General features: G+C 57.5%; 5 protein-coding genes across 7 annotated transcripts; 1 reads left to right on the top strand and 4 right to left on the bottom strand.

The window, feature by feature from the left end:
- Positions 1-4,433: 4,433 nt before the first annotated feature.
- Positions 4,434-9,448, top strand: BTBD17 (BTB domain containing 17). The gene is made up of 3 exons (XM_045986444.1): positions 4,434-4,553; positions 5,922-6,198; positions 7,749-9,448. The coding sequence occupies exons 1-3, from the start codon at positions 4,469-4,471 to the stop codon at positions 8,821-8,823; spliced, it is 1,437 nt and encodes a 478-aa protein (XP_045842400.1). The 5' UTR covers positions 4,434-4,468; the 3' UTR covers positions 8,824-9,448.
- A 151-nt stretch (positions 9,449-9,599) lies between these two features.
- Positions 9,600-35,032, bottom strand: KIF19 (kinesin family member 19). Its single transcript, XM_045986441.1, has 20 exons — positions 34,872-35,032; positions 33,279-33,359; positions 22,712-22,822; positions 21,993-22,080; positions 21,539-21,675; positions 20,420-20,545; positions 19,891-20,085; positions 18,314-18,460; positions 16,783-16,905; positions 15,348-15,513; positions 14,531-14,705; positions 14,203-14,401; positions 13,318-13,588; positions 13,107-13,228; positions 12,475-12,608; positions 12,111-12,216; positions 11,813-11,909; positions 10,878-11,275; positions 10,526-10,685; positions 9,600-10,293 (listed from the first exon to the last, which is right to left on the bottom strand). The coding sequence occupies exons 1-20, from the start codon at positions 34,908-34,910 to the stop codon at positions 10,163-10,165; spliced, it is 3,006 nt and encodes a 1,001-aa protein (XP_045842397.1). The 5' UTR covers positions 34,911-35,032; the 3' UTR covers positions 9,600-10,162.
- A 3,575-nt stretch (positions 35,033-38,607) lies between these two features.
- Positions 38,608-61,086, bottom strand: DNAI2 (dynein axonemal intermediate chain 2). Its single transcript, XM_045986442.1, has 12 exons — positions 60,904-61,086; positions 59,306-59,467; positions 58,178-58,299; positions 55,003-55,145; positions 53,908-54,021; positions 49,790-49,929; positions 48,613-48,735; positions 46,107-46,330; positions 42,627-42,762; positions 41,997-42,143; positions 40,993-41,220; positions 38,608-39,929 (listed from the first exon to the last, which is right to left on the bottom strand). Exons 1-12 carry the CDS (start codon positions 61,084-61,086, stop codon positions 39,843-39,845), a joined length of 1,809 nt encoding a protein of 602 aa, XP_045842398.1. The 3' UTR covers positions 38,608-39,842.
- Positions 61,087-72,961: 11,875 nt separating this feature from the next.
- Positions 72,962-110,799, bottom strand: TTYH2 (tweety family member 2). Its single transcript, XM_045984556.1, has 14 exons — positions 110,556-110,799; positions 102,852-103,024; positions 98,022-98,133; positions 91,880-92,100; positions 87,834-87,929; positions 87,210-87,282; positions 82,875-82,944; positions 82,558-82,613; positions 82,244-82,336; positions 81,939-82,031; positions 80,255-80,397; positions 79,426-79,611; positions 78,886-78,964; positions 72,962-74,613 (listed from the first exon to the last, which is right to left on the bottom strand). Exons 1-14 carry the CDS (start codon positions 110,682-110,684, stop codon positions 74,533-74,535), a joined length of 1,605 nt encoding a protein of 534 aa, XP_045840512.1. The 5' UTR covers positions 110,685-110,799; the 3' UTR covers positions 72,962-74,532.
- A 4,838-nt stretch (positions 110,800-115,637) lies between these two features.
- RPL38 (ribosomal protein L38) lies at positions 115,638-122,188 on the bottom strand. Of its 3 annotated transcripts, none has more exons than XM_045986497.1 (5): positions 122,124-122,188; positions 121,870-121,908; positions 121,649-121,709; positions 116,788-116,910; positions 115,638-115,712 (listed from the first exon to the last, which is right to left on the bottom strand). In XM_045986497.1, exons 2-5 carry the CDS (start codon positions 121,870-121,872, stop codon positions 115,687-115,689), a joined length of 213 nt encoding a protein of 70 aa, XP_045842453.1. In that variant the 5' UTR covers positions 121,873-121,908; positions 122,124-122,188; the 3' UTR covers positions 115,638-115,686. The 3 variants fall into 3 exon arrangements, with proteins under 3 accessions (XP_045842453.1, XP_045842455.1, XP_045842454.1); XM_045986499.1 differs by having other exon boundaries at positions 122,088-122,183; XM_045986498.1 differs by lacking the exon at positions 122,124-122,188 and adding an exon at positions 122,063-122,119.
- Between the last annotated feature and the right edge of the window lie 15,028 nt (positions 122,189-137,216).

The following is a 137,216-nucleotide window of genomic DNA, read 5'->3' as shown; positions in this document are numbered from 1 at the left end:
AGGACTTTCGGACCAGGCAGAAGGATCCCATCTGTAGCATCAAAGAGAGGAGGGCATGGGGCCAGGAGGAGGGGGAAGGGGGGGAACGAGTGCAGAGCAAGGGTGAGGCTGCCATGGGCAGGGCCCGGATCTGGAGAGAGGCCCCATAGGCCAAGTCTGAAGGAGTCAGTTCTGTAGCCACAGTAGGCAGTGGGACGAGGAGGAGGCTCCCTGGGGGGCCTTGGGCCTGGAAGGGCGGCTTGAAGGGCGGCAGTGACCTCTGGGAGAAGCCTGGCCGGGCTGCCAGCAGCTCTGGGAGTCTAAGACCCAGTGGCCCCCACGAGCGGTTGTTTTCTTAGCCTTGCTGGAATGGACCATCCCCCCAGGAATATTAGTCACCGGCAAGTAAACAGCAGCAGGTGCAGGGAGCGCTCTGGAGAGGCTGGAATCCGTGCCCACTGGCTCCCCCCACTCCCTCGGGGAAGTGACCTGTGCAGCCCACAGTGGGCACAAGGGACAAACGTGTGGCCTGACTCCGGAGGACATCTGAGGTCCAGTCTCGAATCACTTCCCGTGCCCATCTCTGGGAATGTAGCAGGCTGGCCTCTGGGCTCGCTCAGATAGAGCCCACCTCTGGGGCTGGAGCTACCTGGACTCTCACCTGCGCCCCCCTCTTCACACCCACCCTGGGCTATCACAGAGGACTTGCTTCCCCCTGGTGGCCGTGTTCTGACCCTGCAGGCCCCCCGAAAGTCCACCGACTTTGGCTAGGTCCTCAGTCAGGGCCACTGGGCAAGCCCAGAACAGCTAGGACCCACTCCGATCCCCAGGCCATGTCCGGGACCCCAGGCCCAGAGAATGCAAGAGGCACAAATAATTCCCCGGGCCACCACCTTGAGGCCATGGGTCGACGAGGAGCCTCTTAAAGTCAAGTTGAAAAGACCAAGGGCGTGCGCGGGGCTCTGGCAACAGTTCCTGAGCACTTACTCTAGCTCCTACACTTGTCACCCCCCAAGGCAGCCCCCCAAGCTAACTCTGGTGACCTCTATTTCACACAAGAGGGGACGAAGGCTCAGAGAATTTCGGCAACTAGGCTTAGGGGCCCCCGGCCGAGCCACCATGTGGCTGGAACGTGAACTCAGGTGTGTTCCCTGCCCCCGCCTGGAGCGGTTCACTTGTCCCCGCCTCCTGCAACCTTCCCTGCAAGAACAGGTGCGCAGGCAGGAAGAGGCCACTCGGGCTTTAGAGAAGAAGGGGATGTGGGTCAGACAGAGCACTCAGGGAGGAGCATTTCTGTCGGTGGGGGGGGGGGGCCGGGGGATGGGGAATATCACGGTGGAGGGTTTTGGGGAGATCTGCCACTATGATGACACAGTCTGGCTTCCCGGAAGCTTCCGGTAGCCTGTGACTTACTTCAGGGAAAGACTCCTTCTGGTTTATTATTAGCGTGCCCCGCTGAGTACACAGGCCAGGAACCTAAACTCAGGATCCCTTGTTCCCCAATCCAAGTGTCTGAGGGCACTTCCCTAGCTCAGGAAGGGAGATGTTGCAGGTCTAAGGCAGTCCACACTCTAGGTAGGGCGGGTCTGGGGGCCCACCACTCGGGGGTGCGTACTACCCCCCATCCAGCGTCTCACCATCCATTCTTGTAGATACAGAAAACTTTCATCTTGCCCCAAGTTTGCCAGAATTTTCAGTGGCTTTTACAGTACTAGAGATTCCTTGCCCACGGGGGATCATATCTGTCTGAAATAGCTTCCCATGTAGGGACCCAGTGTAGAGTCATGGGAAGAAAAGTCAAGCAGAAAAGCGGCACTTGAATCCCGGCTGCCATGAGATCTCAGACAAGTCGCTTAGGTTATAAACACTCTTTGTCTCAGGCAGGAAGCAGCACTCCTTTCTGGGAACTGTTGTAGCTTGGGAGCTCATCAGACTTGCTCCCAAGGAATGATGGAGCTTCCAGGTCCACAGGGCAAAATCAAACGGAGTTCTCAGATCCTCTATCTCGACGGCTGTGCGGGACAAATTCCCTCCTTTCTCTCTCCTGCTCCAAGATTCTCACACACGACACGCATGCACAAACGTGCACACACACACAAGCACGCAGGCACACACTCCAACAGCTCTCAGACTAAAGACACCAAGAATGTGGGCTGCCTGGGTGGCTCAGTCAGTTAAGCTGCTGCTGCCTTCGGCTCAGGTCATGATCCCAGGGTCCTGGGATCGAGTCCCACATCGGGCTCCTTGCTCAGTGGGGAGCCTGCTTCTCCTTCTGCCTCTGCCTGCCACTCTGCCTGCTTGTGCTCTCTCTGACAAATAAATAAAATCTTAAAAAAAAAAAAAAGGAAACCAAGAACAGAGAATGCCTATTTCTGGAAAGTCAGTTTCTAAATCGTTAGAGGAGGTTCAGGGACAACGAGGGTCACAATCGTAGGAGGTGGGGCCCCTCAGAGATGGGGGGTCAGAGGTGACCCTTCTGAGTCTTCTTGGCACTCTGGGGGCTCCTGATCCCTGCACCTGGGAGTGGCATCCATCTAACGTGGGAGGTAAATCTTAGCTTATGCGTACATGACAATCACCCAGTGTGCTTAGAAAATACAGGCGTCCCCACCTCTAAGTAGAGAAGAGTTCATGGGAGAGTCCAACACAGGTGGGCTAACCCTTCTGGAAAGGCAGATGCAGCCCCAAGGAGGCTGGAGTCAAGCAAAGACTTTACCGAAAGCTGGCTTTCTGGGTAGTGGTTTCTTTTACCAACGTCCCTTTATCACCAGATAACGCTCCTCCCGAGAGGCATTGCACGTGGGAACAGGGGAGCTCTTGGGGAGCCCGAAGCCCCATCACACTGAGGCTCCGTCTCGCTGGGCCGGGCTGGGGAGGTGGTACAGTCCATGGGAAGGGCAGGCAGGCAGCCAAGGGATGGTGGATCTGGACGAGGGGAGCCAGGCGTGAAGGTCAGGGCAGCCCGGAGGGGTTTCCGCTGGGCTGGAGAATTCCATCTCTGCCAACCCGGATGAGGCAGGTGCCAGACCCAGTTCTTGCTCTCTCTGCAGCCCTGGAGAGGGGGTGGAGCTGTGTCTCTGTGTCAGCCGGGAGCAGAAATCAATGCGTGGTGCTGGCGGCTGGGACACAGAGAGCGTGGGAGGGCAGGCTCCATCCCGTCAAGGACCCCGCCTCCTCCGGGGAAACTGAGCTGGATCTCTCGGTCCATTGGTCCATCCATCCAGCTTAAAGGAGTCCGTCCCAGGAAGAGCTGGGCCAGGCCCCACTTGCTCCCCCAAAAGGTGAGGCCTCGACAGAGCACCCGGACCCACCCACTCCCCTAGACCCCGCCCTCCTCTCGCCGTTCCTTTGGATGTAGAAGAGCACTCCTCTGCACGGACCAACCAAGACCGTGACCTGGCTGTCTGCCTCGATTTCTCCTCCAGCTGGGGTGGGATGCCAGCTCTGCTGTGGGTCTCCCTGAGGCTCTGGGAAGGGAAACATTACACCTGGAAGTTACAAGCTGGTAAAAGAAGCCTTCCGAGAGGTACGCCTAGAGACCGAGGCCTCAGAAAGGCGAGTTGAAGGAAGTGACAGGGAAGCCAGGTGCCCACCTCAGCATCTTTAGTCCCCGAGCCCAGATTTGTGCCAGCTGGGCAGAGGGGTGGGCTGTCTGCTGAGGGCCGGCCTCTTGCAAGGGGGCCAGCCCTGCTCTGGGCAGAGGGCCTCACATGCAAAGGGGCGCGGCGCTGCGGATCCCTGCTCTGGCCTCAGCCCTGCCATCTTGGTTCACCTTGATCCTGGGGGATGATGGTCACAGTCCCCAGGGGACCTCTCTAAAGGCCCATCACCCTCCCCAGAGCAGGCCAGGAACAGGCTTTGACAAGGAACACAAAGGTGATGTGGTGATCCCATGAGCCCCTATTCAAGACCCTGGCCCTGCTCTCTGCAGAGCTAACCCAGCCCAAAAATGCAAGAAGGGGAGGGGTGGAGGCCTGAGCCGCTGCTTCCCTCTCCTCTTCCAGGCCCTTCCTCTGCAGCCTGCTCACCATGGCGCTTTAGCCAAGATGCTGCCAAGAGAACTTTGTGCCAGGACGGAGACCGGGCCTGGGGGTTGGGGAGGGGACTGGGGACCCTCTGGGCTAGCAGCTGCCAGAGGTCCTGGAGCCCCCGGCCTGCCCTGTGGAGAGCCTAAAGCCTCCCTGGAGAGAAATGACTCGCTCTGCTGGGTGGTGGAAGACGTGGGGGAGGGTGCCGGATCTGTCCCCCTCGGGGGCCTGTGGCAGCACAATAGCCCCGGGCTGCCGCTCTCTGGCTTAAGTGGTTGCCTGGGCAACAGCTGGGGCCAGTTTCCACCAATCCTCAGCAGAGGCTGGGTGGGGGGAGGGACGTTGGTCGGGAAGGGGGGTGCCATCCCCCTGTGCTGAACCCTATATAAGGAGGAGGGATGTGAGCACCAGTGGTCTGGGCTTCACTGTCTTTCCAGGGAGCTCAGGGGCGGGGCACAAAGATGCTTTGCCTGGGCTCTGCCAAGCCTGGGTCCTGGGTCAGCTTCTGGGCCATCCTGACCTTGGTGGGTCTGGCCACTCGAGCAGGTGAGTGGGCAGTGGGGGGGGGGGAGCCTGGAAGAGAGGCAGGCCCCTTGGGCCCTAGCTGCACCAGGCCGGGAGGGGGCGGTGTCCAGCTCCACGTCTGCCTCGGAGGGAAGAAGAGCTGGGGGCAGGCCTGGCTCTCGCAGACAAGACTTTTCTACCGTCCATTGTCCCGGACAGGGGGACCCAGGGGCCAGGAGGAATGCAGTCAAGTGACAGCTGGGGGAGGCGGAGCTGGGAAATTAGCGGCCCACCCACCTCCCACCTTCCCCATCTCCCTCCATCTCCCTGTCCCTTACACACGGATGCTCTGCTCTCCCACATGGGCGTGTGTGCGTGCACGCGCGTGTGTGTTGGGACAGGTGCTCACGGGCTGCGGTCAGACGCCCACCTTATCTGCCTCTGAGGTTCCTCACACTGTTCTCTGCTTGGGGAAGCTGCTGGCAGCCGTTTCTGTCCCCGAGTTTTCTGAAACGGAGCGCATGTCCCCATCTGACCCTCACGGCGTCCCTGGAAACACGGCAGAAGGGCCCAGTCTCGACACACAGGTGCCCGTCCCCCGCCGTGGCGGAGCGCGCGCTGTGGGCCATCCGCTACCCCATGATCCCTTCCAGCACCAGCTCACCCTGGGTGTTTTCTCTGGTCCCCTGCCCGCCCCCTGCTGCCAGTGGACTTCAGTCTCAGAGGTCAGGACCCAGGAGGGCCTGGAAGCAGCTTCCCCTCCTGCCTGCAGCCTCCTCTCCCACTCTGCCTCGCCCCCGCACTCAGTGCTCTCCCCCTCCCCAGCCCTCTCAATGCCTCAGCACCTCCAACCCACCCTTTTCAAGGGCCTCTGCAGGGCTGGCGCTTGTCCTCTGACTGGCTCCTTCCTGTCACTTCCTCAGGGAGCCATCCCTGATTTCTGTCCCTCAAGTAGCCCTGTCCTATCACATCCCTTGCTCATCATGATCCCAAACTAGGGTGCTTATCTGTGCACTTGATGCCCGTCGAAGGAGCTGGTGGGTGCTGGTCTCGGGAGGTGAGAGGGAAGGGTGCCACAGCCCTCGCCTGGTGCTCCAGCGTCATGGACACCAGTTCTGGGCATTCTGTCCCACACTGCTTCACGATCTCTTCTCGCCAGGGAGTCACTTCCCTTGCAAGAGCATCCTCTCGGGGGGCTGTTCAGGGTCAGGCTGACAAGCTTCTCCACCTGGGAAGAGCTTGTGCACACAGGCACGCCTCCGCGTGCCCCACGGGCACAGACAGGCAGGCACGCGGCCTCCCCGGGCCCGCGCCCGAGCACGCGCATCTCCTGCTGGTCCCTCCGCACCCCTGGCTGGCACCCCCAACCCAGGGCCCTCCTCAGCCGGGCCGTGTCCCTTCCCGCCGCAGCTCCGAGAGCCGACGTGGCCGGCGAGTCCACGGGCACCTCCATCAACCACTCCCAGACGCTCCTCCAGCGCCTGCAAGAGCTGCTGCGGCAGGGCAACGCCAGTGACGTGGTCCTGCGGGTGCAGGCGGCGGGCACCGACGAGGTCCGGGTCTTCCACACGCACCGCCTGCTGCTGGGCCTGCACAGCGAGCTGTTCCGGGAGCTGCTGAGCAACCAGAGCGAGCTGGTGCTCCAGGAGCCCCGGGACTGTGCCGCCGTCTTCGACAAGTTCATCAGGTGGGCAGGGGTGCGGGGGAGGCTTCCTCCCTTTCTGAGGCTTCTCCGCTCACATCATGTCCATCCGCCCGGCCTCATCAGGATGACTGACCCACGACCTTATAACCACCCCTCCTCCCGCTGCCTTCTCCTGAGGCGCAGCGGGACTCCCTGCCCTCGCCTGCGAGCCCTGCGGCCTTTGATGCTCTCGGAGCTGTTTCCAAACCTGGACTTAAGCGCTTTTCAAAAATGCAGATTCCCGGACCCCGTTCTGCATCGTTGGCATCAGGTCTGGGGTTGGGCCCGTCAGTGATTTGGTTTTTTAATTAGTTAATGATTAATTTTTTATCTTAATGCCTCCATGTGCTTTCCTGTCTGGCCAGATTTCTGAACCTCAGGGCCAGGTGGGGGTAAGGCAGCTCTCTCTCCCATCCTGGGATCCCAGCTGGTGGGCTGCGCAGTGGGCACCATTCACACTATCGTCAGAGAAAGGAGCCCTGTTTTGATGGTTTATTCATTTATTAAATATTTTAATGTATTTATTTGAGAGAGAGGGAGCAGAGCAGGAGAGAGGGGCAGAGAGAGAAGCAGGATCCCCGTTGAGCAGGGAGCCAGACGTGGGCTCCATCCCCAGACCCTGGGATTATGACCTGAGCCCAAGGCAGACGCTCAGCCCAAGGCTGAGCCACCCAGGCGCCCCTGTTTTAATGGTATAGACGAGATGGCTTTGGAACACCAGGCAGTAGGAAGAGGGTTAACACAGAAGGGCACAGGGTCTTCTCCCCACTCGTCAGATCTATGGAAGCAGTCTAACCCCAACCGCACAGGGTGCCTCTGCTGACATCAGATTGGTTAGAATTTAGTCACATGGCCAAGCCCACTCTAAGAGAGGCTCAGAACCATCTCCTATACCCAGAGGCAAATAGTGGGGCTAAAATGCTGGGAAAAGGGGAGACTTGGGTGTTGGTGCCGTTATGGGCAGCTCTTGGCACACCCCCATGGAGCGTGTGCCCGTGAGGGCCTGGCAGGAAGCGTGAGTGCAGGGATGGGAGCAGATGGGGACGGGCAGTGAGTGAGCAAAATCCACAATGGACAAGATCCAGTGAGAAAGATGAGCTGGTGAGAAGAGGAGGACGTGGAGGGAATTACCCTGGGTCGAGGGCCTGCTTCGTGGCGAGTCCAGTTCGTTCTCCCCCCACCTGCCACAGTGACCCTGTCACCCCGTTCCCAGATGGTGAGCATAAGCTTCAGTGAAGTTGAACAACTTGCCCACTTGCAAGCAGGGTGTGGATCTGAGCCTGGGTTGTAAAGCCCACGAGGGCAGGAGCCTCCTTCATCTGGCAACCCAGAGCTCGGGTCCTAGCAGGTACTCAGTAACATGCTGTTTGCAGTCCCTACGAGAAACGGTCCCTGAGACGAAGACAGGAAGCCTCAGGGCCCACTGCTCCGCATGCATCCCTGACCACAGTGCTCTCCACCCAAGGCGGGGTCCCCTCTGGGTTGTGTGTGTGTGTTGGGGGGGGGGGATAACAGAGCTGACCCCGCCCCATCTCTGCACGCCCCTCCCGCAGGTACCTCTACTGCGGGGAGCTAACGGTGCTGCTGGCCCAGGCCATCCCCCTGCACAGGCTGGCCACCAAGTACGGCGTGGCCTCCCTGCAGCGCGGCGTGGCCGACTACATGCGCGCGCACCTGGCGGGCGGCGCGGGCCCAGCGGTGGGCTGGTACCACTACGCGGTGAGCACCGGGGACGAGGCCCTGCGCCAGAGCTGCCTGCAGTTCCTGGCCTGGAACCTGTCGGCGGTGGCGGCGAGCGCAGAGTGGGGCGCCGTGAGCCCCGAGCTCCTGGCGCAGCTCCTGCCGCGCTCAGACCTGGTGCTGCAGGACGAGCTGGAGCTGTTCCAGGCGCTCGAGGCGTGGCTGGGCCGCACCCGGCCGTCCCCCGCCGTGGCGGAGCGCGCGCTGCGGGCCATCCGCTACCCCATGATCCCGCCCGCGCAGCTGTTCCAGCTGCAGGCGCGCTCGGCCGCCCTGGCGCGCCACGGCGAGGCGGTGGCCGACCTGCTGCTGCAGGCCTACCAGTTCCACGCCGCCTCGCCGCTGCACTTCGCCAAGTTCTTCGACGTCAACGGCAGCGCCTTCCTGCCCCGCAACTACCTCGCGCCCGCCTGGGGCGCCCCGTGGGTCATCAACAACCCGGCCCGCGACGACCGCAGCACCAGCTTCCAGACGCAGCTGGGCCCCAGCGGCCACGACGCGGGCCGCCGGGTCACGTGGAACGTGCTCTTCTCCCCGCGCTGGCTGCCCGTCAGCCTGCGGCCCGTCTACGCGGACACGGCGGGCACCGCGCTGCCCGCCGCGCGCCCCGAGGACGGCCGGCCACGCCTGGTGGTCACGCCGGCCAGCAGCGGCGGCGACGCGGCGGGCGTGAGCTTCCAGAAGACGGTGCTGGTAGGGGCGCGCCAGCACGGCCGCCTGCTGGTCCGCCACGCCTACAGCTTCCACCAGAGCAGCGAGGAGGCGGGCGACTTCCTGGCGCAGGCCGACCTGCAGCGGCGCAACTCGGAGTACCTGGTGGAGAACGCCCTGCACCTGCACCTCATCGTCAAGCCCGTCTACCACACCCTCATCCGGACCCCCAAGTAGCCAAGCGGGGGGGGGGGGGGGGGGCGGGGGCCCCGCGGAGTGGGAAAGAGACCTGGCATTGGTGCCCACCCCACCCCCCGCCTCGGGGTCTGGGTGGTGTGTGTGTGTGACGAACGGAGGTGCGACCCTGGCCCCCTGTGTGGCCAGGTGCTGGTGGCCTCGGAGCTGGGGTGGAGGCCAGGGGAGGGGTGGTCGAGCAGGTGCCTGGTTTCAGGAGCTGGTTTCTCAGCTGTCTTGAAGGCAGCGCTCTTGGAATAAAGCGATGCTCAGAGAGCAGAGGGGATGATTGAACCACCCAGCTCCCAGGTTAAAACAGCCCCAGGAGGGTCCCACAGGTGTGGGGGTCCCTTATCTTTCATTAGCTTTTCCCGAGGGTCCCCCACCCCTACATGGAACAGGGCAGATAAGAGCAACCTAAGGGGCCAACCTGGGAAAACTGGGGGACCCCCGGACCCCTTGCTGGAGTTTTCCTACCTTGAAGCCAAGAGGCTTACTTAGCTGGGCAATTTCTGAGCTCTGACTTCCAGAGGGGACCACCGACCCACCCCCATTCGGGTAATTAGGCTTTCTATGGTTTGAGCCTCCCGAGGTCTCTGAGCTCTCATGGGAGGGAGCCAAGGCAGGTGTGAAGGCTGGTGGGACCGGGCATGAACGGACCGTGTCGGGCCCACCTTTCCTGGGCACAGTGTAGAGAAGAGCCCCTTTCCCCCAGGTGTTCAGGTATCTGTGTAACCAGCCAGAGGGAGATGGGGTGTCGGGGAGGGAGGAGGATGGCGTTGGGTTGCCTCTTAATCAGTCATGGCCGCTCCACATTCCATACAAGGTCTCATTTCCAACAGAACCATCAAGACCCACATGGGATTTTATTGTTACACTGCCAAGTAACAAAACCAGATTCCCTCCTCTGCCCCAACCACAGTAGGCGCAAAGTGACTGTCCGCTCCTTCCCCAACCAGCCAGGATGCCTTCCTTGCTCCAGCTGTGGGTCCAGGGGACCCATCCCACAAACAGCTCCCTTACCCCTCCCATCTCCAAGGCTGAGTCCGGCCACAGGTCTCTACGGGGTTTTGGCAACAGGGTTCTATCCAGAGCTGGGAGGCCAGGAAGTCCCATCATTCTGGCCATGCCTCCTGAGTTCGCCTCCCGTCCCCAGTGGCACTGAAAGCATGGAGGTGCTGGGCAGACACCCTCATAATTCCTGGGTCTCAGGATCCTCAGCCTTCTGAGTTCCTGAGCTCCTGCTCGCAGGGGACCCCCATCTGCCCAGCCGCCATCTCCCATTTTTGGCTCCACCCCATCCAGTCTTGGGGGCAGGAGGGCTGTTCCAGGCAGGGGCCCCTCAGGTATGCCGGAAGCATCCGTCTTTGCCATGGGTGTTTGTGCCGTGAGCCAGGCGGGGCCCCCGGGCAGCCCGTCGGGAAATACCAGCTGCGTTGGAGGGAACAGTGAGGAGTGAGGAGTCCCCAGGACCTGCGACGGGAAGGGCAGGGGCTGGGGTTTAGAAATCCCTCATTCCCTCTCTGATCACCCAGTGGCCTTGAACTCCCTAGGGGTACGACCCCAAGATGCCAGTCCCACAAATATTCTGTGAGAACCTGGTTTCCAGCAATGGGTGGCCCTCGGTGCAGGGAGCTCAACATGCATCCTCCCTGGGCTGGCCAAGGCTGCCGCCTTTCCCATTGCCTCCCTTGCTGGTACTGACCTGTGCTCTGGCTTGGAGGGAGTTTGACCTTGGCCAAAGGCAGCATGACCTTCCCCAGATGCCGGATACCAGGTGCTGGGTGTCCGCACATTGGCACCCTATGGTCCGAGATGCTCTCCGTGGGACGGGGCCCCAGGAGGTGTGTCTTGGGGCGGGAGAGCTGTGTTGGTTGGAGAAGAGTACTGTGAGTCAGAGCTGTATGGTGTTGCTACAGGGGTCTGCCCGATATGCCGCCCCCTTTACCCTCTATGCCAGCCTGGGAGACAGAGGCCTGGAGGGTGGTGCAGGAGCCCCCAGGCCCCCATCCACAACGAAGGGATGCAGACACCCCATCCCTTGTCTTTTGTCTCACCCCTTGCCCCGTGACCTCAAAGGACCGGGACCGCTGCTTCCTCCTCTTGGCCTCTAGTGACTCCTCCCGTTTCTTGCCCGGGCTTTTCTTCTGGCCATGCATCCAGGGCCCGGCGCTGTCGCCGCTGTGCCCGGCTGCCTGGGATGGGGCCTCGCCTGTGCTGCTAGACAGGTTGTCCTCACTGGCAGCGTGCTGCAGCGTGGGGCTGGGCGGCCGCTTGCAGGCCAGAGGGCCGGGCGGCTGCAAATCCTCAGCCTCGCTGGGCGCGTGTGGGGACAGGCTGCTGCGCTCCCCAGAAGGTGCCAGCAGGTGGTGCCCCTCGGTGCCCAAAGACCGAGAGCGCCGCCGAGCAGCCTTCACGGAGATGTACTTGGTACCGGTCAGGATCTCCTTCCTCTCTGGAACAGGACAGAAGGAGCACCCAACCTGAGCTCCAGACCACATAGTTCTCCCGCCTCCCACACCCCTTCTCCTGCCGAGGCAGGACATGAGCAGATCCAGAAGGCCTGGGTCCTAATTCCAGCACTCCCACTTGCTCGCTATTCAAGAAACTTGGGGCACGTTTCGGAGCCTCACCTTCATCTGTGAATGTGGGGGTGTCGGAACGAACCCCACAGGGCTGCTGTGAGGATTAATCGAGAAAATGGGCTTCGAGGGTAGGGATCCTGTCTGTATTTGCTCTTAGGATTATTGCTGGGTGGGAAGAGGGGGACAGGATCCTAAGCGTCACGCACGCCCCATTCTGACTTCTGATTGTGCCCTCAGTGCTCCGTGTGTCCTGGAGCGGGAGGTTAATCCCCTCTGGGCACGGGAGCCTCTTTCCAGAATGGGGCGCACCGAAGGCGTGGGTGCAGTCAGCCGTGCAGGAGGGCTGGGGGACCCAAACGGTTTAGATGGTACCGGGCTCACGCTGGCAGGGCTGGCAGGGGGCACACCTTTGCGGGACAAGGGGATCTCCGACGGATTCTCACTGCTGTCGGGAGAAGAGTTGATCCGGCTGCTCGGGCTAACCAGGCTGTCCTGAGTGGGGGCCTACGGGGCAAGCGGTTGAGAAGAGAAAGGCCTTAGACCTCGCGGGAACCCCTTGTCTTCTTCAGCAGAGACAGCGGGGCCCCGGGGGTGAGGGTCATTTTGAGATCCTCCATCCCAACCCTTGGGTGTGTACCCTGTGTCCCCACCACAACCCGCCCCCCTCAGCTGTGGAACCTGGGGCCAGGGGTGCTCAGCACTCACCTCCTGGGTCACCAGACCACCGATCTGGATGGGGGGCGGGGTGGACACAGAGGAGCTCTTCACCTGCCAGGCCCGGGGACTGGCTTTGAACACGCGGTTGGCTTCACTGAGGTTGGCAGAGGAGGGTGGGTGGCTATTGACCTGGCTGGTCCCACTGAGGTCCCGGTTCCACCCCAGGGGAGAGCTATTTGTGTGAAGGGAGAACCCAGGCGTCCTGGCTCCAGACTTGGGCCACCACCTCCCTTTCTCGTTCCTGCCCCATCTTCCCCAGGGAACCCGAGTCTAGGTTGGCATCCCTGGGATACGGCCCAGCAGGTGGCGGCTCAGGCTGGCAGGACTGGCCGGAGGTGGTCACTGGCCTCACCTGTCCGTGCCGAGCGGGGGGAGGACGCTGGTCTGCAGACGCTGAACCTCAGAGCTCAGAGTCTTCACACTCTCTGGGTCAGAATCTGGTGTCAGCGCGGTTGCTGCTGGGGTAATTTTGGGCAAGGAGCTGTCCTGGGGAGGGAAGGGGGCAGGGGGTGGGGGAAGGCAGTCAGAAGACTCGGTCCTGGACCGGACCAGGGCACAGCACAGGGTGACAGGCACACCAGGTGACCAGGGCTGTAACCTGGCCTGGGAGTTTGGAGAGAGCAGTGGGCTTGCGCTCCGGCCCACAAGGGATAAACTTGTCGCTAGGCATCCCCAGTGGCACTGGTGGACGGCCTGGTCTCCCGGGAGGGCCTCTGGGACCATTTAGGATAGCTCAGATAGCCAACCCTGACCTTCAGACTCTGGGTAAGGACCAGTGCCAGAGAAGAATGCCCTCGGACGGGCACCTTACTCAGGCAAGGCAAAGCTTCGGGTGGGATAAGAAGGAAGGGGAGCTAACTCCTTGGGGTGCCCGCCAGCCTGGTCCCATCCCCACCCCAGCTACCCGCAGGTTTGGCCTGGGGCATCAGTCCCTCCATCAGTACAGCTGCTCCTGCCCAGGCCCAGGCTTGCCCGCACTCCCACCTGCAGGGCCCTAGAGGCCACCCGGTCCATGATGGTGGCCCGCTCCAGGCTGCCCTCCTCCAGCTCCCGCAGGTACACCTCGTACAGCTCCTCCAGGTGCTGCGGGACGGCCAGGTTGTAGTCTGCCGGGGCAGGGGCAGGGCTCAGGGCATGCCCTGGGAGGCTCCGTGGGTGGAGGGTGTCCCTGGGGTCTCGGACGCACGGGGCCTACCCTCGATGATCTGCCGCTGGCCTTGGATGATCTCGTCGCAGAGGCTGCGGTGCTGCTCCAGGCGGCGCACGGCCTCACGGCGGTGGCGGAGCGCGCCGTCCCGCAGCAGCGCGTGCGACTGCATCTCCGTGTTCTCCACCTCGAGCTCGTGCACGCGGCACAGAAGGCTGAGCACCTCGCGCTGCTCCTCCGAGCCGATGCGCCGCGGCAGCGTCTCCTCCAGGCGCCGGCCCCGGGCGCGCAGCTCTCGGCAGCGCTGCTCCAGCGCCAGCTGAGGGCGGCTGGGGGTCAGCGCCAGGCGAGCGGCGGGTCCTACACCCCCAGACCCATCCTCCTAGCCGTCCGCACCCTTCCAGCCCCCGAGCTCCCTCTGGGCGGAAGCCCCGTTCTGAGGCTAACCCTCCAAGCTCTGTCTTGGGCCTTGAAAGCAGGGGCTGCTCCTAAGTGACCTCTCTGTGCCCACCTTCTTTGCCACCCTGGCCACAGCCTGCCCCTGCAATCAGCTCTGTGGGTATCTGCCCCACTCCAGCCCATCTGATGCCCTCAGGGCTCATCACCCGAGCCCTGAAGCTCCTAGTCTGGGTGTACACTCCAGAGCAGGACAAGACCCCTGATCTGGAAAGCCCTAATTAAAATATTGACTACCATTATCTGAATCCTTGGTATGCAAAAGACATCGATTTAATGTCCTCAACAACCCCACGAAGGACCACACCATGACTACTCCCATTTCAGAGACGAGTAAGCGAACCACAAAGAGAGAATTGAGTGAGGTCACAGAAGATCTGAGGCCTGAGCTCCCAGGGTTGAGCCCTCCTGCACCGCACCCCCAGCCCCTTCTGAAACCGGCCCCTGCCCCCAGCCCCTGCCCCCAGCCCCAGGCACCTTCTGCTTCCGCAGCTTCTTCTGCTCCCCGACCAGGGCAGCAATGCTCTCCCGGGCTGAGGCCACCTCTGGGGGCTCCAGGGTGTCCGGCTGGTCATCGCCCGTGTCGGAGTCCTTCTCGCTGTCGTCCTTGGTGTAGGATTCCTTCCGCTGCTCCTCCCGCCATTTGAGCGCCCTGCGGGACTTCTCGTGCTCCCAGCTGCCGTGAGCCCACCCCAGGGAGACAGGGGAGTCAGACCACAGGGGCACAATGTGCGGCTACAGCTCCCAAACCCTCTGTCCAGGTCCGTGGTGGGACCTGGACGGCCCCGGGGCAGGGGCTGCATACCCCGCAATGGTGAGCAGGTGGCGGGAGGTGTCGATCTGGACCTCCATGGCGTGATTCTCCAGCTCCAGCAGGCGTCTCCGCACATCCATCTGCTCCTGGAAAGCGCTGATAAGCTGCTCCCGCAGCTGTCCCATCTCGGCCTGCTCACCCTGCCCACTGTGCAGTTGGACCTCGGCTGCCCAGAGGATGGGGGGCAGAGGCAATCAGCGGAGGAGGGAGGGTCAGGCCAGGCAAATCTGGGTCTACATGGGGCCCTCCTTCATCCCTGTCTTCCCAAACCACCCAAAAGATCTCCTAGATGACTACTTCCTCTCACACCTTACTTCCACACTGTCTTCTGGGTGTGGTCCACGGGTGATTCCCAGCTCCTCTGTATGACCTGGGCTTCCACTAGCCCTTACAGAACCTTTTTGCCAACTATAAAAGGTGGCCCTTAAACCTTTACTGCCGTCTGTGGGAAAACCATCCATAGCAAATACACAAATCTACAAGAGAACGGTACCCGTTCCAGTGATGCTGGGCACAGCCTCACGGCCCCGAGAGTGCCGCCCCACAGCTAAGTGCTTACATGTCTCTCACTCGTGTGATCTCACAGACTCTTAGTTAATCTTAAGTCTCTGAAACAGAGACCACCGTTGTATACGACGCTTGAAAAATAGGAGGTTCAGAGCAGTTGAATGATTAGCCCAAGGCTACCTGCCCAGAAAAAGCCTGAGTCTGGATTTGAACCTGGCACCACCTGACCCCCAAGCAATTTGAGACAGGCTGGGAGGGCTGCCCGAGATGGGCCCCCAGGAGCACAGACCCATGCACACACCTTGGATGTGGCGGATGTCACCCCGCTCCGGCCGGCCCTGGGCCTGGCCCCGCCCACCCTGCTCATCGATCTTGCACTTGAGCCTCTGGATCTCGCCCCGCAGGTCCGCGATGATGCTGGTGTACTGGGCGATGTGGTAGGAGACATTGAGCAGGTTCTGCTTCACCTGTGGGGAGCACAGCGCGGGGGCAGAGCAGGTAGAGTCACCCCAGACGCTGGGGCCGGCCTGCAGGAAGAAGACCTTTCTTTCTGCCCCTGGTCTTCCTAGATGACAGTCACGGTCCCCCTGGCTTCCAACCCCTAAACCTATCACACTCCATGCCTCTGCCGGACCCATACTTCTAACTTGCTGCTGCTTCTGCCCTTCAACCTTCAGTGGCTCCCTACTGCTCGGGAGAAATGCTCTAATTCCTTCACCTGGGCCCACCACTATCTCAAATTTCATTTTTTTAAAAAAGATTTGATGTATTTTAGAGATAGAGAGAGAGTGCATGAGCGAGGGGAGGAGCCCGGGGAGAGGGAGAGAGAATCTCAAGTAGACTCCACGCTGAGCAGGGAGCCCAGTGCAGGGCTCGATCCCACAACCCATGAGATTAGGACCTGAGCTGAAATCAGGAGTCGGATGCGTAACTGACTGAGCCACCCAGGCGCCCCTCTCAATTTTCATTTCATCACTGCTCCACCAGGAGCATTCTGCTCTGGTTGAGGAACTGTCATGTTGTCCCCACCTCCTTCCTGCTCTTGAAACCTCTAAGCATATTGCTACCCCCTCCCTCTAGAGTGTCCTGCCCATCCTTTGGAGTCCCACTGTCCCATAGTCACAGTGACAGTCCCCAAAACGCTCCACCAGGTCCCACCAACCCACCCCTACTTCCCCATTTCTTCACTGCCTCAGCACCTACTGTTGGCATCACTTGCCAGAATATTAACAATATTCTGAACTGTCAATAGTCAAGGACATGTCTTCTGCTCCCATGAAGTTCTTGGGAGGGCTGGAATAACACACAAAGCTCTGGGGACAGTGGCTGGCATAGTGCAGTGTTGCGGGAGGGTTCGTAAGTTCTATCTGGTGAGCGTCTGTTCCCACCCTTCCATGCATGCGGGTCAAGAGAAGCCTCCTCCATCAGGTGCCGGGGACTCTAATGCCTTTGCCCGAAAGGGGACAACAGGGGCTCGAAAGCCAGCCAGGGCCACTTCTGGTCTCAGTGCCCATCTGGGAAGTCGCTTCACTTCCTTCAGCCTTACTTCCCTAAACCGCGAGATGGGAGCGTGGGGAGTCTGGCCTCGCTCCAAGAGCGAAGGAGGGGAAGGGCACGGGGTGACATGGGTCTGGGGAGGGAGACCAGGGCCACAGTGGCCGGCTCCAGAGAGAGTGGAGTGTGGGATGGCAGGGATCCCTCCAGGGACTTCAGTCTCAGCCGGGAAAGGACCTCACCCTGGTCTTGATGTTCTTGGCCCGGCCAGCATAGGTCAGGGTATTCCGGGACTCCTCAAAGGCGCTGCTGGCGGGACTGATGTGGGCGATCATCACGGTGCGGCTGTTCCCGCCCAGGGAGTCCTGATGGCGGGGAGGGCGGGCTGCAGTCAGCCAGCGACCACCTCCCTGGGACCCTGCCGCTCCTACCAGGCTGTGCTCTCTCCCTCGCTCTGTCTCACGCACACTCACAGACACATTCACTCTGGTGCTGGTGTCGAGCATCCCACGGACTCCCCTGGGCCCAGATATCCCCCCTCCTTCTGTTCCTTTTTCCCACTTGTGGTTTCTTTTCCAAATTTCCATTCGAATATTTCACACATCTGATCCCGGTCCGGGCCTCCCGGCTTTCCCTTTCCCTCCTCTCATACCAGAGAACGAGGAAAAGCGGCCGCCGTGGTGGCTGGGAACCAGGGTGGGAAGGTGCCCTATGGGCTCCCCCCTGTCCCATCCCCTCTGGCATCTCAAGTAACCGCCCGACTCCCCACTTCCGACAGCTGATGGCACTGCTGTTAGGGCTGCAGGGAGGGATGGGGGAACGGGGGCCACTGTATGATGGACGAGTGTGGCCTGTGGCCACCCCTTCCCTTGTTCCATGTGAACAGCCCTGGGTGCAGGGGAGGGGAGTGGGGAGAAAGCCTCAGCTCCCACGATTAGCAGCAGAGTGACCTGAATTCCTTGCTCTTAAAAATGGCAGCATTTGCGCCACCGTGCCCCCTCCCAGCTTACGGGCACACTGATGGCGGCCAGCTGAGGCTGCGCCCGGGTGACTGCACTTATCCTGGACCGTAGACTCCGTCTTCCAGCACTTACTACCGTGGGCCCTTGGGAAGTTTGCTCATAAATGGAAACCCCCCCATGGCAGGGGTTGCTTCAGGAAGAAAGGAGCTAGTGGGCTGAGGCCCAGCCAGGGGTGGGTCCCCAAATGGCAGACACTGGGAGCCCTGAGGCTGATGTCCACCAGAACCCCAAATCCAGGTGGCTCTTAGTTCCCTCAGCCCTGCAGCCCTGGGTGGGGGAGGGGTGGGGTGTCGGGTGCAGCGCCTTTCCCTCCCTGTTGCCCACCCTGGCAGGTAAAATACAGGACACTCAGTTAAATCTGAATGTCAGATAAACAATGAATAATTTTTTTTTTTGTATAAATATGTCCCAAATGTTGTATGGGATATACTTAACACTAAAACAAATTTTGTTGTTTATCTGAAATTCTCGTGTAGCCGGGTGGCGTGTATGTGTTTTTAAAGATTTTATTTATTTATTTGAGAGAGAGGGAAGGAAGGAGAGAGCACGAGCTGCGGTGGGGGGGAGGGGCCGAGGGAGAAGGACAGGCAGGCCCCCCCACTGAGCAGGGAGCCCCATGCAGGGCTCGATCCCAGGACCCCGAGGTCATGGCCTGAGCTGAAGGCAGATGCTGAACCGACTGAGCCACCCGGCCGCCCCTGGTGGCCTGTCTTTTGATCTGGGGGCGCGGGGCCCGGCGGCGCGGGGCTACCTTCAGCAGCCGGGTGAGCTTGCTGTCGCGGTAGTTGATGTACTTGTTGCTGCTCTTGTCGCTTAGCGCGTTGATGCAGTTGCCCAGGGCCAGCAGGGAGCGGTTGATGTGGGCGCCCTCCTTCATGCGCTGCCCGCGGTTCTGCGTCTGGGGGGGCGGGGAGCGGTGGCAGAAGCGGCCTTGTGGGGCAGGGGACAGGCTTCACCATGCCCTTCCCCCTCCCTCCGGGCTCTGAAACGTGGGGGTGACCCAGGGCCGAGGCTGGGCCCTCCTCCTGGGGTCATCCAGGGCGTTCGAGAAGGTGAGAGAACCGCAAGGCCTCTGAAGACAGTGGCGGACTGCTTCTGAGGAGGGCTGGGAGCCCGGCCCTGGGCTCCCTCAGGGGCTGGCCCCGCAGCGCCAAGAATGACATGGAAGGAGGTTGAGGCCTCCCTGGCAGCTGAGAGCTGGCGTGAGCACCGGCATGTGGCGCCAGAGTGTGCCCTGGGCTTCAGGGGAAGGAGGGGTGTGTGTGTGGGGGGGGGGGGGCAGAATATGCGGGAAGTGTGGCGGGGGTGGGGGGAAGAGAGAAAGAATGTGAGGGAAAGAATGTGAGAAAAGTGTGTGTGTGTGAGAGAGAATGTGAAGAAACTGTGTGTGTGCGTGTGTGAGAGAGAGAGAATGTGAGGCAATGAGTGTGGGGCGCGTGCGGAAGAAAGAATGTGCGCGTGTGAGTGTGTGGGGAGAAGGGTGTGGGAGCGCACAAGCGTGCACGTGTGAGGGTGCTGGGCTCCTCTCCTTCCCTTGGGCCTGCAGGGACACTGGCAAGGGTGAGGAGGCTCTGCTCAGAGTTGCCTGGGCCTGGGCCTCCAAAGCTGGGGCCCTGGGGGACACCCCTCTCCCTGGCTGCTCCGCTGTGTCCCTCCAAGAAGCCCTCAGGCGCTCCCGGGGGAGAGGGGGTGCTTCTTGAACCCCCCCACCCCGCCCCATTGAATCCCAGTCCCACAGGCTCGAACCTGAAACCCTGCTAATTCTCTCTGGCCACTGGCCTGTCCCCTGGATTTGTTAGCAGTGACATCACCCAGCCTCATCACTTGGGGGACCGTGAAACCTCCCAATTTGCCTGAAGGAGAGGGACCTGGGCCTACACATTGGGGCCGAGGCCGCAGAGCCAGGGAAGCAGGGCTCAGTGTCGGGGACAAATGCTCTGAGAGACAGCGATGGGCCTTCCTCTCTCCTCGATGGGGTAGGCAGGGCCCCCCAAGTCAGGGGGCATCTATGTCCTCAGACCAGCTCCTTACCTGGGCCCATTCACTCTCACCCCCCAGGCCCTCCTCCAGGGCAGCCCGTCTCCTTCCTGGAAAAACACTCCTCACCCCACGCCCTTTCCCACAGAGAGCTGGGATACCCCACCCCCTCTTCCCGTCATGCTCCTCTGGGACACTCCTCAGTCCCTGACCCAGGGGGACCCCCTCATCCCCACCCTGCCGAGGTTGGCCTCCTCCGCGATCTCCTGCGGACGCTGGGAGGTCAGCATCCCTGAGCTCTCCCCACCCCCCTGAAACCGTTCTCCCCAGTGCCGGGGGGGCTGACCTCACCTGGGAGGCGCGCTCAGAGCCCGCCAGGTCGATCATGAACAGGCGGCCCTGCCGCACCTCCTGCAGGATGTTCTTGACCCGGCTGCGCTGGCGCACGGCCACCTGGAGCACGGCGTGGGAGCGGGAGGACGTCCGGTTGGCAGCCGTGGGCTCCTGGGTCCTCTGCCGGTTGCCCTTCATCAGCAGCTGCATGATCTGGGCGGGGGGGGGGGGGTGGGAAGGACACCTCTCTTGGGGATCCGTGGGGTTCCCCCCACATCCCGCATCTTGGAGGTTGGGAAGGGGCCCGGGTGGGCTGAGGGGCAGTCTGGAGGCCGGTTGCCTCATTCGTTCCCCCAAGGTGAGCGCAGCCAGGGGCACGGACGGAGGCAGGTGAGAGCCCCCTGCTTGGATACAGGCTTTCTGTGTCTGTCCCAGCTCCAGCCCCAGCGGAGCGGGCAGCGGCTCCCTGCCTGCCGTCCTCTGTCCCCTTCTGCCCCACAGGGGTGAACGGCCCTCTCCACCGCCCCGCTGGCTGTGCAAGACTTGCCTCTTTGGCGTTGATGGTGGAGACCTCGGTGATTCCCGCCACCTGGATCACCCCTTTGGAGTCCTCCCTCAGCTCTAGGTACCCCAGGGCGGGGTTCAGCAGGTCCCGGATCATCTCATTGTAGATCTGACGGTGCCAGTGGGGGAGGGGCAGGGGACAGGTGTGACGGGGAGACTAAGGACAGGAGGTCCAGACAGGGACCGGATTCCCCATCCCTCCCAAGCAAGACGGGGACAGGAGCTCCCACATTCTGAGCCCCAGCCTGGGAGCTCCAGACTGCTCTCAGGGAAACTCTGGATACGGAGAAAATCCCTCTCCTTTCTATCGGGTGGGGGTAATGGGGCTTCAGCATCCACAGGGAAACACTGGGCTGCCAGAACTTGGGATACAGAAAGCATCAGAACCAAGTGGGATCCCTTTGCAGGAGGGCCGGGCACTGGGCAGAAGATAGGGACCTGACGGATGGCCAGCCCTGCTTGTTGCTAGGCAACCCTTACGCTACACCGCCCCCCACAAGGGCATCTTGCTGGCTGAGTCAGTGTGGCTAGCAGCAACGCCTCGCTGCCCTTCCTGAGCTGTCACCCAGGAGAGTATCAGCTCCCGGACGGAGCGGGGGCGGCCAGGAGCCAGGTGGCGTGCAGCCCACTGGCTCTTCTGCCTCTTCCGGCCTCTGCACACTCCCACCGCCGATGCCTCCTCGCTGCCTGGCGGGAGCACTCCCACGGGGTGGGCGCTGGGAGCCGAGGCTGGCAGGTTCAGGCCTGTGCACGCCCGCAGGTCTCACCTGTACCCACGCCCACAGAGTGCCTGGAGGTGGCGGGGCAGGGCAGACGCGGCTTTCAGGAAGGGGCCCTTGAGGACAGCTAGGTGCTGAGCCGTTTGGGAGGGTGGCTGAGGTCTTTGCTCAGGGTCAAGGGTACTTTGAAGTGTGGCAAAATAGGCAGGGCTTGGCTTCCAAGGTCTGGGGTCCAGAGTTGGAACCCCTGCCCCCTCACTGACTATGGGATGTCGACCTAATATAACCTCTCTGAGCCTCAGGTTTTTGCAGAGTGGGGCCAACAACGTGTGTGCGGCTGTCCCAGGGGCTTCTTGCCTAAGCTGCCGTCAGGGGAGGCTCACCTCCAGGTAGGACATGGACACCTCACACTCCACGTCGTTGCTGGTCTCCTCAATGGCACGGAAGAGGTCATTGAGGGTCCGAACGTAGATGCCAGGCTCATGGTCTGTGCCCAGCATGGTGTAGGTTTTCCCACAGCCTGGGGCAGAACAAGGCGGGGGGTGAGCAGGGTGGGGGCCAGAACCGCGGCTCTGCTGGACAGGAGCTCCTGGCACACCTGGGTCTGGCCTCAAGGCTGGGTACCCCCCAAATGGCCAAGGAGGGAGGATGGCGTGCTTGGCTGGGGATGGGGCCTCTGGGGCCAGAGGGCCCTGCAGGCGTTGAGATCAGATACACCCTTGATTCTGGCCTCAGCTGGGGCCAGAGCAGTTCTCTGATGGAGGGTCAGGGGCTTGTGGCTCCGGGGGGATGAAGGGGGCATACCGTCCCGTCCCACGGTCTTGGCCCCTCCCTCACCTGTGGGGCCATAAGCGAAGACAGTGGCATTGTAGCCGGAGATGACGCCATCGATGAGGCCCTTGGTGGTAGCCTGATAGACCGTCTCCTGCCGGGAAGAGCAGACCCGTCAGGGGCCTCAGGTACACGTGGGGCGGAGCACACTTGCCCACGGGCCGTCCTGGCCCCCAGCATGAGCAGCTTCTGTTTCTGGGGCCCTCAGCCCGAGGAGTAGGGGCAAGGAATGGGGGCTGGGGGGTCTCTGCTTTCGCCCCACGGGGGACACCAGCCTGAAAAGAGCTCAGGACATCTGAGACACCTGCCCCCACAACTGGCTCCCTGGCCCCCGCTCCGAGGACGCATCGCATCTGCTCGTGGGAGCATCCCCCAGATGGGCAAGACAGGGGTCCCTGGGAGGGTGTCAGCTTCCCCGAGACTCCTCCCCACACCAGATGGGCTTCGCGCGCCCTCCTCCAGCTCCCATGGGGGCCAGCCTGGGGGTGTGCCACGTGGGGAGTGTCTGCCCACTGACTCGGGTGTGCCCGTGCAAGAGGCTGGGCGCAAGCCATATGGGCACATTTGCATGCATGAGGAGGTGGTAGAGGGGAAAGCCAGTGAGCCAGTGGTGGAGGGAGGGCTGAGGGTCAGTGGCAGGGTCCCCTGAGGGCTCCCTCCTCGGGGTGGGGGTCAAAGGTTGGAGAGGGGCTCCTGCATGTCCCTAGGGCCAGGCCCTCCCTCACCTGGGTGGCCGTGAAGTCAAAGGCCACGTCAAACAGGTAGGACTTCTCCCTGGAACGGTGTGCCCGCAGGACGTCGTCGGGGTCCTCCATCGGGTCCATGAGAACCACCATCTGCAAAAGTCCCCAAGGGGGGGCGTCTGGCAGTCACCAGGGAGCCAGAGGCGCACACCGATGTCAACGCTGGCCTCAGCTCTCCTCACCCAGGACATGGGCAAGCTAAGCAGCCGCAGGCCCCTGAGCCCCAGGCCCAGCCCTGCCCCATCAGCTCCAGGGTGTCTGATCTGGGGGCTTGGCTCTGGACACCCCACAGGGAAGCCTCCCTACCGACTGACAATGCCCCAAAGGAACCGAGAGTGCCATGGCACCCCGGGCCACAGGGGCCCCAGACCTGGGTAGGGGGGCCTCCCTCTGAGGGCGACACCATGCCCCGTGCACCTCTACCAGAGGGGCAGGAACAATACCAATGGCTTTTGCATTTATGACGCATTTACTGTGTCAGGACGTGCTGTAAGCACTTTTGACACATGGCCTCACTTAACCCCCCCACTCCAAGGCCAGGTGGTAAGGCCCATAATTGTTCCCATTCGACAGGTGAGGAAATCGAGGCCCAAAGAAGTCACTTGTTCGAGCTCACATACTAACAAGCAGGGGAACCTGGACTGAAAACCTGGGATCTGGGTTCAAAGTCTGTAGCCCCTGTCCTGCCTCACCCCCGCACCCCAGCCTCCGCCAGTGGGTAGACCCAGGGGTGGAGCAGAGAGCCACTGACTGCGGGCCGGCAGGGATGAGGAAAGTAGGCTGGGCTTGGGGACTGTCCATCGGTGTCGGAGAGGGGGCTTGGGGCGACTTATCAAGGCCCCTGCAGCCTTGAGCCTGAGCTGTGGATGGAAGGAGGGGTCCAGGGTCGGAAGGTAGGATGACGGTACAGGTTGGCCATCCTGGGCTCCCCTCTCTGCAGGGTGGGGGCCTCTGGGCTCCGTGTGCTTGTGTGTTGGGCTGGAAGGACACGCATGGCACTTCCCCAGACTCCAAGGATGATCAAGGGACCCATTTTCCAGAACAAACTTGAAGCCTGCTCCATGTCCAGCTCCATTCTGCCCCTCCCTTGGCCCGGGGGTCCTGGATGTGCTGAGCCTGGTTCCGGACTGAGGGAAGGTGCAGAGGAAGGAGGCTGAGCCTTGGCCCGAGGTTCTTGGCCTGGGGAAGTTGTGGGGAGAGACAGTGCCCAGATGGGTGAAAATGCCAGAAGGTGTTCAAAGATACGTGGGAGGGCTAGAGTCGGGGGGGTTTAGGACAAGGTGGGAGAGCTAAGTCAGGGCAAGGTACGCCTGACCCATTGTACTCTTGTGAGCAGAGCGGCCTTGTGTGACCCCTTTAACCTGCCTGGTCCTGGGTCTCCTCCGCCAGATGGGACAGGAATATTATCTGCCCGCAGGGCTATGAAGAGCCCGTGAGATGTCATGTGCGGTGTGTGTGGGCACGACACCGGGCATATACCAAATGCCCAAGGGTCTTCATTCACAGGGAAGTGAGGAGGGACAGCGGCGGTGATGCGGGTGACAGGCCACCCCACTCCCACTGAGGAGGGGGTCACCAGGATGCCACAGGCTCTGTGCCTGCCCAAGTCCCCTCGGGAGCTGAGCCTCCAGGTCGGGTCCCTGTCCTCCGCCCCAGCCGTCCCATCGGGATGCCCCCCGAGTGGCGTGTTCGGGAGCACCCGGGCTCATGCTGGACAGCGAGGGCAAATCAAGCCTCAGCTGTGCTCCAGGGCCGGACGGTGGTCGCAGCCAGCACGATGGTCTCATGGTGCCCTCCACTCCCAGTGGGAGTGCAGGGGGTAAGGACAGAGGCAGTGGGCGTCTTCACACCCAGCCCTCCTCTGGGTCCGTGACAATGATAGCTCATCTTCACGGAGCCCTTTCACAGGAACTCATTATCCCCAGATGGGGACACCGAGGCCCAAAGTCACATAGCTAAGAAAATGTGGGGCCGGGCCGGGAGCCCAGGTGGTCTGGCTCCTGGGCTCCCTGTCCACCACTGTGAACCTGCTCTCACGCATACCCTCTGCTCCCTTGGAGGCCGTGTGGGGTGGGAGTGGCAGTAGGAGGGTGTCCCCCCACCAAGTGTGGCCTCAGCACCCACTGTGTGCATTGTCCCTACCTAATCCGACTCTGGAGATGAGATGCTGACCAAAGAGGTAAACTGAGTCCTAGCAGAGGGCCAGGCATTGAGGGGGAGGTGCTGTCCCAGCGCCACCCCCAGTGGCACGGACAGTGACTGAGCTCCCTTCCTGGGCCAGCAGGGGAGCTGGGGCCAGGGACAGCCCTGAAAAGGGCTTGAGAACAGACAAGGTATGAGGGGCAGTCACCCCGAGGGACAGAGGGGACTGACGGACGGCGAGGCAGCAGGAGGCCAGCCTGGAGCCCAGCCCGGCTCTGTGGGGGGTGGGAGGTCCACAGTGGATCCCTCTGGATGCGCCCCCTTTGAGCAAGAGGCACACCCCTGGGCAGGGTCCCAGCTCGGGACTCCCACCGACTCCTCTCGGCACTTGGGTGTGTGCCGATGTCTAGCCCCTCCTTCATGACCTGGATGCGTTACAGTAGCTTGCTGCACGTAGAGTGGTCTAAGACCCTCAGGGTCCCAGCAGGGCCCACTCCGGGGAAAAGGGAAGAGAGAAGGGGTAAGGCCTCGCCCCAGGAGGCCTGGCCCCAGGAGTTTCAGCCGGAAGTCTCAACCAACCTGGTAATATCGGGTAAACCGGTTAGGGGCACGGCTCCAGGCTGGGTAGGGCCTTGGTGCAGGGAGAGAATAAGGCCGCCGACTGGGCTCCCTCACTGCTTGCCAGAGGCAGGGTGGCCGCGGTGAGCTGCGTGCAGGGCATCTAGGCCTGCAGCTGTCGGCTGGGGTGTCCTCCTGTCCCCGCCACCGCCTCAGGGCTGCAGCCCCAGCGCCCTATCAGCCTCCTCCAGGATCCAGTTCCTGTCTCTGGCCCGAAAGCCAGCAGCACAAGCCCTGATTAAGTTTCAGACCCCAACGAAGACAACGCTGCCTCCGAGTCCCCTGGCACGGGTCCCGGTGGGATGCAACAGGAGCCCGACCAGCCAGTCCGGCTCTCACCCCTCGGGCGCCAGCGCTCCTGCTGACGCGGGCAGGGCTGGCAGCTGGGGGGGCCCCCTTTGGGGACCTTGGGTGCAGGGGAGGGTGAGGAGCACACACCAATGCTCATCACCCACGGATCACCTTCAAACAACCTCCGCGCACTGCCAAGTTCACGGCACCCTGGACATTGGGTTCCTTTGATATCTGGGCTCCTGAATCAGTACACTGTCCACACAGCTGCCGTGACCCCTCTTAAAGAGGTCTTTGTCTGGGTCTCCATCTGCCTGGGTCCCCAGCCCACACCCCACCTCCCGAGCATCACCCCCGTCCCTGTCCACTCTGCCATACAATGAGGGCCTTGTGCCCCTCGGCCAGGTGAACCGGAGCTGAGCCAGGGAGGGCTGGGCGGGGGGGCTCTGGGCTGCCACCCAGAGAGCAGCAGAGGGCATGCAGGGCAGGGGAAGCTTCTAGGTACCAGCCAGTAAAGCGAGGCCCAGGGAGAGAGAAAGTGAGATGGGGTTTGCCCACACCTGACTCTGCAGGAAGCAGTCAGAAGCCACGGCACGGCTACAGGAAGGCTTTCTGGAGGAGGTGATGTCAGCACCAAGCCTTAAAGGATCAGCAGGGGTTGGCAGAGAGATGTGAGGCGAGGGGAGCCTGCTCGAGAAAAGTGTGAGCAAGGCCGGGGGGTGAGAGGCAGGCTGTGGGCAGCAGTTCTCAGCTCAGAATCTCCGGGGAGGGGGCGGTTCTTGTGAGAAATGCAGGGTTGGGAGGAGAGCTCAGGGCCTTTCCCTGCTGTTCTCACTCCCGGAATCTCCAGAGCACGGGCCCAAGATGGCCATAGGGGCGAGCCGCCTGGGCCCCCTCTGTGAGCACATGCTGTCCCCGGCCCCTGTGTAGCCTCCAACGCACCCCCTAAATGTCATCCTGGCCGGTGCCCTCCGTGCGCCCGGGGAATGTTTCTGAATAAAGCTGCCTTTGGGGGAGCTCTGTGTGTACCAGGCGCCGTGCTAAGTGTTTTGCACACATTTTCCCCAGACACTCCGAGATCCCTCCACTGTAATGAGAATCACACCATTAATGTTCCAAAGCTGCACAGCCAAGCAGAGAGCTGGCCAGACTGAGAGCTTTCTGGTCCCAGAACCCAGGCTCCTGCCCACCCCTGCCTCCCGAGTGGATGAGCGCACCAAAAGCAGCCTGGCTGGGCCAGTGTGCACCTGGTATGGGGTGAGCCGTGTCCTCCCCAAATTCCAATGTTGGAGTCCTAACCCCCAGAACCTCAGAGCGTGACTTTATGTGGAAGCAGGGTCATTGCTGAGATACCGAGGTAAGACAAGGTCATGCTGGAGTGGCGTCGGCCCTAAATCCGGGATGACCCCGGTGTCCTTCTGGAAAGGTGAAGTGTGGATACAGACACGCATCAAAGGAAGAGGACCTGAAGAGCCATAGCCACCTGCAAGCCAAGGAGAGACGCCTGGACGGACCCTTCCCTCGGGACCCTCAGAAGAAGCTGACCCTCCGGACTTCTGGCCTCCAGGGTGGTGGAAGAATCGATGTCTGTGGTTAAAGTCACCTAGTCTGTGGTATTTGGTTATGTCAGCCTCGAAAACCCTACAATACCCAAGGCAGGCGCACCTGCTGCGGGGGGGGCATGGAAGGCACCGGAGGGGACGGGGCCTTGGGCGGCCCCTCCCCCAGCCCCCAGGTGTTGGACTCAGCACGGGGGTGGGGAGGCTCTCTTTCACAGTCCCAGCATCCTAAATGTTCACGCCCCTGCATGCTGGCCACCTGCCCCTGGGAGGCTTCAGCGGGGACTGGGGGAGGGGATCCAGTGGGGACTGGATCGCACCCTATACACAGGGGCCTCCCCAGGCTGGGGGCAGGGGGCAGGGCCTGGACCAGGGAAGGTGGGCTCTGCCCCCCGCAGGGACAGGCCTCCTGACTCAGCAGAGCCCCCCCACCCCCGGCCTCCCTCTCAGATGGGCTCTTCATTCAGCGCAGATTTTGACGTTTCCATAGTTCCAGACTTTAAGCCCGGAAACCCGAGATCTGAGATCCGGAGGGAAGTAGGGGGCCTCAGGCGGGGGGAGGGCATCTGTAAACTCTATGGCCCTGAAGAACCGGCTCCTCCCCAGCATCTCCTAGGTGAGAAATACCCCGAACAAAGCCTAACCATTCTTCCTGCTACACGCTGCCGCCGTGGAAGCTGCTGGAGCTCTGATCGGCTTTGCACTCTCCACTGGCTTCTTCCTGGCTTGCAAAGGGCGAGACCTTTGAGGCCAGGGTGGCTCAGTCTTGGCACTATTGGCACCCCGGGCTGGATCACTGTGAGGGGACCTGTCCCGTGCACTGCAGGTGGCTTAGCAGCGTCACCAGCCATCGGAGGCCAGTGACACGCCTCCCTCCCAGGCGTGGCATTGCCAGATGCCCTCTGGAGGACAAAATCGCCCCCAGTTGACACCCTCCGACCCAGATCATTCCTCCTGGAGCCTCCAGGGCTGGCAGGGAAGATCTCCAAGGAAAGGGTTGCCCCAAGTTGGGTTTAGGTTCAATAATGCTGTGTGACCTTGAGGAAACTGCATCCCCTCTCTGGGCCCCACGTTCTTCCCAGTTGGAAGTTGGGGAGGGCCAGCAGGGCTGTTGCCTTGAAGAAAGAAATCGTACCAACCCTGCCAGCCTACTCAGGAAGCCCCAGCGGAGAATGGGAACCTGGGAAGGCCCGGGTCTCAGAAATTCCATCTCCAGTCCAGGGAGTCTGCAGGAGCCCCTTTATCCTCAGGTTGGAAACGAGGCAGAGCCCGACGAAAGCCTGACTCCAAGTGGGTATCACCATGTGAGGCTGCTTCCGGATTTTTGTTCGCTTTTTCTTTAAGAAGGAGAATTTGTTGCCGGTCATATCTCTAGCTGTAAATGTGCCCGCCCACGAGTGCTCAAGAATTGGAGACTCTGATCTTAAGAAAGGTGTCCCCTTCAGACTAGCCAGAAAGGACCAGATGGGAGCCTGCTGAGCTCATAAAGCCACCAAGGCCCAGTGGGCTGCTTAGCACAGAGCTGCATCTGGCCAGGCCCCCACAGGCCTCCAGGACTCCGAGGGCCCTGAGGCCCAGCAGGAGGGGAGGCATGACCTTGAGGATGCAGACAGGGCTGTGTCTCTCCCTTCATCGGAGACCCCCAAGGAGCGTGGAAGAGGCCGACTCCTGGGCACCACGCAGATTCACCGAAGGAGCATTTCTGGGAAAAGTGGGGCCACACAGATCCACCTTTTGAACTAGAACCTGCCTCGCACCCACCCAATCACGAGGTTTGGGGATCCATACGTTCTGACAGCTTTGCTCACAGTAGCCAAGAAGTAGAGAACCGCCCCCCTCCAAAAAAACATGCTGCTCAGTGACCGAAGCCAGACATGAAGGACCACGGAGTGCGAAATTCCATTTACAGGAAGTATCCAGAATGGGAGGATCCATAGAGAAAGTAGATGAGTGGTCGGCCAGGGCAGGGAGGGGTGGGCGGGTGCTAGGGAGAGGGCTGGGTGGGGGAGCGGCCCACGGTGGGGAGCCCTCGGATCCCTTCCCGGTCACTCCCCGCCAGGCTCAGCTCTTCGGGGGCCATGGGCTGGCCGAGAAGCCTCCAGAGGGTGGGCGTGTGGGGAAGCGGGCTGAAGGTGGGCTGCCCCCCACCGTCGCCCCGGGGTACTCATGTCTGACGCTCGGCACCTGTCACCCTAAGCTTTCTTTCTCTTTCGTGGGAGCTGTGTGTGTGGCTGGGTTTCTCCCTCGCACTAGTTCCAGTAAGCTTCCCAATGGCCCTTGGGCGGGGTTCTTAATACCCTGCCTTCTGATGGGGATAAAGAGGTTGGAGGCCCGCCAGGGCCTGGGGACCCAGGCACAGCTCCTCAGACAGGACGCCAGGAGCCCAAGGGTGACAGTGGGGCTTGGAGCAGATGAAGGCTAACTATGGGATTATGCATATTGTCAGGTGACTTAAATCCTGTAGGTAAACAGCCTGGAAAGCCGGGGAGGAGGGTCAGCAGGCTGTGGGCTGGGCTGGGGGCGGGGAGAGGGAGACAGGAGCGGAGCTGCTTCTACCCGGGAACTTCTAGACCCCCGCAGCCTCTCGGCCTGCACCTGCCCTCCCTTCGTGGTCATGGACCGCGTCCCCAAGGGGTCTGGGGTCAGGTGCCGTCCCATCTCGGGTGCTGGCAACAGGCTTCCCGGAAGACACAGGTGGGGAGGTGACCATTTCACCTCTCGACTCAGGAGACAGGAAGCAGGAGGTGGGCCGAGTGTCACTCACCTCTAGGCTCGAAGCCATTCTGTATCTCAGTCCTTAAATTAGCTAACATCTATTAAGCCCCTACTGTATGCCAGGCACTTGGAAGCACTGGGCCTACATTAGCCGCCAAAAACTGCCAAAGAAAGTCTTCTGATTTTGGTCCTGGATTGAAAGGGGGGCTTCAGACCACAAGTCCGCCAAGGCACCCAGATCACCCCCTTTACCAACCTGCACCCTCTCTCCAGACCACCCAGCATCCAGGCACTCCAGCCTCTGTTCCCGGGGGACACTTTGCCTCTCTCACCCCCAGGCCCGCTATGGCGCCAGCAGAGGAAAAGCAACCCACCCAACAGAGACAAGAGGCAGAACTCAGAGCCCCGGGCCAGCAGAAGCTGGGTTGGGAGGCTTTCTGTGGCACTGAGCCGCCCGGGTCACTATGGTCACGAGGAAGGGAACAAAGGAAAGAAGTGGGGACAGCGATCGCTGTGAGGTCACTTGGACCCTCCTGCGTCTGTCCCAGGAAGAGACTCCAAGGCCGTGGTGTCCTGGGACACTCCCCAAGTCACTGCACTGGCCCTCCGGGTTCCAGACCTCAGGAGGAAGGGGCAGCGCTAAGCCACCAGCTGGCCCGTCAGTGAGGCTAACGGAGCCTGTATCCCCCACCTCCATCAGGGCCGGGGCTGCACGCCGGGAGGGCCAGGCTTACAGACAAACCAGGGGGTCGCTGGCGAAGGACAGAGGTCTAGGGGTGGCAGACAAGTCAGAATGGGAGATGAAGAAAGTGGGCTGTCCGTTCTGCTTCCTGGGCTCCTGTGTCTCACCGCGTACTGGCGAGGAGGGCCTTCTCTGTCAGCTGACGGATGGGGGTATTAGGAGGTTCCCAGCCTGCCAACTGCTGCGGCTGCTCCAAAAACGTGGGCCAGGACAGCCATCTTTGAACCCACTGGGGACAGAAGGCACTCGAGGCCACAAGCCCAGCACTGTCCCACAGGCTATGCTGCTAGCCCTGAGCCCACGCCGCTCAGACGACCCGCCCTGCCACTCTCAGCGGACAAAGGAGCAGCCCTGTTCGGACTGCCCAGTCCAGAACCTTCTCAGAGACACAGCTGGGCCAGATCAGCCCAGACCCTCCCTCTCCACTTGTGGGGACAGAAAGGAGCCACTGTTTGGCATGTGTGGGCACACAGTGGGCTGTACCCCAGACCAGAGCGTTTCTATCAACATCAGTTAATACCTCTCAGCCCCCGCGCCGGCCGGGAGCCAGCAGCAGCCGAGAAAGAGAGCTGTCATTGTCCCCGCCCTGAGGACCTGATATTCTTGGGGACAAACTGGACAGACGGGGAGTGGCCCTTGCCTGGAAGGTTTCTGCCTCATCAGGCTGGCCCCTCTTGGCCAACCCAGCGGCTCCGGGGAGCTTTCAGTCACTAGTTGATGATGTCCAGTAACAACTATTAAACTCCTGCTGTGTGCCAGGCACTGGGAAAGCGCTGAGCACACATGAACCCGCAAAGACCCTCTGGAGAGGGCTTTACGGTTGCCATTCCCACTTACGGGCAAGGCGGCTGAGGCTCCGAGAAGCAACCCATCCAAGGCCACCCAGTTGGAGACGGCACAACCCACCCTGTGCAATGTCAGGTGTGTTCGCCCCTACTCCTGCCCAGCCTACCCGGACAGCCAGGGTCCTCCCAGTCACCCCTGGCTTTCTCCAAGGTCTCTGAGGAAGGCTCCTCCTTCCTGCGAGTGAATAGAGGAGGGGTGCCTGGACAGCTCAGTCGGTTACGAGTCTGACTCTTGGTTCAGCTCAGATCATGATCTCGGGGTCCTGGGATTGAGCCTCACGTGGGCTCCCTGCTCAGCGCAGGGTCTGCTTGTCCCTCTCCCTCTCTTTCTCTCTCAAATAAAAGAATCTTAAAAAAGAGAGAGAGAGAGAGAGAAAGTGGGAGGCTGACATCAGTAGGCTCTGTGGTGCCCCCGAGAGCTGAGGGAAGAGGCTGGACTTCTCACGGCCCTTGGGCTTCCTGAGTCCGGCCCTCCAGCCCCGGACCTGGGCCCAGCAGGTGCTCCCGCGTGCCCTTCACTGCATGGGGCAATGGCCCTGGACTTTTCGGGCTCGCCAGCATACCTCGCCATCTTGATGAGTCCCGACACTCAGGAGAAGAAGCCAGCAGCAGCAGCCACCGAGCCGTCCCCACCGCTGTGCCCACCCCCACCCCAGCACCTGTGTCCTCACTGCCGACCCAGACGGTCATCCTGGCCATGGTCCAAGGGTGTGCAGTCTGGCCCCTGCCACGTTCGCCGCCTCACCTCACACCTGTCGGCCCTCTCGCTCCTGCTGGATCCACCCGGGCCTCTTCTGTCCCCCTTTGCCTTTGCACCTGCCAGGGCCTCTCTGGTTGACGGGTCTCCCTCCGTGAGACGCCGAAGTACCCGTCTCCTCTCTTGCTTTACCTCAAGCGCCACCTCCTAAGGGAGCCCTCTCTGACCTGTGCTGACTCAACCCCCCTCGGCACCACACGTTTCTCTGCAGCCCTTCCTGGGGTTAATGCTTTGATTAGCCCTTTGTCTCCCTGTGCAGCCCGGAAGGTACCGGAAGTGAGGGCGGGGTCTCTTCTGCTCACTGTGGTCTCCAGCTCCGTGCGCTGCCCCCCTGTGCTGAGGCCACTTGGTACGTATTTGCCCCCTGCACAGACGGGGGTGGGACTCGCCCTGCCCACCACATCACAGTGACCCTAGGACCAACAGACCAAACAGAGCAAACCCTAAGACTTTACAAAACACGAGCAGTCTTTGCAAAATCTGAACCGGAGGTAGGCTCTAGCCCTAGACCTCAGAGATATGCGCTCCGTGGGCAGCAGACATGCTCCATGCGTGGCTGAGCTGCTAAGCGGGGGATGTCCCATCACAGGCACATGGAAGGTATGTGGCATTTTAAGGGCTGGACTGGAGAGCTCAGGGCCCACCCATGCAAGGGAAGCTTCTCTCCTTGGATCAGTCTGGGAAGGCTTCTGGGAAGAAGAACCCTGGCTTCCTTGACAATGTCATCAGTGACACAACCAAGAGCTCGGTGGATGGAGGAAGGGTGATGCTGCAAGCCACAGGAACGCTTCCTGCCCCCACCCGGTGAGCAGGTGCCCACCCTGCCATGTACGAGCACACCTCTGTGCCCACTGCGGCTCCCGGCCACAGCCCCGTGTACCTGCTCGTCCACTTTATGGGCTATGAGGGTGGCTCCTTCCTCCAGCTCTGCCACGCTGATGGGCCGGACCCGGAGTGCCACCTAGGAGGGAAGGCCAGACCCCTGAGATTAGAAGATGAGGGCCAGGATGGTCAGACAGAAGCATGAGAGGACCCCAGGATTCCCCTGGGCAAGCTTCCTGGGTTCTCCCCTGTGTAACCATCGCAGGCGTCCTTGGTCTTAAGGAAAACTCAGTGGTTCAAGGCTACCGCCCGGGTGGAGAGGAGCAGGTCCACGGCATACGGGCTCCCTCTGAGTGTATGAATTTCCCCCAAGGAACCGGGCCTCAGGGAGAGTCCCGGGGGGGAGAGTGGTCTGCTTCTCCAGCCTGCATCAGTCACACGCCCAAATTAAGCACCTGCAGCTCCCCAGGGCTTTGAACTTGGAGACTCGGCACTGGAACAGCCTGTGTGTGCACCTGTGAATGATGCACGGGGCTCCTGAGGCTGCAGGCCTGGCTGCAGGCAGGACGGGGCTGCACCTGGGCCCGCGGAGCTGCACCTTGACTGCCTAACAAGCCTCGACTGCATTCCTACCCGGCACAGGTAGAGGAGAGGTGCTCCCGCCTCTCTCCATTCTCCAGCTGGTAAGAGCTGGTGGGTCTTCAGCCTGGGCATAGGTCTCCCCAAAGAACAAGGGGGTGCATTTCTTTTGCAGACCAAGGGGAAGTGCCTGCTGGAAGTCAGGGCATCGCTGACGGACCCTCACGCCGGGCAAGAACATCGCTCTCTGAGGGACCTCTGTGGACTGTCAGATCATCTTCACCGGCCTCCTCCGCCCAACCCCACAGGTGGGAGAGGGAGGACCTGCCATCCCTGTCCTGTGCCGGGACAAGCATGGAGCCCAATGTGGGGCTTGAACTCACAACCGGGAGATCAAGACAAAGGGCTGAGATCAAGAGTCAGATCCTTCACCGACTGAGCCACCCAGGTGTCCCCAGGGGTCTGTCTTCAGTCTCTGTTTGCCCCAAAGACTCCCACTCACACCCCTTCATCTGTCCCAGCCCCCAGAGCTCAGGGAGGGGCTGCATCTTGGTTGCTTCCAACACTTCTCTGGAATAACGGACGGAAATCAGTTGAAACCCAGTAACCAGCTGTTCTCAACCCCCTGCCAGCAACTCTGGCTCCCTGGGCTCCTGTCTGCCCATCTGTCACTCCCAATCCCTTTAAACTCCCTACCCTACAGCCCCAGGGTACCTCTGGCTCAGGGAGCTCTGGCTCACCCTGCCCCCTGGCTTTTTTAGATCAGAGACCGGTCGCCCCAGAGACCCATCTACACAAGCTTTAGGGATGGGAGGGGGTCCCCCGGTGGGGAAGGTGTAATGGGGGAGTGACGTTGAAGCTAGGCTGACTTTTCAGGGCTCAGCAGGATGGCCAGGATACCTTTCTTCTTGACATCCAGGACTTGGGGAAAGTTGCTCTGGACAGTCCCATCCCTGACCTTAGTCGAGGTGAGGGGACAGGACAGCTGTGACCGTGGCCAACTCAGAGGCTGGGTTTCTGGGGTGGGGGGTTGCTATGAATGGGGGCGAGGAGGAGGTTGTCGGGGTCTCACCATGAGCTGCTGGTCCTTGGAGTCCCCGCTGTCCTTCATGCTTGCGGCGGGTGGAGGGGCTCAGGCCGCGACAGCGGGCATGGCCGAGCCGCACCCCCACGGCCGCCGTGGGGTCCCTCGCAGCCTTCCTGCGCCGCCGCCGCCGCCACCGCGCTGCCTGACAACCCGAAACCAACAACGCGCCCGGGCCAAGGGCGCTGACCTGGAGGCGGGGCAAGGGGAGGGCCCCGACGGCGCCTCCCGCCTCTGCGCCCCCGCCCCTCCCGCGCTGTACGCGAGAGTCGGCGGCCTCTGCCGGGGAGGCGCCCGAGCTTTCCCGGGCGGCTGCCCGCTTGTGCGTCCCTTCGGCCCTTGGCGCGACCCTGCGTCCGTCCGGCGCCGCCGCGTCCGTTTGGGAGCTTCTGGGCGCCTCCCCGCGCCCCCACTCCCACCCCCGGCTCGCGCCCAGCGCCCCTCTCTCACTGACCTCCAGGGGGCGCCCGGCCGGCTGCGCGGGCCGTGCTCCGGGTCCTGGCCGCTTGCACCTGCCGCCCGCCTGCCCGCCTGCCTGTCTGTCTGGGCGTCTCCCGGCGCCGACTGGATGCCTGGTGTTTCCAAGGGCACAACGTGCATCGTGGCTGTGGCTGGGGTGTCTGGCGCGGTGTCTTCAGCCACTGTCCAAGGGCAGAGGGGTATCGAGCAGTCTCTGCCCAGTCTGCCCACTGGAGAGTTGCAGGGGAGCACCTCGTATGACATGGGGTGTTTCACAAAGAGCCCGCCTCGGTGGACACCACTAGCAAACAAGGCCTTACAGGTAAACCAGAATCTAGGTCAGGACCGTTGGATCTGTACGCCCTGCGGGCTCCCTTGCCCGCTGGAAGAGCCACGGTCCCAGGCCAGAAAGTATAAGTTGAACGCGGCCGTGAACGTAACACCAGTTACACACGGGAGGAGCACAGTGCACGGATTCCTGGCCTCAAGAGGCCCTGGGAAAACAGGGCTCGAGTTTACATCCAACTTGCTGAACCCCGGAGAGCTGGTGTTTCCAGTCCCTGCTCCAGGGCTTGGTTTCCCCGTGGTGGTGGAGGAGCTCCTCCTGGTCCTGATGGTCCGTCTTCATCTTCTCCTGCACACCCCCCCCACCCAGGGAAGCTGAGCGAGGCAACCCCCCTGCAAAGACTGCGTGAGGGAAGCACACAGGGATCTTCTTCCCGTGGAAGGAGCTGGGTAAGGAAGAGCCGTTCGTTCATTCCCCCAGGGCTGTCTCAGACAGCCTGGCACACATCCAGGGGCAGAGCACGGTGCCAGGCTGCGCCCTGGGACCGGCTTCCCCGGCCGCCCCTGAGGAGCTGGTGTTAGGTGTACTTACTAACAAACAGTGGCAGGAAGCTACCCGTGGCCTTTGATTGGATACATAGATAAACCAAGCGAGGCTTGGTGGAAACCAGATACTCCTGTGTTGGGCTGGTGGGTGGGGGCTTCCCTTAAGGTTTTGTCCTGTTCTCTGGCCCAGGTTGCCCCCGAGGCTGCGCACCCAGGCTGGCTGGTTTGCACATGGGGATGCTGCTGGGAGAATCAGGTCAAGTTTGAAGATACGTGATGTGGCCGGAAACCATCCTCCAGGCTTGCGTACCAGACCCTGAATCTCATCTGTGAGGATCAGCCACAGGAGACCCCTGGTCATTTGGCCTATAGTTCTTTTTTCTTTCTTTTCTGTTCCCCCACGTGCATGAATCCCACCCAGGATGGCTCACAGAGGTGAACGCCAGAGAAACTTCTGAGCTTCTGGCCACAGCCCATCTTTACTTAGAGACTCGTAACAACGTTGTCTCTGTTCTCAAACTGAGTCCTCCGCTTGCCCTCTGGGTTTCTGTCGACGACACCGCTGAGCCACCATTCGTGACCCCTCTCCCCTCCTCCCCTCTACCCAGATCCTGGGGGCTCTGCCTCTGCAGGTGTTTCTCTTCTCCATGCACATGCCTGGCGCCTGCTTCTACCTCTTCTCCCCTGGGCAGCACGCGGCCGCTTGCTCTGCTCTCACCCGCTGTCTTCCCCACTCTAACGTATAAGCAAACCCAACTGCCTCACTCTCCACGCCTCCTCGCGCCTCCTCCCGGCCTCATCTCCCTGATCTGCTCCACACACGCAGGCTCCCACCATCATCGTTCAAAAAGACAGTTTGGCATCATCATCTCCCTTGAGATCCCACCGTGGCTCCCCGAGGACTTTCACATGGACCGTGCCCCTTAGCCTGGAGTCCTGGCCTTCCCCGGCTCATCTTTGGCCCGAGCCCTCATCCCACCCCTGTTCTGGCTGTGCTCTATCATGGGCAGCCTTCTGGATGGGCTGCTCCCTTCCATCATGCCTGGCTTTGTTCTTGTCTGTCCGTCCTGGAGGTCTGTCCTTCACTTACTTGTCTGGCGGGCAGCACAGACAAATGGTTTCTTCAAAACTCCTCTTACATGTCCTTTCCCCCTTTCCTGGCTTTTCTGAGTTTGAGATCTTAAGTCACGTACCTGAAGCTTCTAGTGGGCAAAAGCTCCCCTCTGAGGATGCCACGTCTCCTCTCTCAAATGTTGTCATCCATGACCACTATTTGCACAAAGCAATGGTATTTTCAATCCGAGATCTGTGACGTTCTCCTCCTCCTCCCTCCATACCCGCCTGCAGCCAGGATCAATGCTTTCGATGAGCCCTGGGTGCTTTTCAAGCCCTGTGACCCTCTGGGGCCCCAGGGATCGATGTCTGCCCCTGCTTTTGAGGGGCTGTGGCTACTTCTAGCTCGGGAGGGGAAATGAAAGGGCCCCTGGGACACAACACATCCACCGAGGACTTTCTCTTCCTGCTCTCATCCCTCTCAGCACCCTGGACTTCCCAGAAGATGTCCCTCTGTGCAACTGTGTTTCTCTATTTCCCTGTGGATTTGTCTGCTCTTCTCTCTCCCGTGGGCATCCAGGCTCCCGGAGAGAAGAGTCGGTGTCTGCTTGCTCGTCACTCTGGGGTCAGTATCCGGCTCGGTGCTGGGTGCAGACCTCAGAGCCCGGCCCTTTCTGCCTGTCGGTGAGCTCCCTAGAGACCTGCCCCTGTCCACCATGATGTTTCCATCCCATTGGCCCTTAGCACATGGAGGTGCTGGCTCCGGGGTCTCTGGTTCTGGAAGTCACAGAAGAGCCATAGAAGGTGCTGGTCTGACCCTGGGGGGGTGACCAGTAGTCAACTTTGTCTCGCCCGATGGTCCTGCTGAGAGCACCTCCTACCACTTAGGTCAGTCCAAAATGTGCCCAGACATTGCCAAACATCCTGTTGGGGGCAAAATCGCCCCCAGTTGAAACTACAGCTCTCCGGGCAGCTCTGAGGCCCGTGTCCTCACACAGTGACGCGCCTGTCACAGGAGACAATACAGAGCGAGACACCTGGGGTGTGGGCGCCCTCTGCTCAGATGGCAATGCCACGCAGGGGGCAGAAACCCAGTTGGTCCACTCCTCTTCCTGGGACTCAGGCATCGCTCCCTCTCTCTGTGCCTCCTGTGGCGCATAGGTGACTTGGGGACTGAAGATGGGGTTGGCGCTCCTTCTGGGGCTGTTGTGAAGGTCAGGCACTCGATAAATAGGTCCCATGATGAGTACTTTTTTTAAAATAAAGATTTTATTTATTTGACACAGAGAGAGAGCTAGTGAGAGAGAGAACACAAGCAGGGGGAGTGGGAGAGGGAGAAAGAAACAGGCTTGCTGAGCAGGGAGCCAATGCGGGGCTCGATCCCAGGATGCTGGGACCATGACCTGAGCCGGAGGCAGACGCTTAACCAACGGAGCCACCCAGGCACCCCCCACGATGATTATTTTATCAAAGTCTGGTCACAGTGGCAACTTCATATTGTTTTTCCTTTGGTCACAAAGGGTGGCTGGCCCTGGGTCCCTCCCCAGTAAGATTCTAAACATAGGCAAGTTTTTAAAGGGCAACTTTGGGTCCCCGTTAGGACTATCCGACACCCACAGAATGCATGGCGTTTGGGGGACTTTGGGTGCACAGCTGGCTCTAAGGAGACCTCTTGACTTTGGACGTTTCTGGAAATGGTCACTGAGTGCTCTGCTGTACCACGGTCCCGGCTGTCCCCATGGGCCCTGCATGTGCCTGCCAGGCAGGGCGGAGACTGCGTGTCTGGGCTCCTGTCCCTACTCTGCCCTGTGCTAGCTCTGTGACCCAGGCCAGTCTCCCCCCTTCTCCTGGAATCTGATTGCTCCTCTGGAGAGTAGGGGCAATCAAAGAACAAACCTTCCAGGGATTCTGTACAAAGAACAGATGAGAGAACACGGAAAGCTCTCAGCACAGGATGTACAACGAGCACTCGCTGTTAGCACTGTTATTAATTTAATTTTGTAAGAATTAAGAGTGGAAAGCTTGCAGGCAAACCACTATAATCGAGCTCGTTCGTGCATCTCCTCTCAGAGGTAAACGTGCCAGGGCAGGGGGTTGGGGGTGGTGCCCAGAAACACTTTAGAAGCGGACGGACCATGTTTCTGAGTTGTAGGAGAAGGGAGGGTCAGAAAGGGAGGAGGAGAAGCCCCTCTCCCCGCTCATGGGTCTTTCTGAGGCCTGGCCATGGCTAAGGCAAGCCCGCTTGGAAAGGGTCTGCAGGCTTTGCGGAAAATGATTGCTCGAAAAGCCCTGGGGGGAGCTGAACCCGAGGGAAGAGGCAGGGCCTGGCTGCAAAGCAGGGTGTGCTCGGCCGGCTGAGAGGAGGGGTCCCCAGCTCAGCCATGAGCCCTGCCCCTACCCTCCCTCCAAAAGGTCCTGTGGACTGGGCTCAGAGGGTCAATGGGGGCCCACCCTTTGTGGGGCATTGTGTCGGGTCAGGGCCCCTCTGCTCCCCCAGCCCTCCCGCTTTAAGGGAGGTGCTCAGTGCCCACTTGTGAAGCCAGCGCTGTGCCAGGAAACGGAGGGAAACGGAGGTGCAGAGCAAGTGGGGCCGCGGGCAAGGCTGGCCTGACCCTTCTAGGCCGGAGTCTCAGCCCGGTTGTCTTCTTCCTCCCCTTGGTCCTCTCCTTCCGTCTCCTCATCTGCCTCCAGATCCCGATGTGTCTGCAGAAACAGCACAGAATCACGGTGGGGGCGGGGGCTGGCCTCCCCTGCACCCTGGGAAGTTAATCCCCTGAGGCTAAAACAGCCCGCAGGTGGAGGCCTGGGCTGCTGGGTGCTCAGGAGACCGCTACCAGCTCCGTGGCCTCGAAGGCCCAGCGGGTGCTCCGAGCCGGCGGGTGCAGAGGGCGGGCAAGGTCTAGGGCATCTGACAGACTCGGGTACGAGTCCTACAACTGTCACGGCGCGTCCTGGGTGACCTCGGGGAGTCTCTTTGGTCCCCTCGCCTGTAAAATGGACATGATTCCTCGCAGGGCTGTGACCCGGAATAGAAACAACAGGGGTAAGGACCCGCACCGCTTTCTCAGCCCTGACCCCAGCGTTTCTGGCCAACCTCAGAAAACTTAAGAGCAAGGCAGGCCGAAGGGAGGTTGTTCTCCCTGCGGAGGCCCAGCTTCTCCAAGAGGGGGTGTTCGAGCAGCGGGACGAGCCCCATTCAGGACCTCCAGCACCAAGCCCGCTGTCTGCCGGGTACATTGCACCGTGGAAGGTGACCACGGTCAGTGCTGCCTGCTGGAGGGCGGGAGGGGCCGGAAGCTGGGACTCCAGTCCCCTCTGCCGTAAGCGGAGGGAGGGCTGTGCCCCGCCTTGCCACGCAGACAGTGTGAGGATAAGGCCTCTCGTAGCCAAATGCTTCCAGATGCCAAAGGAGCAGCCGACATCAGAGCCGGGCCCAGCCCCAGCGCAGGGAGACAGAGCGGGAAGAGCTCGTGACATGGGACCGGCTTGTCCTCTCCAAGCATTTGCCTGTCTTCCGCCACCTGCCCGCTCTGTCGACACCCGGAGCCCACCACCCATCTCTCAAAAGCCGGGCAGTCCACCTGGACACTTAAGACTTCTCAGGAGGGAGGGAGTCATTCTTCCCATTTCCCGGATGGACAAGTTAAGGTCCACTTGCTGAGGCCACTTGCCCGAGGTCACCCAGGAGGTCAGCGAGTAGGAGGAACCCAGGCCTAGGCCTCCCCTCAAGACCCCTCCCACCCAGTGCCCCCGCTTGGGGCCCTACAGGCTTTGGCTTCTTCTTGATGGCTTCCACCTCCTTCTTCTTCAGCTCCGTGAAGATGATGTCGAAGAACTCCTCCTCAGCCTTGGCGACCAGTTCCTCCAGGTTGAGCGTGGTCTCCTCCTCTCTCTGGTCGTCGTCCTTGCCCTCGGCCTTGCCCTTCTCCTTCAGCCGCATCTCCCGGTGCTTGGCCTCCAGAATCTTCTCCCGCCGGGTCTCCCGCTCAAATATCTGGGGCACAGAGGGACAGGGAGGCGCGTGGGAGGGCAGCAGCCGGCGGCCGGCTCTCAGCGTGGGGTCAAGCGGAGTTCTCTTTGTTCAGTGCAGCCCCAAAGGGGTCTATTCTCAGCGCTAAGGGCAAGAAAGGAGGGCTGGACATTGAGGTTGGGAGGCAGGAGCGGAGCTGCCAAGTCGCCCAGTTCCGAGGGGTTTCCAGAACAAAGATGGCAGCACGAAGAACGCCCTTACAGCTGTGCACTGTGGGCCCTGGGCCCAAGAAAGCACCTGCTCAGGGGCAGGTCCACAGTCCCAGCAGAGCCCGGGGACTGGCCCCGGGCCTCAGCACCAGGCCTCCAGTTCCCCAGTGTGCCCATGGTGCTGGGGAGATGCCGCCGGGGTTCCTCAAGGGGTGCGGAGGGTGTAGTGACGGATCTCAGCCTCCCAACCCCCTTCCCCAGGATCCCTGCCTTCCCTCTGTCTTCTCTAAGGGCATCTCTGATCCTTTGACAGGGTCTGTTGCAAAAAGATGTCATCTGTGAAGCCAGACAAACTGACCTATCAAACCACTTTGACAGTGACAAGCCCAGAGGGGTGCTTGTGCGGGCTGCTGCGCGGGCAGGTCACGGCGAGTTCAGACAGTCCTGACCCCACATACCTGCTCATGTGGGGACACCACTCCGCCTCCCCAAAGGTCCGTGCATTTCCCGGGAAGTGAGGGGGGAGCCTGACGTTTTCCTCTGGCTAGCCTGCTCTGCCGCGTGCTGGGTCTGCACCGGGCGGGCACTTACGGAAGGAGCTATGTTCTTCTCGTTCCTCTGGAGCGTGCACAGCCCACTGGAGACCTCCAGCAGCGTGGTGGTCCCCAGCTGAGAACCGCAGGCGATGAAGCACCCGTTGTCCTGCACCCGGAGGCAGAACAGGGCCTCGTCACACACCTGTTGGAAGGGTCCGGGGAGGATGGACTTATTGACAACCTGGCCCCCCGGGATGGGGGCGCTTCACCAAGCTCTGTGTTCAAACACCTTCGGTGGCTCCCCTGACTCGCAAAATGAAGGTCATGCTCTGAGATGGTTTGTCAGAACCCTTCGCCTCCTTCGCTCACCTCCCACGCCCCGACCCCATCCCCCACCCTCCACCCTCTCCGTCCAGCCTCACGGCCATCCTGCCGTGTCCCAAATCCCATGCCCTTCCATGGCCTAAGCCAGCAGGGTTCGGCTCCAGCTATCAAATATGACATCAGCTTAGGATGGAAGGGTCCACTGCCAGGAGCCCATGCCCGGGCTGCCTGAAGCATAGGTCTGACGGGAGGAGAGACCAGGCCTTCTGCTTCTCTCTTCTTTCTAAATTTCCCCCAGGTGATACTGCTGACCCACCAGACCCCAAAGGCCTCGATGCATGGGGAGTGGGATATACATGACCTTCAGGCTGAGGGCAGGGTCACAATGCTTGAACACAAAGTCCCAGATGTCCAGGGTCCCATCCATTTTGGTGGTGAAGAAGACCGCCGGCCTCACTGGGCTCCAGGCACCGTCGGTGAGGTAAGCCATGTGGTACCTAGGGGGACCCGGGGGTGTCACTAGTCAAGGACTACTGTGGTTGGGGGGGCACGGAGAAGCTGCTGAGCAATGGCTCTGCTCCTCCAGGCTCCCTGGACTCCAGGGACTCATTGCTGGGCAGGAAGTTCTTTCTTGTGTCTGGCTTCTAGCCATACCAACCCGCTTACCAGCAGTTCACAGTCTGGATTTTAAAGGCTATGGTCCTGGGGGCCCTGGGGCGCTCAGCTGGTTAAGCATCTGACTCTTGATTCAGCTCAGGTCATGATCTCATGCTCCTGGGGTCAAGCCCCACATTGGACTCTGTGTTTAGTGGGGAGTCTGCTTGTCTCCCTCTCCCTCTGCCCCTCCCATGCTTGTATGCTCTTTCTCTTTAAAATCAAACAATTAATCAATCAATCTTAAAAAGAAAAAAAAAAGGCTCCTGTCCTGCCAAGGGGCTGGCCACTGGTATTTCCCCACAGCTCTAGGGACCAGGTACATGCCGCTGGATCCAGGCCGAGTCTTCCAGCCGTGGGACTCATGGAAAGGAGTCAGAGGAAGAGTGTGCCCAGAGAAGTTCCTGATATTGACACGGGGAGAGTGCTATACTTCCCACTTGGTGGGATTTAGATTTTCAAAGATTTCTGCCATGAGGAAGAAATACAAAATATCAACTCAAAAGGAGTTAAAGACTTAAACACAAGACCTGAAACCATAGAATTCCTGCAAGCAAACATGGGGAAAACTCCTTGATATTGGCTTTGGCAGCCATTTCTTGGAAATAAAGCCAGAAGCACAAGCAACAAGAGCAAAAATAGACAAGTGGGTACATCAGAGTAAAAAGCTTCTATACACAAAGTTGAAAAATGAAGAAATAACTTAGGAATGGGAGAAAACATTTGCAAATCACATATGTGATAAAGGGTTAATATCCAAAATATATAAGGAACTCATACCAAAAAATTCCATATGGAGTAACTCAATTAAAAAATGGGCAATGGGGGGCGCCTGGGTGGCTCAGTGGGTTAAAGCCTCTGCCTTCGGCTCAGGTCATGATCCCGGGGTCCTGGGATTGAGCCCCGCATCGGGCTCTCTGCTCCGCAGGGAGCCTGCTTCCTCCTCTCTCTCTTCCTGCCTCTCTGCCTACTTGTGATTTCTCTCTGTCAAATAAATAAAATATTTTTTTAAAAAAATGGGCAATGGGCTTGAACAGGTACTTCTCCAAAGAAGACATCCAGATGACCAATAGGTTCCTGAAAAGGTGCTCACCATCACTCATGATCAGGGAAGCACAAATCAAAGGCACAAAGAGATTTAAAAAAAGAAAAACCAAACCACACACACGAGGAGATAGCTCCCCACAACTGTTCGAATGGCCATCATCAAAAAGACAAGAAAGAGTGTTGGCGAGCACGCAGAGGAAAGTGTATTTTCATACACGGTTGGTGGGAATGCAAACTGGTGCAGCCACTGTGGAAAACAGTACAGAGGGGCCTCAAAAAATTAAAAATAGTACTAGCCAATAACCCAGCACACTCACTTCTGGGTATTTATCCAAAGAAATTAAAATCAGAATCTCAAAGAGATACCCACACCCTCATGTTCATTGCACCATTATTCACAACAGCCAAGAGATGGAGACAACCTAAGCGTCCATCGGACGGTGGATGTATAAAGGAAATGTGGTCTATAGATTCAATGGGATGTTATCCAGCCCTAAAAAAAGACCCTGCCATTTGCAGCAATGTGGAAGGACCCAGAGAACCTTATCCTAAGAGAGATGAGCCAGACCCAGAAAGACAAATACTTCATGATCTCACTTCAGTGTGGAATCAAGAAAGTCAAACTCACAGCAGCAAGAGAGTAGAGCCCTGGTTGCCAGGGGCTGGGGGCGTGGGGGAGGAGGAAAACAGGAAAGTGATGGTTGAAGGGTACAACCTTTCATTTATGTGGGAAACATAAGTCCTGGAGATCTAGTGTGATCTAGTAGGGCTTCTAGCTAACCCCACTGTAGCAACTAGTAAAGTTTGCTAAGAGGGTAGAACCCATGTGAAGTGTTCTTACCATCCCCCCCATAGGAATAGTTATAATAAAGGGGGCAGGAGAGAGGTGATGGGTTATGGCTCTGATGGTGGTCATGGTTGCACCCGTGGAACTTCTCCCCAGACTCATGGAGCCTGTGTGCATTCAGTACAGCCTTTTCCACGTCAATGACACCTCCATAAAACGGTTGAATATATATGTATATATATTCAATAATTATATATATTTTATATACATACTTATTATATGTATATAAAAATATATATATGATGAAAAAGTCAGAACCCTGGTAGGTGGTGTGGAGCCTTCTAACTCCCCATGGGACCTGGAATAAAGTGTTCCCTTCTGCACCCTCTGGAGAATAGGGAGATTGGCCCAGACTTTTGCTCCAAAAGCAAAGGCAGCCGGAATCATAAAGCCCCTGAGGAAAATCTTATCATGCCCGTTCCTCTGTCAAATGCAAGATCCCATACAGCAGCCTTGGAGTCCAGAGTCAATAATAATAATAATAATAACAACAACAACTCCTCCTCCCGGGAGATCCCGATGCCCCCAGATTTGGGAACCCCTGGAAGAGAAGATGCCCATCCGGGTCCACAGAGGCACCAACATTGCAGGACCTGTGACCACGTGAGCTGGAAGGGAACCCCAGATCCACACACGTGAAGGCGGAGAGAGCACATGTTCCCCCACCTCAGGCCTCTGCTCTGTCTCTTGGCTCTGCCCGCACTGTAACATCTCCATGGATGTGGCTCTCCCCGGCTCCCCCAGGGGCAGCGGGACGACGCTGGGGGGCTCAGTCTCCGGCGTCCCCTTGGCCTCACGTCTGGGCAGACTGGGAGAGTCCACACGCGTCTCTGATCCAACGCCAGAGCTCACAGCCCTGTCCCTCTCTGCTCCTACGTGCCCACCCTCCCAGGAGAGGAAACCCACGGAGCTGTCCTGCTGAGGGGTCCGGATTCTTAATCCAAGCTCCCTGGGTTCAAACCCTACCTCCGCTCCTCGCCAGCTGAGGGACCAGAAGCAAGTGGATCTGCTTCCTCGTGGCCCTGTCCCCTGACACAGACCATGAGGGACAAGAGGAGCTGTGCTACCTACTTGTGGGGTTGTCTTGAGGTCATGAAAATGAATCCAAGGCTGTTATTCGTACCAGCCCAGGCTGTTGGAACCACATTCCTCCATGAAGTGGCGGGATTAGGCTGCTCCCAGCACAAGCTGGTGTGTGTGGAGGGGCGTTCTCCCCATGTTATGGGTGGGCATACGGCGGCTCGGGGCACTCCCAGGCTGGCCCCCTCTGTCCCCTCCCACCCTGCCTCTTACTTGGTCCACATGATGGATGACTCCCGGCTGTCCTCTGACCAGATGCGGGCGGTCCAGTCACCGACGGTCAGGAAGTTCTTCGGGTAGAATGGATTTCTCTGGAGGGCATAGATGGGACCGTGGTGGCCTGAGAAGGTGCACACAATCTTCTCGGCTGACGTCTTGGCCTTGCGGTTGCAGGAGATGACAATTCCCTGCTCGGTGCCCACCATGAACTTGGTTGGCTGTGGGGGGATGGGTGATACAGGAGCGGAGGCGTCATGAAACGTCAGCTCGGGGCCTTGTTGTCATGGCGAGCAGCCTCCTGGGATCTGGGCGGAGGGGGCTGAAGGTGCTGAGATGGCTTTTGGTTTAAGCCTCTGCTCAGGCTGTTCCGCAGCCCCTGCTAAGGAGCTGTCCCCCACCCTCCCAGCTTCATCAGACACCCACCACCACGAGAACTCGCCCCAGGGCGCCCCATCTTAAGGAAGCCCTCTCGACTCTTCTGGTCCCGGGGAGACTCATCAGCAGCCACGTGATGAACACCTCTTCACGGAGCACCATTGTGTCCACGAGGCACTTTGCTATACAGACCCTTAATTGTCTGTTTCTAGGTAAAGTGAATGACTCGAGGATAAAGAGCACAAAGCCCGAGTCTAGAAAGCCCCCTCACCCAGCCTCCAGCCACTCCCTGCAGAACTGGGCAGAACTGTTCCTGGCACCTTTATTCACAGAGGCGAAGAGGTCAAAGCAACTCAAGTGTCCCAACCCCAGTGACACTGGCTGGACGCACGGGGTGGGCTCTGTACACAGTGGAAGATCATTTGGCTTTAAAAAGGAAGGAAGTTCATGGCTTTACACAGGAAGAACAGGGGGCACCTGGGTGGCTCAGTGGGTTAAGTGTCCAACTCTTGATTTTGGCTCAGGTCATGATCTCAGAGTCATGAGGTCGATCGATTTCTGCATGGGGCTCCACGCTCAGCAGGAAATCCGCTTGAGATTCTCTCTCTCCCTCTCCCTTGGCTCCTTCCTCCACTCGTGTGTACACACGCTTTCTCTCTCCCTCTCAGAAGTATAAATGAATATCTTAATAATGCATTATATGTTAATAAAAAAATTAAAAATTACAATAAAAATATCTTAAAAAAGAAAAGAAAAGAAACAACTGGACTCCAGGTTGGGGGATCAAAGGAAAGTGAAGAGACACAGCTTGAAAGGCCCAGAAGCATGAGTAATGAAGGAAACCACAAGACTCCTGCAAGCCAGTCACAGGGAGAAGTGCCCGGATCCGGAAACCGCAAGGGAGTCACGGGGACAAGTGCCCGGATCCGGGGGGGCCGCCATGCCACCAGCCTCAGACTTCTTGGTGGGGTTGGCCTGGCGAGCCTGGGCCTGGAGTCGGATCCCTGGGTTTGTGCCTGGGTGGCTCCGTGTTCTAGAGTGCGTGACTTCCCCACTACAACTCATCTGCTTACCTGGAAATTAGGGATAATAACGTTACTCACAAGACCGTTGTGTGTGAGGACGCAAGCTCATCACGCAAGACAGTTACTAGCGTCCGGCACACGGCCTGCGCTCAGCTGCAAGCCTGGGAGCACTGGGGACTAGTGGTGGCACGGTCACCACACCCAGCACTTACTCTGGACACCCCTGGTTTCAGGACAGAAGGCTTTTCTGCGTCCTCTCTGCCCTGACTACCACGTCCAGCGGTGGGGATCTGTTAACTCGTCTTCCACCTCATCTCACCAGCTGGTTCCCCAGCCTTGGGTGAGGACTCCCAGGGCAGGGGTGAGGCCAGAGCACCTCCACGCCCCAAGGGCCTGGGAATGATGTCCCATGACCTGAGAGCAAACAAGGGATAATCGCCAGCGGGAGCCAGGCCTGGGCTTCAGCAAGATGTAAACTAGGAACCAGCCCAAGGCAGAGAGTCATCTGGGAAAGTTGTTTTCTTGCTTTGGAGGTGGGGGGAGGGGGCGTCTTCGTTTGCTGCTTCCAGAAGTTTCTGTCCTCTGACACATTCACATTAATGCTCAGCTTCGATATTTCTTTACCATCCCTTCCCGTCACTACTACTGTAATCGTGCCTGTGCTCTGGTTTTCCCAGGAGCCTCCTCTGACCTCATTTGCTTCCCCAATATCTCTTCCTTCCCTTCAGAAAGTGAAGCGACCCACACGAGGCAGGGCCAGAGCGTGGCCTCTCCTTGTTGGTCCTGGGCAGGGCTCTTCCCACAGAGTGAGGCCTTTCTGGAATCCTGTCCTCTGCCAAAGCTTGCCTTCTGCTCAGCGGGGGCCACTAGCCAGTGACTTTGTGTGAAAGAGAGGGCTTGGCTTCTTTCCGCAAGAAGCTCTGCTGCCCCCTGCTGGAGAGTCCTTGGAAAGACCACGTATGTCCAGGATGACCCCTGGAGGGAGGTCCGCCCTCCATGAGCTGCCACGTGCCCACGGTAGGCAGTCCTGGCCTGCCCTGCCCTTGGCTCTGGCTGCCCCAGCGATGGAAAGCCGGGGAAGGAAGAGCTGGGACACTCACCAAAGTGGACTCGAACTCCAGGGAGATGGCCCCCAAGGCGTTCTCCAACCGCTCCTTTCTGGTAATGTCCAGGATCACCACCTCAGTGGGTTCGCTCATCTTTCGGATATCCCACCACATGACCTGATGGGAGGACAGTTCAACTGTGAGACCAGAGGCGCCTCCATTCTCCTGGTTTTTGCCTTCCCTACCCTCCACCCCCCCCCCTTCCCAGGGTCCATCACTGGGACCAAAGGGGTGGGTGTTAGAGGTGCCCGGTGTGACCTGCAGGACAAACATGCTTTGGAGAACCACCACTCCAGCCCACAGTCTTAAACTTGGCTTACGATCAGGGTCACGAGCAAGCTTCGTAAAATTCAGAAGCTGGGGCCTCACTCCAGACCCTACTGCATCAAAATCGCTAAATATGGGCTCCGGGATCTGAACTCTTAAAGCCTCCCCACAATATGGCAATACATAGCAATGTTGTAAATGCCTATATGCTTTGATCCAGAAATCCCACCGTATGCTATAGGTGTGCCTTCACACGTGTGCCAAAACCTATATACAAGTACACTCTTTGCTACATTATTCTTAGAATGACAACATATTGAAATCCATTTAAATAAATTATGGCATAGCCAATGCAGTTCTTTTTGTTGTTGTTGTTTTTAAGTAGGCTCCATGCCCAGTGTGGAGCCCCACGCAGGGCTCAAACTCATGACCCTGAGATCAAGACCTGAGTTGAGATCAAGAGTCAGACACTTAACCCCTAATGGAGTTCTTAATGTGCACAGGGAAGTGTTTTATGAAGTACAAAACCATCTTTAAGATACATTAAATGAAAAATATCAAGTGCAGATATTTACCTACATGTAAGGTGTGCAGGAAGAGAGTGAAGAAGATGATGTATTTGCTCCCATATACAGAGACTATCCCTGAAGGCAGCCATAAGAAGCTGAGGCAGGTGGGTGCCTATGGGAAGAGGGCTGGGAGGCTTGTGGGAAGATGTGGGAGGAAGGTGTTTCCCTCTCTGCCCTTTTGTACCTTTTGGATTTTGTCCCATGTGCATGCATTACCTACTCTTCCATTTTAAAATAAAATGCAAAAGGAAACATTCCTCCTGGGATTTTGAAGGGGAACCAGGGAAGTGTCATTGCTCCCCACAACCCTGCCCCCTACAGTGGTCGGCCAGTACCTGCCCATCTGTGGATGCCGAGAAGAATTCAGTTCCTGTCTTTGATTGCAGCCAGATGGAGCCATACACAGGATCTCGATGGCTGAACTCAATTGTGGACAGCTCCGCCACCAGGCTGCCCTTACGGGTGTCCCAACAGGCTAGCGAGGGAGGGGGGTGCAGAATGAGGGAAAGGTGAACAGAAGCCCAAACTCCCTTTCCTGCTACAGGGAGAGGCGGTGGAGGAATGCTGCTTCTCTGGGTTTGGCAAGAGTGTGGTTTTTCAGAATCAGGGCTTGATCCCAACCTGCCTGAGTTTCCTACTGACCCTTGAAGTTCACACACAATCTCTATGGGAAGACTCCCAGAGTGAAAGCTTCACTCATTTCTGCTGAGCCCCTACTATGTGTCTCAGGAAGCCTCTGGGATAAGACGGTCCCTGTCCCTGAAGGGCAGGAAGGGGGATGGTGCAAGCACAGCTCATGCTGGGATCAGTCTGGTGAGGGACGCGTGGGGGTGGTCAGGGCAAGCTTCCTGGAAAGAGTGAGAAGGAGTACGGACTGAGGATGAGCCTAGGATGAGACAATATATACAGCCAGAGAGAAGAGTGTCTCCACCCCCAGAGAAAGGCTCCTGAAATTAAGAACATTGAAGCAAATCTCTCCTGCTGCATACACTCCTTCCCTTTTATCTTCCACACCTTGGCTCCCCTTCTGGGAGATGCGAATGCAGCTCAGAGACCCTTTACTCACACCCATTACTGGGGCTTCACCTCTGCTGCTTTACTTTTGAAACGTATCTAGTTTCTGTCTTGACAGATTGCGTTCTCATTTTACCATGAGTGTGCAGCAAGGACCCCCTCTATTACCCAGAGCTATTTCTAGGAAATCAACAAAAACGCGATCCATGTTTTGATTTATGGAATTGAACTCCAAGGCATTTGCCCCTGGAGCGGCCTGGCTCGGATATGGGCTTTTTTAGATAAGCTTGCTTGGTCTGGGCAGAGCAGTGCTCGAGGGTAGGTCCCCCTGCAGCCCCTCCCACAGGCAGCAGAGCCCCCAAACCCCAGGCTGTTCTGAGCTGGTGGGATGAGCCCTGAAAAGTTATGAATAATGAGCGAGGCAAGGCTCCTGAATAAATCATGCACTGTGGCTCCATTTGTTTTCTAGAGCCCTGGCATCAGGTAATTTGGCAGGAGACTTGTGGGATCCCATGACTGATCCCGGGGAGGAGGCAGCAGGCCTGAGAGGGGGTAGTCAGAGGCCTCAGAAGAGTGTTTAAGAAGTTTCCCTGCCATTCAGCTCCCACTCTGGAAGGAAGAAGGGGAATGAAGAGAACATGTGCAGGTAGGAGGGTAGGGGGCACTTTTTAGGGCCAAGGTCAAGTCAGGCCTGGGATGCAGCCACAGAGGCTGAGTATCTGCTGCCTGGGGGGCCAGAGGTGGAGGGTAGGCAGGCAGGCAGGACCCATGTGGGCAGCTTCCTTCCAATCTCCCCAGGGATCCAAAAACCAGTTTTCTGGGTGTTCCATCAGCAAAATCAGCAGCCTAAGGACCTCGGAAAATCTCTTCCTCCATAAAAGCAATGAGAAAACTGGCAAAAACTATTGGTCAGCTTTTTCAGAAAATTAGCCAAAAGTTTGCAGCCATCCAGAGAGTGTTCAGGAGAAAGCTGAATGTTAGTAAGGACAGTGAGTTTTGGGGCAATTTAACTTGCCCAAGTTAAAACCCCACACTCTCCAAGTCCCATGGGGCAACCTCAAAAAAATAAAAATAACATTCCACCTTCCTGGTAAAAATCTGCAGCTGGGCAGCCACAAGAGAGGTAATGAAGTCAGAGCTCATTCAGAGTCTCCCGTCCAAAGAACCTCGACTGTCTGACCTGCCTGGTGGTTCTTCTGCAAGTTGTCTGTATTCAACTTGACCTGGAGCTTGATGAGTGAAAAAATGTCTTATTATGGAGGCAACTACTGAAAACGACGATAATTACAGGCAACTGATTAACTTTGCAGCTTCCTGAAGGTGGGCCAACAGCAAACTAATCACAAAGCTTAAAAGGTAAGCATGGAGAACAAGATGTCCAGAAGGGCTTTGAAAAGCTCCAACATATTCCTGGAGATCTGGAAGGCCATCTGCCTGGGCAGGGCTGCATGCGTGCCCAGAGCTGTGCACATGCTCAGGGCAGAACAAGGGAGGTCCTAAGCCTCTGCCTCTGGCCGACCCCGAGGTCCTGTGCAGAGGCTCAGGCAGGGCCAGCAGCTGCCTGGCTGAGTGTCGCAGGCATGCTCAAACAGGCACACGGGGGCTCTCAGCAAAACTGGTTGGCTGCAGGTGCTTGAGGATAGAGTACAGACTTCACAAAACTGGTCTAGAAAATTCAAGAAGCAATGAACCACTAGAGCAAACAGTAAGGAAAACAAACCCTGGGCAGGTATAGGGCCTGATTTCCAAATTTTCACTTTATATTTATATAAATATATATATATATATATATATATATATATATTTATGTAAAGAGAGTAATTTCCACCAAAAAAATTACAAGATATACAAAGAAATGAGAAAATATGGTCTCTACACAGAGAAAAAGGCAATAAATAGAGACTGAGCCCAAGGAAGTCCAGCTGTGGGACTTATTGGACAAAGACTTTACATCATTGATTTTAAGGATGTTCAAAGAACTACAGGAAACCATATCTAAAGAAGTAAAGGAAAGTATGAGAATGATATCTCGCTAAAGAAAAAGTATCAATAAGGAGATAGAGATGATGATGATGATGATGATGATGATGATGATGATGATGATAGGGAGAGAGCATGAGCAGGGGAAGGGTAGAGGGACAGGGAGAGAGAGAATCTCAAGCAGAATTCACACTCAGCAGGGGCCTGATGTGGGGCTCAATCCCATGACCCTGAGATCATGACCTGAATTGAAATCAAGAGTCAGACGCTTAACTGACTGAGCCACCCAGGCACGCCAACAGACAGAAATTCTTTTAAAAAGGAAGAACAAAATAGAAATTCTGGAGTTGAAAAATATGTTCACTGAAATGAAAATTCAGTGGAGGGGCTCAGCAACGTATGTGAGCAGACAGAAGACCCCCTGAGCTGGACGGAGGTCATTTGAGATGACCCATCTGAGAAACAGAAGGAAAGTGGAATGGAACTACCAAAACTGATTCGAGAAGACCTAGAAAGTGTGACGCAATCCAGAACAAATGAAGAGGATGCATTAGAGGGGCACGTGGGTGGCTCAGTCAGCTGAGCCTTTGACTCTTGATTTCGGCTCAGGTCATGATCTCAGGGATGTGAGATGAAGCCCCGCATCAGATTCTACACTAGGTGCAGAGTCTGCTTGGGATTCTTTCTCTCCCTCTCCCTCTGCCCCTGCCCCAGCTTGTACTCTCTAATCCAACCATCAATGAATTAATTAATTAAGAAAGAGATTGCGTTAGCAATTAAAAAAATTTTTTTAAGATTTTATTTACTTGACAGAGATCACAAGTAGGGGCAGAGGCAGGCAGAGAGAGAGAGAGAGGAGGAAGAAGGCTCCCTGCCGAGCAGAGAGCCCGATGTGGGGCTCGATCCGAGGACCCTGGGATCATGACCTGAACCAAAGGCAGAGGCTTTAACTCACTGAGACACCCAGGCGCCCCTGCATTAGCAATTTTTAACTTCCCGTAAGGAAGGACCAGATGCCCTCATTGGTGAATTCTACTGAACATTTAAAGAATTCATACCAAATGTTCCTGACCATCCGAGGAGGAGGGAACGTGTCACCACTCACTGTGCATGGCGGGAATCACTCACACCCATCCTCGTACAGGTGTCTCTGCCTGCCTTTCTTGAGATGGAGCTCCTCAAAGGTCTCATTATCCCTTTGCCCCCTAGCTACTCTATCCTAGCTGGGGCAGGGGGGCGGTGAATGCTCCTTGACTTTATACTTGACCTATAGTTTTCTTAAAACTTTTTATTCTGAACTGGTTTCAGACCTCCTTGAACTATTACAGCTGGATACCCAGCTGAGCTATCAGCAAACCCTGACCCACCCGGATGTCTGGAGCCCATCCACTGTGGGAAGTCCCCACCTCCCTTTGTGCCCCTCAGGAGGCCCAGTGGCGGGGGCCGGGCCCCTCCTTACCCAGCTGCCCGTTGTAGCAGCCTCCCAGAAGCACGTGGGACTCTTTGGGGTTGTACTCCAAGGTGACAAGAGGAGAAGATGGCTTCAGGACAATTTCAGGCCTGTTGGGGTTTTCTATAAAACAAATAAACACACAAGAAATGGTCCCATTTGGGGACCATGGTCTAGAAAGCAAAGGACAGGGTCAAACAGTTTAACCCATCTAGAAGTGAGAAGTGGAGGGGACAGCCGGGAATCCCCCCCACCCCGCCCCTGTCTTCCTCCAGGCTGCAAATTCTGGGCCCTGGGGACCAGAATCTGGAACTCTTGACCCTAAGAGCTCTTCTGGTGGTTTTCTCTCTGGTAATCAGGAATGTGTGTGTTGTGTGTGTGTGTGTGTGTGTGTGTGTGTGTATGTGTCTGTGTGTGTGTCCATTTTGTGGGTTTGGTAGGAAACCAGGTTTGACCACAAGGTTTTTACATAAAACCAATTCTCCCTGATTTCTCCAAACCAGTTTCTTTGTCTGTATAAGGGGACTAATGGTGGAGCCCAGCCCCCAGGGTGGCTGTAAGCATTTGTTGGGCTGTTCTAGAGTGTTGTGGGCTCATTTCTGAGCTTGATGCCTGCACTTACTCATAGCAGCTAACATTTATTTCACACCAGTGACAGTGAAGGGACGTCTGACCTTGTGTAGCCCTTCAACACAGTCTCCCAGCCAAGCTCACACTCTTAGAGAGAGACAACATGTCTGTGCTCCCAAGTGGACACACTGCTCCTCCTGGCCATGGGTGAAGGACAGATGCCAGGAAAGGTGGCACAGAGAGGAGTCTGTCTGAATTGGGATTTGCTGGGGTCTGGTCTTGAATACCCTGATCAAGGATCAAGAAGTGAAGGGAGTTTCCTGCTTCTGATATGGCTCTGGTTTGGCTGCGTCTAAACCCAGACAGGGAAGGGATGAGCGGCTTCCTGGGGTCCTTGGTCCCTTCCTATGAGGGACCAGCCCTGTGAGAGTCCCTGGTCTGCAGTTTCTATCTTCCACTCCTGTACTCTTCTGGCCTCTCGCCTACCCCTCCCCCGCCAGCTTTCCTGGCCTCCTGGACTCCTCCGCTTCTCACCCAGGTCCCAGATGTATGATTCGTGGCTCATGCCCTCAGGCGCCCGCTGAAAATTCAAGCAAGAATATGCCACCGCCAACTTCTTGTTGCCATCGGGGTGCCAGGAGAGGTGTGTGGCTGACCGCTTGATCTCTTGGGGGTCCCTTTACAGGAGAGCAAGAGAGCAGAAGACTAGAATGGAGGTTGAAGGCTTCCCACACCTCTTTACCTCTTACTTACTCAATTATTTCTTTATGAAAACTTTTTTTTTTTTTTTTGGAGCAAGAGAGATAGAGAGAGCAAGAGAGCAGGGGACAGGAGAGAGGGAGAGAGAGAGTATCCCAAGCAGGGTCCATGCCCAGTGCCAAGCCCAACACGGGGCTTGATCTCACGACCCCAAGATCATGACCTGAGCCAAAACCAAGAGTCGGATGCTCAATCAACTGAGCCACCCAGATGCCCCACAGAGAAATTTATTTTAAGAACAAAGTTTAGAGGACTCTCTTAATCTTAATCTTAAAAATCCACCCTTGCCAGCCATAAACAGAAGGCAATGATAAACACTAAACCCATGGAAATAAAAAAAAATATTAAATTCTAGTCTGATATTTTCATTTGCTGGAAGTTTTGAGCCTGATCAAGAATCCAGAAGTGAAGGGAGTTTCCTGCTTCTGATATGGCTGGTTTCCCATTGCTACTGAAATAAAAAGGGAAACAGAATCCAGCAATCCTTGGTATTTGCCCAAAAGAGTTGCAAAGTTTTGTCCACACAAAACATTGCACGTGAATGTTTTCAGCAGCTTTGCTCATAATCTCCCTGACTTGGAACCAACCAAGGTGAAGGTTGAAGGGTGTCCAACCAAGACATCCTTCAGCAGGTGAATGGATAAATAAGCCAGGGTCTATGGGGCGCCTGGGTGGCTCAGTGGTTTAAGCCTCTGCCTTCGGCTCAGGTCATGATCCCAGGGTCCTGGGATCGAGTCCCGCATCGGGCTCTCTGCTTGGCGGGGAGCCTGCTTCCTCCTCTCTCTCTCTCTGCCTGCCTCTCTGCCTACTTGTGATCTCTCTCTGTCAGATAAATAAATAAAATCTTAAAAAAAAATAAGCCAGGGTCTATCCAGACAAGGGAATATTAATCAGCATGAAAAGAAATGAGCTATCGAGCCATAGAAAGACAGGGTGGAAACGCAACACACATCACTAAGTGAAGGAAACAAGTCTGTGAAAGGCCACAAAACTGTATGATTCCAGCTATGTGACATTCTGGAACACACAGAGACGTAAAGAGGTCAAGCATTGGCCAAAGGTTTGGGGGTAGGGAGGGATGGATAGGTGGAACACAGGACCTTGAGGGCAGTAAAACCATTCTGTACGATACATTTGTCAAAACCTATGGAGGGTACAGCACAAGGAGTGAACCCTAAGGCAAACGGTGGATTTGGGGGTGCTACAGGCTGACTGCTGTGTCCCCCAGATTCATAGGTTGAAACCTCCTCTCCAGTGTGATGGTATTGGGGGGTGGCTGTGGGAGGTAATTCGGTCCTGAGCCATTCAGAATGGGATTAGCCCCTGATAAAGGGGGTCCGGAGAGCTCCCTTACCCCTTCCGCCATGTGAGTTCTCAGTGAGAACATGGCCGCCTGTGAACCAGGAAGTGGGTCTTCACCTGGCGCAGAGCCTGACCACCCTGATCTGGGACTTCCCGCCTCAGAACTGTGAGAAAGAAGCTTCTATTGCTTGTAAGCCTCCCAGGGTATGGTGCTGTATCAGAACAGTGGTTCATGATGGCGACAAAGGCCCCACTCTGGGCCGGGGTGTTGATGGCAGGGGGGCTGTGGGGGTGCCGGGAGGAGGGGGCATGTGGGAACTCTCTGTGCTTTCTAATCAGTTTTTCTGTGGACCTAAAACTGCTCTGAAACATAAACTCTTAATCAAAAAAAAAAAAAAAAAAAAAAAAAGGCAGGAAGCAGAATGAGTAAGAAGTAGAAGAGGTCCCAACTGAGACTTTGTCCTGGAAGAAATCAGAAGGAACAAAAGAACGTGGAAAGCCAAGTGACTTTCTCACACCCTGATTCCTCCACTTCCCTCCTCCCCAGGAGCACTGTTAGAGTGAGAGGAGGGCAGGCTGGGATCCAGAAGACCAGAGTCCCATCCTTGATTGGGTCACCTACCCACCGTGCATCCTGAGCACCATCCCCTCCCTGGGGTCAGTCCCCTCATCTGTCAAACATGGAGGCTGGGATGGGATGATGTCTAACCCATCATCCTCCTAAGGTGTCCCTATGGAAGGTCAGACGCCAGGAAGCTGGGACCCTCTCCTTGCAGCCGTTGGTCCTGCTTTGCACTTCACGACTCAGTCCTGGATCACAAAAGTGTCCTTCCTAGTTGAGCTGAGACAGGGTCAAGTAATTCCCAGGACCTTTAGAGGGTCACGGTAGCACAACGAATCCCCCAGAGTTGGTATTTGAGGCTAGCCACTTCCAAAATCGCAGAGGTGTGTGTGTGTGTGTGTGTGTGTGTGTGTGTGTGGTTTAAACAAAAAATAGTGCTACCCTACATATTGTTCTGCACTTGTTTGCTCTGGTTTGGCTTCACAAAGTAAATCTTTTCATGGAAGGGGCTGCCTCCTTCATTCTGATGGCTGCATGGTATTCCACTGTGTAGGTCTACCAGAATTGCTAGAAGCAGTCTGCTACCGATGGATTTAGCTTGGTTCTGGTCTTTGGCTATAGCCCACGTCCCGCTGCAGTGAATGTCCACACACACAGTGATTCCACACACACGTGTCTATAGGACAAAGTCCTGTTGTCAAACTGCTATCCTTGGAGGTCATTACCAGGTGCACTCCTATGAGTGTGGGATGAGGGTCCTGTTTGCCCACAGAGCTGCTGGGTCACGGATGTCCTGTACTTTGTGCTCATTCTGCCCTGCATGAGTCAACTAGACTTGCACCCAGCCTTGCAAATTCTCTTAGTCTTTCCCTCAAGTCTGTCTTCCTTTTCCATCAACCAGACCTTACCCCCAAGGTAAGGACCTGTTGACTGCTGGGCGTTCTATGGCTCTGCTTTTTACCAAGATCGGAGCACAGATGGCGTTGTACCCACGGCATGGAGTGATCGGCAAGGAGTGACCTTTTGAAGCACCCACCCGTAGGGGTGACAGAGATCAGCCAGACATCTGCCTAGCTAGAGAGGTACCTGAAAACATTGATGGTTTTAGCTGAAGGGGCCTCCTCTGTCCCCTCCACTTCGTCCTCGTCATCAAAATACTCCTGGTAGATGTCAATGGCATTGTTCTGCTTGATGCAGTGCTCCATGATCTGAGGAGGACACGTCGGGTGTTCTTAGCGGGAAAGAGAGGTCCCTGCAGCCTGACCAGGACTGGGATGGAGTCTGGGAGGGACAAGACATACCCATTGGTCTTTCCTATTCTTTGTGCCCATCCATACCTTCTCCATGGAGTCACCATCACTTCCAAGGGGGTGAGAATTGGTTTTGGGGAGTAAAATAATATTACTTTCTATGTAGAAAGCACAGATATACATAGAGTACATAAACAATGTACATATGGTATTAAAACGTCAGGGGGAGGCAATTAGGAAAAAATGTCTAAAAAAGCTCATTGGGGACAACAATGAATAAAAAAGGTGAAGAAACACTGCTCTAGGCAAACAGAATTGGTAATTGCTTCATAGACAACACCCATGTTCTAGTTCTGCAGCCCTCACCATGAAGGCCCTCACCATTTTCCCAGATGCCCAGCAAGGAAAAGCCTAGCTCAAGGGCTTCCTCTTTCAGGAAGACTTCCCTGATCCCTTCAGCAGGAAGTCAAATCTCCTGCCTTAAGGAGCAAAATAGCAGTCATCCCTTCTCTTACAGCATGTCCTCTCCTTATAGGGTGCTAGCTCTGTATTTGTCATTGACCTCTAGGGGATTATAAACTCTTTGGGGCAGAATGCATGGAAATTTTTGCAATTTTTCTTGCAATTCATTCTTGCAATCTCTGCTGGGTCTGGCAGAGGCTAGAGGCTCAGTCCACATGTGCTGAATGAATGAATGATCCCTATTGGCAGGTGGCTGCTGGGTGGGGTTCTTCGGGGTCCTCTTTGCTTAAGGGGAGCTCTTGTCACACTCCTCCTACAGCCTGTCCAGCCCTCGCACCCTCTCGCCTTCCCCTTTGGTTTGCTGTTGTGGATGGGTCTGCCTGCTCCCAGATGGAAGGTTCTTGAAGGCAGTCAGTGCTCTCGCCCCGAGTACCCTCAGGAGCCCAGCACAGTGCCAGGCACGCCCAGCCGGAGTGATGGCTGGAGCTGCAGGAAGCCTCACCGAACCCAGCTGCATGATGGTGTTGATGTAGTTCTCATCCTTCTCCACCTTCTTCCGGAACCGGATCGTCTGCTCCAGCTCCAGGGGGTTCACATCCTTGGGCCAGCCCCCCTCGACGTGGTTAATGCCCCGGGTCTCCATCTCAAACCGCTCCGTGTTGGCCTGAACAGAGAGGTGCGGGCGAGAGCGTCCTTGCTCCAGGTGTTAACACGAGGCCATGACCGCCAACCAGCACCCCAGGCCCCCTGTCCCCTGGAGAGGATCCCCTGGCCAAAGCCGCAATACGGTCAGGTTCCAGCAAGGAACAGGTGGTCACAGGTGGCCACGGAAGTGCTGCCCTACGGAGCTAGCAGCTTTGCGACGCCACTGGCCGTGGGAAATCCAGTTCTGACTTGATCTAAAGCCTAAAGGACCAGAGGAGCCCAGCATTTGTTCTGCGCGATCCCAGAGGAAAAGAAGTGAGTGAGCCTGCCGCGCCTTACCTTGAGCAATGTCACGGGCACGGAAAGATGGAAATGATGGAGAGGGAGGGATTGCTCTGCATGTTCTCTGTGGCGGGGAGGACGGTAGGGACAGTCATAGTTTACCCCTTTAACTTGCCACTTTGCCTCCTTTCTATCCCCCGCCTTTAAAATTGTCTTTAAATACAAATAAAATTTGTCGCTTTAGCCGTTTAAAAATGTACAGTTCTGGGGCGCCTGGGTGGCTCAGTGGGTTAAAAATGTACAGTTCTGTGGCTTTAAGGAACTTCCCGATGTTGTGCCACCATCGTCGCCGTCTAGTTCCAGAACTTTCTCATCACCCCAAATGGAGACCCCAAACCCAGGAAGGAGTCACTTCCCTTCTCTCCTTTCTAGGCCAGGGCTCACAAAAGCAACTAGCATTCATGGGGTGGAGACCCTAAGGCCATCTTGTTTGTTTGGCTACTCCCAGGACATTGCCCCCGGTCCCCATGATAGCAGTGAGACCGGGGAGAGCAAGGAACTCAGTGCGTTTGAGCCGGGAGGAGCTGGAGCTGCCCATGAAGTGTGTTTGGCCAAATCAAGTGGGATTTTCACTGGGTTGATTTGGGACACGACCAAGTGGCTTCTCTCCATCAAATTCGTTTTCTCTCAGCAGGGCCTGACACAATCGAGGGGCTCACCCTCCCCTTTAGACAGGCAGGAGCTCGAACTGCATCCTGACCACCCCCTCCACTCTCCTATCATGGGTGCCCTTCTGACTAGAACTTTCCATAGCACCCTTTCCTGTTCACAAGCGGAGCAGTTGCCTGGAGATCCGAATCCCCACTCCCTCAGTTTACCTCTCCCAGGTGCACCACATGCCCAAGATGACTCTAGCAAGGGTCTCAGGGGTGAGGCCAGAGCCCACAGGAGAGACAGCATCCTGAGTCACATTCTCCTGGCCTGGGGAACGGCTGGTGCGGGGTCTTTTCCTGCCCCAGACACCGTGGTGGGTCACAGGGTCCTTCTGCCCTCACACTTCCAGCACCCGCCCTGCGCCACTCTCACTGGCTTCTTGTCACCGGGATGGAGTCACGCTGTCCCGCCCTCGCGGACCACACCTCCACCGGCCCGGGCCCTGGGGCTGGGTCCCACCTCGTGCTCTGACATGCTGGTGGAGCACTGGACGCCCACGTCCACCGGGTTCCGCTCCACAAACTGTTCGGCCAGCTCGGGGTTGGGCGGGATGTCGATGTTCAGCTCGGCCTGGCGGTCTGAGAAGTTGCATTGCTTCCCGAACTCACTTCGCTTCTTGACGTACACGTACACGATCTCCATGGTCCCGGGGGCTGTGGGGCGGGGGTGGGGGGCAGAGGGCGGTGTGCGGTAAGGGCCCCCACCTGGCTGCTTCCCCTCACCAGGGGTGGCTCCATGTTCCCGGTCTGATTGAGAGGAGGGGTCCTAGGGGGTTTGTTAAGAAGCCACATCTGCATTTTTAAAAAAAACCATCCATTGAGTAATAACTACATACGTTATATCTGGTTCCGTTCCTGCATCTGTGCTGAGGTGGACAATAGCATCGCCATGTGACTTGGCGGAATCTCATACTTAGAGACACTCTGAGTGTCCTGCCCGGGGCCATATGGCTCAGAAGGGGTCCAGCCGCTCTGCTCTGACTCCACAGCCCTTACTTACCAAACAGTACTGTTTACTGAGCTAATATGGTTATTAGGGGGCAGGAAGAAATATTGAGGCGATCATGTTAGACTAAATTCCTTGCCACGTGCTGGACCTGTCTATACGGCCCATGGATCTGAGAGCCCCAGGCCGCTCTGGAAACACCCACCCAACCACCTGATTGTCCACAGCTGCCTTCCTAGAGTTCTAAGCTGGGGTGGACGCTGACTTTAAGTTCTGGTCCTGCTACTCTCCCCAGCTGCTTGACGGTGGCTGGGCCACTCAGTCACTCCCACACCTGATGCACTTGGGCTGCTGGGCCATGGGAATGCAAGGATCAGACACACAGAAAAGGTTCCTCACAAAGGCTAACTGGGAGTCTTAGAAATGCAGTGGGCAGTTCCCACAGATGGCTCTTCTCTTCACTGACCCGTTAAACCAGGACACTCTGTGGGGTCTGAAAGCTTTGTGACTTCCATGGCTGGCCAGCTGATGAGGTCTGTCTACAAGACTGTATCATGGAGGTGAGCAGAGTCGCCCTTTGCCGGACACTCCTAACTCTCAGAAAGTGGGTCTTTGATGGCAAGTTCCCCAGGGCTCAGACTGTGGGTCCATGAGGCTCATGGGCCTGCCCAGAGCCCTTGCATGAGTGGGTGGGAGCCATGGGGAGGACGTCTGGACAGGAGCCTTGCCGTGCTTGGATTTACAACCAAAGGTCTTTGGTCACCCAGAGTTTAGGTTCTTGCCTGTGAGCAGATGTTGCTACCTTTGAACAGAAAGGGGACCTGGAGGGAACATTCTTGGAGGACATGAGTCCTGCTTTAAGTAAAACCCACAGACAAATGTCCAAGCTTAGGAAACAGATGAAAAATGCAATAGAGATGATAGAGTCCCTCATTTTACCAAGCAACGTTGTGCTGGAGTTTTTGCCTAAGAATGCCCTCTGGGCATCCAACTTGAGTTTATTTTTAAAAAGAAAGAAATCTAGAGGTGCCTGGGTAGCTCAGTCGTTTGGATGTCTGCCTTTGGCTCGGGTCATGATCTCAGGGTGCTGGGATCAAGCCCCACATCGGGCTCCCTGCTCAGTGGGGAGCCTGTTTCTCCCTCTCCTGCTCCCCCTGCTTGTGCTGTTTCTCTCTCTGTCAAATAAATAAATAGTCTCTAAAAAAAAATCTTAAAAAAAAAAGGAAATCTAATTACATAGACTTTTCTGGGAATTCATAGGTTTTGTGAATGCCAGACTTAATGCCTTGTATTTGTTCTTATAGTTTCCATTCTCTCACTAACTCATTCAGCAAACATTTACTTAAAACTGAATAATCAGGAAGGCATGGTACTGGTATGAGGATAGACATGACATCCTTGGACATCAATGGAATGGCATTGAGAGTTCAGAAACCTTTATATTTATGACCAACTGATTTTTGAAAAAGGTACTAAGGCAGATCAATGGAGAAATGATGGTCTCTTCAACAAAGGGTGCTGGGCCCGCTGGGCTTTCACATGGGGCAGAATGACCATGGCCCCCTACCTCACACCACACACACAAATTAACGCAAAATGGATCACAGACGTTAATGTAAGAGCTAAGACTATAAAACTAAGGGGGACGAACACAGAAGGAAATCTTCACGACCCTGATAGGGCAAATTCCTTAGAAAGGGCACCAGAAGCATGGCCCATAAGAGCAAAAACAATAGTAAGTTGGACTTCATTCGAATTAAACACTCTGCACCTCAAAAGATATCATTAGAGCACCTGGGTGGCTCTGTCGGTTAAGCGTCTGACTCTTGTTTTGGCTCAGATCATGATATCTGGGTGATGAGATTAAGTCCTGTGTTGGGCTGCACACTGGGCGTGGAGCCTGCCCAAGATTCTGTCTCTGCCCCTTCTACCTCCAGCGCACAAACTCTGACGTGCTCTCTTTCTCTTCAAAACAAAACAAAACAAAACAAAACAAAACAAAACAAAACAAAAGGGTGCCTGGGTGGCTGTCGTTAAGCGTCTGCCTTCAGCTCACGTCATGATCCCCGGATCCTGGGATCAAGGCCCACAAATAAATAAATAATAAATTGTCAAATAAATAAATAAAATCTTAAAAGAAAAAAGTTAACTATCTTTAAAAAAAATGAAAACAAAAACAAAAAACAAGAAAACAAATGAACAAAAAAACCTTATAACATTAAGAAAATGAAAAGACAAGCCATAGACTTGGAAAAAATATCTGCGAATCGTGTCTGATAAAGGACTTGCATCCAGAATATACAGACACCTGCGGGTCCCCCGTGCTGTGAACAGCAGTTTGCAGGTTCCCTCACGGCATGCCCCCCACAGCCCTGCAGATACAGTTCTCATTCTGCCTATGAAGAAACCAATGCCCAGAGACCTCAAACACCTTGTTCAAGGTCACAGTTCCTAAGCTGAGGCGCAGCCAGTGCCCAGAGCCATCTGGCTCTAAAGCGGTGATTCTTAACCTTGGCTCTAGGTTTAGAAACCCCTGGGAGGCTTTATAAAATCACAAGGCCTAGGTTAAACTGCGGATGAATGAAATCGGGGTCTCTCCACAGGATTTTCCAAACTCCTCAGGTAGTCCCAGCGCGTAGCCCAAAGTGAGAACCACCAACTTACAGTGAGGGTTCTTAATCTCTCAGCCCGCCTGTCTCAAACCTGGGATGTTCCTTTGTAAAATGGAGACACCCAGGCCCTCTCTTGCAAATGCCGACCCTGTGTCTGGGATGGGGCCTGGCAATTTGCGTTTTTCACGATCCCCCCAGATTGAATATTACAATCAGACACATGTCTCATCTGCCTCCCCTTCCCTCCAAGTCTGCAGGGAACCAGACCACTGAGTCCTGGCTGCTGGCCCCTGGGATACAGGGCCAAGAGCTGTGGGACAGCCCAGAAGCACGTGCCTGGGGTGGCCTTGGCCTTGGCTGAGGCAGGGGCGAGGGGGTGAGGGTGGGAGGGTTAACTTCCAGGTCCCTTTGCATCCACATACATTGTTCCTTGAAGACAGCGCCGCCCAACCCACTCCCAGCCTGGAACCGCTGGACCTGAATTCGACTGGCAGAGAACAGAACTTGTCGCTCTTTCTCGCGGTTTGGAAACTCTCCTGTACCAGGAGAGGTAGAAGCAACAGCTTGGACAGCAGAGGCTGGGAGCAGAAGCGTGACTTGCAGGAGGTGGCCCTAACGTGTTCATTCTACATGGGCAAGCGCTGAGGGGCCACAGGGCGGCTCCGGGGTCCCCAGAGTCACGGGCTGCCTGGTCCTTCCTCTGCGCAAAGACAGTTGCGGAAAAAGACAGCTCTTGGGAGACGCAAGGAGGCTTAAGAGTGGGAGGAAACTCCAGAGGCACAAAAATAACCTCTTTTGCACAGATCATATTTTAAACAGCTTTGCTTTCCTTCTTGGTGCCTCCCAAGGCCAAGCCAGGAGCGAGAACAGAGGCATTGTTTTCTATCTGGAGGCAGACAGAGGGGACATTTAAAGCCTGGCCCGGTGATGGGAAGACAGCTCATTCAGGGACCCAGAGCGGGCTCTTTCTCACAAGCTGGCGGGACCTGAAGATGAATAGCAGGGTCAGCACGGGGGTCTCAGGAGGTCTCTCCTGCTTGGTGGGACAAGCGCCCGTGGCTGGGTGTCCCCAGGCGGTGCTGTCTGTCTGCAAAGTGGGCTTCTGAAGGGGGCGGGAACAGCCCTGCTGTCAGTTTGGGGCCGTTGGGAGAGAGGCCCCCACCCGTGGGAACCTAGAGACCCAGGGGTAGGCAGGACCCTGTGGGGAGTCTCAAACACAAGAACACACAGGGCTGGCGAACATCAAAGTGACAACTGTCTCCCACGTCCCAGGACTGGCGGATTGGAACCTTCACCAATGATAAAAACTCCTCTTGTGTGATGATAATGAGCAAAGTGATTCCTGGAAAGAACCTCCCTGACTTAAGAGAAGTGGGTTTTGGGCGCCTGGGTGGCTCAGTTGTTAAGTTTTTGCCTTTGGCTCAGGTCGTGACCCCAGGGTCCTGGGATCGAGCCCTGCATCAGGCTTCCTGCTTGGTGGAAAGCCTGCATCTCCCTCTCCAACTCCCTCTGCTTGTATTCCCTCTCTCGCTGTCTCTCTGTCAAATAAATAAAATCTTTAAAAAAGAGAGAGAGAGAGAGAGAGAAAGTGGGTTTTCCAAGCTTGGGGTGGGGCTGAGGGGTGGCAGTTTGCGAGCTTAGTAGGGAAGCAAGAGGAGGGGGGCTGCTTTCCCTCCGTGCTGGACTCTACCTAACATAAACACAAGAGCATTTTCCTCTTCCTCGTGGTCCCTACGGCAGCCCCAGTTTTTGCGCCAGGAACTGACGGCCTCTGTATGGTGCCTGGCCTGGCAGAGGAATGCAGGTGGGGCCCTTCCTTCCCTCTTTCTTATGTCCTTGTGCACCTTCTAGAATGTGGGGTCCTAAGGGACTCACTTGTCTTCACATGAGGCAGATCTCCCTAGGAATCCAACCTGCCCCCTACCAAGGCATCCCACAAGGACAACACGAGGCACGCTGGGGTCAACCTGAGCTGAGCTCCAAGCACATGGAGGATGGGGACAGGCAGAGGTGGGAGGAGGTCCCCAGGGCTGAATGGTGCTGCCTTGAGGTTCACCTGCTCTCCCCACTGCAACGCTGTCTCCTTGGGGACAGACTCCGGAGTTTCCCCTCACCCCTGTCCCCAGCTCCCAGTGCAGGAAGGATCCTAGCACTCCCTCTGTCCCATGCTGAGTACCAGCCCTGTCCCCCGGGGCTCTCCCCTAGAACTTTCTCCCTGCTCCTCTTCCATTTCTGATCAGAAAAACAAAGCACAGCTATGCATAGATGTGACAGGGGGAAGCACACAGGGTCTGAAAGCCAAGAACACACTTCTGTGATTCCAGAGATTGTGATAAACTTTGAACGTGCTGCCGGAAGGTGAAAGTAAACCTGTGACCTTGAGCATGGTATCTCAGTGGGCATAAGAATGTCCCCCTCGGGTTAGGGAGTAAATAAAGCCATGCATTTAGGGGAACTGCGACCTAGTCGGTGATCTATAATTATGGATTCCCTCCCCCCCCCTTTATCAGAAAGCCCACCTCCTGCCACTCCAGCCCAGATTGTACTTTCTAGTCAGCCAGCTGGGAACTCTTTAGAGACCTCCTGTCCCTCCAGAAGACTGGTAGATCAGGACCAGAATGACTGGGAGTGCGGGGTGTAGGAGGCTAGGTGACCAGGGTCCTGTGACTCGAGAGAGTGCCCAGGGCAGCCAGAGGGATGGAGTGGGGACACCTGGCACCCACCTTCCAGGGAGCTATCCCCAAAGGCTGCCCCCACGAGGAACTTCCTGGGGCTCCACGTTTCACTCTCCTCCCCTCTTCAGCCTTGGACTCCTCCAGGCCCCACGCCCTTACCGTTGGTCCTCTCCTGTAGCCTCCAGGCCACACGGGAAACACCTGAACCACAGCACTGGCCCCAGCGCTTCTCAAACGGCTCAGCCCCGCGGAGTTTACCTGTTGCCTAGCAACCCCGGCTGGGCCGGGACGCGGGGGCGGGGCGGAGGGCGCCCCGGGGCACGTGACCGCCCATCCCGCTGCATCTTGTGGAGGTCTCCAGAGTCAGGAGAAAAATGAACCTAGTGAGGCAAACACTGGTGGTAATAAACGTTTGTGGGATCTCTGCCAAGGTGCTTGTCCAAGTCTCCAAAAATGCATTGGGCAAGATCCTGAGAACGTGCACTTTATTGCAGTCAGCGCCTGCGAAATCCTGCGCCCTGCGGGGTGATGCCAGACTCTGCTATTATTTGTCTGTGGTTTGGCAGGTTGTCTTACTGTCCACTCGATGGAAATTATGTCTGCACCCAGACATAAGCCAGCCCCCTACTTCCCACCACAGGGGAGCAGGCTAACCAAGTTCAGGGATGGGCACTGGAGATCTGGACTGGAGTAGGCAGGGGACGGGTCAGCCAAAAAGTGGAACTGGGGGTTGGGACTGGTCCTGAAAAATGGTGATGAGTTGCAGGGAAGGAGTGGGGGAGAGCACTGGGTTTTTGTGAAATTACAGGAAGAAGGCAAACGTTCCCCTACTCTGGTTCCCCCACTTTTCCATGAATGCGTCTTCCCTTCTACCCATCTGCCTTTGACTGGGCAGGTGCAGCAAAATTCCCAAGATGGCACTTTGCCCAACCATACTAACAAGCCCCAAAGTGACAGCCACCAACACCTCTCCGCTCCTCCCACTTGGCTCCTGCTCCCACCAGTGCCTCCAGGTAAAGGGCTCTCTGGGGTGGGCGCTGAGGGTGGTGATGGGGTGGGGGGCAGGAAGGTCTGCAAGCCCCCACTGAACTGGCTCTGTGCAGTCAGAGGCGAATCAGACCCAAACAACGCGTCCAGAAGAAACAGATGGGCTCCCCGGTGGAGCACTGGCTGGTTGGGACTGGAAACACACACGTCCTCCTCCCCCTCCCCCGAGCCCTGGAAGGCTAAGCCCCTGCACACACACAGGATTCCCCGGGGTGGGGAAGTAGGGTAGTGAGTAGGGAAGAACGGGGAAATGGGAAAAGTTGAAGGAATTCTCCAGCTACCTTTCTCAGTTTATTGCAATGATATGCTACAGGTTCCCCACCCCGACTTGCACTCAGAAGGCCTGCGTGCTTGCAATGGCCTTGGGAAGCTCTGTTCTCTGGCAAAACAGCCATCACCCTTGGGCAGGCCCATCTCAGCTGCCCTGGGAAGCCAGCATGAGGTCATATAATTAGGAGTATGCCCAGGCATCCGGATAAAAACAATTTTCAGTGGCTCTCTGATCTCTGACCAGTCACAGGGGAATTGGCTCCTGAGGTTCTTTGCTGAGAGCAGCCCCCGCCCTGGCCACCCCAGGCCAGTCCATGATCCACTGCACTGCTGTCCACCCCCCACAATTCTCCTTCCAATTTTTTTTTTCTATTGCAGTAAAATACACATAACACAGAATGGATCGTCGTAACCATATTTAAGAGTGCAGTTCAGAGGCCCAAGGTCTACTCACACTGCCGTGCCGCCATCACAACCATCCATCTCCAGGACTCTTCCATCCTGCATAACTGAAACTCTCTACCCATTAAACCCTGACTCTCATTTCCCCTCCCCCAGCTCCTGGCGCCCATAATCCTACTTTCTGCCTCTATGATTCTGACTACTCTTAGCACCTCATATGAAGGAGAACCGCACATTATCTTTTTGTGACTGGCTTATCCCACTTAGCGTAATGTCTTCCAGGTTCATCCATGGGGCAGCCAGAGTCAGAATTTTCTTCCTTTTTAAGACTGAATAATATTCCATTGTCTGTACAAATGACATTTTTGTTTATCCACTCATCCACTAATGGACACTAGGATTGCTGCCACGTTTTACGACTGTGGATAATGGTGCTGGGAACGTGAATGTACAAACATCTCTTCGAGACTGGCTTTCGATTCTTTTGGGAGGTAGAATTGCTGGGTTCTACGGCCATTCTATTGACTTAATAGAATTTCTTGAGTTTTCATGTTTTGAAGAGCCACCCTACCGCTGTCTATAGCAGCTGCCCCATTTCACATCCCTCCTGATGGAGCACGAGGGTTCCGATTTCTCCACATCCTTTCCAGCACTTGTTCTTTCCTGTTTTGGGATAGTGGCTCTCTTAATGGATGTGAGGCCACATTTCACCATAGCTTTGATTTGCATTTCCCCAGCGATGAGGGATGGTGAACATCTTGTTCTTGTTGGCCGTCTGTGTGTCTTCTTTGGAGACATGTCTACTCAAGGCCTTGGTCCAGTTTTGAATCAAGTTTTATTTTGTGGTTGAAGTTCTCTATTGATTCTGGATATGAATTCCTTATCAGATACATGATTTGTAAATATTGTCTCCAGTTTTGTGAGTTGTCTTTTTGCTCCGTCGATAGTGTCTTTTGGCGTCCCCCATTTAAACATTTTTGTGAATCCAACTTGTCTAGTTTTTCTTTCATTGTCTGTGCCATTGGGGTCATGCTCCAGAAATCATGGCCAAATCCAATGTTGTGAAGCTTTTACCCCATGCTTTCTTCTAAGGGATTCATAGCCTTAGGTCCTACATTAAGGTCTTTGACCATTTCGAGTTAATTTTTGTATCTGCTGTTAGGTAAGGGACCGACATAATTTCCATGTGGATGTCCAGTGTTTCCAGTGCCATTTGTTGAAAAGACTGCCCTTTCAGGGCGCCTGGGCGGCTCAGTGGGTTAAAGCCTCTGCCTTCGGCTCAGGTCATGATCCTGGGGTCTTGGGATCAGGCCCCACATCCGGCTCTCTGCTCAGCAGGGAGCCTGCTTCCCTTCCTCTCTCTCTGCCTACTTGTGGTCTCTGTCTGTCAAATAAATAAATAAAATCTTAAAAAAAAAGAAAAAGACTGCCCTTTCCCCCATTGAATGGGTCCTGACCCCATTGTTGAAAATCATTTGACCACGCATGTGAGGGTTTATTTCAGGACTCTGTTTTACTCCATCAGACACATGTCTTGACATCGTGCCAACATTACTCTTAATTATTATGGCTTTGTAGTAAGTTTTGAAACCGGAAGCGTGAGTCTGCCAGGTGTGTTTTTCTTTTTCAAGATTCTTTTGCCTATTTTGGGCCCGAGGAGATTCCATATAGATTTCAGGATTGGTTTTTCTGTTGTTGAATCTGCAGATCACGTTGGGTAATACTGACACCTTAATGATAGTAAGTCGTCCAAACCATGAACACGGATGTCGTTCCACGTATCTATTTCTCTCGGTTCTTTCAGGAGTGTTTTGTAGATTTCATTGTACAAGACTTTCATTTCTTTGATTAACTCCTAAGGAGTTTTTTTTAGATTTGATTATAAATATAATTATTTCTTAAATTCCTTTTCAGACTGTTCACTGTTAGTTTTGATTTACAGACAAGTTGTAAAGATGGTACAGAGAGCTCCCACATACCCCTGCTGTGGTTGGAATGTTTATACCCTCCTCAAATTTATATGTTGAAATCCTAATGCTCAACATGATAGTGGGCAGAGGTGGGGCCTTTGGGAGGTGATTAGTCCTGAGGATGGAGCTGCCGTGAATGGGATTAGTATTCTTACAAAAGAGACTCCACAGAACTCCCTAGCCCCTTCCACTATGTGAGAACACAGAAAAGAGGCACCATCTATGAACCCGGGAAGCCTTGCCTATTTGTAAACTCCATGAAGTCAAGGGTCACAACTGCCTTAGATGCTCCTGTAGCCCCAGAATTGAGAGACGGTGATGTGTTAGGCCAGGGGCCAGCAAACTACACACTACTATAAGAAATAGTAGGGTGCCCAGGTGGCTCAGTCGGTTAAACATCTGCCTTCAGCTCAGATCATGATCCCAGGGTCCTGGAATTTAGTTCCATATGGGGTTCCCTGCTCAGCGGGGAGCCTGCTTCTCCCTCTCCCTCTGCTGCTCCCCCTGCTTGTTCTCTCTCTCTCTCTCTCTGTCAAATAAATAAATAAAATCATTTAAAAATTGGTAAATATTTTAGGCTGCAGGTTGAGAAGAAAATCAAAGACATGTTCCATTCCTACACATTTGATTAACAAAATTAAAAATATTATATTGAGTTGAATTTTGCTATTAATGAGAAGGATGGAATTCTTTGGAGGGGGGGGACAACACTTGGTTTTACTGAGGTTCCCAGTTAGTATTCTCTACTGTCAAAATCTGTTGCAAATATTTTATTATTATTGTTTTTAAATATAGAATCTATACTCACCAACTATTCAGGCAGCAGGTCAGACGGGGCTGGCAGGTGGTGGTCGTTTGCTGGTCCCGTGCCAAGCCATCAATGCACTTTCGAAGGGGAGAATAGAAATCTGAAAGGGAGAAGAAAGGAAATGCTCCCGGTCTGGGTATCATCTGTCGTGGGTACACAAGGTGCCTTGAGTGGCGCTGCGTCAGCAGTTTATAGCCAAGAGGCAGGGATATTGCCCCTGCGGCTTGGAAATACGAGACCGTGACGCTCTGGACGAGAAAAAATGCACCGCACAGCCTTGTTTAGGAAGACTGGAGATGGTTCAGCTTTGGAGCGGGGATCACTCTGTCACTGCCCCCCGTGGCTGAGGGAGCCCCGAAGGACAGCCTCAAGCACACGCCGTTGTTCCTGGCAGAACCTCTGCTGCTTCCAGATGGGGGCCTGGTGGAGTTCACACCTTCCCCTCTGGGAGCAGGTTCCTGGGTCCGGGGTCGGGGCTGTTCAGAGAGGTTTAGAAACGGTAAAGCCAACAGGTGGATGTCTGCCTGTTTGGCAGAGGGGCCTATTCCCCCCACTTCTTTCCTTGGGTGAGAGGTTGTTGCTCCCAGGACAGAAATGCAGGTCGCGGAATGACATACGTGGGGACCCAAACCGTCCTTGAGCATGTGCCCGCTCTCACGTGGCCTGCTTCCTGCTTCCCGCAGGGCCCGCCTGCCGCTCGGGTCTTCTCTGTGGATCCCAGAGACGATGAATGCCCCCAAAGTTGAGTACTGAACTGCAGTTACCGTTGAACAAACAAGATTGGGCGGGGGTAGGGGAGGCGCCTCGGTGGCTCAGGAGGTTGACCATCTGTCTGGCTGCTGATTTTGGCTGGGGTCATAAGATCGAGCCCCACGTCAGGCTCTGTGCTCATCAGGGAGTCTAAAATTCTCTCTCCTTTCCCCTCTGCCACTTCTCCTCTCTAAAATAAATAAATACATTTTTTTTTTGGTTTTAAGATTTTCTTTATTTACTTGAGAGAGTAAGAGAGAGCACGAGAGGAGAGAAGGTCAGAGGGAGCAGCAGACTCCCCATGGAGCTGGGAACATGACATGGGACTCAATCCCGGGACTCTGGGACCAAGACCTGAGCCAAAGGCAGTTGCTTAACCAACTGAGCCACTCAGGAGCCCTAAACAGATAAATCTACAAGAAAAAAACAGATTGGTTTCTCCATGGCTCCAAGGGCCATGGAGACGAGGGAGGAAGGCACCTGTCCTATTAGATGCGGGGCGGGGGGAGGCATCCCTATTTCAGGAACGCCCCAGTTCTGATGCTCAGCTTTGAGGGATGAGCAGTTCTGAGCCCAGCATGTCCCGCTGTGCAGAGTCCTCTGGGTCACGCCTCAAGTGCTCCCAAAGGACGCATCAGCTGCTCCCTCCAGCCGAGGCTGCGGCAGGCAGGGAGGCGCTAACAGGGCGTTGAGCCACAGGCACGGAGTTGGAGTCTGCCCAGCATGAAGGGTGCAGGGCATCTCAGGTGCCCCTGCCCGGAGAGATACCCCATGGAGACAGAGTTCAGGTACAGAGTGCAAAGCTGGGGAGCCAGCAGCTGGGGGACGTGGCCAGCCCTGTGACTGTGGCCCCAACCCCATCGAACTGTCCAGGGGCACCTGGCTAGGCTCTGCCACTTGCTCCAAGTCCCATCTTTTAGTCCCTGCCCTGAGATCACTGAGATCTGCAGAGAAGCCCTCTGCCCCATGATCCAGTCGGCGGGGAGTGCGCGGCACCCTCATTATCGCCGCCGCGGAGGAAGTTAGACTGAGCGCACGTTTTAGTACAAGTGGTTTATTTCTCCCCAGGCGAGGGCACACACATATGAAGCGGAGGCAAGCCCACCTGGCTCCTTCAGGAACCACCTGAAGGAGTCTAGTTTAGTTTACATGCATTAAAAACAACTCTACGGTCGCCAACAACGAAATGTTAAGAAGCAACGTCGTGGCGTTGCGGGCTTCCTATCTGCATGCGATGGGGCCATACACGGACACATTTATGGTACGCGGTACTTCTAGGTTAGCGCAGGTGAGGTAAGAGTCCGGGCGGTCCTGGGCCCTGTTCGGTCACAGAGGCTTGGCTGGGCGCTGGGAGCCACCGCGGTCAGCATCCTGATGGGAAAGGACGTCTCGAAAACAGAAGTGGAGCCCTTGTCCCCAGCAGGGTCACCCCATGTCCCTGGCTCTGGGTGTGCAAGGCGGTGGGGGCATCAGTGTTGTGCATTCTGAGTTGACAGGAGATGAGAAGCACCAGAGACCCTAACCCTGGACCCTCAGCAGGCAGGACGGCGGGTCATTATTTCCTCCTGGCCAACAAACGCCTTCTCATGGAGCAGGTACAGCTTATCAGGGCCCGGGACAACGGGTTGGCTACAGGGATGGGGGAGGGGAAGAGGCCTGCCTCAGGTCAAGACATGACCATCCCACCTTGCTAAAACCTTTCAGACAGACCTGCTTGAAGACCAAAGGGAGGAGCAGTTCATCTGGGCAGTCCCCAGAAAGGGGGGCGGGGGGGGGTTGCGTGCAGGGGTCCCTCTTAGCTTCTTTTGTGTCTTAAAGGGCCTCCCTCCTTGAATGGGATGAACCCGCCTCCCCATCAAGCAGCAGCTTGGGAAAGCAGGTCTCAGTGACCTGTACTTTAAAAATCCTCCCTTCCTCCAGACCCTCAAAGAACCGATGCGAGCAACACCTGCCCAAGAATGGTACTCAACCCAGCGGGGAGGAACGCGCCCCAGACCGCTTGCAAAAACTGGATGTGCTAGGAGTTTCCATTCTTTGGATAATCACAATATTGAAAACACTTGGGGTGGGGGGGGAGTTAGTGTCACTTTCAAAGTGTCTATTAATGCCTGAGACTGTCCCTATCCGTAGTGAATTAACTCACAGCATCGATTCTGGAATGGAGGAGAGGCAGTGGAGGGCGGCAGAAGGTGGGTGAGCTGTGGCCGCTGTCACTCACCTTCCCAAAGGGTCTCCCTGCGGAAAGCCTGCCGGGGATGTGGCTGTGGCCACCCCCCAGCCCTGGGGCCACCCCCTGCACGGCGCTCCAACACCCTCCGCACCGCCGAGCACCCCAGGGGGCATTGTCGGCATGGACAGGAGGGCAGAAGACGGAGAGGCTGGCCCGGGTCACGGGTCTTCTGTCTGCCGGGGCCTTGGGTCAGGCATCTCAGCCAAGCTCAGGCGGATTCTCCCTGAATCGCTGACACGCCGGGGCAGCCTGCCCATCCCGTAGTCCTGCCCCCGGCCTCCAGACGCCTTTGGTTTCTATTAAAGAAACGCAGCTTGTGCCGGGATTTGTTAAAAACCAAAACGGATCAAGGAGGCAGGAACCTCTGCAGAAAAGTGTGTTAGGCTGGAAAGTCATTCCCGTAGTGTCTCAGGTGCTCGTCTGCCACGGACAGGTAGGTGGCCCTCATGCTGGGAGAATACTGTGGGAGAGACGGGGGAGGGGCACGGTCAGAACAGGGTCACAGGGTACAGTCAGAGCAGACACTGTGCTCGCAAAGGTGCGGACACTTCTCGGGGAGCGGGAGCGGGAGCCAGTCTTTGTCATAGGCATTTTGGGGAGACACTAGAGTGGCTTGGGCAGGCTTCATTGTTGGTGATGCCTCCAGTCCTGGGATCACCAAGGACGTGGGGCTCCCAGCCTTAAATGCAAGGCGCACACACAGACCAGCCACCCTCCCCCTGCTGTGACAGCCACGGCGACTCCAGGGCATGGGACAGTGACAGCGTGCACCAGTGCACTGGGGAGCCCGCCTAGCGAACAGGCTGATGGGCGCAGGCCCCTAGAGTCAGAGACCCACGTTCAAATCCCAGTTATGCAGCTTATCCATCCCATGACCTTGGCTAAGGCTCTCCGACCGCTGCGAGCCTCAGTTTCCCTGGCCGGCAGGGACCCGAAAGCCCTCAGCACTTCCAGAGGGAGGATGAATACCATCAGACGGCGAGACCCCACGCACAGCGGTTCTCACGCTCGGCTGTGTGTTACAAACTTGGCTGCGTCTGAAAAAACACCCTGACGCCCGGGCCATACCCAGCAGTAATTTTTGTTGTTGACGTAAAACCCACATCACATAAATCTCAGCGTTTTAAAGTACCACCAGCATTTTTTTTCAAAGCTCTCCCAAATGCAGCCAAGGCGGAGAATCAGTGACCTGACGGAAAGTTCTCCACAGATGTTAGCTAGCTGCTGCTCCGGAGCAGGGAGATCGGGCCCCCCACATTACCTCATCTCACATCCCAGGCCCTGCGTCTGCATTTCTTTCTTTTTTTAAAGATTGTATTTATTTGATGGAGAGCACAAGTGGGGGGAAACAGGCTCCCTGGAGCCTGGTGCAGGGCTCCATCCCAGCACCTTGGGATCATGACCTGAGCCGAAGGCAGACGCTTAACCCACTGAGCCGCCCAGGTGTCTCCGCTTCTGCATTTCGAATGGGCTCCAGACGCTGTGGGTCTGCTGACTCGGAGTAGCAGCATTAGTCCAGCAGGAAGAGCCCTGAGTATCTCCTGGCCCCAGGGGAGTTTGGGAGTTCAGGTCCAGAGAGGGGAGCACATGCTCCCAGCTGGCAGAAGCCCTTTAACCCAGCGGCTCCTAAGCAGGGGTGACATCTGGCAATGTCTGAAGGCATTTTTGTCTATCCCAACTGGGGAATAGGGAGACTTACCGGTATCAAGAAGGTAGAGGCCAGGGATGCAGGTAAACATCCCACGGTGCCCAGGACAGCCCTGTCCTCCAGAAGGACCAAGCCCATCCACAGTGTGGAGGGAGAGGAAGCCTATGCCAGACCCAAACCCAGAGCGGAGGTTCTCCGTGGGGCTTCCCAGACCTGCAGCCTCGGCTTGGCCGGGCCCCGTCCCATATTCCCTGAGTCAGAAGCGGGGGGTGTAGCAGGAGCCTGGGTTGCAACAAGGCCTCCGGTGATTCTGGTGCACACCCAAGGGTGAGCATCTCCTTGAAGCACTATCGCCCAAACTTCCTTGAGGCTCCACTGGCCGCTTGATAACACTCAGAACTTTCCAGGCACCTTCCCGGGATTGTCTGCCCCAGTGAGTCTAGAGTGAAGTCCTGGCATTGGTATTTTAAACAACTGCCTGGCTCATTTTCGTCCGTCAAGTCTAGGACACGGTGCCTGAGAGGACACGAGGGGTTCCTCAAAGGGAGAGCTGGGGGAAGGCACGTTTCCAGCCGATGGGATGGGCCATCCATTCTGACTGCCTGGCTTGCCATCACCCCCCAGAGCGAAATCCCCGTCGGTCCCCAGAGATGGGGCTGGAAGAGGAAGGGATCCATCCAAACGTCACACTTGCCCAGTACAGAGCAGGTGCAGGGGGAGGGCAGGGGGCGGACGGCCGTGCTGTCCACTGGGGTGGATGTCCACACTCTCATGCTGGGGGTTCCTTGGTCAGCAGCATCTGCTGATGCCTCTTCGAGCCCCTTGCATGGCAGGAGGTGGGGGGGTGGTCCACCCTGGGGCCGGTAGGGCCGCCAATTGCCCCAAAGCAGTGAGAGTCCCCGGGCACATGACTCTAGGGAGAAAAGTGACCTTTGTCCTCCAGCCTCGAAAACAAGGCCAGTTCTTGTTGATCTCTAGGAACGGCAGGGAGAGAGGCCTGGATCTTTCCAAACAGAAGGTATTCCAAAAATCATTTTTATGTGGCATCACGGTGCACGGAGTCATTCTTTACTCACAGCAGATCTCCCCCAGTGATGTTTTGCTCAGATGATTATTACAATCACCCTGCATTCCTGAGTCGACAGCAGCTGCCGGGAGGAAAAGGAACCCAGGGGGCTTCCGGGTGGAGAAAGCCAGGCTGGGATTTAAGAGGTGCCTACTTGGAACTGTGGGCTCCGACTGGCCCCCCATCCCTTCCTGAGGATCTGAGGAAGCGAGGGCTACACCTGTGCGTAAAAAGATAGCATGTGAGATGCCCTGGGCACAAAGAGCAAGATGGGGTCGTGGTGGAAAAGATGGGGGACCGGTCAGAGCAGGGTCTCTCAACCACAGTGCTCGGGACATTTGGGGCTGGATCATTCTTTGTGCTCTGGCTGTCCTGTGTGCCCTACGATGCTGAGCGGCGCCCCGGCCCTCACCCACTACACGCCCGTACCACCTGCCCGCCGACTGTGACAACCAAAAATGCCTACAGACAGGCCAAGTGTCACCTGGGGGCAAAAGTGCCTTTGTGTGAGAATCCCGCTCAAAGGTGTGGCCGAAATGCCACCTGCGGCACGGGACCTCCTGCGACCGCATGGTGCAGCAGGGACACCTCCTCCCTCCTCCCAAAAGCCCTTATTGCGGAGCCGCTTTCCTGGGCCTCCCCCTCCCCCAGCGGCAGGTTACACACTGCCGGAGACAGACGCCAGGTGTCCTCCTCTTTCCCGCCGGCACCGTGTTTGGGGCTGCCTCACCGGATGTGCGTGCCTGGTTCTTGGGATCCAGGCACGTGTTGGCAGCCCCGTGTCCCAGAGTCCAGTGCTTCTAATTCGGCAGCAGGACGGCCCCTCCCAGACCCCCTGAGTTCAAATGCCTTGTCCCTCCCTGATGGACACATGGCTCCGGGACTCTGTTGGGTACCCACCCCCATTGCAGACTCCAACCTTGTTTTCTACTCCCCCCAACGCCCACTTCCTATAAATCCCACAGCTTGTGGGGAAGGTGGGGAAGGAAGAGGGCACAGTAAGGAGCTCCTTCTTAGAGCACCAGCGGGCCCTCCTCCTCCATATAAATGGTGACCGAGATTCCAACGCTCGCCACCACCCCCGAGGTGTGCCCCGTTACCATCCCCACTCCACAGGCGGGAAAACTGAGGCACACAGAGAAGAAGTGCTTGTCCAAGGTCACAGAGGTCTTAAGCCAAGAACTGGGTGTGAACCCAGGCATTTGGCATGGGAGTCTGTGCCCTTGAACCCCAAAGTCTACTGTCTCTACTGGTAGTCATGCCCTTTGGGAGAGGACAGTGCCTTTTCTCTCCAATGTGACCCCCTCACGCCACCGGCTCCTGCCCCGAGCAGTGACTCGGTTCGTTGGCTGGACGTGGGCGTGGGCGTGGGGACATTCCTACCCACAGCAGAGCTGAGGGGCTGGAGGAAGGCTGGTGTCCCAGCCAACATGGGGGCTCTGGCCGCAGCTGGCGGCAAAGACCCAACAATATCCCCGGAGCAAAAAGGGGACGCTCTCTCTTCTTAGATTAGTTCTCTCTCTTCTAGATCATTTCGTTTAGCAAACTTATCACCGTAAATGACTTCTTGGCCCCTCTAAGATGTATATAAACCTGTTTAAAGGCCAAATCGGGCTCTTGCCAGCTTTACAATCCAGAAATGTTTTCTTAGGGTCTGGGAGGCATCTCACTGGAAGGTAAGCATCGAGGAGGACCGTCCATCGCTGTGGCAATTAGGGACATTGATGGCCACCCTAATTAGCATGTACTTAGGATGGCGTGGTGGACAAAGGTGCTGTGGAGTCTTGCTTGGGGACAGGCGTGCCCTGGGGTGAGGCCGTCTGGCCACATGGGGGTGAGCTTTCTCGCTCTGCAATGTCTTTAGCGGCCTGTAACCTGCGTGGCTATCTGGTCCAGGAACTAAACTTCCATTTTTTCCCACCTCTGTGGGGGGATTCCCTGGACTGACAGACGTCTTATCTTTACTCATTTCTCCACAAGGGCCACAGCTGTGATTTTGCCCGGAGGGCCCAGGTTACCGTGGGAGGAGGGGAGCCTCTTCCGATGAGGGGCACGTTCTCGTAGCGCGGGTTCCCGCCGAAGAGCATGGCCTGGTTCCTGCAGGGGTGGAGGAGAGCGCTCAGCAGGGGGAGGCATGGGGATGGGGGCGGGGGTGCTCGCATTTGGACAGGAGGGCCCCATGGAGGAGGGGGAGGCCAACGGACCACGGAGGGTGCCTGGGCAGGAGAGCTCCGGGACGCCCCGGGGAGAAGCAGCGGCCGGCGTGCCAGGGGCCGGCAGCAGCACGGCCTGGAGAGATGCGGCTCCTGGGCCCTGTGATCTGCCCTGAGGATCTGCGGGGAAAGGCTCGGTATCTACCGAGGGCTATTCCTCAGGCAGAAGTGCTGGGGTGGGCCCTGGGGCTGCAGTGGGGGGCCGCTGCGGGCCTCTGATGCCTTCCTCCCCGCCTGGCTCTCTGAACCCCAACGTGCGGTCCTCGGATCTAGCTCCCTGAGGGCGGGGCCCCAGCCGCGATGTGCGGGGGCAGGAAGGGGGTGCCCGGGGAGCCCGTGACGTACATGTACTCTGAGACCGGGGCGTTGGAGATGGTCTGAGCCGGGGGCTGCAGGCTGGTCTGGCTGCCCAGGCCGCTGCTGTAGCTGCAGAAGCTGCGGAGCTGCCCCCGGGGCGGGTTGTGAGCTGCCATGCGTCGGGCCTGGGGGTTGAACGGGTCGTCGCTGTCGATGTCATCGTAGTCTCTGTCCCTAGAACAACACACAGGACACGGCCGGCTGTGAGGGCCGAGGCTCAGAGGCAGCGGGATCCTGGCCTGCTTCCCAATCTCTGCTGCCAGAACTCTGCGGCCACACGTGTCCGCATCAGCTTCCTGTACAGAGATCACCAGTTCCCAGCTTCACGCCCACCTCCTCCAGGTAGCCCCCCGTGTTGACCCCATCACACTGACCTTCCCTTCCCTGCTTCCTTTTGTCTGATCTATCCACATGCACTGAAATACCATCTCATCTCTACCTCCTCAACGCGAACGAAGGCGCCCTGCTCACAGGGCTACAACCTATCCCTCTTGGTATTCTGGGGGTGCCCTTCCGGCACCCAGAGCCCTCATCATCTCACACCACAATGTCCTGCAGAGGAAGACAGGACAAGCAAGGGATGCCAGGCTGCGGTATGACACGGCCACCGTCCTCGACTTCGCTCCTGCCCTGGCCCCTTGGAGCCTCCTTTTGGGAGTCTGTCTGGACTCTCAGGGAAGCTTCTGCAGCGATCCAGCCAGCCTGCTGGGGCTGTATGCCAGGCCCCCTCCTGCCATCGTCCCAGACTACCAGCTCTGGGCTCGGTCTCAGAGCAGAGCTTCCTGCCTGTTCCCCCAGGAAGCCCCAGGCAGCCCACCTGGTGGTGAAGTGTTTCCAGGCCCTCGGTCCTGCGCAGATCATGGTGGAGAAGGCCAGGGCGGCCAGGAGGGAGAAGAGGGCGAGGTACAGCAAGCCTTCGATGCCATCGTAGCAGATGCCATTAAGGGCGTCCAGGTAGTCCTACAGGAGGAGGAGGAGGGACACGTAGCTGGAAAGCAGGTCGGGCCACAGCCTGAGGTCTGAGCGGGTCTCTGGGAGCCCGTCTCCCCAAGCCTGCACTTGTGACTGCCTCCCTTTCCCCCTCCTGAGCACTCTGTACAGCCCACAAAGGGCCCACACTCCGGAGCCCAATAGAAGGGACTTCTTGGCTTCACTCCATAAGCAGATGCTAACCACCTACTGGGGGCCAAGCATGCGAGGGTCAGCTCTGAGTGACACAGACACAGCTGCGGGGCTGGGGAGCCAAGAGCCAGGGGACATTTAATCTAAGACCATCATGGTGAGAAGGAACGGCTTGTGCCTTAAGCCGATCAGGGAAGGGGACAAGAGGGGCACATTCAGGAGAGAAGAAAGGCCAGCAGGAGACAGGGTGGAATGGGGCCAGGTCACGCCAGGCCTCGCAGGCACTTAAGGATTTCGCATTTGATCAGAAGGGATGGGGTGTGACGGAAGGGAGGTGACCCAACCGGCTTTTACAAACACGGCTGTGGTTGCTGTGAATGAAAGGTCATGGGAGGTTCAGGGGGCAAGAGAAGGGGGGGCAGCCAGGAGGCCACGGCTGTTACCCAGGGAGCGGGTTGGTCCTTGGATCATGGCGAAGTGGGGAAAGGAGAGCATCGGTCAGATTCGGGATACGTTTGAGAGTCTACATGCTACAGCTTGCTAGGGGATCCGATGTGGGTGTCTGGGGGGGAGAGCGGGCACATGTTCTCGGCTCTAGTCAGAGTGCCAGGGTCCAAACCCAAGCCCTTGACTTGAGGGCTCTGGAACCTTCCATGAGCTACTTTATAGATCTATGGATATCTATCTATCTATCCATCCATCCATCCACACACACACACACAGTTTCCTGACCTATAAAAGCGTCCATGAAATAACATGTGTTTTACGACATTAACGGGGACAACTAACGACACGGTGGATACAACCGGCACAGAGCAAGCGTGGGCACTTGTCCTCACACGGCAGCCAGGAGCATCATATGAGCCTTCATGCTAAATCCACACAGGATGTGAGAAGTGTCCACACGCACTGGCTTACTGCCTGGAGGGAGGAGGGGACGCACATATGCCCAGAGCGTTCCTTGCATTCGAGGCTGTCTGGCATTCCAAGTTCTTGGAGAGGTGACCCCGGCAAGGAGCGGGGGGTGTGCACTCGCAGCCAGGAGATGGACGGGTTGACCAGATGGCCGGGAGTCTGGAGTCTGGAGAAGGGCCTCCCTTATGTAGGTCAGGATCCCCCAACAGTCTAGAGCTGACCTGATCCAACCCTCCCATCCCTGTCCCTTGGTACCTTTCACGGACTCTGTCTTATCTACTTGGGAGAATCAAGAAGCCAGACACCCCTCCTGCCTTCCTATTGTTCGGCTTCTGTGCCATGCAGGGGCTTGCAGGGAGCCCCGACAATCACTCCCCCGGCCCCTACTGGCTGCTCTCTGGGAACAGAACACGTGGCCTGCCAGGGCACCCTGTCCTCCCTGCCACCCGGGCCCGCCCCGGCACCTTGTGCAGCCCTCGGCAATCCAGCATGGCTGTCAGCTGGTGGAGGCCGGACTCGGAGGAGTTCAGCAGGAGCTGGATCCCCAGCAGGTCCTTCTGAAGCAGACAGACACGCAGAGAGGCGGACAGTGAGCAGCAGGGGCGGGCTTGTGGCTAAAACCGCGGGCAGCCGAGTGGGCAAAGAGGCCAGGGAGGGCCCTCCACAGCCCGGCTCAGGACAAGGAGGTGCGGGCAGGGGGAGGGTTGTCAGGGTCCAGCAGGGGCACCCCTGCTCCCAGCACAGATGCCGCAGGAGGCAGCCGCCTTACCTCGGCCGTGGGGAAGAGGGGCACGGCGAACTGCAGCAGGCCGGCCACCTGGCTCTGCATGGTGGTGAGCGAGCGCTGGAAGACGGTCAGCGCCTGGCCAGGAGAGACCGGAGAGCCCGTGGCCCTGCCCTGAGTCTCCGTGTCCCTCCCCGGCAGCCCTGCTCCAGATTCCTGCCCCCCTCCGCACCCCTCGGGCTTCCCGCCACTCCCAGTGTGGTCCCCGGGCAAGCAGCCCCCGCCTCACGACGACGGGAAAAGCACCTACAGGTGCTGGGCTTCGGGTCCAGAGGGGGTGGGGGGCAGGGTGGGCGTACCTGCTGGAAGGGGCTGCTTCCGCTCTGACCGCAGTAGAGGTAGTAACGGGTCACCTCTGCAAGGCCAAGACGGGGAATCAGGCGGGAGCTCACAAGTGACCAGGCCCTCACTACCCTCCGTGGTCCAGCCAGGCCCCGAACGCCCCAAGGAGGGCCCTTCTAACAAATGGCCCAGAGGTCCAGCTGGAGCGAAAGTGGCGGGGGGCTGGGGGTGGGGAGGGGTTCGGGGCCGACAGGGCGGAGCGGTCCGGCCGACCGGGGGCCTGATCTGAGCTTCCGGAGCGGCTCGGACAGCAGAGGCCCCGAAGGTTCGTTACCTGTGCGGACCTGGCCCTCCGTGATGTTCAGGATGAAGGTGTCGGGATCGGAGCAGAAGTCACCGGTGCCCTGAGCGGGGGGAGAGACGGGGAGGGACGGAAGATAGTTCTGACACCAGGGGCCTGGCTGGAGCCGGTGCCCTCAGGCCCAGCCGCTCAGACCCCTCTGCTCCGTCCTCCCTGGGCTCGAGTCCCAGTCCCTTCTCAGCTCTGTCAGTTTGGACAAGTCCCTTACTCTTCTGTGTCTCAGCCGCCTCAACTCGGACAGAGAACCACTACCCACCTCGTAAAGTCACTGCTGTAAAAAACACGGAGGGCAGGCTCCGGGCTGCGTTCGCTCGTACCCTGTCTCTGAAAGCAGCTTCTGGGATGGACCTCAGGACCCGAGCACCCGCACCAGGCGTGTGGGGGAGTGACTGCACCGTGGCCTTCGTTCATTTTGGTTTTATTTTTGGCCTTGCTGTTATCAAGCCCCACATGCTTTGGGGTGCCGATCTATGAAGCATCCCCGGGACTCTCTTCCTAAAGAATTATGTCAGGGATGCCTGGGTGGTTCAGTGGGTTAAGCATCTGCCTCTGGCTCAGGTCATGATCTCAGGGTCCTGGGATCGAGCCCCGCATCGGGCTCTCTGCTCAGCAGGGAGCCTGCTTCTCCCTGTGCCTGTGCTCCCCCTGCTGTGTTCTCTCTCCCTCCCTCTGACAAATAAATAAATAAAATCTTTGGGAAAAAAAAAAAAAAAACCAATAACTACAACAATGAAAGAATTACGTTGGCCCTGAATCCATCTCTGACCTGTGGGTACAGGTCCTGCTCAGGGTAAGATGGAGGACTGGGAGGAGTGGGGGGCTGGGAGTTAGGGGGACACAGACTCCAGGCTCTGCCACCGATGAGCTGGAGGGCTTGGACCCCATAGTGTGGCCTGGACAAGTGACTGTTAAGGGGCTATGGGCTGTGTGGGAACAGGAACCCCCACCCCGGGATTGGTGGTAGCAAGGACCCATCCTCTGAGCCAGGCCCCTCTCAGGTCCAGCCTGGGGGTACAGTGGGGCCCCCGGGGAAAGGAGGGCTTCCATCTTTCCGAACAGCCAGGGGAAGCTCTGGCTCTCCAACCTGTTCCTAGGGGTTGCCCGAGCCGGGGACCCCTCCCCAGGGCCCTACATTGCTGGAGCTCTGTCCTCTTTTGGGAGCGGCGGCATCAGGCTCCACGCTGGAGCTTCACGCATTCATTACGAGCCGGTCAGTATTTATTTAGCACCTACTGGATACCATGTGCCTTTCCAGGGATGAGATCCAGGGGCGAGCTGTATTGCGGTACTTACGGTCTAGAACATGTGTATGGGGGGGGGCTGGGGAATAAGACGCCCCTCCAGACTCAGAGCTCCCCCAGAGTCACTTCTGTATACGCACACACACACGACCACATGCTCGGGACCGTGGGAGAACTGCTCTATATGCAAATCACGACCATACATCCATCAGACTGATTCATTACCATAAATCAGAGCCACAGGACCGGCAGGCCTGCTCCTGTTGCCGGAGGGGCGAAGAGGGAGGAGCCAGACCTGAGTGGGTCTGCTGGGAGGCCATGGGAAAAATGAAGAGGGAGGCCTCCATCTTGGCCTGGGTCCCTGTTTGGGATCTGTCCGAGAGGCTCCCCTAGGGACGTGGCCTCCCACCCCCATCAGGCCAGGTCGGCCCATCAGACCCTGCAGTGAGGATTCAACCTTCTCTCCCTGTCCACGTAGTCCAAGGCCCCTATGTGCCTTACTCACTCAGCAGGGCTGGGGATGGGGGAAGGGGCAGGGGGCACGGAGCACAGACAGAGATGCCCAGGATCCAGCCCAGCGGAGGCAGCTCCGGAGAACAGGTGAGGTCTGGAGGCGTCCCCCTGCGCCCCTCATGTAGCAACATAAACGCGTGGCCAACAACGAGGTTACAGCTCATTGGCCATTTCCCGCATGCCTCCCGGGGGTTCACCGCCCCACCCGATCCCTCTGGGGCAAGGGCTACACTTCTCTCCATTCACACTCGAGGAAACTGAGGTCTGGAGGGCTTCAGAACTTCCCCAGGGGCTCCCCACTGTGAAGGGGCAAGGTGGGGGGACACAGACCAGGCAGGAGGTTCCAGAGGCCTCCCTCCTACTCCCTCACCCTGACTCAGTCAGGGGGGCCCGTCCTCCCTCTGGGTGGCTGGATTTGCAGGGAACTGCCTGGCTGTCCCAGTGTGTCTGGATGACCCCCCGCCCCGACCCCGTCCCCAGCCTCCACTGCTCCCTTCTTTCTTCTCTGGCGCTTTCTCTCCTCTCAGGGCCGGTGGTCGAGGCGGGAGGCAGCACGGCTAGGGTGGCCAAAGCCCAGAGCTCAGCTCCCCAGACTCCCACTGGGAGCTGATTCCCAGGGGCGGAGCGCCTTCCTCGAGGAGGTCCTCTTTCCGGGACTGGGAAGGGACGGGTTGGGAGGGGCTCAGCGTCTGTCCTCAAAGGGGCCCCACAGCGCTCAAAGAGAGCAGGCCTCCCAGGGCAGGGACAGCAGGACCACACAAAAGCTTCCACAACAGCCTGACCCTGCCTGCCTCCCGCCTGCCTCCCGCCCTCACCCCACTTCCCATTAGAATGCAGCAGGGCCGGCAGCCCTCTCAAAGGCGCATTCAGCTCCCTCACAGCCCTCTCTCACACAGGCCTGACTCAACAATTAGGGAAACGGCCTTCCTCGCCAGTGTACTGGCAGCCCAAGGCGCCCAGCTGGCAGATTCAATGGCCCCTGGTCCCCCTGAACACCGCAGCCAGGGGTGAGGGAGAAGAGCCTCCGGGAGGAAGCTGGCTCCCCGAGGGCCGCTCAAGGTGGCAAGCTGGAGGCCTCCCCTGCTTCCAGAAGGCAGAGGCTGCGCGAGGGGCAGGAGAGCCCCCCGGAGAGCTGGCCTCCTGCAGGCTTCCCCGTGCTCACATGCGTCCCCAAAGGAGAGGCGGCTGGCCCGCAGCTGTGCGAGTGACTCGGACCAGCAGCCGGTCCCTTGGACTGGGTACGCGCTCAGCTGCTGGTGACCCAGGATCCTCTGCGGCACAACCTGGGCCCTCCTGTCTTGCCCTTCCCTGATTCTGGGGGGGGGGGGCAGCCCTTGGGGATGTAGGCTCATGCCTGGCTAGTTCTCCCTCGCACCCAAAGTGGACACCGCGCAGTGGGCAGAGGGAAGAAAACAGGACACCCCCCAGCCTGTCTCCCTACAGGACAAACTCTGCCCGAAGCTGCTGGGAGCCAGGCGGCGCCAGGGTGGGCCCCCGTGGAGGCAGACTGCCTCAGGCCAGAGCGACCGACCAGCCCCAAGTCCCCGGGCAAGGTGTGACTTTGGGGAGAGGGCTTCAGGTAGAGTCCTCGTTCGTTCTTTTACGCACAGATGCAGGCCATGGGCTGACTTTGTGGCCCCTGAATCCGGCAGGGGTTCCCCGAAATCCCCTCGTAAATCCTGACTGCTCCCCCCGACTCACACACTCACTCACACACACACTCACGCACAGGCAGCATGGGTCTCCCTGTATCCATTCTCACGGGATCCCAGTGAGCTGCCGACAAGCCTTCCTTTGCAGCCCGAGCCCATGTCAAGAGCCAACATCGTGTCCTGGTGTCTGCATCCTCGGACACCCGGCGCGGCCCACAGCCACAGAGCCAGAGTCTGCTGAATCCAAGACGTGCGCGCGGCTTCACCTGAGCGCCGGGTCTCTCAACTACCAAACCTACCTACACAGGGAGCATCCCCCACCCTACATGTATTTTAAAAACATTCTGGGGTACCACATCCAAAAAGTAACACCGTTGTGTTTCAGGCCGTGTGTGCGAGTCCGAGGCACGGGGACGGAAGGGAAGCTAAACGCCACGTTCCACGTTCCCAATGCCCGGGGAAGGCGGCCAAAGGGGGTGCTTTGGGAGCCCGAGGCGTCGCCAGCCTGGGGTTGAGACCCCGCCCATCCCCATCAGACCGGGTCAGTTCTTCACGCGCACAGAGTCACCTGGTTCTCCAAGCTTGGCGTCACAAGCTGCAGCTGAGAATGGGCCAATGGGATGGGAAAGGGATCAGGAATCAGGCTTCTCATCTTGGCCTTGTCCCCAAATACCTCATGATCTTGGGTAAGCCTCTTCCTTTCTCTGGGCCTCTGTCCCCATAGGAAGGGCAAGGGGACTGGTGAGGCTGATCTAAGCTCTCTCGGTTCTGAGAGTCTGGGTTAGGGACAGAGACCGGAAGCCGGCCCTGCCCTGGGGACTCTGGACAGGACACCTCAACATGCCTCCAGACAGACGGTCCTGGTTGGACCACCCCCCACCCCCACCCCCACCCCGACTCACCACAGCGGCTGCGCTGTCAGCAGCGAGCGACGTCCAGCTGAGGAACAGGCCCAGCGCCCCGCAGCACAGCACCCTGGGAGAGAGGCACAGGCAGTGGGATCTAGGCGCAGGCTGGCAGGCGGGAACCCTGGGAGGGCCGTCACCCCACCACCTTCCAGTATCCTTCCTCTGAGCCACCAGCCTGTCCCCCCATGGCCCCCGAGACTCTGGCGGTCCCTAATTATCCACTGCTGACTGCGGGCTGAGAGGTAGAGAGCCCAGTGCCTGGAGCATCGGTCCCTGGGCTGCAAAGCCACAGTCGCGAGAGCACAGGCTGTGAGGAAGGCTTGATCAGAGACCCTGGAGGCTCTCACGCTTGGGCCCCATTCCTTCAGCTGCTCAGCAGCCAGACCCAGCGACGTGTAGGACACATGGAGGCAAAGCCCAGTCCTTGCCAGGTGTCCAGATGCTGCATTGGCGGCTGCTGTCTCCCTCCGCTGCCGGCCGAGGAGGGCTCAGAGGGCGGCTTCCGGCCACTGCCCCCACCACACGCTCAGAGCTTGGCCAGGCCCCCATCTCTCTCTCACGGTGACACTGTCGCCCCCCCCCACCCCGGCTGTCCGGCCCGCATGCAGGGATACTCACGAGACCAGGAGACACCTGGAGCGCCTGGCCAGTCCCAGGCAGGCGACGAGGCAGATGACCAGGTCCAGGACGAAGAGCAGGAGGTAGGAAAGCCATCTGGGTGAATGGGGAGAGACGGTCAGGGGTGGGGGGGGTGCATCACTGCACCGGTGCCCAGCAGTGCCCAGTGGGGATGCCTGCACAGCAGGCCCCAGGCCAGCTTGACCCTTCACTGTGGCGCGCTGCCCCAAGCCAGCAACCGAGTGGGAGACGAGGCTGCACACCCTGTCTCAGACGGGAAGGACCAGTACGCATGGCAGACGGGCGCTTCAGGGACTCCCAGGGCTGCACCCCCGACTGTGCCTGAACGAAGGGGTCACGCTCCCCACCCAGGCCGAGCATCTAAACCAGCACTGCGGGCCAGAACTTCCTGCAGTGACGGGCACGTTCCAGATCTCTGCGCTGCCCAGTCCATCTGGCCCTGCCCATGCGCGGCTCGGGGCAGTGGAGACGTGGTCCGGGCAACGGAAGAGACTTGTGTCTCATCTGAGCTGCTTCTAATTCATTTACAAGCCCATGCCACGTGTGCTAGTGGCCACACACTGGACAGAATGGGCCTACGAGGTCTCTGCAGCCTCCCACGGGTACCCCTCCGGACCCTCCTGCTGCTTTCAGAACACTCACCGGCATCAGCCTGACATTTACGTCCATGGATCTAAGAAAGCCCCTAAGATGCCCACGTCCACGGTGAAGGCTCAGCCTGGCCTCCCTCAGGCCTCCCATTTCACCCTCCCGGCTGCCTGGGACCCACTGCTTAGGACACACAGGTTCATCTCAGCAACATCTGTGCCAGGTACGGGGTGCCCGGACGCGGGGTCGGGCTCATTCCCAGACCACCAGGGAGCTCGGGGGGGGGGGGCAAGGGAGTGCCAGGGAAATCCCTCACTCCTTGACTCCTTGGGCCTATCTGCCCGCCCCCCACCCACCCCCAGGCTGCACTGACGGGGAAAGGCCGTCGCACACCAGCGGGCAGACCCTGACAAGCTGCCTCTCCCTCCCTTGGGCCTCAGTTTCCAAATTTTTACTGATGGAACCTTCTCAGGGCTGGGTGGAAAGTTGAATGTTCACTAAGTACAAAGGTTAATGAGGCATGCCACCCAGGGATCTCAAGTCCCCGCTTTCCTGCTTCTCCAAAGCAGGGGCTGAGGAATCCGCCGGGCTTAAAGTCCAAAGGCATTGATGCGGTCCCAAGCAAAGCCCCGAGAGTTCCTTTCTCTTCCACACGGGATCCCCAGAGAGGGCCTTAGCCGTGAGCACCAGGCTCACCTAGCAGCCTGTGGACACAGGAGGCAGCGGGGACAGACAGAAGGGACTGCTCCAAGCCCCTGGAGACAGAAGCCTTTGGATCATTATGATTTCTCTTGATGTAAGAGCCAGTTAAGTTCAGGGACCCCTCCTCTCCAGCAGTGTTTCACTAACACCATTAGGAGAGTGAGAAGGAGTTTGGGAGTGTGGGTGGGAACAACAACAGCTGTATGAAAGGACGAAGCTCCCAGAGGGAGGGAGCACGCGGAGGCCCCCGGCAGCCAAGCCAGGTTCTTTCCATCTTTGTGAGTGGAGGCTGAGTGCCAAGAAAGGGCGCTAACCGAGACCCCCGTTCCACCAAGGAGCCAGTTTTCCTAGAATCGGAGTCAGGGCAGGAAGGGGCCTCAGAAACTACGACCCCATTCCGCAGATTGGAAAACAGACGGAGGCCCGTGGGAGGACAGCCGAGCCCAGGAATTCTGGACTTTCCCCCTCCTCTGTGAGTCTTCCTGCAGGAGACACGGCCAACCACCAGGGACCTCTCAAAATTCCGGTTTCATGTTTCAAACCTACAGGTTTCTTACTGCCTTTCTCCCTGCGGTGCACGCCAGCAAGAAATCAGGTTAGGATCACCTCTCACTCACTCTCCACGATCGTGTTTCTGTGTTTTCTCCGCATCCGCACCTCGTGTTGTAAGGAGTTCCTGGAAACAGCTCTGCGAGGCGGATGTGTTTTCCCAGAGGAGCCCAGAGATGACCTGGGGCGCGTTTCCAAGAAACATGAGCTGCGCGGGCCCTGATTCCCGAGGCTCTCCTGGATCCGGCCTCCGCAGGCGCCTTGGTCACACCCCTTTTGAGCCTCTCAGAGAGGCTTGGCTTTTTTTAGTGCCTCCAATACTTAGCCAGGTCTTGTATAAAAGTGCCCCCAAAATATGAGCTTAGCTGGATGTCTCTGCTCTAGAGTCATCTGGAAAGCAAAGATGGGGAGTCTGTTTGGAGGAGCCCCTCAGGCTGGTGAGCTCGAAGAATGAGGCCCCTCTCTGTCCTGGGACAACGGGAGAGAAGAAGCTGGCAAACAGCGGAGGGAGGAAGGCACAGAACACCATCGGTTTTCAGGGCCCACTGGCGCTAATGTCCTCGGACTGAGCCTTTTCTGCCTCAACCTGAACAAGGGAGCTGGGACGGGGGTCAGAGGGCACCCCTCGGTCACCCACACAGAAAACAGCTGATACGCCGTCACCACCCCGCTGCCCATTTTTAATGGAATCACCTTAAAAATAAGTTCCTTTTGAGACGTAAACTGACTTATTCCAACTCTGTCAGAGTCTCTTGCCCACAGGGGGCCATTAAGGATACACGGTCCCACTCCAGGGCCGCTCACGGAGAAAAGCAGGGTCAACATGGGCACCCACTTTCCACCTGTCCCTGACCCCCGGGGACTAAGCTTTCACATGCTCAGAGAGGAAGAATGGCCTCAGGTCACAGGACTCATCTGATGCCACTTTTTTAGGTCACGAGTCATAACCCATCCTCGGAATCAGGAGTTTCTGTGGCTGGGGAGAAAGACCGTTTTGAACGTGAGCAAAAGAAAAAAAAGGGAAAAGTCTGGTGGGAAACTGGATCCGTGATACCCGGGGCATGCAGGGGCTGGGTGGGGTGTGGCACCGAGGAGTGGGGAGCGCCCGCCAGAGCTGGGGATTGACTTCACGAGCTTCCCTTCCCAAGATCCGGCTTAATCCTGTCTGGGGGGGAAGGGAGAGCCCTGGACGAGTTGGGGTCCCACTAGAAGCATTTCCTCTGTGTCCTTCTTAGTCAGCCCGGGGTGGGGTTTTCTCATAAAGGAGAAACGAATCTAGAAAACCAGAGTAAATTGTGCAACAGGGCGGGTAAAGACTCTGACCTTTGCTAAATGGCCTGAAGGGGAACCAGTGCATTTGGGGGAGGGGTGGGTCCAAAGAGCGGATACTCGCTCTTCAGGACTCATTTACCCCTTCCTCGCCAGGGCGCCCCTCCCTCCGTGCAAGGCGCTGGGCCCTGGCGGCAGAGAGATGTGCACTTGGGGGGCCTAAGTCCCCCTTCGGCCGGGAGTCCCCGAAAGCCCAGACGGCCGCCTCCTTCCTTGGCTCTCCCCAGAGTGACCTTCCCTAGATGCCGCCCACGGAGGGAGGCAGCCAGTCCCTGGTCAGCGGGCCTGTGTCCAGCGCCCTCACCTGGGATGGGGTCTGGGGCACGGGAGGGCAGGGGAGATGCGCACGGACTCCCAAAGCTTACAGAGGTTCGAGTTTGTACTTCTGAGTATGGCAAAGGTGGTGTGGTGCCCGTCCGCCTCCCACCCCTTAGGCTTCTCTAGGTACGAGAAGCTGGGGCACCTCTGGGTTTGCTAAGAAGTTGTCATCAAGGGAGGCTCCATGCAGACCCCTGCACCCGTGGCCGAGCCTGCAGGTGTAGGGAAGCTCGCCCCACAATCCCCGTAAACCACTGGCATCCTACCCAGTACCAGCCACGAAGGATGCTGGTTCCAGGGGTCCCTGGAGGCCAACTTCAGCCTCTCGCACGGGATCTTGGCACACCGCCCCTCATCTGCCCCTTTCTGGGTCTCTGGGGCCGGCCTGCCCCAGGAGGCGGTTCTGGACACCCACCACTCAGCACACACTCTCCTCTGGTCCCAGAAATGGCTCACTAAGGCCCTGCCTGGACCCCAAGACGCAGGCTGGGACGAAGAAAGCCGCCCCCGCCCCCGCCGGCCCTCCCTCAGGCCCTCACCTGTAGTATTCCACGTAGCCAGTCTGGTCGGCCAGCTCGGTCAGCTCTGCGGTGACCTCCCTCCACACCGGCAGCCCCGAGAGCTGGACCAGGATGTCGGCCGCCATCTGCTGCACGAACTTCAGCGTCTGGATATAATCGCCCCGGGCTGCAAAGATCTCACTGAGCCGGGCCAGGTGCTGCTCGAGGTCCACCTTCATCTTCTGGGTGGTTCCGGACACCTGCGGAGGGGCCAGGGTTGTGCATCTGGCCTCTGGGGGGAGGATGCGTGCAAGCCGCAGGGGGGGGGGGGGAGGAGGCGTGCAAGCCGCGGGGGGGGGGGGAGGAGGCGTGCAAGCCGCAGGGGGGGGGGGAGGAGGCGTGCAAGCCGCAGGGGGGGGGAGGAGGCGTGCAAGCCGCAGGGGGGGGGAGGAGGCGTGCAAGCCGCAGGGGGGGGGGGAGGAGGCGTGCAAGCCGCAGGGGGGGGGGGGAGGAGGCGTGCAAGCCGCGGGAGGACAGAGAGGTCCTGCCGTCCCCCAGCCCTCACATCCCTGTACCAGGGTGGGGGGCAGGCCTGACCCGGTCGAAACCAGGACCGGGGCTCCCAGATGGGGAAACAGACAGGAGAATCCATTTTGCTTCCTTAAAGAGGATTCCCTTAAAACTTGAAACACCTTGGATCTGAAATTCTTTTTCGGACCAAGGGATAGAACGTTGAATGGAAAAGTTCCTCTGTTGCTACCAGACCTTCTGTTCCCACAGTGGGATTTCTAAACACCTCCCAAGAGAAAGGCTCTCTTGTGGACCCAGCAACAGCTCCCGGCCTCCGGAGCCTGCGTGAAGCCAGAACAATGACACTTTGAAATGACATAGACGGACCGATCCTGCCTTGGAAGAGCCTGGACATGTGGCTGGAGGAGGTCGGCCCCTGCTCTGGGGACTTGGGCCCCGCCTCTGCCCCCACCCCACCCTGGGGCAGGTCCGTCCTGCCAGGTGGATGGACAGGCTCCCTCCTTTGGCTGCGCTGCAAGGGCCTGGAGCTGGGAGCTCCAGAAGGAAGGAAGCGACTTTCTTTCCAAAGGTACAGAGGGAAGGACAAAGGTGGTGACTGTCTTTGGCTTTCCAACCAGGAGCCCAAGGACGGCCTGGTCCTGGAGAGGTGCTTCCAAACAATCCAGACGCAGGGTCCCTGCCGGACCCAGGGACACGGCCTGAGAACCCCCAGCTCGCCCCTCCAATCAAGCCTGCTCTGAGCCTGTGTGCCGGCAGCAAGGGCAAGAAAGGCTCTGTTGGATAATCATATCGAAAAATGGGCAGAAGATATGAACAGACACTTCTCCAACGAAGACATACAAATGGCTATCAGACACATGAAAAAATGTTCATCATCACTAGCCATCAGGGAGATTCAGATTAAAACCACATTGAGATACCACCTGACACCAGTTAGAATGGCCAAAATTAGCAAGATTTTGGAACGTGTGTTGGAGAGGATGTGGAGAAAGGGGAACCCTCTTACACTGTTGGTGGGAATGCAAGTTAGTGCAGCCACTTTGGAGAACAGTGTGGAGACTCCTGAAGAAATTAAGAATAGAGCTTCCCTATGACCCTGCAATTGCACTGCTGGGTATTTACCCCAAAGATACAGATGAAGTGAAAAGAAGGGCCATCTGTACCCCAATGTTTATTGCAGCAATGGCTACGGTCGCCAAACTGTGGAAAGAACCAAGATGCCCTTCAACGGATGAATGGATAAGGAAGATGTGGTCCATATACACGATGGAGTATTATGCCTCCATCAGAAAGGATGAATACCCAACTTTTGTAGCAACATGGACGGGAATGGAGGAGATTATGCTGAGCGAAGTAAGTCAAGCAGAGAGAGTCAAGTATCATATGGTTTCACTTATTTGTGGAGCATAACAAATAACACGGAGGACATGGGGAGATGGAGAGGAGAGGGAGTTGAGGGAAACTGGAAGGGGAGATGAACCATGAGAGACTATGGACTCTGAAAAACAACCAGAGGGTTTTGAAGGGGGGGGGGGAGTTGAGGAACCAGGTGGTGGGTAATAGGGAGGGCACGTACTGCATGGAACACTGGGTGTGATGCCAAAACAATGAACACTGTTATGCTGTAAATAAACAAATAAAAAAATTAAAAAAAAAAAAAGAAAGGCTCTGTTGCCGAAACTGTCGCACCAAACCGACAGGTACCACCGGCTGGAAGGCGGCGTTAATCCTCCCCTGGGGCTGGAAGGAAGATAAAATGTCACCGAGGGGCATCATCCCACAGGCAGCCCTGAGAGGCCTCAGAGACGACACTCCCCGTGACCAACTCTGCTGCTGGTGCGTTAGGGAGACTCTATGGCACCTCTGTGGCCTTTCACATCTGTGCTCCTCTGCGGGTGCCCGGTTCCAGACAAGAGAACGGCCCTCTTTGTTCTGTTTGGCTTTGTTTTTTCAATGTCAGCAGCTTGTTCCATTTCCAGGCTTGTTCTCCGTTCTTACACGCTGGGTAAGGCCTAAGAGATACTCGGGGTTGGGCTGTTTCTGGCTTCATGCGGAAGAAAAAAGTCATAACAACGATCACCCCAATCAACTCTCCTTTCAGCTCAATGAGATCAACATACAAGTGCTTTAGAACCATTGATCCGAAAGGCACCGTTACTAAGTGCTGAGATCGGGGTCTTTTTATATTCCTGTATTATATACGAGGAACTTTGGAGCAAGGGGCTGCTAACAATGTCTTTCCGCAAGACGACTTCTCCTTCCCTAGCTCATGATTTTAACTTCTTCATTTCTTAAGCCTCTTCTTGAAAACAACCAAAGCCAGTAAACATCTGCCAGGCCCTCTTTTTCCCTCCTGATGTCCTCTCAAAGGAAATAAACGAGCAAACAAAAATTAAAACCGTAACACTGACCTACGTACAGCCCCCTGTTCCCCACTCCACCGCCGGTCCTCAAAGGGTTCCCTGGGGCCCCCAAGAGACAGGGCGGCCCTGGAGATGCCGCAGAGACTCCCCTGGGGAAGGGCTCTGTGCACAAGAGGGACAGCTCAGCGACTCAGGCTGGTGGGGGGGGTGGGGCGAGCAAGCAGGTGCGGGAGCCCTCGTCTCCCCAGGATGGAGGAGTGGTCCTCCAGGTGCGGTCCCTGGACCGGCAACAGGGTGACCAGGAGCAAATTCCCAGCCCTGTCCCAGACTTCCAGAACCAGAAACTTCGGGGAGGGCCCAGCGATCTGTGTTGATCAAGCATTCCGGGGAATTCGGATACACGCTCAAGTCTGAAAACCTCCAGGTGGGGAGGAAGCTTCTCTACTTTCTGGGGTTTTCTAGAAGGGCGGCCATACTAGGGGACAGAGGCGTGGACCCTCTGCCAGTTTGGGGAGGGACCCCATCTCAGATCCCGAAGGGAGCAGCGAAGACCAGAACACCCGGGTTCAGGTTCTTGCTCCAGAACACACTGGTGGCCAATCCTGCAACATGAATGCAACCCCGCCATGCCCTATTCCTCACCCAAGGCTGCCCACAGGCTTGCTGCTGGCTCTCCCGTGAGAGCCCGGAGGAGCCACACTGGCCACTGGAACGTGTGGCTCAGAGCTGAGTCAGCCAAGCTCCTGGGGACCTTTAAGCTAAGACCCTGAGCAGTTAGAGGTATGCCTGGTCCCCTGTGTGAGTCACTCGCCGAAACCCAGGCCCCGCTCACTGAAGGAGGGGAGGTGGATGGGGGGCACTGGGCCAGAGAAAGAACCCACCTGGCACTCCCAAATGACCCTTTCTGACCCCGCAAATCAAAGCGTGCAGCTGATCCAGAAGCCTGCCAGGCATCCCTGAGCCTTGAACAGCGGCAGGGCCCTCAGGGTGCAAGGGTGCAGGTGTGGGGCTTCTGGTCCAGGAAGGGAAGCGCTGAAGGGTTCCCCTGACTCTGACCTGTCCTTCCAGTCCTGCCCTCCCCCTGCCCCACAAACCCAAGCCTCCTGTTTCCTTCAGGGTGATTAGAGGAACACACATCATGACAGTAATTATAATAAGGACACGCATTGTCATAGTGACCCCGACTTGGGGGGGACTTTGTAGATTACCAGGCACTTTCACTTACATTATCTCACTGAACACCATTTCTCTGGTGTTTGGCCTTCACTCCTCGGATCTGGGGATCCCTCCAAAGGCTGCCGCCTCCCTTGCAGCCCTGGGGACCCAGAGTGTCGGGTGCCCTCCCCGAGGCCCAAACCAACTTCTCAGGTCCCACCCAGCAAGGGCCCAGAGCTCCGTCTCTCTGCCGGGAGAAAATGCCTGGCTCACCCAGGGGAAGCAGGCCATGGTCCTCACCGGGATGGAGGCAGCTCCCAGCTGGTTCGACCATCACAAAACCCTGGGACTCCTGCGACTTCCAGACTTGGTTCAGAGACAATGAGGGGCTTGACAGCCAGGGACACATAGACTTCTTCCCTTTGGGAACATGGAGTTCGGAGACGTGGGTCTTGCCTTAGAATGTCCAGACCTGGCCTGGAGCCCTCACTCAGCCCTCGTGGTGGACAGGCCATCCTGGGGATTCATTCTAGCTGTTTCCCTGTCCATTCTCATCTCACGGGATAGGACACAAACAACCCAAACTCTCCCATGAGGATGGCCCTGGGGCTCTCTCTCCTTACTCCTCAGGAGAGACAAGGGCCATTCCTTACAGTGGTCATGAGTCAAGCAGTGCAGGTCATGGCTCTGGGGCCTCCGCAGGCAGGGGACTCCCCTTTCGGGGCTGGGTTTCTCCTCTTAGTGGGTCTGGTGCTGGTGGGTGGGGGAAGGGCAGGAGGTAGAGCCTAGAGGCCAGAGCCCCTTCCCTTCCAGGGCAGAGGTAGGGCGGAGGGGACCCTGAAGGTGAGGTCCCTCCCATGCCTCCAGGGCTGCTCAGGCCATACTGAGCCTCGAGGCTGCCCTCAGCTCCCCATCCCAGCTGCCCCCACCTCGCCCCACAGAACTGCCTCTGCCCAGTGTCTGGACGACTCAGTCTCCCAGCAATGGGTACCAGCAGGCACGGGCTGCAGGACAGGCGGACCCCGGCCTGGCCTGTGAGGGTCCGCTCCCCAGGAGGCCTCTCCCTGAGGCCAGAGCCCCATCGGCAGCCTTCCTGGGTCCGGAGGAGCAGCAGGACAGTCCCCTTTAAGGTGTGCCCCCCCCCACCCCCCTGCTCCCACCCCAGGGCTGCTGATGGATTAAGGCCTTAGAGGAGCTTAGGGAGAAGGAGGGGGCAATGAGGTGGAATCCTCTTCCAGAATCCTCTTCTAACAAGTACCAGGGCAGTGTCCAAATGCTCTGGCTGGGGCTGGACTTTGGGCTTGAGGCTGCCCGATGACATAAACTGGCCATGTGCTGAGGTCGCCGCCCCCTCCCAGCCGCGGCTGGGGACCTGGTCCAGAGGGGACGGGGAACAGTGTGGAAAACTGCCTTTTGCCTTTTCCACTGAAGCCCGGCTCCTGCGGGTATGGGGTCTACCTGGGAACCAGCCCCAAACACCTGCCCCTCATGATGAAGGTGACAACCACCTGGGGTCTAAGAGGCCAAGGTCGGTGTTTGAGAAAACCTCTCCCCCTTGGTCTCTCACTCAGGCCAGATGCCCAGCAGAGTGGCTCCTGCCCTAAAAGGCCAATACCCCTTCTGGCCAGCCGGCACAGTCCCCCGTCCTGAGTCCCCAGCCGGAAGCCAGAGCCGCCACGACACCTCGCTGAACCACCCCTTGGGCTGTTTCTCTTGGATTTGAAAAGACTCACACCTTGACCTTGTCTGGACCCCATGATACTCCACATGTAGCAGCTGAAGCAAACAGAGCACAGCGTGGGGCTGATTTCCCTCATTCGGTCTGCCCTTGGACAAACGGGGGTGGGGGGGGGAAGGCTCAGCCCTCCCGGAGTCCACAGGGCTGGATTCCACGGCTGCCTCCGGGACCCCCCAGGACCCAGTCCGCCTTTGTCCTCGCCCCTGTCCTCACCACCCCTCCCCGCCTGAAGAGCAGAAATCGCCTGTTTACTCCCAGCAGGACCAATGGCAGCCCCAAGGGGAGTCCTGCCCCCCCCACCCCCGGGGGGCCAAGCTGGGTCGGATGTGACTGGGGCCCTTGTTCTGAGCACACTGACCTCACGGGCTGCACCCGGCCGGGCCCGGCGCCTTACCAGTTCATCTATCCCGGAGAAGGTGTGGTTCGCGTTGTCCAAGGAGTAGATCAGCTGGTACACCCCGTCGTCGGTCTCGCTGTTTCCATAGAAACCAACGCCCACCGCAGCACTACAGGCAAGACCCCAAGGTTAGAAGTGACACGCAGAAGAGAACGTTGTTTTTTAAATACAGTATTTTTTAGAGCAGACGTTATTTTATTTTATTATTTTGTTTTATTTTAATGAATTTCAGTAGGCTCCATGCCCACCGTGGAGCCCCACGCAGGCCTTGAACTTACAGCCCTGAGATCAAGACCTGAGCTGAGATGAAGAACTGGATGCTTAACTCGCAGAGAGACCCAGGGGCCCCTAGAGCCGTTTTAGATTCACAACACAGCTGAGTAGGGGTCTAGAATTTCCCACACAGCCCCTGCCGCCCTAACAGCCACCTCCGTTCCCACCACTCCTCACCACGTTCATACACTCATACGCCAACACCGACACGTCGTTATCCCCCAGAGTCCACGGTTCCCGCTAAGGACCACCACCCTTGCTCTGGTTCGTTCCGTGGGTCTGGGCCAATGTATGGCACCCGTGCACCATTACCGTATCCTACAGAGTAGCTGCCCTGCCCTAAAAACCCGTGCTCCACCTATCCACCCCTCCCTCCCCACAACCCCCCGATCCTTCTATGGTCTCCATCGTTCTGCCTTTTCCAGAACGTCCTGTGGCTGGAGTCCCCGCATGGAGCCTCTTCAGACTGGCGTCTTCCACTGAGTGATACGCATTCAAGGTCCCTCCATGTCTTTCCACGGCTAAGTAGCTCCTTTCTTTTCAGCGCTCTGTGGACGGACCACAGTGTATGTACCCATTCGCCCGTTGGGACCTCTTGGTTGCTTCCAAGTTTTGGTGATTACGGATAAAGCTGCTATAAACACACATGGAAAGTGGACTTTTGCCTAAGGAGCTATTCCCTGGGGGTGTGGGAGGTGACCCGGGGGGAGGGGTGAAGGTTCACGGCCACCTTGTCCCTGGCCTGGCTGACTAGCTCTATAGCACATTTCCTGTGGGCCGGGAATACTACTACTGTCTTCAAGCCCAGCAGCTCCAAAGGCAGCAAAGACCACTGTTGGGGACTTTGGGATTCTGCTGCGGTAGACCTGGGACCTGCACCTTCACCAGCTCCCCAGGTGACTGTCATCGGGGAGGCTCGGGGACCACCGAGGTCTCTCCTGAAACCTCCAGGAGCTGGGGACCTTCCCTATTCTCTACCCTTCCCCTCTGCTTCCTCACAGCACCCACGAGGTGGATGGTCAGCTGATAGAAAGTTCCTTCCTCCACGGAGCTGAAGCCTACTTTCTGTCTCTTGACTGTCCTTGGGGGCAGCCCAAAATAAGCCTCCAATTCTATGGGATGCCCCTTAGACATCCAAATGTGGCTCCGCGTCCCCTGTCCCTCCTGCTCTCCAAGTTGGATGCGTGTCCTCCATCCAGACCCCAGTCTCTGTCATCACGGTCCACCAGGTTCAAACCCTCCTCCAGCTGGTCACTGTCACTCTGGGTGAGGCCTCCACGGCCAGGTGTCTATCCAGCTCGGAGGACTGGGCGGCTAAGCCCTGGCACCCCCTCTCCGCCCCGCTGACCCCGTGGTCTACAACACCCCTGGGTTTCCTCGCCGGAACTGCCGCCAAGTCCAGCCTCTCCTCCTTCCTGTAGCACTGCACTAATTCTTGTTTTAAGCAAAAGCAGAACTTTTAAAATCTATCCCTGTGAAACTGCATCGAGTTGGTACCCATCCAACATTCCAGCCTGGACAAATCATCTCGAATCTCGCCTACATCATCCGCTGTATTTCATCCGACATGCGCCACCAGGGACGGGGGAGTGGGTGGGGGGCGCACATCTGGAGGTTCACTAAGCCGCCTGCTGACTCTTCATCCAGAACACTAACTTCGGGGCCGGGGGGTGGGGAGACGAATGCACACGTGCACACATTTACACGTCTTCTTTTTCTGTTCACGAGGAAGAGTCTAGGATGGAACCCTGAGATTTTAGAGAAATCTCCTCCTAGGATGGGCTCGGCCCCGAGCACGGTGTTTCTGGGGAAGGGGTCCGTGGACCACAGGGCAGAGTCACCCCGAGTGCCTGTTATCAGTGTAGGTAAGGGGTGCTGCCCCCCGCGCCCACGGCAGCCTGTGCACAGAGGCTGCTCTGTTCTTGTGTGTAACGCAGACGGGGACACGCGCTGGTGACAGTCTGGTGTCCTGCGAGTCTTCTGTGCCTTCAACCAGAATGCGGGTTCAACTCGTTCTGACTCCACTGAACCGCACCACTGTCCAGTCGGTGTCTCTCCCCAGCGCCCGCGGGACCACACGTCCAGCCGAGATGCTTGAACGTGAGATGCCCTGGAGTTCTAGAAGCTTCTAGCTGGTGACTTTATTATTTTGGACAAATTTTTATTATACCCTGACAAATGCCTCTTGTTGACTCCTTGTGTTTATAACTTTCTCTATAACCCCCTCTAGTTCTCTGTGTCCTGATCTAGTGTTTTCTGAGGATTCAGCGTCAAGCCAAAGCATTTCCATCCCTTGCCCTGTTTTTGAGCCTGGAGGTATTCTCATTTTCTGCCTTCCCCTAGTCTGGGTTTAATGGAGCTGGCCCAGGAGGGCACCTGGTCTTTCAAGACCGGAAATCGCCCTGGCTGTTTAATGAGGACCTCCCAGCTCCCTCTGGGCGTCATCGGTCCTGCCTGGGCCACACAGACTGTTCTGTTTGAGGGAAAAGACAGAATATCTTTCCCAGGGATAAAATTCTGTCTCCCACACAGAGGGGCACGAGGAGCTCTCCTCCTATACCGCTGACTGTCTGGGGAACCTACTGTTGGGACTTTCTTCGATGGAATGAATCTCCCCTCTTCTCCAGGATCCTAACTGTCAGAGCTCAACAAGTCCTCCCGATCCCCCCCAATCTCCCCTGGTCTCCCTCTACTTCTGCCTTTTCTACTCCCTTTCCAGGACTCTCCCCCCCAGCTCATTCTGATCTGAGCACAACCCCAGCAAAGATGACTGGTGACTATTCCACTTACGGCTGATCCCCAAGACCCCATGTAGCAGCCCAGCCCCTCACCTGCTCTCTCTGCTCTAGCCACACTAGCTTCTTTCAGTTCCTTAAAATGTCCTCTGCTCCCTCCTGCCACAGGACCTTTGCACACTCTCCTCTTTCTTCTGCCTGAAGTTATCTCCTCCTACCCTGCCCCCACCTTTGCCTGGTCATCCTATGGATCTTGGTGCCCGTGAGCCAGGAACGCCCAACTCAAGTACACCATCGCCTTTATGTTGGTTCTTTTCTTCCAAACTTACTCCTTAGTTTGTAATTACTCAAATCAAATGTGTGATTCTCCGCCTCTCCCAATACGCCAAGAACCACAGAAGGCAGAATTAGTGCCTGGGCTTCCCGCAGACTCGCGCTTGCCTGGTGCAAACAGCCTGTAGAATTTTGTAGAATGAATCATGCCACATGTGTTCCTTCTGTTCTGAGTTTTCCTGAAACGGCCGGTAATTATTACTTACTGGAACTGGCCCTCCAAAGTCGTTCTTACTCTTCCGAAGTATTCTTCTGACATTTGCAGCATTTTTGAAAAAAAAAAAATCCGAGTTCACACGGAGAGGGCTGGCCGTGTAGAAGGCACTCCTGGCTGCTTCGCTGTCTCCCATCTCTCCCTGCCCACCCCCCGGGGGAGGCTTTTATTCCATTTACTTCGTGGGAGCGCCTCTCTGCTGGAGTCAGACTTGTCTTTGAACTCCTGACTAGAACTCCTTCCTTTCTGTTTATGATTTAGGACCCGGCGGCCTGTCCACCCCCCTCCCCCCGCCAATCCTCCACCCAGCCCTAGCACTCAGCGCTTTGGCACGACCACGACGCTGCTTCCGGCTCCTTCCTATCTTGGCTTAGGTGACCCTCATGCAGCAGGACAGGCCGGGCTGGGAGCACGTGCTAACGGAGAAGAAACCCAGGAGTGAAGTGAGGCTAACGGCCCGGGCGTCGTCACTCCCAGCACCGCTGTGCCCCGCCTGCCCCCCCCCGCCCCCGCCGTCCTGCTGCCCAGACAGAGGGCCAAGTCCCGTTGTGGGATCTTGGATGCAACAGGCACTTAGCAAGTGGTCTTTGCCCCTCGACAGTGACCACCCCCAGGAGCATCTCACGGCAGGATCTGAGGCTTTGGAAAAAACCTCTGTGGACACGAGAACAAGAACAACACAACCTCCAGAAAACAGAGCCAGCAAGCGTGCGGATCCTGTCTGGGCAACGTGGGCTCTCACATGGGGTCAGGAACCCTCATTCGCTGTCCAGAGCAAAGAAGGCCCAGAGGATGACACTAAGAGCTACTGATCTCTTGAGACGAATGGACTGGATGGAGACTGTAGTCAAATTTTCTCTGACCTTGCAGAGCAGCCGGGAAGGTCCCAGGACCCAAACGGCCGACATCCCCCTCTGTCCAGGAAGGCTGTCCGGGTCTGCTAGGCATGCCCCGCCAGGCTGACCAGCACTGCACCGGGACACAGGCACACTGGGGAGACCCTCATCACCACCCCACCCATCTGACTCCTGCTACTGGGTGGGGAAAGGGACAGCTTTCACCCTGGGAAAGTCTCTGCTGTCACAGTACCCAGTGCTTGGACAGGAGAATGTGGCCAGACAGGAGGGGCCCCTAGGGTTGGGGGGAAGACCCAGGAAGACCTTGGCGATCAGGCCCATTGTATTCCTGATTTCCCCCCACGGTGGGCACTGGAGAACCCCCCCCCCGCCCCACCCGAGCCACACACCAAGCCCAGTGCATGGGGACACTCACCAGCAGACGAGCCCGGCCACCACCGCCGTCCAGGTGATACAGCAGGAGTCCCGCCGCTTGGTCTGCACGGCCTCGTCCGGCCTGCAGCAGCACACGCAGACCACGTAAGTCGTGAGGATGATGAGGTTGAGGCCCAGGCAGATGGCGGCCACCAGCCCCAGGAACAGCAGTGACTGAAGAGAGGCCCGGGGTCAGAACTCGGCCCCACGGTGGGGTTCGAGAAGCACCCTGTGCTGGGGTCCCGAGCTCCCCGTGGGGCTGGGGGTAGCCTCTATCCCCTCCTCTGCCCTTCCTCCCTCCTCCTCCTCTCAAACACACCATGCCTGGCGCTCGGGCTGGGCAGGGGCATGGGGGCAGAACGCGCTTCCATGCAGACGGGGTGGGCAGAGGCCGGGAGAACAGTGGATGCGGTCTGGGCTGCTGAGGCAGAGGTGAGGGAGAAGGAGCAGCTCGAGGCTGGGCCCCGGCTGGCAGTTTAGGATCCGGACCAGGCCCTGCCTGAAGAGCTCCTCTGAGCCGTTCAAGGGACCGGGCAGGAACCGCCAGCCGGCAGCTGTGGGGGGTGAGCCGTGTGGCTGCAGGACAGACAAGGGTCTGGGGGCCGTGGCCTCCTGGAGGACACCGGGTCTGGGCAGGATGTTTTGGAAGCTGAGAGGAACCTGGGACAGGGCCAGGAAGATGCCTGGTGCACCCGCTTCCTCTGAGCCTTGTTCTAGATGCTGGGGTCCCTCCAGAGCAACAAGAAGGCAGCTCTGGGCTGGAGGGCTGGTGGGGAGGGGCAGGGTCAGAACATGTACCATGGGGTCCCTTTCACTGAAGCCGGAGAGGGAGAGCCGTCCCCACAGGCCAGGGGAAGCAGCCAAGCCCCGATTCTGGAGAGGGCAAGAGGGGCTGCCTCAGACCAGCAGAGCACCTCGGGGTCCTGCAAGGCGAGGCCCAGAGGCACCCCCCTCCTTGCCCTCCAGTCTCCCGATGCAGCCAGATGGACACCAGATGGCACCAGGGTTGGTGGCCGCCGGCCAGGGCTGGACCTGGCCGTCAGTCAGCCTCACACTGCTCCCCACGTGCCCGCCGGTGATTCCGGCTCCACAGCCCCCGGCGCTCTGGTCTGCTCTGCTGGGGTGGGAGCCTGTTTTGGGGAACCCGGTGCTGGTGGTAGTGAGGCAGCGTCTTCACAGAGGAGACAGCCATGAAAAAAGAGGCTGGGCTCTGCAGTCCTCAGGCCGGGGTCCCTTTTGGGGGGTGGGGGGGTGCGGGGCGGAGCCTCACCGTGGTGAGGCACCTGCTGGGTCCACCCTGTCCCGTCCCAGGTCTGTGAGGGCTCGGGTTGGCCTTTGGAGCCCTGATTCAATCTACTCCTCCTGTCGCCCGGACCTGCAGGCTTCTGAGCCTCACGGACAAGTGGCCCAAGTGGCAGGGACAACCCGGAGGAGGGCGGGAGAGGCGGCTCATTTGGGAGCCAGGATGGTGGAGGTGCGTGGCGTGGCTTTGCCTTCCCCCTTCAGCAGTGTGGCTGCCCCCAGTGAACCTGAACACATGAGCCCAGCGGAAGTGTCCCTGATGTCCTCACGGTGTGGCGGGGCCAGGGCTCTCTGCCTGGAGCACTGGGCTTGTCCTGTGACCGGGGCAGGAGGCCCCCCACCCTGCTGAGAAGGTGGAAAGGAGCCGCCACCATCCTGTCCCCACGACCCTCACCGGAGTGCCCTGGAGCCCCAGGCCAAGGTGAAACCGGCCAAGGAGGACGAAGAGCCGGATGACAGGCGCTCGCTACGCAAAGTGAAGTTCACGGACCCAGCACAGTATGGCCTCTCTGAGAATGCAGAACCTTGTTAGAAATGCAGGGTCTCAAGCCTTGTTCTGGGCCCAGAAGGACGTCTAGACATGATCCCAGGAGGTCAGTGTCCCGCAAGTCTGGGGGGCGCCAAGGAGCGTCCACAGACTTTCTCAAACTTTTTCCATAAGCTTAAGCTTTTCTTCAAAGACTCGCTTAGCAGAGCCCCACTCTCCAGGGCCTCCTCTGACTCAGACATGCCAGGCTGTATCCTGGCCAACCTTGTGCAGGCCCCCGAGACCCCGCTGCTAAAACTCAGGGTCCCCCTAACTAATAGGCCAATCACTACGCAATGCCCCTGCCCCACAAGCCAGCAAGGCCACGCCTGGTCATTTACCTTACAGAAAAGAGGCCGGTGTCCCCCCCCAGGATACGACCCTGAATGTCCCCAGAAGCTCAATACCCTGGTAACAGCCCCAGAGCAGAGAGGACACAAGTGTCCACTGACAAGAGAACAGACACACACACCGCACGGTCGTCAGAAGCAGGAATACCAGGCAGCCACGGGAAGAAAGCCACGGCCACAGACGGCGGCGCGGGGGATCTCACAGACGGGCGGGTGGGGGAGACGAGCCAAATGGCAGACACACGGCGCAGTCAGAGGAGCGCACCTACGGTGAGTGACAGGTGCGCACAGGAAACTCCTCTGCGAAGGGATGGACCGTGAGGGGCTCCTGGGGGGTCGGGAATACTCTGTCAGGCTGTTTTTTCTCACACACGTATTCAGGTGGAGACTTAAAACTGCACTTTCTGGGGCACCTGGGTGGCTCCGTCGGTTAAGCGTCTGCCTTCGGCTCAGGTCATGATTTTGGAGTCCCAGGATCAAGTTCCGCGTCACACTCCCTGCTTCTCCCTCTCCCTCTGCCTGCCCCCTTGCGCTCTCTCTGTCTCAAATAAATAAAATCTTAAAAAAAAAATTTAAAAATTAAAAAAAAATAAAAGAGCGCGCACTTTTCTACAAGTTGCTCCTAATGAAATAAAAAGAAAAAAAAAGGCAACAAAACCTGGATGGACCTTTTGTATACGCTAGGAGTGATTTGTGTCCAGACCTCCCCGCAGCTACCCTGGACTTCCCGCTGGTGTGGGCAGTCTCAGTCTTCCCCCAAACAGGAAAATCTGGGACTATGCCATGCTCCCCCCCCCCCCCCCGAGGAAGCACCACCAAGAGGGCTGGGGCTGTCAGTCCCCCCAGAGCTCGGCCAGCTGCCGCCCTCCGTCTGTGTGGCCGCTCCCCTACTTTGTGCTCTCAGACACCCCCCGCCCCCTACCAGCCCAGTCCGGAGGGCACGGCCTCCCCACCTGGGCAGCTGGCCTCAAGCAGGGAGAGGCGGGGCCTGGGAAGCCCAACAGGGCTTTTGGGTGAGCAGTTCACCTCTGGATCTCTCCCCCACACCAGTGCTGGGTGACAAGGGGGGGCAGGTTTGGGGGCAGGGAGGGAAAGGAGGAAGTTGGGGAGCGGAGAGGAGGAGGAAGGAGTTAGGAGGGCGGAGGGAGCAGTAGCCCAAACAGCAGAAGCCCACCCCCACCCCCTTCCACCACGTGGTGTCACCTGCCAACCTCTAATAGGCCATTATTTTCCTGCCCCTAATTAACTCTGCAAGTCCCCCTGTGCGTGGCAGGTGGGGGTGGGGGAGAGCAAACCTCTCTTCCCAAGGGAGCTGGGAGCTCTGTTCACAGGTCGCCTGCTCGGACAGAGCCGGGGAAGCAGCTGACCACCTCAGGGCCCAGCAGCCACCCCCTCCCTGCCCCGCCCGGCGCCGAGCCACCACCGTGCCCACGGCTCCACAACGTGCCCACGGCTCCACAACGGGGCCTGGGCTCCAGCCTCCGCCCTCAGCCAAGTGACTTCAATTAGTTCTGGTTTGCCACTTTGTAATGGGAAACCCAGAGCAAGAAACCAGGGCCCAGGCTGGGACGGGACTGACGGATACGCACGCTGGGAACGCTGACCACGAGGGGGTTCTGCACTAGGCGCGGGAGAGGGCAGCCGTGGGAGTCCCCACCCCCACCCAAGGGGTCAGGAGACAGCTAGAGAGTGGGCTGGCCTGGGGGCGAGACCCCAGGGAGGGGAGCTGGAAGCACTTGGGAGGAAAGGGTTAAGCCCCCCCAGTGGCCCCCCAGCAGGGGAGGGGGGCACAGCGTGATTGTCCGATGACCATGACTCAGTGTGCAGGCTAGATGAATGGGGCTTCCTCATCCAACTTGGGCTCCTCGGCTGGGCTCCCAGCCTGGCCTTTCCTCCTGAGACCTGCCCCCAAGGAACGGGGGTGGGGGGAGCCCCACAGTTCTGGGGCTCGCCCCATCCTGTCCCCTCCCCTGGCCTGAAGACACCCTCGGGACTCTGGGGAGCCTAGGAGCTGAGCCACCCGGTTAACACATGAAAATACACGTCTAAGCGTAAAAAGTTAAAAACATCTCCTCTATCTTGTCACACGTGTCCCCAAAGAACGGCCAGTCTACGGAAGCTGGAAAGGAGCCGGGGAACAGGAAGCCCTGTGTGGCTCCTACACTTGGGCAGAGGCAGCTGCTAACATCTGCATGGCCTTTCGGTGTTTCCGCACATCCGTTCCTCGGCGCCTGGTCTTTCTGCCGTGGCGGGGAGCGGGGTGGTGCGGGCCGCTGGAGGTGGGAACTCCAGTGGCTTGTTCTGGGAGAGCCACGGCTGGGTGCAGGGCCAGAGGTCCTTGCTGTGGACACCTGGCCAGCTGGGGGCCAGTCATGTGCGTTAGACCCCCTAACTTACTGGGTCCTTTCCTACTCTCCTTGATGGGGAGGGTTCTCTCCATTTCTATGCCTCCCCCATCCCAGGTGAGAGACTCACGCTGGGAGGTCCAGGCTGCTTCCCCTCTGTACACACAACCTAGAGCTGGGGGTACAGGGTCACGTCCACTGGCGGGGGTGGGGGTGGGTGGGTGGTGAAAGGATCACACATTGGCGGGCTTCCACTGCTCCGCAAGAGTGAAGACAGTGAGTGGGAACCCCTGCTTCTGCAGGAATGTTCTGGGAGCTGAATTTGCTCAGGATATTCTGGGTCTGTCATTTCCACTCTTTTTTTTTTCCCCCAAAGATTTTATTTATTTGACAGACAGAGATCACAAGTAGGCAGAGAGGCAGGCAGAGAGAGAGAGGAGGAAGCAGGCTCCCTGCTGAGCAGAGAGCCCGATGTGGGGCTCGATCCCAGGATTCTGGGATCATGACCTGGGCCGAAGGCAGAGGCTTTAACCCATTGAGCCACCCAGGCGCCCCTGTCATACCCACTCTTGTAGGACCCCCTTTTTCTTCCAGATCCCTGCATAGCTGGTCCCTCCTGAGTTTTCCTCGGGGACTGCACCTGCCCCTTTCCATCCCCACTGAGTCTTTGGTGAGCGCGCACACGCACATCCCCACCAGCCGGTGTCGTTCACACTTGGGGCATGGGTTAGTTCTTCTCTGATCAGTGTCTGTAGAAGAAAATCTCTTCCCTCTGTATCGCCCGATACAGGGTACTGTCGCTGAACACATCACTGAACCCCACGGGCAGCCCGTCTAATGGTTTGTACCACAGGTCCTTACCACGAGCTCTGGGACCCTCTAGGTACGAAGCCGGTTGCATGAATGTCTCGTCTAATACTTGCAGATGAGGGAAGTGGGGCTCAGAGAGGTATGGACACCTGCCATGACAACAGTAAGTGATAAAACGGGGATTCCAGCCCAAGACAGCCCCACCTCCTCAGCTGCCAGAGCCTTGGGCAGCCTTGGTTATCACGTGACCCGCACGTCTGGCACATTTGGCCTCCATCATGTTTGCTAAGTACTCAGATGACTGACAGCAGAAGGTGCCCCATCCACAATGTTAACTGGCCTGCCAACTGGGAGGAAGGGAGCTTCCAAGAGGGACCCATGGTCAGACAACAGGAGGACTTAACCAAGCAGGAGCCCCCTTAACTACACCCAGAGCCATGGTCCAGCTGCCCAGGAAGAGGGACCCAAAGGAAGGGGATGCCTTCTGGAGTCATCTGGTGCCCAGCACCGTGAGCCAAAGGCTACACCCTGAGAGGAGAGGGGCAGGGACTGGGAGCGGGTCCCTCTGGCTCAGCTGCCGCCTCTCCAGGGGACTGAGTGGGTGGGGGAGGTGCCGCCTCCCCCCACTCCCGCCCTGCCACAGCTGCTGGCGGGACAGGTGCTGTCTCTGGGGCCACTGGGGTGGGGGAGAGCCCTAGCACCACCCCTCGGGCATCTGGAGGTCTTCTTGACCCAACCAGTTTAGATTTCCTCCCGTGGAGAGAAGAAAATTATGGCTGGAGACCTTCCCTGCCCCCCAGTACAGGATCTGAGGGCAGGGTTGGGGACACATCAGCAGACAGGGGCGCGCACACACACGCGTGTGCACACACACACACCAACAACAACACAGCTGTCTCAGAAATCATATCCGCCTCTTTTCATGCATTCATTGGGAGCGGAAGATTCCCTGGAGCTATCCCCAGGCGGCCGCATTCTCAGGGAACGCTGACTTCCAGGGCCAGAGCGCTGGGAGCGGGAGGGGCCCAGGAGGAGAGAGCCAGGCTAACCCACCCAACTGCCTCTCAGACAGCAGGAAGGGGTCCCGATTCTCTCCTCTTTCCGGAAGGGCAGGCACTTAGTGCCTGGGGCCTGAGGTTGACAGGGACACTAGGGGCTATTATTAGACTCCCCAGCCCAGTACACTGCACGCCCTGCCTGGTCAGGATCCTGGGCCCTGCAGAAGAAAGGGCTGGTCGGGGAAAGCTAACAGCTCAGCCTCCCCCTCAGCCTCCCGAACTCAGCAGAGGCCCAGCTCTGCCCCAACCTGCCCCACACGGGCAGATCATGTCCGCGAACCTGACACTCTGCAGGCAGAGGCCACCAGGGGTCAAAGTCCCAACATGGGCGGGTAGCTCTCAACAAATGGGACCCGTTCTAGGCTTTTCGGCCTGAATCTTTGACCCAACGGTGGACTGACTCAGGGGCTGGAGCAGGCTTGGCCAGACCTCAGAAGGCTGGGGGAATCTTAAGCTCGGCGCCGGCTGGGAGGTCTGGGGAGCCCCTCCCCCAGCGGGAGTACAGACACGGCGGAGGGAAGGGGCAGAGGGAAGGGCCCCGAGGAGCAAGGAAAGGGCCGAAGTGCAAGAATGAGAGGAGTGGCCGGCCAAGAAGTCAAGACCCCAGAAATCCAGGGCCTTGTTCTATGTTGTACGTACTGAGCAGGGGGTGAGGCTGGGGTGGGATGGGGCTGACCGGGGACACGTCCCTTCCCCCAGATCCCCACATGTGGCTGCGGGCTCTGGGCGCACCAGAGGTTGGTCACCCCCGCCCCGCACGCAGCCGCCTCCCCCAGCCCTGCAGCCGTCCAGGAGAGGCCCGGGCAGAGGTGCTGCCAGCGGCTCCCCCCCTGCGGGCAGGGGCTGGGGAGGAAGAGGGCTGCAGAGTCGAACTCGGGAGACCAGTCAGTTTCTGCTCAAACTTCTCCCAGGCCGCTGACACCCGGAAAGAGAGCGCCCGTCCTGGGACGTCTTCCAGACGGAAGAAAAGCGCGAGGCGCCCCTGGCATCCCCGCAGCTCGCGCGAGGGAGTTCCGCCGGTACAGGCACAAAAGGCCCCCTCCCCCGGCGCTCGGCCCCCACGCCCCGCACGCAGCCCCCGCGCCCTTCCTTCTCCCCGTTCCCCATCGCTGGCAGAACTCCCATGTTTCCAGCTTCCCCGGCCCACGAGGTTCCCAGACGGGAGCGCCGTGGCCAAGAGTCCCGGGGGAGAAAGGGAGAGGGGTGACGAGATTGCGGGGCAGGGTGGGAGGCGGGCCGGGAGGGGGTGGGGACGGGGTGGTGCGGGAACTTGGGGCGCCGGCCGTGGCCCGGGTCGGGGCGGCGCGCACTCACCTCCCGGTAACTCTCATCGCGGGGGTTGAAGGTGCTGTCCACGGGCTGCAGGCGCAGGCCCAGGTGCGGGACGCTGTGCAGCCACGCAACCCACCAGGGCGCGACGTACTCCACGCGCGCAGCCGGCATGGCTCGGCCCGAGTGCTCCCGCCTGCTGCTGCCGCCGCCGCCACCGGGCCCAGGACGCGCGCCCCGCCCATCCCCGCCCCGCCCCGCCCCGCCCCGGCCCAGGCCCCACCCCGGCCCGCCCCGGCCCAGGCCCCGCCCCGGCCCGCCCCGCCGCGCCCCGCCCGGGCCAGACTCCAGCCCTGGGCACGCCCTCGGATTGCTGCAGATCTTGCTCCGGAACCAGCCGGCTTTTCCTGCTCGGGGTTCTGTCTTAGCCCCGCGGGCGAAAGAGATGCAAGAAGTGAAAACTTCCCCCAGCGGCCCCGTTTCTTCACGGCGGTCTCTAGGTCCCGGGCTTCTCGTGACTTATTGTCAAATCAGGATATAGATTGTCAATGCGTGCTGAGAGCCCGGCAGTCCTGGCGAGGCGAGGTGGTCCTTCCTAGGGCTTCCAGGGCGGGTAGTGAGTTCACAGTTTGGGGGCGGCAGGGAGCAACAGTCTGCCCCTGAGTCATCAGTTCTAAATTCACTCTCGTTTATCGAGCATTCGACTGTGTAAACCACGTGTACTCAGAGCAGTGAGTGGTTCTGTCCCGCGAGCGCCCAGCCTATCTGCCCAAACAACTAACTGATGCGGCTTGGAAGCCCTGGGGACCGAGAAAAGCAGCTTGATTGTGCCCGGCAGGCGGCACAGGGCGGGCCTCCGGGAGGGACGGTGGAGCTGACCAGAGGGGAGGGGAGGAGAGCACTGGGAGCGCCCGGAAAGGCGGGACATCTTGAGGAGACACAGGACCGCCCACAGCACACATTCACCAGGTACCTCCTATGTGCCAAGCTCTGCACAGAGCAGGGGTGTGGCGCCTGAGGGGGCAGAAAGATGCAAACTGGTGTCTTCGAGGGGCTTTGAAGAAAAGCAAGAGCCGAGCAGAGTCCGTGGACCAGGATACGCTCAGGTTGATCTGGTAAAGCCTTGTGAACACCTGGCCGGGGTATGCTGAGCACTCACAGAGGCCCCAGCGTGCAAAGGCCGGTTGGGGGAACTGCAGACCGCGTGATGTGATGGGAGGACAGGGCGGGGCTGGCAGGTAGAGGTGGTGCTTGAGGCAAGGACAAGGTCAAGGTAAAGGGCCACCTGAGGTTTAGGTGGGAGTGGAGGAGTTAGGGGTCCTGCTGGATCAGGCCGGAGTTGGACACAATCTGGGGGTGGTCTGGAGAGGAGGCAGAGACATGGGGGAGAAAGGGGACTCCAGAGAAACTCCCAAGTTCCCAGCTTGGGGATCTGGGTGAGTTGCCCTGAAAATGTGGTTGTCGGAGGGGAGCGGACCACAGACGTCCCTACCATGACCGCTGTCAGAGGTCCTGGGGCCGGGAGAGGGAGTCCCGTCTTGTGGTCGGGATCCCGGTTTCCCTGGGCCTGACAGCGGCCATCTCATCTGCGCATGCCCAAAGCTCAGGGGCCAAGTGGGGCGCTGAAGGCCGGAGACAGCTCCTTTTCTCCTATGGGTTTTCATTAATTCAACAATCTTTGGCTGAGCATCTTCTCCGTTCTAGGGAAAATGTGACCAGTAAAACCCCCACGTTCCTGTCTGCATGGGGTCTAGAGTTTACTAGGGGAGGAGAGGCAGCTTTTACCCGCCCCAGTGATGGGCCGCAAACCCCGCAGAGTGCTTTCACGAGTCTCCTGGTGGTAGAGGGTAGAGGGGTAGAGGGGTTTCTCGGGGCGTCCTGGGTGGGGTTCCTGAGCAGAAAGACAGTACATTATGAGCTCGGGGACCGCAATCCGGGTGGGGGTGTAAGGGCGTAAAAGGGGAATCAAGGAAGTACAGCACCATGGCCGGGGAGCAAACTGCAGGCCAGGAACGCAGAGCAGAGGCTGACTGGTCCCGGGGCTGGGGCGGTGTAAGAGGGAAATTTCCAGGGGACGAAACATTGATTGCAGTGGGATTTATACAACTGTAAATGTTTGTCAAAATTCACAGAACTGGACACCAAGGAGGGTGAATTTCACTCTAAGTTTTGCCTCAATAAGCCTTGCTTTATTATTATTTTTTTAAAGATTTTATTTATTTTAGAAAGAGAGAAAGCAGGGAGGGGCAGAGGGAGAGGGAGAGAGAAACTCAAGCAGACACTGTGCTGACAACGGGCCTCGATGTGGGGCTCGATCTCACGACCCTGAGATCGTGACCTGAGCCTAAACCAAGAGTCGGACGCTTAACTGACTGAGCTACCCAGGCGCCCCTCGATCAGTCTTTCAAATAAATACCTTTATTTAAAAAAAAGGAGTGGGGGTTGGGGGTTGGTACGCAAGGGCCATTTTGCCCAAGGCCTGTTAAGGATTGTGGTGTTTGAGGCGAGCCTGCTGCCTGCCGGGGAAAATGGACCTGAATGTCCTGGGGCCCTCGGCAGGCAGGCTCCGACTACTGGCGTGAGGACACAGCCCAGCGCTGCCGTGATGGGCCCTGCTGGGTGCCACATGCCCAGTTCCCCCTCCCGGCCCCTCTACATCGTCAGCACAGGAGGCTCCAGCTGCTGATCCCGCCGCCTGAACACCGGAAGTTTGGGGATTTGGCATTCCTCTAGAAGATTAGAGTCACAGCAGTGATTCTAAGTGCTCCAGGGAGAGAAGGGAGGGCAAGATACCAGAGATCCCAAGTGGGAGGGCCTGCCTCGGGGAAGCGGCCTGTCACCCTGGGGATTGACCTGGTGGTTGGGGGGCCCGGGGTTCAGCCCCAGAGGGAGGGGGTGAGGCATGGGTAGGCCTGCTGACAGGCTTGAAGACAAACTACCAAAGCCCACCCTCAGGGCCAGCGCGGCAGCCGTCTGGGGGCAGCAGTGAACAGCGGAACCTGCTCTGCCAGTCTGCACCCAGTTAGACGGTGACCCTTCTAGCTTCTTCCCCAGAGGCCTGCTAAGGGGACTCCAGAGAAACTCCCGAGTTTCCAGCTTGGGGATCTGGGCGTGGTGCCCTGAAAATGTGGTTGTCGGAGGGGAGCGGGCGAGCAAAGCAGCAGAACAACAGGAGACCGCCGCCTGGGGACTCTTAATGGGAGTTGAAGTGAGAACAGCCCTCCAGCCCATTCCAAACCAGCAACTGCGGCCCACGCCTCACCACTCAGCCAGTGATCGGTTTTAACACAAACCAGTAAGCGGACAGCAGCAAAGCTGTGGTTGATGGCGGCCACCCGAGGCCTCAACATGTACCTAGGCCTCCTACCAACTTAATCAGACTCTGCCATCAGCCTAGGCCACCAGGGCCGGGGTTAAGAACCGTGGCCTGAAAGGGTGTCTTCTCCAGGCACGGAAGCCAGACAAATGTCCACAGGGTGTGTCTCCCAGGAGCTGGGGCCTGTCTCTGCACAAGGTGCCAGGCCAAAGGGGGCCCAGTGGCAAGCCCTCCCTCTTCCTGGGAATCTTGAACACCCAGAGAATGGGGAGGACTGGAAGCCCGTGAAGGTGCTCCATCCTGGGCTGGTCACCGAGCGCCTGAGGACCCCTTCTGGAGGAAACCCATGCTTCTCCCGACTGGATTCAAACTCCCTTACAACTTCTATAGGAAAAAACAACTAAACGAATTCAGGCACTAGGCTTCTGGGCATTTTATCAAGTGAGCCATTTCTAGACCCGCACTGGAGACTGCTCACTTGTAGGATGTCGCCACCTTGCGGTCTGTCCTGATATGACCCCACGCGTCTCAAAATTGCCCAGTGCCAGACAGGCTGAGCTTTTACTCTGCTCATTCACCGTTCCGCTAGACCGCTGCAGCGTCGATGTGCTCATGGGTTATGTGCCGTGACCATGCGGCAACTCACGCCAGGTGGGGAAAGCAATCTGGCGGACCCCGCTCAGCGTAAGAACTGGCCCTGCACATACGAGCCCAACACAAGTTGTCTCTATCCCGCTGTGTGGAGGCAGCTTTCTCTGCTTAAACCGTGTGCATCACAGGACACGTGCCCAACCCCATTAGCTGTCCTCGGAGGGGAGGAAAGATCCCAGGAGGCTGAATGTCCAGCTGCCGCCCAGGACACCTGCAGGCCACGGGGCACCATCGCCCACCTTCAGAGCTGATCTTGTGGTCTCTTCTCTGTTCAGCACTGTCCCATCCCTGCTTGATTTTCCCATGGTGACTCTACAGGCAGAGGTCTGCAGTTCTTCCCTGGGGCTGGGACCAGTGCATGGTGCTCAACGGTGAGGTGATTTCTCAAGATCATGCTGGCCGACAAGTGGTAGAAGCTGGATCCCCAAGGAGTTGGGGCTGGCTGGGACCAGAGCCCTCACAGGTCTGCTGGAGCAGTGGGCCGCACTCACACCCCCTGCCTACCCGGGTGAACTCAATGTCCACCCCACCGTCTTGAGGCCTAGGGTCAGCTCTCGGGCAAGAACACTGGCTTCTCCCCCTAACCTCCAGCTGCATTTACTCAACGGGTCTCTCAGTCCCAGGATCCTGTTTCCCGTTCCCTTTCCCTGGAGAGCGTGGCTCATTTTGCTGGGCTGACACTCATCTGCTCTCAGCAGTAATCTCCTCACCCTACAGGTTCTGAAGCTCCACTTTACCTCGAGCAGCACTTAGGAAACAAAGTGTCTTAGTCTGCCACGCCTGCATCCAGGAATCCCCCCAGACGGTGGATCTGAAAGCAGTGTTTGGAGGATGGGATGGCTCAGCCCGTTGCAATTTCCAAGAAACTCATCAACTCCACCCTATAACTACCATTTTCATTATTAGGAAGCTCACTTTACCTAAAATACTTTTAAATCTCAGGAGGGCATACTGGCTTCCTTCCACAAATATCTGCCTCTTCCGTGTGTTTCCATCTTTTTATTTTCAAACTTAAGCTAAAAAAAAGGATGGTTTTATTTGTCCAATGAGATCACAGCCAAAGATCAGGGATGAAAGTTGCAACCAGGACTCCCATCCTGTTCCCACCAGAAGCCACCACCAAGTAGTATTTCCCTTCCCGCCCTCAAAGACAAAGGACATTTTGAGAATTTTTAAAACTTTAATACAGTTCAAATCAGTGGACCAGGTTCACTTCAGCTCCTTCACTGCCAAACCTAGAGAAGAGATACAAAATAGAGTCACCCAGGACATACATTTTTAGAGTTACTGCTGCTTGTCTGGACTTTGTACTTAAACGAAAGAGGGTTCACAGACCCAGAAATTAAGCATACCACGGCAGTTTTGCTTAAAATATTAAGCTAATCAGGGTTGTGAGATCAAGCCCCACGTCAGGCTCTGTACTGAGCGTGGAACCTGCTTAAGATTCTCTCTCTCTCTCTCTGCCCCTCTTACAAGCCCTCTCTCTAAATCTAAAGAAATAAAAATAAGAAAATACTAAGTCAGTGTTGGGGGCGCCTGGGTGGCGCAGTCAGTTAAGCATCCAACTCTTGGGTTTCAGCTCAAGTTGTGATCTCAGGGTCGTGAGACTGAGCCCCGTGTGCGGCTCCGAGCTCAGAGGAGTCTGCTCAGGACTTGCTCTCTCTCTGTCCCCCCAACCCCCCGCATGCTCTCTTAAAATAAATAAATCTTAAAAAAATAAAAACAAAAAACTTAAACAAAAAATTAAGTTAGTGTTTGATAATTAAAAACAAAAACACAGTCAGAAAGCAGTCTGTCTCTCAGCCTTCATGAAGAGATCTCGGGAAGTCCTACGATGTCAAGCTGCACCCGCCAACTGTCCAGTGTGAAGCAGCGGCCTGATCCCGCTCTGTGCTCCGGGCCATCTCCCCCCTCCCCCCCAGGATGGGCCTCAGTCTCACCTACGCTCACAGCCGACTTAGTTTTCCAACCTGCAAAACTGGGGGGATTGGTGACAACACCCACCTCGCAGGGTTGTGGGGAGAAGGAAGAGTTACCCAGAGTTAAGTGTTCGCGGTTACTATTCTGTGTTAGAAAAGCACGGACGGGAGTGAAACGAACTGTTCTCGGGCCAGGGAAACAACTACTGGAACGGGATGAACTCAGAGAATCACAACTATTCATTCCTTCCACCACCAAGTGCAAGAACAGATACTTGGACGAGCCACAACATGCACTTTCCTAAGTCTGGGGACATCGCAAGAAACGAGACAGCGACACAGGAGCCCTCCACATTTCAGGTTGGCCCCTCGGGAGCCCAGGCTCGCTCACCTGGGGGCAGGGACTGCTTCAGTTTCTCTGCCTTCTCCTTGTCCGTGATGACCAGGGTGTAAAGGTATCTGCTGCACCGAACTTTGAACTTCACATTGTCCTTATTTTTCTTGATCTTGACGGCTACCAAAGAGACCGAAATCAGGAATTAAATGGTATCACAGAAGAGACATCACACAGTTCACCTACTTTCTGTTTACGCAGCGAAGTGGCACTTTTGGCAACCACGCTCAGGGCTGTGCTCCCCTCCCTGGACCGTCCGCTCTGCAGAAACAGAAAGCCAGAGGCCCTCTAGGACTTCAGTAGTAAAAACAGCGTCAGAAACCTACACATCCCTTCTATCAGTATGTCAGAGCCTAGGGCTAAATTTTAACCGGTGTGTCGAGACGCGGAAGTGATACACGCAAGGCACGTGAGAACATCCTGTAACCATCTCCCTTCTTCTGGGAATCAGTTCTGGGGCGCCGGGACGATGCTAACTACGTCCTTCAGGACCCTCCATCTAGCTCCAGGGTTACGTGCTAAAGCTTTTCCTGAAGTTTACAAAACCCATTTTCCAGGTTCTTTCCTACTTCCAGAGTCCATCTCAGGACCACAGCGCAGACCAACAGAGCCCCAGGTGTTAACTCGAGCTCAGTGGTGCAAGGTCTGAAATTTTGTTGTCGGCAGACACGTGTTAGTGCGTTTCCATGGAGGATCTCATGTATCCATCAGAACTCTGCCTTCTAAGTTTAAACACAGCTCAGACACTCTCGAGAACTCATTATCGTAAGTGCACTTTAGTGTCCATCCTGAGCCAGGCGGCCCCGAGCCAGGTGGCCAGGGGCCACACACGGCTTCGCACGCTGTCAGCCCGCGCACCTGACCAGATGTCTGGACACACAGGCCCTCAGCCCCACAGAAGCAGCACGGGATTCACCTGGACTTACAACCCACGACTCCATCCATCTCTGCCAGTCCTGTAAGTGCTGAAGAAATGAGGCGTATCACGAGAAGCAGCCCCTGAGCCTGCCCAAGGCAATGGCTGCCTTAGCCTATGTTTCAGGAGTCCGGCAAACTTGGCCTGTTTCAGGAGTCCGGCAAACTGGGTCTCCATTCAAACAACCTACTTTGCTACATTCCTCTTAAAGCGAAGTATGCTGCATCGCCCCTAGCAGCGGCCCTGCTCCTTGGACAATCACAAAATAAGACACTAGGATCTCTAAGAAAAACGTTTATTCGACACTGTCCTACCGTGCAGTCCTTCCACGTAAGGGTACCCAGCACCAAGAACCGAGAGCAGCAGCAAGAGGGTCTGTACACCACGGCTCAGGGCAACGGGGTCTGAAACAGCCGAAGGGAAGAAAGCCCCCAAGCGCCCATGCCGGACGCACAGAGCAACTGCGGCAGCCCCCACGGTGGGTCCCTGAGCCTCAGAAAGGAAATCCTGACAGACGCTACTCAATGTCACCGCGCCAACGAAGCCCGGAGATACTGCACTAAACCAAGCCAGGCAGGCCACAGGGACAAGTGCTGCTGCGGTCACCCACAGGTTTCTAGAGCAGTCAACTCAGTAAAGCCACAGAACGGTGGAAGCCAGGAATTGGAGAGAGAACGGTGCGTTAGTGCTTCTTGGGTGTAGTTTCAGTTTTGCAAGATCACAAGATCACAAAAAGCCTCGTGCATGTCTCCAGCGGCAGCAAACTGTACACTTAAAAATAGTAAGGTTTTGCGACACATTTTTGCAACACGTATTTATAGTTAAAAATATTTTTTAAAGTTTCCTCAGTAAGTCCCGAACACACTGTGTCCAGGGGACCACGCTGTCTAAAACCAGGCTCCCCAATTCCCATGCAAACCGATCTGATGGACTGCGTACCATTTCTTCGTGATTCCAAGGATTCCAAAGAATCCTCTGATGTGACCCTTGCACCAATCCCGTGGGACAGATGCTATTACCCCCCCGCCCCGCCTTCAAGAGAGAGAAGACAGTGTTGAGTTTCATCTGTGGAGGATGGCCACCCACTGCTAAGAGCTAGGATTTGAACCCGGCCGTAACCTCAAATTCCCTGGCCTGAATGATCATGGTCACGAAAACCTCTTTACGGCATGACAGTATACCAACAGTGTCACCAGCGGTCCCCAGGACACCGGAAAGGGTAGACCCTCCTCCTTGTTCCCACAGGCGGCCACCAGTTCCAACAGAACACGAACAGGACCCGCTAGAAGGCTCTCCCCAAGCTCCCGCCACCATTCGTAGAGCCCGGGCCACCTCAGGCCGTCAGCAGACACGGCTCTGCTTTCACGAGTGATCTGATGCTCTCCTGTGAACGCATCTCTGAGCGGAAAAGGGAGCTTTAAGGAGTATTTGATGAGGCAGAAACATGAGGACTCTGGGCTCCCCCCTGCCCAGTACGAATCCAAGATCTACCCTGTGGCAAGCACGAGCCCCCACACCTCCCTCAGCCGTAGTGACACGGTGCCAGCAGGACTCCCTCCCACACGGGGCACACCAGCGAGAACACTCGGGGACCAGGGGCTGGTACTTCACCCAGTGAAAGCTTTGCCGTTGGAGGCTTCCGGCGCATCGTTCCCTTATTTATAGACGCAGGAAACTAACTCCTGCACGGGAGGGGCGGACCGCTTCCTACAGCTAACCGTGCGGGCCGGGGACTGAGGCAGCAGTGGGCCCAGACCGCGACGGGGGCACCAAGGTCAGGGCTCTGAGACCCACACTTCCAGACTTCACCTGGTAAGACTCTGCCTCTCCTGAACTAAGGGTGGTCGTTGAAACGCTCGCAGCCAGCCGAAGGGAACACTCTGCCCAACAAAGTCTTCCTTTGGGTAAATGGGACAAAGTCCCTGCTCTTGGGCAGCCAGGATCTGCTTCAACAGCCCCGGGACCAATGCTCCAGGTCTAGGGACGGACCAGGGAGGGACCCGGGGACGGTCTAGGGAAGGACCAGGGAGGGACCCGGGGACGGTCTAGGAAGGACCAGGGAGGGACCCGGGGACGGTCTGGGAAGGACCAGGGAGGGACCCGGGGACGGTCTAGGGAAGGACCAGGGAGGGACCCGGGGACGGTCTAGGAAGGACCAGGGAGGGACCCGGGGACGGTCTAGGGAAGGACCAGGGAGGGGCCCGGGGACGGTCTAGGAAGGACCAGGGAGGGGCCCGGGGACGGTCTAGGGAAGGACCAGGGAGGGGCCCGGGGACGGTCTAGGGAAGGACCAGGGAGGGGCCCGGGGACGGTCTAGGAAGGACCAGGGAGGGACCCGGGGACGGTCTAGGAAGGACCAGGGAGGGACCCGGGGACGGTCTAGGAAGGCTCAGGGAGGGACCCGGGGACGGTCTAGGGAAGGACCAGGGAGGGACCCGGGGACGGTCTAGGGAAGGACCAGGGAGGGGCCCGGGGACGGTCTAGGGAAGGACCAGGGAGGGGCCCGGGGACGGTCTAGGGAAGGACCAGGGAGGGGCCCGGGGACGGTCTAGGGAAGGACCAGGGAGGGGCCCGGGGACGGTCTAGGAAGGACCAGGGAGGGGCCCGGGGACGGTCTAGGAAGGACCAGGGAGGGGCCCGGGGACGGTCTAGGAAGGACCAGGGAGGGGCCCGGGGACGGTCTAGGGAAGGACCAGGGAGGGACCCGGGGACGGTCTAGGAAGGACCAGGGAGGGGCCCGGGGACGGTCTAGGAAGGACCAGGGAGGGGCCCGGGGACGGTCTAGGAAGGACCAGGGAGGGGCCCGGGGACGGTCTAGGAAGGACCAGGGAGGGGCCCGGGGACGGTCTAGGGAAGGACCAGGGAGGGGCCCGGGGACGGTCTAGGGAAGGACCAGGGAGGGACCCGGGGACGGTCTAGGGAAGGACCAGGGAGGGACCCGGGGACGGTCTAGGGAAGGACCAGGGAGGGGCCCGGGGACGGTCTAGGGGAAGGCTCAGGGAGGGGCCCGGGGACGGTCTAGGGGAAGGCTCAGGGAGGGGCCCGGGGACGGTCTAGGAAGGACCAGGGAGGGGCCCGGGGACGGTCTAGGAAGGACCAGGGAGGGACCCGGGGACGGTCTAGGGAAGGCTCAGGGAGGGACCCGGGGACGGTCTAGGGAAGGCTCAGGGAGGGGCCCGGGGACGGTCTAGGGAAGGCTCAGGGAGGGGCCCGGGGACGGTCTAGGAAGGACCAGGGAGGGGCCCGGGGACGGTCTAGGAAGGACCAGGGAGGGGCCCGGGGACGGTCTGGGAAGGCTCAGGGAGGGGCCCGGGGACGGTCTAGGAAGGACCAGGGAGGGGCCCGGGGACGGTCTAGGGAAGGACCAGGGAGGGGCCCGGGGACGGTCTGGGAAGGACCAGGGAGGGGCCCGGGGACGGTCTAGGGAAGGACCAGGGAGGGGCCCGGGGACGGTCTAGGGAAGGACCAGGGAGGGGCCCGGGGACGGTCTGGGAAGGACCAGGGAGGGGCCCGGGGACGGTCTAGGGAAGGACCAGGGAGGGGCCCGGGGACGGTCTAGGGAAGGGCCAGGGAGGGGCCCGGGGACGGTCTAGGGAAGGACCAGGGAGGGGCCCGGGGACGGTCTAGGGAAGGACCAGGGAGGGGCCCGGGGACGGTCTAGGGAAGGACCAGGGAGGGGCCCGGGGACGGTCTAGGGAAGGACCAGGGAGGGGCCCGGGGACGGTCTAGGGAAGGACCAGGGAGGGACCCGGGGACGGTCTAGGGAAGGACCAGGGAGGGACCCGGGGACGGTCTAGGGAAGGACCAGGGAGGGACCCGGGGACGGTCTAGGGAAGGACCAGGGAGGGGCCCGGGGACGGTCTAGGGAAGGCTCAGGGAGGGACCGCTCCACGCGCACGCGACCGTCGTCACCAACCCTCGCAGTGCAGGCCGGCCACTTACATTTGGCGTCCTTTCGCCGGGCCGTGAGCAGGAAGTCCTTGATCTCCTCGATTTTGCGAGGCTGCAACACCAAGCACAGGCTCGTGACTGCACTGACACACTCTGGCCGGGACCTGACCACCGCCACCAGCCCCTCACGCCCAGGAACCCCGGACACCCGCAAAGGCGGTCCCGCCCCCGCTGCCCTCCCCCGAGAAAGCCCCAGCAGGGGTCATACTCACCATGGCTACGGAGGGAGCAGGGGAGCGCGCGGTCGGCACCTGCGGAGAAGACCGATGTTAGCGTCAGCGGGGCGCGGGCAGTGGCGACGACCCCCGCTTCTCCTCCCCACGCTCCCCCCGGAATGCCCACTCCTTCGCACTCCATCCTCCTCTCCCGTACCCTCGGTCCACACCCAAGGTCCCCAGATCTCACCCAATCGTGGATTACCCCGGATTACCCCCTCAGTGCCCCATTCACCGAGCGAAACACTCACAGCTAGCGGCAAGAAGGAGACCGGAAAGGACCGAGACTTCCGTTTCCGCTCAGTTGAACCCTCCCCCAAAGGAAGCCGGGTACGGTGTCTGCAAAGGGTCAAAAATACATAGGCGTTCGTCCTGCCCATGGCAGCACCTCTGCCCCCTCCTGGCCCAGATGAATAGTGCGGATCAGGAATAAAACGGGCCGCCTTCCTCCTCCCTCCACTTTCTTTTCCTTCCCTACGCCCAACCCCCACCTTGGCTTTGCTGAGCTTCACCTCCGATCCAGCTTAAAGACCGAACACTTATTACCCACCGCTTTCTTTAGATGTGTGCATTGAGTATCTACGCAGAGATTTTAAATAAAGGGACTGTCCTATGCTCTTGTTGACCCTCTTTGTAGGGGCTTCTCACCTGTCCTTCTGGTCCCCTTTTCCGCGGGCATCTAATCTGGCATGAGTAAGGCCCTCTTTTCCACTTACTGGAGCTTTTCCACTTGCCTCTTCCAACTCCTTTAAAAACCGGTGCACAGGGCGCCTGGGTGGCTCAGTGGGTTAAAGCCTCTGCCTTCGGCTCAGGTCATGATCCCAGGGTCCTGGGATCTCCGCAGGGAGCCTGCTTCCTCCTCTCTCTCTGCCTGCCTCTCTGCCTAGTTGTGATTTCTCTCTGTCAAATAAATAAAATATTAAAAAAAAAACACCGGTGCACATAAGGGTAAATTAATACTTCCAGCAACTGAATTTAAGGAGCACTTACATGGGGCATCCCCTGTGCTGAGCACTTTACCCCTGGGACCTCTGATCTTTAGGCACACTTGGGAGAGGTCGGTCTTGTGGGTACCCCAGTTTTAACTGGAGCCAGGGGGAGGGGGAGCGGAGAATGAAGGCTGTGCTTGCAGGGAGAGCCGAAGTCGGGATTTGAACCCACGCGGGCGGGCAGATTCCCAAGCCCAGGCTCCTGGCTCCTGCTTTCGGAGGCCGTGAAGGCTGTGATTCCTTTGTCCCTGTGGTTCCTCCCAGCTCCACCCTGTGCCTGACATTGCTTACTCTGGGCAGACTCCGGGACACGTGAGGTTATCGATTTTATTTTTATCTTCCACTTTTATTCTATTTTCAACCTCTCTACAAATGTCTACATTTTATTATATTTCTTCCCCCCAAATTTAATAACTGCACAGCAGAAAGTAATTGCCGTGTGTTTATTATCACAGAGCAGCCTACCTGAAGAGACAGAGTGCGTCACCATGACCTTCACTGTGAACTCACTCGCCCCATCCTTCCTTCCTTTAGAAGAGCCCAGCTTGAACAGCTTCCTAGGAGTACTGGGCATTGAGCGGGGGATGAACCGGCAGTCCTTGCCCCTGGGAGATCCCAAGGTGCTCCAACTGTGCCCGGAGCCTTTTCAAAGAAGCCAAACTGTGTGTGCTAACTACAGAGGGATCTGGGTGTTAACAGAAGGAAATGTTAATGGGTAGGAGCCTGAAGGTCGGGGTCCAGTCTGGGAATCATGGGAGCCTTAGCTCTGACCTGAGAAAAACATCTCCAAGTTCCTCAGTCTGATTTTGTCAGTACCCCCTCCATCCCAGGCTGATAACCCTCAGGTCTTTGGTCCACCACTGCTCAGCCACAAGCTGCCACCCTTTCAGCCCAACCCGCTGACACTTCTTGGCTGCAGGTCCTTGCCTGTGCTGTCCCCCTCCGGTACTAAGTCCTGCCCAGTTTCCACCTCCCCCTGGGGCAGGACCCTTCACCTCTGACTCCTGTCACTGGTCACTGGTGCAGCCGTTACGTGTACAGACCTCCCGATAAACTGCGTGACAGCGTGAAACTTTTGAGACAGTTGTGCCAACTTTTCTTTGAAGACAAGAATGGGACTCAGCATTCTTTGGATAACTCTAGAAATTCAGTATGTCTATCTAGCTATCATAGGTACTCCCTGCTGACATTATAGAGTTCCCAAACTGGACACTCCATCTGAGATCACTCACTAAATGAAGGGTGGATGGGTGAAGGGATGGAGAGAGGGAAGGATGGGTGAATTAATTAGGACAAAGCACTTAGTAGGTCCACAAAATCGTTGTTAAATGAATGCCTGGTGCTTCTCCCCTCTATAGGACCTACAAGACAGGGAGGGACAAGGGACGGGGGAGGGACTGCAACTTCCTTTTGGCAGCAATCCCAGAGAGACAGCTGTTCACCCTCTTGAGTTGTATAATAAGGGAACACAGACATGTACTAACAAAACACAAAGGCAAATTTGCTCAAGTACTAAAAATTCTCTCCAACTCCCCAAGAGGCACAAATAGTAAAATAAACTGCAGCCTCTAAAAGGTGAAGCAAGAAACCTAGAGGGACATCTGCCATGCTTCATGGACAGATGAGCCCCAGATACCATGGTGTGGCCAAAGCCTGCATCTCTGAGAGGGAGCCCGGGGCTGCACTAGACAGAGCCTTCCCCGATGGTGCCGATACACACACAACACAGGAAACCCTCCCTGTAGGAGATGAAGGCCCCCAGACTTGAAAGCCAGGCTCCATGGTTCAGCATAGCATGGCTTCTGGGAAGAGACCATTGTGGCAGGAGGGTCTGGGGGTGGAGATGGGGAGAAGAGGTCGGAGCGGGCATGGAACCGGGGAAGGTCAAGCTCTCAGGTGGTCTTGCCCCAGTCTTACCTGTATCCTTAGTGGGGGAGCTCATGGTCTGCATGAGAATGGGGGGGTAGAGGAGCGGCACCCCAAGCTGCTCTGTGCTTCTGCCTGGCACCCCGGGCTTGCCCACTGTAGGCATCAGGGCACAATGGCCCGTGGCCGGTTCCAGTCTTGCTTCCTTCACTTACTTGTTTCTAATGCGATGTGTGTGGGGTTATGCTACCTCTCTGCCTCCTCATGGGGCTGCTGTGAAGCCTCCACGGGATAAGGGAAGAAGCTAACTGCCCTTCCCAGGAGGTCTGGACACAGCCCCCTGCCCCGCATGTAGTGCCCAACAGTGGACAGAAGGGGGCGCCAAGGCCCTGACTGGAAATGTAAAGCAACCAGGCTGCCAGGACCTATATAAATGACAAGTAACATTTGTATGGTATTTAATACCTGACGGGGTGCTTTCATATCTACTTTCTCCTTTAATAATCTCCAAGCGGCCCCCAGGAGGCCCATGTTTTTGGTTGCCGGCCGGACTGGCCTTCAAGCCACCTTGGGTGGGGGGTTGTATTAAACCCTGTAGGTTTTCAGTGGGAATCAGTCTGCAGTCCCTCCCGCTGAACACGGTTACCTGGGAAAAGGATGGGGAGGGATGGAAGGAGCCTGGGGTGGGCATTGGGACTGGTGGTTTTGGGGGGACCCAAGATGGCGAGACCAAAGGAATGTGGGGGCCTCCCCTCCTCCAGCCACTCCCCTCACAGTCGGAGAGAACCTCAGGGCCTGGGCTAAAAGCCACAAAGCACGACTGGTCAAACTGGAGCAGGGTTTCTCAAACTGGGTGCTACTGACCTTTGGGGCTGGGGCGGAGGGCTGCTCTGTATGCTGTAGGATGGTTAGCAGTCCCTGACCCCCCCCCCCCGGCAACCAGACCCCCACGATCCTGACGAACAAGCACATCTCCAGACATCACCAAATGTCCCCTGACTTCTTGTTGAGGACCACTGGCCGAGAAGGACAAGACTAGCAGAATATTCTTTATTATAATGGGCGTCTGGTCCGTCTGTGCCTGTGATCAGGTCACGTCTTTGCACCCCAGTCATTTCTCGTTTTCGAGGCTAGCCCTCTGTCTGGGCTGCTCCAAGGACGGGTCCCTCCTCCCTCTGCTGCTTCTGCTTCCGGCTCCCGCCTGCTGGCGGGGTGGGGTGTGGGCAGGTGGTCACTGGGAACACATGGCAGCCCGTGGGCCAGACACTCAGAAGCTTAGGACCAGGATTCTCCTCCTCGGTGGGCTGGAGGCCTGGTGTAGGGGGTGGGTGGGGTGTGAGAAAAGGCTCCATCCTCCCACTTCCCCACCACCTTAAGGGGCAAACGCCCCCCTGCCCTGAGAGCTCAGTGATGACAAGGAGTCCGGCCACCTTCAGCGAGCCGGTTGTCGGCCAGGCACCGCGCTGGGCACTATCCTGTCAGCACCACCTTGCGGCGCTCCAGCTTTGTGCCAGGACCTGCCCGCGTGTGACGACACAGAAACCAGACCCTGTGTGTCTCTGTCCCCATCTCAAGCAGCTTCCAGACTGGCAGGGGAGGCAGTGGCGAGTCAGGGCTGTGTGTGCAGTAGGTGGGACCAGGTGGGGGCCGTGGGGGCCTGATCCAGGCTGGGGATGGGGTGGGCCTGGGGAAACCCGCCAAGAGGAAGTACCACGATGCTGATTCACAAAGGAGGAACCCCACCCTGCACCCTCGGAGCAGCCTGCCCGAATGTGCAAGAAAGGCAGATGTGTTCCAGGGAGGCTGGAAGGAAGAAGCAATCAGACTTGGGGGGCATCAATCCAGGAGGTCTTCTTGGAGGAGGCCTTGTGATATAGCGTGAGAAGAAAACTGTTTCAGGGCACCTGTGTGGCTCAGGCAGTTAAGCATCCAACTCTTGATATCAGCTCAGGTTTTGATCTTGGGGTAGTTCTCTGTTCAGGAGGGGCTTTATTCGCTCCTTCCAAGTTCTGGGCCTTCTGCCCATGGTGTGTAGCCTGTGCAACCACCTGTGGCTGCCCTGCTTTGGAGAAACCAGAAGACACGAGGAACAGAAAGTGCTTAGCCCTGCAGCTGGCTCTGGAACTGGTCATCGAATGTGAGTCCCAGGCAGGAGTGGCCGGCCTGTTTGCAGAGCCACAGCCTGGGGGAGAGGGGGCAGACATCCTTCCTCCCCAGAGCTGGGCGAATCAGGCTGAGGAAGAGCATCCCACTTGGGCTTCTCCAGCGGGGGGGGGGGGGGGGACGACTGATGACACCTCATCCCCTCCCCTGCTCCCTTCCACTGGCCCCTCTCCGTCCACGAGCTGCTTGACGGTGTCCCCTCTACTACCGTAAAAAGGATAGATTAGACACCGTCCTCCGGTGAGGAGAACAATCTCAGGCGGGGGGAATCCATCTCGAGCATGGAGGATGAGCACCTCTCCTATCTGTCATTGTGTGCCAGGGTGAGGGGACGTTAGAGGAAGAAAGAGGAAGGGCATGGTCCCTTCAAAGTAAGGGACGGGGCCAGCCTATCGGCTTGTATCTATCTTGCATTATGCAGCGGGAGAGAGGAGATCCATAGCGCTGTCAGCCGTTCAGAGCATTCCCACGGCAGATGTCCCCATCTCAGGATGCTCCAGACGGATGCTCCAAATTAAAAACCCGGGGAGGGGGAGAGGGGCTGGAGGGGTGGGAGATAAACACCCTGACAGACCAGAGGGAAGGAAGGGACGCGACGGAGGGTCTGGGAAAATTAAAGTCCATAAATCCTGAGGCCCAGGGAGCATCCCGGGTGTGAGTGACAGGAGACCCTTACCTCCTGGAGCCCTGGGTCTGGGGCCCCCTCTGCCAGGTGGGGGTCCTGGGGAGGGAGGGGAGGGTGGGCAGGCGCTTCGTGTCAGCAGCATTAATGGAGCCCAGGGGGAAGAGGGCGGGGGAGGCTGAGTGATTCTGTTGATACCCCCATATCCTGGGGTGGGGCGGTGCGGGGGTCCTTTGGGTCGGGGGCAGGCCTGTGGGTTGCCAGAACTGCACATGGGCAGGGGCGGCGCTTTGCTCCCTAACTGCTCCCTCCCATGAAGCTCTGGCCTCCCCCTCAGCACCACCTCCCCTCTCTGTCCCTGTCTGTCTGCCTGCTCCTCTCTCTCTTTCTCTGGCTCTTGCTGTCTGCGAGTCTGTGCTCTGCCTGCTGGGTGCCCGCTCTCCTCTCAGCCCCAGAGATGGTTGCCATCTGCCCTCCCCTCATCAGTGGCCTGGGGGCTGCTTCAGCCCCTCCTTCCAGCCCTTGGTTGGCAAGCTTGTGGGGGAGGCTGAGGATGTCCACACGTCCGTCCCAGAGCTGGCCAGCTGCTCTGGGGACTTCTGGAAGAACAGGAGCTAGTGGGCGAGGTGCCTGCCACCCCTGCCTGTCCCCACCCACGCTTGCTCCCCAGCCACCCCCCCCCCACCAAGACTCACCTGCCCAGGGAGGGCTGACAGCAAAGAAACCCAGTGTCAGCCCCACATGGGGTGTGGGGTGTGGGAAGCAGAACGGTGCTGGCTCGGGGAGAGGGCAGCTTCCCACGCCGTCCCCCTCCCCCCACACCTTGCATCCTTCTAGGTCCTGACAGGAAACAGGTGCACCACGACTGGTGATTGGAGGATAATTTTAATAGAGGAACTGGTTTTGAACGTGTGGGCAGGTGCAGGAAACCAGGAGGGAGATGGGCGGGAGGGGGTGTCACCTTACCAGAGATGGGGCTGTGTGGAGGGAGGGGCTGTGTGACCGACAGGCTCAGACCTTCAGCCAAGCTTGGCCCAAGAAAGAGCTCAACCTGCAGCAACCCCTCGGACAGAGCTGGAGAATGAGTCTCTTGAACTCCCTCTCCATTTTCCCCTTGGTCCTCCTTCCCTCCCTCTTTCCAGTCTCCTTCCAGGCCACCCTTTTGGCTGAACCCCGCAAGGTCATGGTGGTCTTCCTTGGGGCACAGAGCAGGGTGGAGGGAAGGACTTAGAGACAGTGCAAGATAACCTGTCCACTACTCCTCCCCCGAGATCAACCTGCACCCCAGGGTGGCCTGATGACCTAATGTGGCCTTGTCACCATCTGTCTTTTTCGTGGTCCCACGGCAGACACAGCCCCCAGGGCTCTCTCTCCTATCCTATCACCCAAACAGCCCCCGCATTCCCTGATCTCCCAAACCCAGGCCAGGTCAGCAGGCGCAGAACGGCTGTGACTGCCGTCCAGCCGGCGCACAGGTAAGCCCGCCCGCGAGCCTCCGCGCACAGGTGCGCCTGCGAGTGCGCAGTCACTCAGCCAGCCGCCTGCGCTTCCAGAGAAACAGGCCCGAAGCTTCCCGGCGTTACATCACCCGGGACAAGTTCTACCAATTAAACTGGTGACCGCGTTTCCAGAAGCAATTACCAGGGCGCTGCAATGCCTCCCAAGGTGAGGAGATTGCAGACAGCGCTCAAGGCCGCCGTGCAGCGGGAAGCGGGGGCTCTGTGGGCTGCCTGTGTCTGAGGCACCACGTGCGTGTGTGCGTGGCACCTGTCTTGGAGCACGTGAGCTCATAGTGAGGGGGAGAGTCCCCCAGAGGAAGCCAAAGTCAGGGGTGGGGGAAGGGGAGACACCAGGATTTCAGCCATGGAGGCCAGCAGCCCCACAGGCAGGGTGGGAAGTGGGTCACTACCCCATGTCCTCCCTGGGTCCCTCTCTGGGGTGTGTGAGCAGGGAAAACAGTCTGTCCAAAGCCAGACTTGATCTCAGGGGTTGGAGGAAGTGGCCCGTTGGCTTGTGAGCAAGGAGGAGACAACAGGCAGGGGTCCCCATGGTGAGAAAGCTTTGCTGCACTCTTCTCTCCAGAGGCTCCTGGAAGCCACACACTCCCTGTCACTGGGATCCCAGCATCTTTGGAGAAGGAAGGAGAGAGGCAGAAGGGGCCTTGACCGACCTCCTGCCTGGCTGAGTCTCTGGAAAGGGGTCTTTCCACGGGGGTTTCTGCCCACATCCTGTGGCGACTCTGCTTCCTCTCTCCTCCCCAACATCACGGCTCTCTGAGCACCTGGGGAGGGGACACATTGTTCCTTCACTCTGTCATTCCTCCCCTTAGATGTAGCCCGTGGCCTCTGGAAAGAGGCAGCTCCAGGGGCTGAGGGAGAGAAGGCAATAGAAGGTGGGGTGGGGTGGAGGTGGAGGGGGGTTGGAGGCTGGCTGGTCATGTTCCAGCTCCTGTACACTCTTCCCCATCTTCCCATTCAGAACTTCCCTCTGGGCCCTTGCCCGACAGGCTGATCTATTAATGGAGCAAGACAGGCGCAGTTGGCTTGTTAATTACAGTGACTGACATCTTCAGCCCGGACCTCCCAGGAGAGGATCGGAGTGGCCACAGTCCATGGTCATCATGGCCAAACCCTTGGATTTAGCCTTCTAAGCACAGGGGCCTGGGTGGGACTGGAAGAGCCTGGGTGTGTGTGGCTTACTGGAAAGGAACCCTCATGGTGGCTTCAGGTAGACCAGACAGCGTAAGCTACCACAGTGTGGACTACCTACTATGTGTCAGGAGCCATACCAGCTGGTCCAGGAAGATCAACTCCTGTCTTCCTTGCAACAACCCTCCATGCAGCAAAATTGCAATCCCCATTTTACTGAGGAAGACTCTGAAGTGCAGAGAGGTTCAGCTACTCACCCAAGGCCACACAGCTAGTAATGAGAAGACCAAAGGATGCCTCACTGCTTGGGCATGGAGTGGGGGGGAGGTCCCTTGCAGAAAGCCTTTTGCCTCTTTCTCCAGGGACCACGTGGGTCACAGATTGTTGAAGAAGGGCCAAAACGGAGACGATTCATTTAATCTGCAAGTATTTATTGAGCACCTCATCGGCCCCGGGACTGGTGTTCTAGAGAGGCGCAGACACATTTTTTTGCCCTCCAGCCTGGGAGGGCAGCCTTTTTGCCCTTTGCCCTTCTCAGAGCCAGCCCCGCGGCCCCTGCCGAGGAGGTGTGTGTAGCTGTGCTCTGCTCTCCGTAACTACGTGACTGTACCCCATGGCTTCAGATAATTGGACTAACCCGGCGACCATTCTGGGTTTGGAAATAAAATCCAGATGCTCTAGCGTATGGTGGATTGGTCTGGGATTTCGTGCAAATGAGCAGGCGAAAGGCTCTTCTTTGGGGGGAAGACTTTCTGCCCCAGGTACTGTGAGGTCCCCTCCGCATGTTTTTACCTTTTCCTGCGACTGCTTTGAATTGGTTCTCACTTTTGGAAACTGAATGGTCCTTAAGATAGAAGTCCTGGTTAGGACCTGTGATCCCTGTACTGCTGGGACACAGAAAACTGGGGCTGTGGATCCTGTCTGAGGGACCTCGGCAGGTGACCAGGATCTCAGCAGGCAGAGAAGAGAGGCAGGAGGCTAGGGAGTGGAAGGAGAATACAGCAGAGGGAAGGACATGCAAAGATGGGGAGAGACTCAAGACATACCCAGGGACCTTCTGACAGGTAGGCTGGCAGGTGTTTAAAAATCTGGCTTACTGACAAAAAAAAAAAATTCTTAATCTGTAGAACTTGCCAATTCCCATGGTATAAATACTCTCACCATGACTGATTTCAAGCTGTCTGTGTGATGTGGAATTTTGAATGAGCAGCAAGCAGCTTTAATGAGCTAGGGCAGGCCAGTTCCAGCAGGACACACATGAGGTCATGGGCCATTGCCCAAATTGGGGCACCTGTGGGTGGGTGGGAGGAGCGGATGGAGGGGAGGACTGAGATGTGATTGGGAAGGACTTGGAATGTCTCATTTGGGAGTCTGAGCTTCTATAAGAAGTGCCAGGCTCTCATTGGGTGACTGTGCATATGTGGGAATCAGCAGCTGGACGCCGTTCATTGTCCTCTGACCTGACCTTTCTTTAAAATGGTCCCCTGAGCAGCCCCCAGGGAGTCTGAGCCTGGTATTAGGCCTGGAGAGGGGACGCAGAATGTGAGGTGGTATTATTTTCTGATAAACAGGGAGAAGAGGAGCTCTAACTCTCCCCTAGCCAGCTGCACCTTGGGGCCATCCCTCATCTTAATGAGCCTATCCAAATCTGGCTCACTAATGAGAGATTTAATGGTCACAGACTGACAGACGAGACAGAGAGGGGAGACGGGAAGGTCGTTCCGAAAATGAGTGTGTAGCTAAGCACCACCCCTCTGCCTTCCCACCTGCCCACCCACAGTGTCCACCCAGGGTGGGGGAAAGCTGGGAAGCAGGGACTGGTTTGACCTCACCTCTAAACAGGGCTCCTGGCTGAGCCGGTGGGTCAGCACCTTGGACAGGGGACAGCTTTGTTCTAGGCTACCATCTGGAATGTCCTTCAGGTTCCTTTTGCTCCCCATTTTTCCAAGACTCAGGTGACTGGTCACCTCTCCCTGGACACTTTGCATGCTGTCCCATGTGGGTTAGGGTTAGGGCCCACGGTGTCTGCGTGGCAAACTTTGCACATTCTCCTAGCACTTCAGCAAGATGCTAAAGTGCTACATTTCCTTGGCTGCTTTCCCTATTAGTTTGTGAGCAACTTGAGTGCAGGGTATGTATTATCCTCTCCATCTCCTGAATACTGACCACATGCCCAGCACTGTAAGCCATGAGAGAGTTTCTTGAGAAATGAATGAATGGATGGACCCGTGAATAAATGAATAAATAGAAAAGGAGCAAGGGGAAAAATGCATGAATAAAGTGTTTGGAGAATCAACCAATGGTTCTGGAATCATGGCCAGGCTATTGAAGGGGTGGGCAAGGATTTGGATGCAAAAGAAATATCCTGTCCCCTAGGTAGCCTACACAAGACTGGGAAATTAGAATGGAGATTTCCAGAAATCCCCACATCCACTCCCCCTTTCTTCCATCATATAGGGCTATCCAGAATAAAAACTACGCATTCCAGCATTTTTTGCAATTAGCTGCAGTGTGACTACATTGTAGCCAATGTGACTACATTGTAGCCAATGCAGTATAAGGACAAGTGGCATAAAGGGAGAGAGCATGCCCTTCTCCTGCTCTTTTCCTTCTGTTCCTCCTTCCTGTTGGTTGAACTATGGGGGTGATGGCTGGAGCTGGAGCAGCCTTCTTGGACTTAAAAGCCAGCCAGCTTGGAACAACATATCAGAAGAAGTCTAAGTCTTTTGAGGACTATTCAGAAGAGACCTTCTAGACCAGACCTGGGCTGCTAACAACCTGACTGCAATGGGAGAAAGAAATTAAGCTCTCTTTTTCCTGTTATTTTAAGTTTTAATGATCAGCTGAATCTAATCCTAAGTAATATATGTACCACTGTCAAAGAGAGATTCAAACATAAAAATAGAGAGCAAACTGGCACAATGCAAACAGTGGAAGCTAACACTGAGCAGGCTGCCTGAGGTTAGTTCACAGTAACATCTAAGCTAGGTCTTACAGGGGGATGGAAGCATGTGAGAAGTAGTATGGTGTGGTAATTGTTAGGAGGGTGACTGGGCCTCCAAATCCTGGGCTCCTCCTCTCCTCCAGCCTGGAGGACCTGCTTGCACCTTGTCCTGTGCTCGGCATCCTGGCAGAAGGAAGACAGCTGGCCAAGGCTGCTGGGTCAAGTAGCCAGGAATCCTTGCTGGGGTTTGGGATATAGGGAGGACTGGAGACCAGTGAGTGCGACTCTGGTCTGCAGCAAAGAGCACTGGGCAGGGAGTCAGATTGGGTTCTCCACTTCCTCTCCCATGCGGGAAGGCTTTCTACCAGTCATGGCTGGCTGCTGGGTTGTTTGTGGGGCAGTCCCTCAGGCTAAGACTAGGGAGGCCTGCAGATGTGAGGCTGGCTCAGGGTGGGACGTCTTTCCCTGGCCTGATTCTGGGAATCTGTAGAGCTTGGAGAGCAAGCTCTGATGGTAGGTGTGCAAGGCAGAATTCTAAAATGACTCCACTGACCCGACTATTGTATAATCCTCTTCCTGGAGTGTGGCTGGGACCTATGGCTTGGTTCTAACCCACAGAATACGGCAAAGGTGAAAGGAATGCTGTGGTTGTAATGAAGGTCTCTAAGCAGCTAACTTTAAGCTTATTAAAATGGAGATGATCCTGGGTGGGCCTGCCCTAATCAGGGGAACTCCTTAAGAACCAGTCTGAAAATCAGGAGCCCTCTCTTCTGCTGGCTTTGAGGAAGCAAACTACCAGTGTTCTACAGCTGTAAGAATGTGAATTTTGCTAAGAATTACACGTGCCCCAAAGAGGACTCGGCCTCAGAGGACATCCCAGTCCCAGCCAACCACTTGAGTGCAGCCGGGTGAGACCCCGAGCAGAGGCCCCAGCTAAACCATGACTCCTGACCCACGGGAACTGTGAGACAATACATGCATGTTGCTCTAAGCCACTGAGTTTGTGGCAATTTGTTACACAGCCATAAGAAATTCTTGCAGAGGGTCAGATACGCCTGGCTGGACCCTGCTTTACATCCAGCCCCGTGGCCCGCCTCTCTCAAGCTAGGAAATGAGGCCAGAATCATTGCTCATGGCAACATGACAATGAGAGAGAAAATTAAAATCCAAGAAGGAGCGATTCACAAACTGTAATCTCGACAAACAGTGGCACTTAGATTTCCCGTTATTGATCCCCTCAGTGGATATTTTCCAATCTTGTAATTACAGAAGGACTTTTTCAATTTGGGCTGAATCGCCTCCCCTCCACCCCCCACACCCCTCCGTGATTTCTTTAAACTCACCATAAAGCAGAGTAGATTGTATGCACAGTAGATTGTATGCGGAGTCTAAATAAACGGTACTAATCACTGTAATTGAAATCCGATCCCAGCAGCGGGAAGGCTCCTCTGAGTGGCGGGCTTCCTCTTATCTCCCTGGAGCAGAGAGCAAATCCTGCCTTTGGCTGGCTGCCGGCTCAGGGACATTTGCTTTTGGGACTGACCCCCTGCGAATTCCCGTGTGCCCTGTGGTTGCTGGGAGATGCAGAACGGGGCTGGGACACCCCCCCACCCCCAAGCTAAGCTAAGCTTGTTTATCTCCCTTCATCCAGGCACAGTCCTTCTGGGAGTGCACACTAGGTCCCTTATTCCCAGCTCTTGTTGGCCACTGGACAGTTCTCCCTAGCTCACCCACGTTCTCGACGAGGAATGGCCGGCTCTGTCCCCCTCCTCCAGGAGCAGTGGGCAGTGACTACAGACATTTCTGAGTATCCCACCTTGGGAGGAGGGTTTCGGCTTATATCTAGTGGGTAGAACCAGGGATGCTGCTGAGTACTCTGCAGGGTCCAGGATGGCTCCCATCACCAACAGTGATATCTGGCCCCAAGTGTCAGTAAGTAGTGTGGGGGCCAGGGGACCCTGCACAGACTGCAATCTTGCTTGCACTTACCTATTTCTGCAGAACAGAAAGGACATCAGTGGCCAGAGGTGAGAGATTTGGAGCCAACAGACTTGCATGGGCACACACACGCTTTTCTCAAGACTTGGGTCACACATCACACTGGAGTCTTCATGCCTGGGGACGTGTGCCCCGTCCCTCCAGAGTACACATGCATATGGTTTCTGCACCATTTCTCATCCCCTACAAAACCTTAGTGTTCAGGAAATACTAACTCATAATGACAGGTCCCGACAATGGTTACCTTTGAGGAAGGCAGTGACGGAAAAGGTCAAGAGGGGGCCTCTGGGCTCCTGGGGGTAGGGGCTGGTTCGCAGAACTGTCTGCTTGGCCAAAATGTACCATGCTCTGCGTGTCTTATGCAAAGTATGCGTGTATTCTATAATTCAACAGAAGGATCAAAAAGATCTGGTTTCTGTTCGTTCTGGCCCACCCTGCCCTTGATTTTAACCACACCCAGAGAAAGACTTTGTCTCACTTATTTCTACATCCTCTGTATCTTTCGTCTAGAACCTTTAATCCCTCCGAAACAGCTCTTCCTTTGTAAGCAGGTGATAATAATGATATTTGCTGCATATGGTTTTAAAATATTTTTTCCGTAATAAATTTAATAATGCCTATAAAGCATCTACTTAGCACAGTGCCAGGCCCTCAAGGGCTTGACCTGTGTTATTATTAGCAGCTTAGTTCAAGTTTGTTGAATGACTGAATAACCTAGCGGGAGGCATTCCCACACCTGAGCTCGCTCCCACCCTGGCTGCCCCACGCCCTGGTTCCCCAGGCCAGTGTCGTCCTGGCTTGGCCCCTGTGTGCGGGAGCCCTCAGCCGCCTGACCTGGTCCCTCCATCCAGAGCCCCTCCCCACCTGCCTGCTAAACGTGTGTTAAAGAGCGATTGTCCCACTGAAGTAATTACCACTGCAAGCACTGGGGAGACATTTACCGCTCACTAAAAAATATTTTTCCCTAGCAAGCCCATTAAACCCCGGCATTTAACCAGGAACCACAAATCTCAGCCCCAGGGAGATCCTGCCACTCTGTAACCCAGGAACGTGGGGAGCCCTTGCCTTTACGGTTTTTGCTTCTCATTGCTCTCTTTTCCAGTTTTCAGCAGGAAAAGATGACTCCCAGGCTGACTGACTGACAACGACCCCCCCCACCCCAGCCCTGCCCGTGGTCCCGGAGAAGCCTGAGCATCCTGGGCTTCTAGGACGTCTAACTGGTAGCTGTAGGGGCATCAAGGCTCCTTCCCTCCAGGCACATCGCTGGTGCTTGGGAAGTACTCTCTCGTGAGTGGAGAAAACACTCTGTTTGGAGAGATGCTAAGGTACGTGATGCACTCGTGCCCCCCTTTGGAAGAGAGGGCCACCAGGAGGTCTCCTTTTCTCTTCTGTTGGGGTCTCCATGACTCCAGGACTTGGCCGTGACGATTGGAACTGAGCAGGTAGACAGGAGGAGGGTATCTGCCCAGGAGGTCGGGCTCCGTGACACCGCTTAGGAGGCGGGACACATTCCACACTTAGAGAAGGGGGCAGCGGCAGGGGTTCCGAGGAGGATGACCAGGACCGGGGCCGAGGGCCTGCAGAGGAGCATCTGGGGCCTGAGTGGGGGACCCGTTGCTCTAATCCTCTCCAGTGTCCCCCGTTTTCTCGTCTCCTCCTTTCCACAGATCCTCCCTGTGGCTGGGGTTTGGTTTCTTGACGGAGCAACTGCACGTCCTCATTTGCCCAGATGGGTCAGGTTGATGTCTCGTGTCCCAGCATTATAACTAGTGGCTGTCCCTTTCACTCTAAGCAATGTCCTGGCTTAGACCTTAAGGTACACACGGAGGGGACCATGAAGACACCTGGGGACAGGACGGACCCAAGACGAGGCTGGAGAAGCCGTGACGGAGGGTGTGGCCATGGCCCAGGCCAGTCCCAGAGTGCCTCCTTGCCCTTCTACCACCAAGGAAAGGCAGAAATGGAGAGGAAGCATCTAGAAACTTCCATAGCCCTCAACAAGGTGATTTTATACCTGTTGACTCAGCAGTAACAGGAATTAGCCTTCTTTTCTGGGAGTTATTTAAATGTTATTTTTCTAGCAACTCACTTTTATATTATTTGTACAGAGTAGG

This window comes from Meles meles, chromosome 18 (assembly GCF_922984935.1).
Source record: "Meles meles chromosome 18, mMelMel3.1 paternal haplotype, whole genome shotgun sequence".
In the NCBI taxonomy this organism is placed as follows: Eukaryota; Metazoa; Chordata; class Mammalia; order Carnivora; family Mustelidae; genus Meles; species Meles meles.
Note: the sequence above shows the minus strand (reverse complement) of the source record. Positions and strands in the feature narration are given on the sequence as shown.

Excerpts from the sequence above, each read along its gene's own strand:
- BTBD17 (XM_045986444.1), top strand. The coding sequence starts at position 4,469 with ATGCTTTGCCTGGGCTCTGCCAAGCCTGGGTCCTGGGTCAGCTTCTGG. Across the intron at positions 4,554-5,921 it reads GGGTCTGGCCACTCGAGCAG|CTCCGAGAGCCGACGTGGCC; the intron begins GTGAGTGGGCAG and ends TTCCCGCCGCAG. Across the intron at positions 6,199-7,748 it reads GTCTTCGACAAGTTCATCAG|GTACCTCTACTGCGGGGAGC; the intron begins GTGGGCAGGGGT and ends CCCCTCCCGCAG.
- KIF19 (XM_045986441.1), bottom strand. The coding sequence starts at position 34,910 with ATGAAGGACAGCGGGGACTCCAAGGACCAGCAGCTCATG. Across the intron at positions 16,906-18,313 it reads AGCTCACCCGGCTGCTGAAG|GACTCCCTGGGCGGGAACAG; the intron begins GTAGCCCCGCGC and ends CCCCGCCATCAG. Across the intron at positions 10,686-10,877 it reads TTGAGGTCACGGGGCAAGGG|CTCTCCCGCCCCAAGACACA; the intron begins GTGAGACAAAAG and ends CAACCAACACAG.
- DNAI2 (XM_045986442.1), bottom strand. The coding sequence starts at position 61,086 with ATGGAGATCGTGTACGTGTACGTCAAGAAGCGAAGTGAGTTCGGGAAG. Across the intron at positions 54,022-55,002 it reads ATCATACATCTGGGACCTGG|AAAACCCCAACAGGCCTGAA; the intron begins GTGAGAAGCGGA and ends TTTGTTTTATAG. Across the intron at positions 49,930-53,907 it reads CTGCTACAACGGGCAGCTGG|CCTGTTGGGACACCCGTAAG; the intron begins GTAAGGAGGGGC and ends CTCCCTCGCTAG.
- TTYH2 (XM_045984556.1), bottom strand. The coding sequence starts at position 110,684 with ATGCCGGCTGCGCGCGTGGAGTACGTCGCGCCCTGGTGGGTTGCGTGG. Across the intron at positions 82,032-82,243 it reads CCCTCTTCCCCACGGCCGAG|AAGGACCTGCTGGGGATCCA; the intron begins GTAAGGCGGCTG and ends TGTCTGCTTCAG. Across the intron at positions 79,612-80,254 it reads TGGAAACACTTCACCACCAG|GGACAGAGACTACGATGACA; the intron begins GTGGGCTGCCTG and ends GTGTTGTTCTAG.
- RPL38 (XM_045986497.1), bottom strand. Across the intron at positions 116,911-121,648 it reads CCGGCGAAAGGACGCCAAAT|CCGTCAAGATCAAGAAAAAT; the intron begins GTAAGTGGCCGG and ends TCTCTTTGGTAG. Across the intron at positions 115,713-116,787 it reads GAAGCAGTCCCTGCCCCCAG|GTTTGGCAGTGAAGGAGCTG; the intron begins GTGAGCGAGCCT and ends TCTCTTCTCTAG.